The sequence below is a fragment of the Phalacrocorax aristotelis genome, unplaced genomic scaffold (genome assembly GCF_949628215.1).
Source record: "Phalacrocorax aristotelis unplaced genomic scaffold, bGulAri2.1 scaffold_126, whole genome shotgun sequence".
NCBI classification, from domain to species: domain Eukaryota; kingdom Metazoa; phylum Chordata; class Aves; order Suliformes; family Phalacrocoracidae; genus Phalacrocorax; species Phalacrocorax aristotelis.
This window is the reverse complement of record NW_027441294.1, coordinates 39,194-182,871: the sequence shown is the minus strand read 5'-3', so window position 1 is coordinate 182,871 and position 143,678 is coordinate 39,194. Positions and strand designations below refer to the sequence as shown.

General features: G+C 52.9%; 3 long non-coding RNA genes across 3 annotated transcripts; all 3 read left to right on the top strand.

The window, feature by feature from the left end:
- Positions 1-64,169: 64,169 nt before the first annotated feature.
- LOC142051297 (uncharacterized) lies at positions 64,170-73,958 on the top strand. The gene is made up of 3 exons (XR_012658404.1): positions 64,170-64,259; positions 64,518-64,627; positions 73,891-73,958. It is a non-coding gene; the product is annotated as an uncharacterized LOC142051297 (long non-coding RNA).
- Positions 73,959-74,003: 45 nt separating this feature from the next.
- Positions 74,004-94,281, top strand: LOC142051294 (uncharacterized). Its single transcript, XR_012658401.1, has 5 exons — positions 74,004-74,073; positions 74,332-74,441; positions 84,200-84,391; positions 84,650-84,759; positions 94,108-94,281. It is a non-coding gene; the product is annotated as an uncharacterized LOC142051294 (long non-coding RNA).
- Positions 94,282-94,561: 280 nt separating this feature from the next.
- On the top strand, positions 94,562-113,963 carry LOC142051295 (uncharacterized). The gene is made up of 4 exons (XR_012658402.1): positions 94,562-94,667; positions 104,017-104,208; positions 104,467-104,576; positions 113,910-113,963. It is a non-coding gene; the product is annotated as an uncharacterized LOC142051295 (long non-coding RNA).
- Positions 113,964-143,678: the final 29,715 nt, after the last annotated feature.

Here is a 143,678-nt window from a genome sequence, read left to right as displayed (position 1 = left end):
GGAACTGGGATGTACTGGGAGGGGATTGGGATGTACTGGGAGGGAACTTGGATGTATTGGGAGGGAAGTGTTATGTACCAAGGGGGAACTGGGACGTACTGGGATGTAGTGGGAGTGAACTGTGAAGTACTGGGATGTACTGTGAGGGAACTGGGATGTACTGGGAGGGAACTTTAAAGTACTGGGATGTACTTAGAGGAAACTGGGAGGCAACTGGCATGTACTGGGATGTACTGGAATGGAACTGGGAGTGAACTGTGTGTGAACTGGGAGGGAACTGGGATGTACTGTGAGGGAACTGGGATGTACTGGGAGTGAACTGGGAGGGAACTGGGATGTACTGGGAGGGAACTGGGAGGGAACTGGTATGTAGTAGGATGTACTGGGTGGGAACTGGGATGTACCAGGATGTACTGGGATGTAGTGGGAGGGAACTGGTATGTACTGGGAGGGAACTGGGATGTACTGGGATGTAGTGGGAGGGAACTGGGAGGGAACTGGGATGTACTGGGAGGGAACTGGGATGTACTGGGAGGGAACTGGGATGTACTGGGACATACTGGCAGGGAACTGGGATGTACTGGGAGGGGATTGGGACGGACTGGGAGGGAACTGGGATGTACTGGGCTGCACTGGAAGGGAACTGGGATGTACTGGGAGGAAACTGGAATGTCCGAGTTGACACCCACTTCCCTCCCAATGCCTCCCAGTATATCCCAGTTTCCTCCCAGTATATCCCAGTTTCCTCCCAGTATATCCCAGTAAATCCCAGTTCGCTCACAGTACATCCCAATACATCGCCGTACATTCCAGTTCCGTTCCTGTCCATCCCAATACATCCCCGTTCCATGCCAGTACATCCCAGTTTCCTACCAGTTCATCCCCGTACATCCCAATTCCCTCCCGGTTCACTACCACTTCTTTCCCAGTTCCGTCCCATTACATCCCAGTTCCGTCCCATTACATCCCAGTACATCCCAGTTCCCTCCCAGTACATCCCAGTTCCCTCCCAGTACTGGGAGGGACCTGGGATGTACTGGGAGGCACTACAATGTGCGGGGATGCCCTGGGATGTACTGTGGAGGAACTAGGATGTACAGGCTTGTACTGGGTTGTACCGGGTGGAACTGGCAGGGATTTGGGATGTACCAGGATCTACTGGGATGTACTGGGAGGTAACTGTTATGTACTGGGAAGGAACAGGGAGGTAACTGGGATGTACTGGGAGGGAACTGGGACGTACTGGGAGGGAACTGGGACGTACTGTGAGGACACTGGGATGTACTGGTATGTACTGGGAGGGAAGTGTTATGTACTGAGGGGAACTGGGACGTACTGGGATGTACTGGGAGGGAACTGTGAAGTACTGGGATGTACTGGGAGTGAACTGGGAGGGAACTGGTATGTAGTAGGATGTACTGGGTGGGAACTGGGATGTACCAGGATGTACTGGGATGTACTGGGAGGGAACTGGTATGTACTGGGAGGGAACTGGGATGTACTGGTATGTACTGGGAGGGAACTGGGATGTACTGGGACATACTGGCAGGGAACTGGGATGTACTGGGAGGGGATTGGGATGTACTGGGAGGGAACTTGGATGTATTGGGAGGGAAGTGTTATGTACCAAGGGGGAACTGGGCCGTACTGGGATGTAGTGGGAGTGAACTGTGAAGTACTGGGATGTACTGTGAGGGAACTGGGATGTACTGGGAGGGAACTTTAAAGTACTGGGATGTACTTAGAGGAAACTGGGAGGCAACTGGCATGTACTGGGATGTACTGGAATGGAACTGGGAGTGAACTGTGTGTGAACTGGGAGGGAACTGGGATGTACTGTGAGGGAACTGGGATGTACTGGGAGGGACTGGGAGGGATCTGGGATGTACTGGGCTGCACTGGTAGGGAACTGGGATGTACTGGGAGGAAACTGGAATGTCCCAGTTGACACCCACTTCCCTCCCAGTTTCCTCCCAGTATATCCCAGTTTCCTCCCAGTATATCCCAGTTTCCTCCCAGTATATCCCAGTAAATCCCAGTTCGCTCCCAGTACATCCCAATACATCGCCGTACATTCCAGTTCCGTTCCTGTACATCCCAATACATCCCCGTTCCATGCCAGTACATCCCAGTTCCCTACCAGTTCATCCCCGTACATCCCAATTCCCTCCCGGTTCACTACCACTTCTTTCCCAGTGCCTCCCAATACATCCCAGTTCCGTCCCATTACATCCCAGTACATCCCAGTTCCCTCCCAGTACATCCCAGGTCCCTCCCAGTACTGGGAGGGAACTGGGATGTACTGGGAGGCACTACAATGTGCGGGGATGCCCTGGGATGTACTGTGGAGGAACTAGGATGTACAGGCTTGTACTGGGTTGTACCGGGTGGAACTGGCAGGGATTTGGGATGTACCAGGATCTACTGGGATGTACTGGGATGTACTGGGAGGTAACTGTTATGTACTGGGAAGGAACAGGGAGGGAACTGGGATGTACTGGGAGGAAACTGGGATGTACTGTGAGGGAACTGGGACGTACTGTGAGGACACTGGGATGTACTGTTATGTACTGGGAGGGAAGTGTTATGTACTGAGGGGAACTGGGACGTACTGGGATGTACTGGGAGGGAACTGTGAAGTACTGGGATGTACTGGGAGTGAACTGGGAGGGAACTGGTATGTAGTAGGATGTACTGGGTGGGAACTGGGATGTACTGGGAGGGAACTGGGATTTACTGGGAGGGAACTGGGATGTACTGGGACATACTGGGAGGGAACTGGGATGTACTGGGAGGGAACTGGGATTTACTGGGAGGGAACTGGGATGTACTGGGACATACTGGCAGGGAACTGGGATGTACTGGGAGGGGATTGGGACGGACTGGGAGGGAACTGGGATGTACTGGGCTGCACTGGTAGGGAACTGGGATGTACTGGGAGGAAACTGGAATGTCCCAGTTGACACCCACTTCCCTCCCAATGCCTCCCAGTATATCCCAGTTTCCTCCCAGTATATCCCAGTTTCCTCCCAGTACATCCCAGTAAATCCCAGCTCGCTGCCAGTACATGCCAATACATCGCTGTACATTCCAGTTCTGTTCCTGTACATCCCAATACATCCCCGTTCCATGCCAGTACATCCCAGTTCCCTACCAGTTCATCCCCGTACATCCCAATTCCCTCCCGGTTCACTACCACTTCTTTCCCAGTGCCTCCCAATACATCCCAGTTCCGTCCCATTACATCCCAGTACATCCCAGTTCCCTCCCAGTACATCCCAGGTCCCTCCCAGTACATCCCAGGTCCCTCCCAGTACTGGGAGGGAACTGGGATGTACTGGGAGGCACTACAATGTGCGGGGATGCCCTGGGATGTACTGTGGAGGAACTAGGATGTACAGGCTTGTACTGGGTTGTACCGGGTGGAACTGGCAGGGATTTGAAATGTCCTAGGATCTACTAGGATGTACTGGGAGGTAACTGTTATGTACTGGGAGGGAACTGGGATGTACTGGGACATACTGGCAGGGAACTGGGATGTACTGGGAGGGGATTGGGACGGACTGGGAGGGAACTGGGATGTACTGGGCTGCACTGGTAGGGAACTGGGATGTACTGGGAGGAAACTGGAATGTCCCAGTTGACACCCACTTCCCTCCCAATGCCTCCCAGTATATCCCAGTTTCCTCCCAGTATATCCCAGTTTCCTCCCAGTACATCCCAGTAAATCCCAGCTCGCTCCCAGTACATCCCAGTACATCGCAGTACATTCCAGTTCCGTTCCTGTACATCCCAATACATCCCCGTTCCATGCCAGTACATCCCAGTTTCCTACCAGTTCATCCCCGTACATCCCAATTCCCTCCCGGTTCACTACCACTTCTTTCCCAGTGCCTCCCAATACATCCCAGTTCCGTCCCATTACATCCCAGTACATCCCAGTTCCCTCCCAGTACGTCCCAGTTCCATCCCAGTACATCCCAGTTCCCTCCCAGTACTGGGAGGGACCTGGGATGTACTGGGAGGCACTACAATGTGCGGGGATGCCCTGGGATGTACTGTGGAGGAACTAGGATGTACAGGCTTGTACTGGGTTGTACCGGGTGGAACTGGCAGGGATTTGGGATGTACCAGGATCTACTGGGATGTACTGGGATGTACTGGGAGGTAACTGTTATGTACTGGGAGTGAACAGGGAGGGAACTGGGACGTACTGGTAGGGAACTGGGATGTACTGTGAGGGAACTGGGATGTACTGTTATGTACTGGGAGGGAAGTGTTATGTACTGAGGGGAACTGGTGCGTACTGGGATGTACTGGGATGGAACTGTGAAGTACTGGGATGTACTGGGAGTGAACTGGGAGGGAACTGGTATGTAGTAGGATGTACTGGGTGGGAACTGGGATGTACCAGGATGTACTGGGATGTACTGGGAGGGAACTGGTATGTACTGGGAGGGAACTGGGATGTAGTGGGAGGGAACTGGGAGGGAACTGGGATGTACTGGGAGGGAACTGGTATGTATTGGGAGGGAACTGGGATGTACTGGGACATACTGGCAGGGAACTGGGATGTACTGGGAGGGGATTGGGATGTACTGGGAGGGAACTTGGATGTATTGGGAGGGAAGTGTTATGTACCAAGGGGGAACTGGGACGTACTGGGATGTAGTGGGAGTGAACTGTGAAGTACTGGGATGTACTGTGAGGGAACTGGGATGTACTGGGAGGGAACTTTAAAGTACTGGGATGTACTTAGAGGAAACTGGGAGGCAACTGGCATGTACTGGGATGTACTGGAATGGAACTGGGAGTGAACTGTGTGTGAACTGGGAGGGAACTGGGATGTACTGTGAGGGAACTGGGATGTACTGGGATGTACTGGGAGGGACTGGGAGGGATCTGGGATGTACTGGGCTGCACTGGTAGGGAACTGGGATGTACTGGGAGGAAACTGGAATGTCCCAGTTGACACCCACTTCCCTCCCAGTTTCCTCCCAGTATATCCCAGTTTCCTCCCAGTATATCCCAGTTTCCTCCCAGTATATCCCAGTAAATCCCAGTTCGCTCCCAGTACATCCCAATACATCGCTGTACATTCCAGTTCCGTTCCTGTCCATCCCAATACATCCCCGTTCCATGCCAGTACATCCCAGTTTCCTATCAGTTCATCCCCGTACATCCCAATTCCCTCCCGGTTCACTACCACTTCTTTCCCAGTTCCGTCCCATTACATCCCAGTTCCATCCCATTACATCCCAGTACATCCCAGGTCCCTCCCAGTACATCCCAGGTCCCTCCCAGTACATCCCAGGTCCCTCCCAGTACTGGGAGGGAACGGGGATGTACTGGGAGGCACTACAATGTGCGGGGATGCCCTGGGATGTACTGTGGAGGAACTAGGATGTACAGGCTTGTACTGGGTTGTACCGGGTGGAACTGGCAGGGATTTGGGATGTACCAGGATCTACTGGGATGTACTGGGAGGTAACTGTTATGTACTGGGAAGGAACAGGGAGGTAACTGGGATGTACTGGTAGGGAACTGGGATGTACTGTGAGGGAACTGGGACGTACTGTGAGGACACTGGGATGTACTGGTATGTACTGGGAGGGAAGTGTTATGTACTGAGGGGAACTGGGACGTACTGGGATGTACTGGGAGGGAACTGTGAAGTACTGGGAGTGAACTGGGAGGGAACTGGTATGTAGTAGGATGTACTGGGTGGGAACTGGGATGTACCAGGATGTACTGGGATGTAGTGGGAGGGAACTGGTATGTACTGGGAGGGAACTGGGATGTACTGGGATGTAGTGGGAGGGAACTGGGAGGGAACTGGTATGTACTGGGAGGGAACTGGGATGTACTGGGACATACTGGCAGGGAACTGGGATGTACTGGGAGGGGATTGGGACGGACTGGGAGGGAACTGGGATGTACTGGGCTGCACTGGTAGGGAACTGGGATGTACTTGGAGGAAACTGGAATGTCCCAGTTGACACCCACTTCCCTCCCAATGCCTCCCAGTATATCCCAGTTTCCTCCCAGTATATCCCAGTTTCCTCCCAGTACATCCCAGTAAATCCCAGCTCGCTGCCAGTACATCCCAGTACATCGCAGTACATTCCAGTTCCGTTCCTGTACATCCCAATACATCCCCGTTCCATGCCAGTACATCCCAGTTCCCTACCAGTTCATCCCCGTACATCCCAATTCCCTCCCGGTTCACTACCACTTCTTTCCCAGTGCCTCCCAATACATCCCAGTTCCGTCCCATTACATCCCAGTACATCCCAGTTCCCTCCCAGTACGTCCCAGTTCCCTCCCAGTACATCCCCGTTCCCTCCCAGTACTGGGAGGGAACGGGGATGTACTGGGAGGCACTACAATGTGCGGGGATGCCCTGGGATGTACTGTGGAGGAACTAGGATGTACAGGCTTGTACTGGGTTGTACCGGGTGGAACTGGCAGGGATTTGGGATGTACCAGGATCTACTGGGATGTACTGGGAGGTAACTGTTATGTACTGGGAGTGAACTGGGAGGTAACTGGGACGTACTGGTAGGGAACTGGGATGTACTGTGAGGGAACTGGGACGTACTGTGAGGACACTGGGATGTACTGTTATGTACTGGGAGGGAAGTGTTATGTACTGAGGGGAACTGGTGCGTACTGGGATGTACTGGGATGGAACTGTGAAGTACTGGGATGTACTGGGAGGGAACTGGGAGGGAACTGGTATGTAGTAGGATGTACTGGGGGAACTGGGATGTACCAGGATGTACTGGGATGTACTGGGAGGGAACTGGGATGTACTGTGAGGGAACTGGGATGTACTGGGATGTACTGGGAGGGACTGGGAGGGACTGGGAGGGATCTGGGATGTACTGGGCTGCACTGGTAGGGAACTGGGATGTACTGGGAGGAAACTGGAATGTCCCAGTTGACACCCACTTCCCTCCCAGTTTCCTCCCAGTATATCCCAGTTTCCTCCCAGTATATCCCAGTTTCCTCCCAGTATATCCCAGTAAATCCCAGTTCGCTCCCAGTACATCCCAATACATCGCTGTACATTCCAGTTCCGTTCCTGTCCATCCCAATACATCCCCGTTCCATGCCAGTACATCCCAGTTTCCTATCAGTTCATCCCCGTACATCCCAATTCCCTCCCGGTTCACTACCACTTCTTTCCCAGTTCCGTCCCATTACATCCCAGTTCCATCCCATTACATCCCAGTACATCCCAGTTCCCTCCCAGTACATCCCAGGTCCCTCCCAGTACATCCCAGGTCCCTCCCAGTACATCCCAGGTCCCTCCCAGTACTGGGAGGGAACGGGGATGTACTGGGAGGCACTACAATGTGCGGGGATGCCCTGGGATGTACTGTGGAGGAACTAGGATGTACAGGCTTGTACTGGGTTGTACCGGGTGGAACTGGCAGGGATTTGGGATGTACCAGGATCTACTGGGATGTACTGGGAGGTAACTGTTATGTACTGGGAAGGAACAGGGAGGTAACTGGGATGTACTGGTAGGGAACTGGGATGTACTGTGAGGGAACTGGGACGTACTGTGAGGACACTGGGATGTACTGGTATGTACTGGGAGGGAAGTGTTATGTACTGAGGGGAACTGGGACGTACTGGGATGTACTGGGAGGGAACTGTGAAGTACTGGGAGTGAACTGGGAGGGAACTGGTATGTAGTAGGATGTACTGGGTGGGAACTGGGATGTACCAGGATGTACTGGGATGTAGTGGGAGGGAACTGGTATGTACTGGGAGGGAACTGGGATGTACTGGGATGTAGTGGGAGGGAACTGGGAGGGAACTGGTATGTACTGGGAGGGAACTGGGATGTACTGGGACATACTGGCAGGGAACTGGGATGTACTGGGAGGGGATTGGGACGGACTGGGAGGGAACTGGGATGTACTGGGCTGCACTGGTAGGGAACTGGGATGTACTTGGAGGAAACTGGAATGTCCCAGTTGACACCCACTTCCCTCCCAATGCCTCCCAGTATATCCCAGTTTCCTCCCAGTATATCCCAGTTTCCTCCCAGTACATCCCAGTAAATCCCAGCTCGCTGCCAATACATCCCAGTACATCGCAGTACATTCCAGTTCCGTTCCTGTACATCCCAATACATCCCCGTTCCATGCCAGTACATCCCAGTTCCCTACCAGTTCATCCCCGTACATCCCAATTCCCTCCCGGTTCACTACCACTTCTTTCCCAGTGCCTCCCAATACATCCCAGTTCCGTCCCATTACATCCCAGTACATCCCAGTTCCCTCCCAGTACGTCCCAGTTCCCTCCCAGTACATCCCCGTTCCCTCCCAGTACTGGGAGGGAACGGGGATGTACTGGGAGGCACTACAATGTGCGGGGATGCCCTGGGATGTACTGTGGAGGAACTAGGATGTACAGGCTTGTACTGGGTTGTACCGGGTGGAACTGGCAGGGATTTGGGATGTACCAGGATCTACTGGGATGTACTGGGAGGTAACTGTTATGTACTGGGAGTGAACTGGGAGGTAACTGGGACGTACTGGTAGGGAACTGGGATGTACTGTGAGGGAACTGGGACGTACTGTGAGGACACTGGGATGTACTGTTATGTACTGGGAGGGAAGTGTTATGTACTGAGGGGAACTGGTGCGTACTGGGATGTACTGGGATGGAACTGTGAAGTACTGGGATGTACTGGGAGGGAACTGGGAGGGAACTGGTATGTAGTAGGATGTACTGGGATGTACTGGAATGGAACTGGGAGTGAACTGTGTGTGAACTGGGAGGGAACTGGGATGTACTGTGAGGGAACTGGGATGTACTGGGATGTACTGGGAGGGACTGGGAGGGATCTGGGATGTACTGGGCTGCACTGGTAGGGAACTGGGATGTACTGGGAGGAAACTGGAATGTCCCAGTTGACACCCACTTCCCTCCCAGTTTCCTCCCAGTATATCCCAGTTTCCTCCCAGTATATCCCAGTTTCCTCCCAGTATATCCCAGTAAATCCCAGTTCGCTCCCAGTACATCCCAATACATCGCTGTACATTCCAGTTCCGTTCCTGTCCATCCCAATACATCCCCGTTCCATGCCAGTACATCCCAGTTTCCTATCAGTTCATCCCCGTACATCCCAATTCCCTCCCGGTTCACTACCACTTCTTTCCCAGTTCCGTCCCATTACATCCCAGTTCCATCCCATTACATCCCAGTACATCCCAGTTCCCTCCCAGTACATCCCAGGTCCCTCCCAGTACATCCCAGGTCCCTCCCAGTACATCCCAGGTCCCTCCCAGTACATCCCAGGTCCCTCCCAGTACTGGGAGGGAACTGGGATGTACTGGGAGGCACTACAATGTGCGGGGATGCCCTGGGATGTACTGTGGAGGAACTAGGATGTACAGGCTTGTACTGGGTTGTACCGGGTGGAACTGGCAGGGATTTGGGATGTACCAGGATCTACTGGGATGTACTGGGAGGTAACTGTTATGTACTGGGAAGGAACAGGGAGGTAACTGGGATGTACTGGTAGGGAACTGGGATGTACTGTGAGGGAACTGGGACGTACTGTGAGGACACTGGGATGTACTGGTATGTACTGGGAGGGAAGTGTTATGTACTGAGGGGAACTGGGACGTACTGGGATGTACTGGGAGGGAACTGTGAAGTACTGGGAGTGAACTGGGAGGGAACTGGTATGTAGTAGGATGTACTGGGTGGGAACTGGGATGTACCAGGATGTACTGGGATGTAGTGGGAGGGAACTGGTATGTACTGGGAGGGAACTGGGATGTACTGGGATGTAGTGGGAGGGAACTGGGAGGGAACTGGTATGTACTGGGAGGGAACTGGGATGTACTGGGACATACTGGCAGGGAACTGGGATGTACTGGGAGGGGATTGGGACGGACTGGGAGGGAACTGGGATGTACTGGGCTGCACTGGTAGGGAACTGGGATGTACTGGGAGGAAACTGGAATGTCCCAGTTGACACCCACTTCCCTCCCAATGCCTCCCAGTATATCCCAGTTTCCTCCCAGTATATCCCAGTTTCCTCCCAGTACATCCCAGTAAATCCCAGCTCGCTGCCAGTACATCCCAGTACATCGCAGTACATTCCAGTTCCGTTCCTGTACATCCCAATACATCCCCGTTCCATGCCAGTACATCCCAGTTCCCTACCAGTTCATCCCCGTACATCCCAATTCCCTCCCGGTTCACTACCACTTCTTTCCCAGTGCCTCCCAATACATCCCAGTTCCGTCCCATTACATCCCAGTACATCCCAGTTCCCTCCCAGTACGTCCCAGTTCCCTCCCAGTACATCCCCGTTCCCTCCCAGTACTGGGAGGGAACGGGGATGTACTGGGAGGCACTACAATGTGCGGGGATGCCCTGGGATGTACTGTGGAGGAACTAGGATGTACAGGCTTGTACTGGGTTGTACCGGGTGGAACTGGCAGGGATTTGGGATGTACCAGGATCTACTGGGATGTACTGGGAGGTAACTGTTATGTACTGGGAGTGAACTGGGAGGTAACTGGGACGTACTGGTAGGGAACTGGGATGTACTGTGAGGGAACTGGGACGTACTGTGAGGACACTGGGATGTACTGTTATGTACTGGGAGGGAAGTGTTATGTACTGAGGGGAACTGGTGCGTACTGGGATGTACTGGGATGGAACTGTGAAGTACTGGGATGTACTGGGAGGGAACTGGGAGGGAACTGGTATGTAGTAGGATGTACTGGGGGAACTGGGATGTACCAGGATGTACTGGGATGTACTGGGAGGGAACTGGGATGTACTGTGAGGGAACTGGGATGTACTGGGATGTACTGGGAGGGACTGGGAGGGATCTGGGATGTACTGGGCTGCACTGGTAGGGAACTGGGATGTACTGGGAGGAAACTGGAATGTCCCAGTTGACACCCACTTCCCTCCCAGTTTCCTCCCAGTATATCCCAGTTTCCTCCCAGTATATCCCAGTTTCCTCCCAGTATATCCCAGTAAATCCCAGTTCGCTCCCAGTACATCCCAATACATCGCTGTACATTCCAGTTCCGTTCCTGTCCATCCCAATACATCCCCGTTCCATGCCAGTACATCCCAGTTTCCTATCAGTTCATCCCCGTACATCCCAATTCCCTCCCGGTTCACTACCACTTCTTTCCCAGTTCCGTCCCATTACATCCCAGTTCCATCCCATTACATCCCAGTACATCCCAGTTCCCTCCCAGTACATCCCAGGTCCCTCCCAGTACATCCCAGGTCCCTCCCAGTACATCCCAGGTCCCTCCCAGTACTGGGAGGGAACTGGGATGTACTGGGAGGCACTACAATGTGCGGGGATGCCCTGGGATGTACTGTGGAGGAACTAGGATGTACAGGCTTGTACTGGGTTGTACCGGGTGGAACTGGCAGGGATTTGGGATGTACCAGGATCTACTGGGATGTACTGGGATGTACTGGGAGGTAACTGTTATGTACTGGGAAGGAACAGGGAGGTAACTGGGATGTACTGGTAGGGAACTGGGATGTACTGTGAGGGAACTGGGACGTACTGTGAGGACACTGGGATGTACTGGTATGTACTGGGAGGGAAGTGTTATGTACTGAGGGGAACTGGGACGTACTGGGATGTACTGGGAGGGAACTGTGAAGTACTGGGAGTGAACTGGGAGGGAACTGGTATGTAGTAGGATGTACTGGGTGGGAACTGGGATGTACCAGGATGTACTGGGATGTAGTGGGAGGGAACTGGTATGTACTGGGAGGGAACTGGGATGTACTGGGATGTAGTGGGAGGGAACTGGGAGGGAACTGGTATGTACTGGGAGGGAACTGGGATGTACTGGGACATACTGGCAGGGAACTGGGATGTACTGGGAGGGGATTGGGACGGACTGGGAGGGAACTGGGATGTACTGGGCTGCACTGGTAGGGAACTGGGATGTACTGGGAGGAAACTGGAATGTCCCAGTTGACACCCACTTCCCTCCCAATGCCTCCCAGTATATCCCAGTTTCCTCCCAGTACATCCCAGTAAATCCCAGCTCGCTGCCAGTACATCCCAGTACATCGCAGTACATTCCAGTTCCGTTCCTGTACATCCCAATACATCCCCGTTCCATGCCAGTACATCCCAGTTCCCTACCAGTTCATCCCCGTACATCCCAATTCCCTCCCGGTTCACTACCACTTCTTTCCCAGTGCCTCCCAATACATCCCAGTTCCGTCCCATTACATCCCAGTACATCCCAGTTCCCTCCCAGTACGTCCCAGTTCCCTCCCAGTACATCCCCGTTCCCTCCCAGTACTGGGAGGGAACGGGGATGTACTGGGAGGCACTACAATGTGCGGGGATGCCCTGGGATGTACTGTGGAGGAACTAGGATGTACAGGCTTGTACTGGGTTGTACCGGGTGGAACTGGCAGGGATTTGGGATGTACCAGGATCTACTGGGATGTACTGGGAGGTAACTGTTATGTACTGGGAGTGAACTGGGAGGTAACTGGGACGTACTGGTAGGGAACTGGGATGTACTGTGAGGGAACTGGGACGTACTGTGAGGACACTGGGATGTACTGTTATGTACTGGGAGGGAAGTGTTATGTACTGAGGGGAACTGGTGCGTACTGGGATGTACTGGGATGGAACTGTGAAGTACTGGGATGTACTGGGAGGGAACTGGGAGGGAACTGGTATGTAGTAGGATGTACTGGGGGAACTGGGATGTACCAGGATGTACTGGGATGTACTGGGAGGGAACTGGGATGTAGTGGGAGGGAACTGGGAGGGAACTGGGATGTACTGGGATGTACTGGCAGGGAACTGGGATGTACTGGGAGGGGATTGGGATGTACTGGGAGGGAACTTGGATGTATTGGGAGGGAAGTGTTATGTACCAAGGGGGAACTGGGACGTACTGGGATGTAGTGGGAGTGAACTGTGAAGTACTGGGATGTACTGTGAGGGAACTGGGATGTACTGGGAGGGAACTTTAAAGTACTGGGATGTACTTAGAGGAAACTGGGAGGCAACTGGCATGTACTGGGATGTACTGGAATGGAACTGGGAGTGAACTGTGTGTGAACTGGGAGGGAACTGGGATGTACTGTGAGGGAACTGGGATGTACTGGGATGTACTGGGAGGGACTGGGAGGGATCTGGGATGTACTGGGCTGCACTGGTAGGGAACTGGGATGTACTGGGAGGAAACTGGAATGTCCCAGTTGACACCCACTTCCCTCCCAGTTTCCTCCCAGTATATCCCAGTTTCCTCCCAGTATATCCCAGTTTCCTCCCAGTATATCCCAGTAAATCCCAGTTCGCTCCCAGTACATCCCAATACATCGCCGTACATTCCAGTTCCGTTCCTGTCCATCCCAATACATCCCCGTTCCATGCCAGTACATCCCAGTTTCCTACCAGTTCATCCCCGTACATCCCAATTCCCTCCCGGTTCACTACCACTTCTTTCCCAGTGCCTCCCAATACATCCCAGTTCCGTCCCATTACATCCCAGTACATCCCAGTTCCCTCCCAGTACATCCCAGGTCCCTCCCAGTACTGGGAGGGAACTGGGATGTACTGGGAGGCACTACAATGTGCGGGGATGCCCTGGGATGTACTGTGGAGGAACTAGGATGTACAGGCTTGTACTGGGTTGTACCGGGTGGAACTGGCAGGGATTTGGGATGTACCAGGATCTACTGGGATGTACTGGGATGTACTGGGAGGTAACTGTTATGTACTGGGAGTGAACTGGGAGGGAACTGGGATGTACTGGGAGGAAACTGGGATGTACTGTGAGGGAACTGGGACGTACTGTGAGGACACTGGGATGTACTGTTATGTACTGGGAGGGAAGTGTTATGTACTGAGGGGAACTGGGACGTACTGGGATGTACTGGGATGGAACTGTGAAGTACTGGGATGTACTGGGAGTGAACTGGGAGGGAACTGGTATGTAGTAGGATGTACTGGGTGGGAACTGGGATGTACCAGGATGTACTGGGATGTACTGGGAGGGAACTGGTATGTACTGGGAGGGAACTGGGATGTAGTGGGAGGGAACTGGGAGGGAACTGGGAAGTACTGGGAGGAAACTGGTATGTACTGGGAGGGAACTGGGATGTACTGGGACATACTGGCAGGGAACTGGGATGTACTGGGAGGGGATTGGGATGTACTGGGAGGGAACTTGGATGTATTGGGAGGGAAGTGTTATGTACCAAGGGGGAACTGGGACGTACTGGGATGTAGTGGGAGTGAACTGTGAAGTACTGGGATGTACTGTGAGGGAACTGGGATGTACTGGGAGGGAACTTTAAAGTACTGGGATGTACTTAGAGGAAACTGGGAGGCAACTGGCATGTACTGGGATGTACTGGAATGGAACTGGGAGTGAACTGTGTGTGAACTGGGAGGGAACTGGGATGTACTGTGAGGGAACTGGGATGTACTGGGATGTACTGGGAGGGACTGGGAGGGATCTGGGATGTACTGGGCTGCACTGGTAGGGAACTGGGATGTACTGGGAGGAAACTGGAATGTCCCAGTTGACACCCACTTCCGTCCCAGGTTCCTCCCAGTATATCCCAGTTTCCTCCCAGTATATCCCAGTTTCCTCCCAGTACATCCCAGTAAATCCCAGTTTGCTCCCAGTACATCCCAGTACATCGCAGTACATTCCAGTTCCGTTCCTGTCCATCCCAATACATCCCCGTTCCATGCCAGTACATCCCAGTTCCCTACCAGTTCATCCCCGTACATCCCAATTCCCTCCCGGTTCACTACCACTTCTTTCCCAGTTCCGTCCCATTACATCCCAGTTCCGTCCCATTACATCCCAGTACATCCCAGTTCCCTCCCAGTACATCCCAGGTCCCTCCCAGTACTGGGAGGGAACTGGGATGTACTGGGAGGCACTACAATGTGCGGGGATGCCCTGGGATGTACTGTGGAGGAACTAGGATGTACAGGCTTGTACTGGGTTGTACCGGGTGGAACTGGCAGGGATTTGGGATGTACCAGGATCTACTGGGATGTACTGGGATGTACTGGGAGGTAACTGTTATGTACTGGGAAGGAACAGGGAGGGAACTGGGATGTACTGGGAGGAAACTGGGATGTACTGTGAGGGAACTGGGACGTACTGTGAGGACACTGGGATGTACTGTTATGTACTGGGAGGGAAGTGTTATGTACTGAGGGGAACTGGGACGTACTGGGATGTACTGGGAGGGAACTGTGAAGTACTGGGATGTACTGGGAGTGAACTGGGAGGGAACTGGTATGTAGTAGGATGTACTGGGTGGGAACTGGGATGTACTGGGAGGGAACTGGGATTTACTGGGAGGGAACTGGGATGTACTGGGACATACTGGCAGGGAACTGGGATGTACTGGGAGGGAACTGGTATGTACTGGGAGGGAACTGGGATGTACTGGGACATACTGGCAGGGAACTGGGATGTACTGGGAGGGGATTGGGACGGACTGGGAGGGAACTGGGATGTACTGGGCTGCACTGGTAGGGAACTGGGATGTACTGGGAGGAAACTGGAATGTCCCAGTTGACACCCACTTCCCTCCCAATGCCTCCCAGTATATCCCAGTTTCCTCCCAGTATATCCCAGTTTCCTCCCAGTACATCCCAGTAAATCCCAGCTCGCTGCCAGTACATGCCAATACATCGCTGTACATTCCAGTTCTGTTCCTGTACATCCCAATACATCCCCGTTCCATGCCAGTACATCCCAGTTCCCTACCAGTTCATCCCCGTACATCCCATTTCCCTCCCGGTTCACTACCACTTCTTTCCCAGTGCCTCCCAATACATCCCAGTTCCGTCCCATTACATCCCAGTACATCCCAGTTCCCTCCCAGTACATCCCAGGTCCCTCCCAGTACATCCCAGGTCCCTCCCAGTACTGGGAGGGAACTGGGATGTACTGGGAGGCACTACAATGTGCGGGGATGCCCTGGGATGTACCGTGGAGGAACTAGGATGTACAGGCTTGTACTGGGTTGTACCGGGTGGAACTGGCAGGGATTTGAAATGTCCTAGGATCTACTAGGATGTACTGGGAGGTAACTGTTATGTACTGGGAGGGAACTGGGATGTACTGTGAGGGAACTGGGACGTACTGTGAGGACACTGGGATGTACTGTTATGTACTGGGAGGGAAGTGTTATGTACTGAGGGGAACTGGTGCGTACTGGGATGTACTGGGATGGAACTGTGAAGTACTGGGATGTACTGGGAGTGAACTGGGAGGGAACTGGTATGTAGTAGGATGTACTGGGTGGGAACTGGGATGTACCGGGAGGGAACTGGGATGTACTGGGAGGGAACTGGTATGTACTGGGAGGGAACTGGGATGTACTGGGATGTAGTGGGAGGGAACTGGGAGGGAACTGGGATGTAGTGGGAGGGAACTGGTATGTACTGGGAGGGAACTGGGATGTACTGGGACATACTGGCAGGGAACTGGGATGTACTGGGAGGGGATTGGGACGGACTGGGAGGGAACTGGGATGTACTGGGCTGCACTGGTAGGGAACTGGGATGTACTGGGAGGAAACTGGAATGTCCCAGTTGACACCCACTTACCTCCCAATGCCTCCCAGTATATCCCAGTTTCCTCCCAGTATATCCCAGTTTCCTCCCAGTACATCCCAGTAAATCCCAGCTCGCTGCCAGTACATGCCAATACATCGCTGTACATTCCAGTTCTGTTCCTGTACATCCCAATACATCCCCGTTCCATGCCAGTACATCCCAGTTCCCTACCAGTTCATCCCCGTACATCCCAATTCCCTCCCGGTTCACTACCACTTCTTTCCCAGTTCCGTCCCATTACATCCCAGTTCCGTCCCATTACATCCCAGTACATCCCAGTTCCCTCCCAGTACGTCCCAGTTCCCTCCCAGTACATCCCAGGTCCCTCCCAGTACTGGGAGGGAACTGGGATGTACTGGGAGGCACTACAATGTGCGGGGATGCCCTGGGATGTACTGTGGAGGAACTAGGATGTACAGGCTTGTACTGGGTTGTACCGGGTGGAACTGGCAGGGATTTGGGATGTACCAGGATCTACTGGGATGTACTGGGAGGTAACTGTTATGTACTGGGAAGGAACAGGGAGGGAACTGGGATGTACTGGGAGGAAACTGGGATGTACTGTGAGGGAACTGGGACGTACTGTGAGGACACTGGGATGTACTGTTATGTACTGGGAGGGAAGTGTTATGTACTGAGGGGAACTGGGACGTACTGGGATGTACTGGGAGGGAACTGTGAAGTACTGGGATGTACTGGGAGTGAACTGGGAGGGAACTGGTATGTAGTAGGATGTACTGGGTGGGAACTGGGATGTACCAGGATGTACTGGGATGTAGTGGGAGGGAACTGGTATGTACTGGGAGGGAACTGGGATGTACTGGGACATACTGGCAGGGAACTGGGATGTACTGGGAGGGGATTGGGACGGACTGGGAGGGAACTGGGATGTACTGGGCTGCACTGGTAGGGAACTGGGATGTACTGGGAGGAAACTGGAATGTCCCAGTTGACACCCACTTCCCTCCCAGTTTCCTCCCAGTATATCCCAGTTTCCTCCCAGTATATCCCAGTTTCCTCCCAGTATATCCCAGTAAATCCCAGTTCGCTCCCAGTACATCCCAATACATCGCCGTACATTCCAGTTCCGTTCCTGTCCATCCCAATACATCCCCGTTCCATGCCAGTACATCCCAGTTTCCTACCAGTTCATCCCCGTACATCCCAATTCCCTCCCGGTTCACTACCACTTCTTTCCCAGTGCCTCCCAATACATCCCAGTTCCGTCCCATTACATCCCAGTACATCCCAGTTCCCTCCCAGTACATCCCAGGTCCCTCCCAGTACTGGGAGGGAACTGGGATGTACTGGGAGGCACTACAATGTGCGGGGATGCCCTGGGATGTACTGTGGAGGAACTAGGATGTACAGGCTTGTACTGGGTTGTACCGGGTGGAACTGGCAGGGATTTGGGATGTACCAGGATCTACTGGGATGTACTGGGATGTACTGGGAGGTAACTGTTATGTACTGGGAAGGAACAGGGAGGGAACTGGGATGTACTGGGAGGAAACTGGGACGTACTGTGAGGGAACTGGGACGTACTGTGAGGACACTGGGATGTACTGTTATGTACTGGGAGGGAAGTGTTATGTACTGAGGGGAACTGGGACGTACTGGGATGTACTGGGAGGGAACTGTGAAGTACTGGGATGTACTGGGAGTGAACTGGGAGGGAACTGGTATGTAGTAGGATGTACTGGGTGGGAACTGGGATGTACTGGGAGGGAACTGGGATTTACTGGGAGGGAACTGGGATGTACTGGGACATACTGGCAGGGAACTGGGATGTACTGGGAGGGAACTGGTATGTACTGGGAGGGAACTGGGATGTACTGGGACATACTGGCAGGGAACTGGGATGTACTGGGAGGGGATTGGGACGGACTGGGAGGGAACTGGGATGTACTGGGCTGCACTGGTAGGGAACTGGGATGTACTGGGAGGAAACTGGAATGTCCCAGTTGACACCCACTTCCCTCCCAATGCCTCCCAGTATATCCCAGTTTCCTCCCAGTATATCCCAGTTTCCTCCCAGTACATCCCAGTAAATCCCAGCTCGCTGCCAGTACATGCCAATACATCGCTGTACATTCCAGTTCTGTTCCTGTACATCCCAATACATCCCCGTTCCATGCCAGTACATCCCAGTTCCCTACCAGTTCATCCCCGTACATCCCAATTCCCTCCCGGTTCACTACCACTTCTTTCCCAGTGCCTCCCAATACATCCCAGTTCCGTCCCATTACATCCCAGTACATCCCAGTTCCCTCCCAGTACATCCCAGGTCCCTCCCAGTACATCCCAGGTCCCTCCCAGTACTGGGAGGGAACTGGGATGTACTGGGAGGCACTACAATGTGCGGGGATGCCCTGGGATGTACTGTGGAGGAACTAGGATGTACAGGCTTGTACTGGGTTGTACCGGGTGGAACTGGCAGGGATTTGGGATGTACCAGGATCTACTGGGATGTACTGGGATGTACTGGGAGGTAACTGTTATGTACTGGGAGTGAACTGGGAGGGAACTGGGACGTACTGGGAGGGAACTGGGATGTACTGTGAGGGAACTGGGACGTAGTGTGAGGACACTGGGATGTACTGTTATGTACTGGGAGGGAAGTGTTATGTACTGAGGGGAACTGGTGCGTACTGGGATGTACTGGGATGGAACTGTGAAGTACTGGGATGTACTGGGAGTGAACTGGGAGGGAACTGGTATGTAGTAGGATGTACTGGGTGGGAACTGGGATGTACCAGGATGTACTGGGATGTACTGGGAGGGAACTGGTATGTACTGGGAGGGAACTGGGATGTAGTGGGAGGGAACTGGGAGGGAACTGGGAAGTACTGGGAGGAAACTGGTATGTACTGGGAGGGAACTGGGATGTACTGGGACATACTGGCAGGGAACTGGGATGTACTGGGAGGGGATTGGGATGTACTGGGAGGGAACTTGGATGTATTGGGAGGGAAGTGTTATGTACCAAGGGGGAACTGGGCCGTACTGGGATGTAGTGGGAGTGAACTGTGAACTACTGGGATGTACTGTGAGGGAACTGGGATGTACTGGGAGGGAACTTTAAAGTACTGGGATGTACTTAGAGGAAACTGGGAGGCAACTGGCATGTACTGGGATGTACTGGAATGGAACTGGGAGTGAACTGTGTGTGAACTGGGAGGGAACTGGGATGTACTGTGAGGGAACTGCGATGTACTGGGATGTACTGGGAGGGACTGGGAGGGATCTGGGATGTACTGGGCTGCACTGGTAGGGAACTGGGATGTACTGGGAGGAAACTGGAATGTCCCAGTTGACACCCACTTCCCTCCCAGGTTCCTCCCAGTATATCCCAGTTTCCTCCCAGTATATCCCAGTTTCCTCCCAGTACATCCCAGTAAATCCCAGTTTGCTCCCAGTACATCCCAGTACATCGCAGTACATTCCAGTTCCGTTCCTGTCCATCCCAATACATCCCCGTTCCATGCCAGTACATCCCAGTTCCCTACCAGTTCATCCCCGTACATCCCAATTCCCTCCCGGTTCACTACCACTTCTTTCCCAGTGCCTCCCAATACATCCCAGTTCCGTCCCATTACATCCCAGTACATCCCAGTTCCCTCCCAGTACATCCCAGTTCCCTCCCAGTACTGGGAGGGACCTGGGATGTACTGGGAGGCACTGCAATGTGCGGGGATGCCCTGGGATGTACTGTGGAGGAACTAGGATGTACAGGCTTGTACTGGGTTGTACCGGGTGGAACTGGCAGGGATTTGGGATGTACCAGGATCTACTGGGATGTACTGGGATGTACTGGGAGGTAACTGTTATGTACTGGGAAGGAACAGGGAGGGAACTGGGACGTACTGTGAGGACACTGGGATGTACTGTTATGTACTGGGAGGGAAGTGTTATGTACTGAGGGGAACTGGGACGTACTGGGATGTACTGGGAGGGAACTGTGAAGTACTGGGATGTACTGGGAGTGAACTGGGAGGGAACTGGTATGTAGTAGGATGTACTGGGTGGGAACTGGGATGTACTGGGAGGGAACTGGGATTTACTGGGAGGGAACTGGGATGTACTGGGACATACTGGCAGGGAACTGGGATGTACTGGGAGGGAACTGGGATTTACTGGGAGGGAACTGGGATGTACTGGGACATACTGGCAGGGAACTGGGATGTACTGGGAGGGGATTGGGACGGACTGGGAGGGAACTGGGATGTACTGGGCTGCACTGGTAGGGAACTGGGATGTACTGGGAGGAAACTGGAATGTCCCAGTTGACACCCACTTCCCTCCCAATGCCTCCCAGTATATCCCAGTTTCCTCCCAGTATATCCCAGTTTCCTCCCAGTACATCCCAGTAAATCCCAGCTCGCTGCCAGTACATGCCAATACATCGCTGTACATTCCAGTTCTGTTCCTGTACATCCCAATACATCCCCGTTCCATGCCAGTACATCCCAGTTCCCTACCAGTTCATCCCCGTACATCCCAATTCCCTCCCGGTTCACTACCACTTCTTTCCCAGTGCCTCCCAATACATCCCAGTTCCGTCCCATTACATCCCAGTACATCCCAGTTCCCTCCCAGTACTGGGAGGGAACTGGGATGTACTGGGAGGCACTACAATGTGCGGGGATGCCCTGGGATGTACTGTGGAGGAACTAGGATGTACAGGCTTGTACTGGGTTGTACCGGGTGGAACTGGCAGGGATTTGGGATGTACCAGGATCTACTGGGATGTACTGGGAGGTAACTGTTATGTACTGGGAAGGAACAGGGAGGGAACTGGGATGTACTGGTAGGGAACTGGGATGTACTGGGAGGGAACTGGGACGTACTGTGAGGACACTGGGATGTACTGTTATGTACTGGGAGGGAAGTGTTATGTACTGAGGGGAACTGGGACGTACTGGGATGTACTGGGAGGGAACTGTGAAGTACTGGGATGTACTGGGAGGGAACTGGTATGTAGTAGGATGTACTGGGTGGGAACTGGGATGTACCAGGATGTACTGGGATGTACTGGGAGGGAACTGGGATGTACTGGGACATACTGGCAGGGAACTGGGATGTACTGGGAGGGGATTGGGACGGACTGGGAGGGAACTGGGATGTACTGGGCTGCACTGGTAGGGAACTGGGATGTACTGGGAGGAAACTGGAATGTCCCAATTGACACCCACTTCCCTCCCAATGCCTCCCAGTATATCCCAGTTTCCTCCCAGTATATCCCAGTTTCCTCCCAGTACATCCCAGTAAATCCCAGCTCGCTGCCAGTACATCCCAGTACATCGCAGTACATTCCAGTTCCGTTCCTGTACATCCCAATACATCCCCGTTCCATGCCAGTACATCCCAGTTTCCTACCAGTTCATCCCCGTACATCCCAATTCCCTCCCGGTTCACTACCACTTCTTTCCCAGTGCCTCCCAATACATCCCAGTTCCGTCCCATTACATCCCAGTACATCCCAGTTCCCTCCCAGTACGTCCCAGGTCCCTCCCAGTACTGGGAGGGAACTGGGATGTACTGGGAGGCACTACAATGTGCGGGGATGCCCTGGGATGTACTGTGGAGGAACTAGGATGTACAGGCTTGTACTGGGTTGTACCGGGTGGAACTGGCATGGATTTGGGATGTACCAGGATCTACTGGGATGTACTGGGAGGTAACTGTTATGTACTGGGAGGGAACTGGGAGGTAACTGGGACGTACTGGTAGGGAACTGGGATGTACTGTGAGGGAACTGGGACGTACTGTGAGGACACTGGGATGTACTGTTATGTACTGGGAGGGAAGTGTTATGTACTGAGGGGAACTGGTGCGTACTGGGATGTACTGGGATGGAACTGTGAAGTACTGGGATGTACTGGGAGTGAACTGGGAGGGAGCTGGTATGTAGTAGGATGTACTGGGTGGGAACTGGGATGTACCAGGATGTACTGGGATGTACTGGGAGGGAACTGGTATGTACTGGGAGGGAACTGGGATGTAGTGGGAGGGAACTGGGAGGGAACTGGTATGTACTGGGAGGGAACTGGGATGTACTGGGATGTACTGGCAGGGAACTGGGATGTACTGGGAGGGGATTGGGATGTACTGGGAGGGAACTTGGATGTATTGGGAGGGAAGTGTTATGTACCAAGGGGGAACTGGGACGTACTGGGATGTACTGTGAGGGAACTGGGATGTACTGGGAGGGAACTTTAAAGTACTGGGATGTACTTAGAGGAAACTGGGAGGCAACTGGCATGTACTGGGATGTACTGGAATGGAACTGGGAGTGAACTGTGTGTGAACTGGGAGGGAACTGGGATGTACTGTGAGGGAACTGGGATGTACTGGGATGTACTGGGAGGGACTGGGAGGGATCTGGGATGTACTGGGCTGCACTGGTAGGGAACTGGGATGTACTGGGAGGAAACTGGAATGTCCCAGTTGACACCCACTTCCCTCCCAGGTTCCTCCCAGTATATCCCAGTTTCCTCCCAGTACATCCCAGTAAATCCCAGTTTGCTCCCAGTACATCCCAGTACATCGCAGTACATTCCAGTTCCGTTCCTGTCCATCCCAATACATCCCCGTTCCATGCCAGTACATCCCAGTTCCCTACCAGTTCATCCCCGTACATCCCAATTCCCTCCCGGTTCACTACCACTTCTTTCCCAGTGCCTCCCAATACATCCCAGTTCCGTCCCATTACATCCCAGTACATCCCAGTTCCCTCCCAGTACATCCCAGGTCCCTCCCAGTACTGGGAGGGAACTGGGATGTACTGGGAGGCACTACAATGTGCGGGGATGCCCTGGGATGTACTGTGGAGGAACTAGGATGTACAGGCTTGTACTGGGTTGTACCGGGTGGAACTGGCAGGGATTTGGGATGTACCAGGATCTACTGGGATGTACTGGGAGGTAACTGTTATGTACTGGGAAGGAACAGGGAGGGAACTGGGATGTACTGGTAGGGAACTGGGATGTACTGTGAGGGAACTGGGACGTACTGTGAGGACACTGGGATGTACTGGGAGGGAAGTGTTATGTACTGAGGGGAACTGGGACGTACTGGGATGTACTGGGAGGGAACTGTGAAGTACTGGGATGTACTGGGAGTGAACTGGGAGGGAACTGGTATGTAGTAGGATGTACTGGGTGGGAAGTGGGATGTACCAGGATGTACTGGGATGTACTGGGAGGGAACTGGTATGTACTGGGAGGGAACTGGGATGTACTGGGACATACTGGCAGGGAACTGGGATGTACTGGGAGGGGATTGGGACGGACTGGGAGGGAACTGGGATGTACTGGGCTGCACTGGTAGGGAACTGGGATGTACTGGGAGGAAACTGGAATGTCCCAGTTGACACCCACTTCCCTCCCAATGCCTCCCAGTATATCCCAGTTTCCTCCCAGTATATCCCAGTTTCCTCCCAGTACATCCCAGTAAATCCCAGTTCGCTCCCAGTACATCCCAGTACATCGCAGTACATTCCAGTTCCGTTCCTGTACATCCCAATACATCCCCGTTCCATGCCAGTACATCCCAGTTTCCTACCAGTTCATCCCCGTACATCCCAATTCCCTCCCGGTTCACTACCACTTCTTTCCCAGTGCCTCCCAATACATCCCAGTTCCGTCCCATTACATCCCAGTACATCCCAGTTCCCTCCCAGTACATCCCAGTTCCCTCCCAGTACATCCCAGGTCCCTCCCAGTACTGGGAGGGAACTGGGATGTACTGGGAGGCACTACAATGTGCGGGGATGCCCTGGGATGTACTGTGGAGGAACTAGGATGTACAGGCTTGTACTGGGTTGTACCGGGTGGAACTGGCAGGGATTTGGGATGTACCAGGATCTACTGGGATGTACTGGGATGTACTGGGAGGTAACTGTTATGTACTGGGAGTGAACTGGGAGGGAACTGGGACGTACTGGGAGGGAACTGGGATGTACTGGGATGTACTGGGAGGGACTGGGAGGGATCTGGGATGTACTGGGCTGCACTGGTAGGGAACTGGGATGTACTGGGAGGAAACTGGAATGTCCCAGTTGACACCCACTTCCCTCCCAGTTTCCTCCCAGTATATCCCAGTTTCCTCCCAGTATATCCCAGTTTCCTCCCAGTATATCCCAGTAAATCCCAGTTCGCTCCCAGTACATCCCAATACATCGCCGTACATTCCAGTTCCGTTCCTGTCCATCCCAATACATCTCCGTTCCATGCCAGTACATCCCAGTTCCCTACCAGTTCATCCCCGTACATCCCAATTCCCTCCCGGTTCACTACCACTTCTTTCCCAGTTCCGTCCCATTACATCCCAGTTCCGTCCCATTACATCCCAGTACATCCCAGTTCCCTCCCAGTACATCCCAGGTCCCTCCCAGTACATCCCAGGTCCCTCCCAGTACTGGGAGGGAACTGGGATGTACTGGGAGGCACTACAATGTGCGGGGATGCCCTGGGATGTACTGTGGAGGAACTAGGATGTACAGGCTTGTACTGGGTTGTACCGGGTGGAACTGGCAGGGATTTGGGATGTACCAGGATCTACTGGGATGTACTGGGAGGTAACTGTTATGTACTGGGAAGGAACAGGGAGGTAACTGGGATGTACTGGTAGGGAACTGGGATGTACTGGGAGGGAACTGGGACGTACTGTGAGGACACTGGGATGTACTGGTATGTACTGGGAGGGAAGTGTTATGTACTGAGGGGAACTGGGACGTACTGGGATGTACTGGGAGGGAACTGTGAAGTACTGGGATGTACTGGGAGGGAACTGGGAGGGAACTGGTATGTAGTAGGATGTACTGGGTGGGAACTGGGATGTACCAGGATGTACTGGGATGTACTGGGAGGGAACTGGGATGTACTGGGACATACTGGCAGGGAACTGGGATGTACTGGGAGGGGATTGGGACGGACTGGGAGGGAACTGGGATGTACTGGGCTGCACTGGTAGGGAACTGGGATGTACTGGGAGGAAACTGGAATGTCCCAGTTGACACCCACTTCCCTCCCAATGCCTCCCAGTATATCCCAGTTTCCTCCCAGTATATCCCAGTTTCCTCCCAGTACATCCCAGTAAATCCCAGCTCGCTGCCAGTACATCCCAGTACATCGCAGTACATTCCAGTTCCGTTCCTGTCCATCCCAATACATCCCCGTTCCATGCCAGTACATCCCAGTTCCCTACCAGTTCATCCCCGTACATCCCAATTCCCTCCCGGTTCACTACCACTTCTTTCCCAGTGCCTCCCAATACATCCCAGTTCCGTCCCATTACATCCCAGTACATCCCAGTTCCCTCCCAGTACGTCCCAGTTCCCTCCCAGTACATCCCAGGTCCCTCCCAGTACTGGGAGGGAACTGGGATGTACTGGGAGGCACTACAATGTGCGGGGATGCCCTGGGATGTACTGTGGAGGAACTAGGATGTACAGGCTTGTACTGGGTTGTACCGGGTGGAACTGGCAGGGATTTGGGATGTACCAGGATGTACTGGGATGTACTGGGAGGTAACTGTTATGTACTGGGAGTGAACTGGGAGGTAACTGGGACGTACTGGTAGGGAACTGGGATGTACTGTGAGGGAACTGGGACGTACTGTGAGGACACTGGGATGTACTGTTATGTACTGGGAGGGAAGTGTTATGTACTGAGGGGAACTGGTGCGTACTGGGATGTACTGGGATGGAACTGTGAAGTACTGGGATGTACTGGGAGTGAACTGGGAGGGAACTGGTATGTAGTAGGATGTACTGGGTGGGAACTGGGATGTACCAGGATGTACTGGGATGTACTGGGAGGGAACTGGTATGTACTGGGAGGGAACTGGGATGTAGTGGGAGGGAACTGGGAGGGAACTGGGATGTACTGGGAGGGAACTGGGATGTACTGGGATGTACTGGCAGGGAACTGGGATGTACTGGGAGGGGATTGGGATGTACTGGGAGGGAACTTGGATGTATTGGGAGGGAAGTGTTATGTACCAAGGGGGAACTGGGACGTACTGGGATGTAGTGGGAGTGAACTGTGAAGTACTGGGATGTACTGTGAGGGAACTGGGATGTACTGGGAGGGAACTTTAAAGTACTGGGATGTACTTAGAGGAAACTGGGAGGCAACTGGCATGTACTGGGATGTACTGGAATGGAACTGGGAGTGAACTGTGTGTGAACTGGGAGGGAACTGGGATGTACTGTGAGGGAACTGCGATGTACTGGGATGTACTGGGAGGGACTGGGAGGGATCTGGGATGTACTGGGAGGAAACTGGAATGTCCCAGTTGACACCCACTTCCCTCCCAGTTTCCTCCCAGTATATCCCAGTTTCCTCCCAGTATATCCCAGTTTCCTCCCAGTATATCCCAGTAAATCCCAGTTCGCTCCCAGTACATCCCAATACATCGCCGTACATTCCAGTTCCGTTCCTGTCCATCCCAATACATCCCCGTTCCATGCCAGTACATCCCAGTTTCCTACCAGTTCATCCCCGTACATCCCAATTCCCTCCCGGTTCACTACCACTTCTTTCCCAGTGCCTCCCAATACATCCCAGTTCCGTCCCATTACATCCCAGTACATCCCAGTTCCCTCCCAGTACATCCCAGGTCCCTCCCAGTACTGGGAGGGAACTGGGATGTACTGGGAGGCACTACAATGTGCGGGGATGCCCTGGGATGTACTGTGGAGGAACTAGGATGTACAGGCTTGTACTGGGTTGTACCGGGTGGAACTGGCAGGGATTTGGGATGTACCAGGATCTACTGGGATGTACTGGGATGTACTGGGAGGTAACTGTTATGTACTGGGAGTGAACTGGGAGGTAACTGGGACGTACTGGTAGGGAACTGGGATGTACTGTGAGGGAACTGGGACGTACTGTGAGGACACTGGGATGTACTGTTATGTACTGGGAGGGAAGTGTTATGTACTGAGGGGAACTGGGACGTACTGGGATGTACTGGGAGGGAACTGTGAAGTACTGGGATGTACTGGGAGTGAACTGGGAGGGAACTGGTATGTAGTAGGATGTACTGGGTGGGAACTGGGATGTACTGGGAGGGAACTGGGATTTACTGGGAGGGAACTGGGATGTACTGGGACATACTGGCAGGGAACTGGGATGTACTGGGAGGGAACTGGTATGTACTGGGAGGGAACTGGGATGTACTGGGACATACTGGCAGGGAACTGGGATGTACTGGGAGGGGATTGGGACGGACTGGGAGGGAACTGGGATGTACTGGGCTGCACTGGTAGGGAACTGGGATGTACTGGGAGGAAACTGGAATGTCCCAGTTGACACCCACTTCCCTCCCAATGCCTCCCAGTATATCCCAGTTTCCTCCCAGTATATCCCAGTTTCCTCCCAGTACATCCCAGTAAATCCCAGCTCGCTGCCAGTACATGCCAATACATCGCTGTACATTCCAGTTCTGTTCCTGTACATCCCAATACATCCCCGTTCCATGCCAGTACATCCCAGTTCCCTACCAGTTCATCCCCGTACATCCCAATTCCCTCCCGGTTCACTACCACTTCTTTCCCAGTGCCTCCCAATACATCCCAGTTCCGTCCATTACATCCCAGTACATCCCAGTTCCCTCCCAGTACATCCCAGGTCCCTCCCAGTACATCCCAGGTCCCTCCCAGTACTGGGAGGGAACTGGGATGTACTGGGAGGCACTACAATGTGCGGGAATGCCCTGGGATGTACTGTGGAGGAACTAGGATGTACAGGCTTGTACTGGGTTGTACCGGGTGGAACTGGCAGGGATTTGGGATGTACCAGGATCTACTGGGATGTACTGGGAGGTAACTGTTATGTACTGGGAAGGAACAGGGAGGTAACTGGGATGTACTGGTAGGGAACTGGGATGTACTGTGAGGGAACTGGGACGTACTGTGAGGACACTGGGATGTACTGTTATGTACTGGGAGGGAAGTGTTATGTACTGAGGGGAACTGGTGCGTACTGGGATGTACTGGGATGGAACTGTGAAGTACTGGGATGTACTGGGAGTGAACTGGGAGGGAACTGGTATGTAGTAGGATGTACTGGGTGGGAACTGGGATGTACCAGGATGTACTGGGATGTACTGGGAGGGAACTGGTATGTACTGGGAGGGAACTGGGATGTAGTGGGAGGGAACTGGGAGGGAACTGGGATGTAGTGGGAGGGAACTGGGATGTACTGGGATGTACTGGCAGGGAACTGGGATGTACTGGGAGGGGATTGGGATGTACTGGGAGGGAACTTGGATGTATTGGGAGGGAAGTGTTATGTACCAAGGGGGAACTGGGACGTACTGGGATGTAGTGGGAGTGAACTGTGAAGTACTGGGATGTACTGTGAGGGAACTGGGATGTACTGGGAGGGAACTTTAAAGTACTGGGATGTACTTAGAGGAAACTGGGAGGCAACTGGCATGTACTGGGATGTACTGGAATGGAACTGGGAGTGAACTGTGTGTGAACTGGGAGGGAACTGGGATGTACTGTGAGGGAACTGCGATGTACTGGGATGTACTGGGAGGGACTGGGAGGGATCTGGGATGTACTGGGAGGAAACTGGAATGTCCCAGTTGACACCCACTTCCCTCCCAGTTTCCTCCCAGTATATCCCAGTTTCCTCCCAGTATATCCCAGTTTCCTCCCAGTATATCCCAGTAAATCCCAGTTCGCTCCCAGTACATCCCAATACATCGCCGTACATTCCAGTTCCGTTCCTGTCCATCCCAATACATCCCCATTCCATGCCAGTACATCCCAGTTTCCTACCAGTTCATCCCCGTACATCCCAATTCCCTCCCGGTTCACTACCACTTCTTTCCCAGTGCCTCCCAATACATCCCAGTTCCGTCCCATTACATCCCAGTACATCCCAGTTCCCTCCCAGTACATCCCAGGTCCCTCCCAGTACTGGGAGGGAACTGGGATGTACTGGGAGGCACTACAATGTGCGGGGATGCCCTGGGATGTACTGTGGAGGAACTAGGATGTACAGGCTTGTACTGGGTTGTACCGGGTGGAACTGGCAGGGATTTGGGATGTACCAGGATCTACTGGGATGTACTGGGATGTACTGGGAGGTAACTGTTATGTACTGGGAGTGAACTGGGAGGTAACTGGGACGTACTGGTAGGGAACTGGGATGTACTGTGAGGGAACTGGGACGTACTGTGAGGACACTGGGATGTACTGTTATGTACTGGGAGGGAAGTGTTATGTACTGAGGGGAACTGGGACGTACTGGGATGTACTGGGAGGGAACTGTGAAGTACTGGGATGTACTGGGAGTGAACTGGGAGGGAACTGGTATGTAGTAGGATGTACTGGGTGGGAACTGGGTTGTACTGGGAGGGAACTGGGATTTACTGGGAGGGAACTGGGATGTACTGGGACATACTGGCAGGGAACTGGGATGTACTGGGAGGGAACTGGTATGTACTGGGAGGGAACTGGGATGTACTGGGACATACTGGCAGGGAACTGGGATGTACTGGGAGGGGATTGGGACGGACTGGGAGGGAACTGGGATGTACTGGGCTGCACTGGTAGGGAACTGGGATGTACTGGGAGGAAACTGGAATGTCCCAATTGACACCCACTTCCCTCCCAATGCCTCCCAGTATATCCCAGTTTCCTCCCAGTATATCCCAGTTTCCTCCCAGTACATCCCAGTAAATCCCAGCTCGCTGCCAGTACATGCCAATACATCGCTGTACATTCCAGTTCTGTTCCTGTACATCCCAATACATCCCCGTTCCATGCCAGTACATCCCAGTTCCCTACCAGTTCATCCCCGTACATCCCAATTCCCTCCCGGTTCACTACCACTTCTTTCCCAGTGCCTCCCAATACATCCCAGTTCCGTCCCATTACATCCCAGTACATCCCAGTTCCCTCCCAGTACATCCCAGGTCCCTCCCAGTACATCCCAGGTCCCTCCCAGTACTGGGAGGGAACTGGGATGTACTGGGAGGCACTACAATGTGCGGGAATGCCCTGGGATGTACTGTGGAGGAACTAGGATGTACAGGCTTGTACTGGGTTGTACCGGGTGGAACTGGCAGGGATTTGGGATGTACCAGGATGTACTGGGATGTACTGGGAGGTAACTGTTATGTACTGGGAGTGAACTGGGAGGGAACTGGGACATACTGGGAGGGAACTGGGATGTACTGTGAGGGAACTGGGACGTAGTGTGAGGACACTGGGATGTACTGTTATGTACTGGGAGGGAAGTGTTATGTACTGAGGGGAACTGGTGCGTACTGGGATGTACTGGGATGGAACTGTGAAGTACTGGGATGTACTGGGAGTGAACTGGGAGGGAACTGGTATGTAGTAGGATGTACTGGGTGGGAACTGGGATGTACCAGGATGTACTGGGATGTACTGGGAGGGAACTGGTATGTACTGGGAGGGAACTGGGATGTAGTGGGAGGGAACTGGGAGGGAACTGGGAAGTACTGGGAGGAAACTGGTATGTACTGGGAGGGAACTGGGATGTACTGGGACATACTGGCAGGGAACTGGGATGTACTGGGAGGGGATTGGGATGTACTGGGAGGGAACTTGGATGTATTGGGAGGGAAGTGTTATGTACCAAGGGGGAACTGGGACGTACTGGGATGTAGTGGGAGTGAACTGTGAAGTACTGGGATGTACTGTGAGGGAACTGGGATGTACTGGGAGGGAACTTTAAAGTACTGGGATGTACTTAGAGGAAACTGGGAGGCAACTGGCATGTACTGGGATGTACTGGAATGGAACTGGGAGTGAACTGTGTGTGAACTGGGAGGGAACTGGGATGTACTGTGAGGGAACTGCGATGTACTGGGATGTACTGGGAGGGACTGGGAGGGATCTGGGATGTACTGGGCTGCACTGGTAGGGAACTGGGATGTACTGGGAGGAAACTGGAATGTCCCAGTTGACACCCACTTCCCTCCCAGGTTCCTCCCAGTATATCCCAGTTTCCTCCCAGTATATCCCAGTTTCCTCCCTGTACATCCCAGTAAATCCCAGTTTGCTCCCAGTACATCCCAGTACATCGCAGTACATTCCAGTTCCGTTCCTGTCCATCCCAATACATCCCCGTTCCATGCCAGTACATCCCAGTTCCCTACCAGTTCATCCCCGTACATCCCAATTCCCTCCCGGTTCACTACCACTTCTTTCCCAGTGCCTCCCAATACATCCCAGTTCCGTCCCATTACATCCCAGTACATCCCAGTTCCCTCCCAGTACATCCCAGTTCCCTCCCAGTACTGGGAGGGACCTGGGATGTACTGGGAGGCACTACAATGTGCGGGGATGCCCTGGGATGTACTGTGGAGGAACTAGGATGTACAGGCTTGTACTGGGTTGTACCGGGTGGAACTGGCAGGGATTTGGGATGTACCAGGATCTACTGGGATGTACTGGGATGTACTGGGAGGTAACTGTTATGTACTGGGAAGGAACAGGGAGGGAACTGGGACGTACTGTGAGGACACTGGGATGTACTGTTATGTACTGGGAGGGAAGTGTTATGTACTGAGGGGAACTGGGACGTACTGGGATGTACTGGGAGGGAACTGTGAAGTACTGGGATGTACTGGGAGTGAACTGGGAGGGAACTGGTATGTAGTAGGATGTACTGGGTGGGAACTGGGATGTACTGGGAGGGAACTGGGATTTACTGGGAGGGAACTGGGATGTACTGGGACATACTGGCAGGGAACTGGGATGTACTGGGAGGGAACTGGGATTTACTGGGAGGGAACTGGGATGTACTGGGACATACTGGCAGGGAACTGGGATGTACTGGGAGGGGATTGGGACGGACTGGGAGGGAACTGGGATGTACTGGGCTGCACTGGTAGGGAACTGGGATGTACTGGGAGGAAACTGGAATGTCCCAGTTGACACCCACTTCCCTCCCAATGCCTCCCAGTATATCCCAGTTTCCTCCCAGTATATCCCAGTTTCCTCCCAGTACATCCCAGTAAATCCCAGCTCGCTGCCAGTACATGCCAATACATCGCTGTACATTCCAGTTCTGTTCCTGTACATCCCAATACATCCCCGTTCCATGCCAGTACATCCCAGTTCCCTACCAGTTCATCCCCGTACATCCCAATTCCCTCCCGGTTCACTACCACTTCTTTCCCAGTGCCTCCCAATACATCCCAGTTCCGTCCCATTACATCCCAGTACATCCCAGTTCCCTCCCAGTACTGGGAGGGAACTGGGATGTACTGGGAGGCACTACAATGTGCGGGGATGCCCTGGGATGTACTGTGGAGGAACTAGGATGTACAGGCTTGTACTGGGTTGTACCGGGTGGAACTGGCAGGGATTTGGGATGTACCAGGATCTACTGGGATGTACTGGGAGGTAACTGTTATGTACTGGGAAGGAACAGGGAGGGAACTGGGATGTACTGGTAGGGAACTGGGATGTACTGGGAGGGAACTGGGACGTACTGTGAGGACACTGGGATGTACTGTTATGTACTGGGAGGGAAGTGTTATGTACTGAGGGGAACTGGGACGTACTGGGATGTACTGGGAGGGAACTGTGAAGTACTGGGATGTACTGGGAGGGAACTGGGAGGGAACTGGTATGTAGTAGGATGTACTGGGTGGGAACTGGTATGTACCGGGAGGGAACTGGTATGTACTGGGAGGGAACTGGGATGTACTGGGAGGCACTACAATGTGCGGGGATGCCCTGGGATGTACCGTGGAGGAACTAGGATGTACAGGCTTGTACTGGGTTGTACCGGGTGGAACTGGCAGGGATTTGGGATGTACTGGGATGTACTGGGAGGTATCTGTTATGTACTGGGAGGGAACTGGGAGGGAACTGGGATGTACTGGGACGGACTGGGAGGGAACTGGGACGGACTGGGATGCACTGGTAGGGAACTGGGATGTACTGGGAGGAAACTGGAATGTCCCAGTTGACACCCACTTTCCTCCCAGTTTCCTCCCAGTATATCCCAGTTTCCTCCCAGTACATCCCAGTAAATCCCAGTTTGCTCCCAATACATCGCAGTACATTCCAGTTCCATTCCTGTACATCCCAATACATCCCCGTTCCATGCCAGTACATCCCAGTTTCCTACCAGTTCATCCCCGTACATCCCAATTCCCTCCCGGTTCGCTACCACTTCTTTCCCAGTGCCTCCCAATACATCCCAGTTCCGTCCCATTACATCCCAGTACATCTCAGTTCCCTCCCAGTACATCCCAGTTCCCTCCCAGTACGTCCCAGTTCCCTCCCAGTACGTCCCAGTTCCCTCCCAGTACATCCCAGGTCCCTCCCAGTACTGGGAGGGAACTGGGATGTACTGGGAGGCACTACAATGTGCGGGGATGTCCTGGGATGTACTGTGGAGGAACTAGGATGTACAGGCTTGTACTGGGTTGTACCGGGTGGAACTGGCAGGGATTTGGGATGTACCAGGATCTACTAGGATGTACTGGGATGTACTGGGAGGTAACTGTTGTGTACTGGGAGTGAACTGGGAGGGACCTGGGATGTACTGGGAGGCACTACAATGTGCGGGGATGCCCTGGGATGTACTGTGGAGGCACTAGGATGTACAGGCTTGTACTGGGTTGTACCGGGTGGAACTGGCAGGGATTTGGGATGTACCAGGATCTACTGGGATGTACTGGGATGTACTGGGAGGTAACTGTTATGTACTGGGAAGGAACTGGTAGGGAACTGGGATGTACTGGTAGGGAACTGGGATGTACTGGGAGGGAACTGGGACGTACCGTGAGGACACTGGGATGTACTGGTATGTACTGGGAGGGAAGTGTTATGTACTGAGGGGAACTGGGACGTACTGGGATGTACTGGGAGGGAACTGTGAAGTACTGGGATGTACTGGGAGTGAACTGGGAGGGAACTGGTATGTAGTAGGATGTACTGGGTGGGAACTGGGATGTACTGGGATGGAACTGGGATGTACTGGGAGGGAACTGGTATGTACTGGGAGGGAACTGGGATGTAGTGGGAGGGAACTGGGAGGGAACTGGGATTTACTGGGAGGGAACTGGGATGTGCTGGGAGGGAACTGGGATGTACTGGGACATACTGGCAGGGAACTGGGACGTACTGGGAGGGGATTGGGACGGACTGGGAGGGAACTGTTATGTACTGGGAGGGAACTGGGACGTACTGTGAGGACACTGGGATGTACTGGTATGTACTGGGAGGGAAGTGTTATGTACTGAGGGGAACTGGGACGTACTGGGATGTGCTGGGAGGGAACTGTGAAGTCCTGGGATGTACTTAGCAGCAACTGGGAGGGAACTGGGATGTAGTGTGATGTACTGGGAGGGAACTGGCATGTACTGGGATGTACTGGAATGGAACTGGGAGTGAACTGTGTGTGAACTGTGAGGGAACTGGGATGTACTGGGAGGGAACTGGCATGTACTGGGATGTACTGCAATGGAACTGGGAGTGAACTGTGTGTGAACTGTGAGGGAACTGAGATGTACTGGAGGGAACTGGGATGTACTGGGATATACTGGAGGGAACTGGAATGGACTAAGAGGGAACTGGGACGTACTGGGAGGGAACTAGGACGCACTGGTAGGGAACTGGGACGGAACTGGGATGTACTGGGACGTACTGGGAGGGAACTGGGACGTACTGGGAGGTAACTGTTGTGTACTGGGAGTGAACTGGGAGGGAACTGGTATGTAGTAGGATGTACTGGGAGGGAACTGGGATGTACTGGGACGGAGTGGGAGGGAACTGGGATGTACTGGGATGGAACTTTGAAGTACTGGGATGTACTTAGAGGAAACTGGGAGGCAACTGGCATGTACTGGGATGTACTGGAATGGAACTGGGAGTGAACTGTGTGTGAACTGTGAGGGAACTGGGATGTACTGGGAGGGAACTGGGACGGACTGGGAGGGAACTGGGACGGACTGGGAGGGAAATGGGATGTACTGGGCTGCACTGGTAGGGAACTGGGATGTACTGGGAGGAAACTGGAATGTCCCAGTTGACACCCACTTCCCTCCCAGTGCCTCCCAGTATATTCCAGTTTCCACCCAGTATATCCCAGTTTCCTCCCAGTACATCCCAGTAAATTCCAATTTGCTCCCAGTACATCCCAGTACATCGCAGTACATTCCAGTTCCGTTCCTGTACATCCCAATACATCCCCGTTCCATGCCAGTACATCCCAGTTTCCTACCAGTTCATCCCCGTACATCCCAATTCCCTCCCGGTTCGCTACCACTTCTTTCCCAGTGCCTCCCAATACATCCCAGTTCCGTCCCATTACATCCCAGTACATCCCAGTTCCCTCCCAGTACATCCCAGGTCCCTCCCAGTACTGGGAGGGAACTGGGATGTACTGGGAGGCACTACAATGTGCGGGGATGCCCTGGGATGTACTGTGGAGGAACTAGGATGTACAGGCTTGTACTGGGTTGTACCGGGTGGAACTGGCAGGGATTTGGGATGTACCAGGATCTACTGGGATGTACTGGGATGTACTGGGAGGTAACTGTTATGTACTGGGAAGGAACTGGGAGGGAACTGTGAGGGAACTGTGAGGGAACTGTGAGTAGGGGGGCGGCCCCCCGGGCCCCAGCCCCCCCCCCCCCGCCTGCGGCCAGGCCCCGCGGCCGCCGGCCCCTTCCTCCTCTGCCCGCTCCCGTCGCAGACGGCTCGGTATGTGTCACGAGCGGCAGCCCCGTTCAGCAGCTGTCGGAGGGCGCGCGGCTGTGCCCGGCCGTGACCGGGGCCCGCACGGGTTTCCCGCTCGCCCCGAGAAGGCGCTGGCCCCGAGCCGGGGCGTCCCGCCCCGCCCCGCCCGGCCCTCGGCGCCCTCGCGAGCTGAGCGCGGCCCGGCCAGCAGGGGGCGCTGGCGCTCACCGGCTGGGCGCGGGGGCGGTCCGGCGCGGTGGCGGGGCCGGTGGGGGCCGTTCCTTCCGGCCGCCCTTTAAGGGCCGCCCCGCGGGGCTCGGGCTTCCGGTGGCGCGTGCGCGGCGCGTTGGAGCGGGGGCGGGAGCGGTGCGTGTGGAGGCCGAAGGGCCGGTGCGTGTGGCGGCCGGGTCGCGAGGCGTCCCTGTGCGGTGCCGGGGCCCCTCTGCGGCCCGGCGTGGGAAGCCCGCGGCCGGCGGAGCCTGCTCGGAGCTGGGCGGGGAGCGCCGCGGCGGTCCGGCCGCCGGCAGCCATCCCCTGCGGTGGCCGGCAGCCCCTCGGGACGCCTGGAGGCCTGGCGGTGCCCGAGCCTCGCCTGCGGCAGCCGCCTGAGAGAGCAGCGCGGCCGTGTCCGGGGGCCGGAGAGCGCTGGTGGGTGAGATCGGGCAACGGGTGGGTCTCCGTGTGAGGTGAGGCCTGGCGCGGGCCGGGGGGTATCTCCGTGCGGGTCGGGCCGGGGGCGGGGCCGGGGCCGGGCCCCGCAGAGAAGCCCCGGTCGGGCATCGTTCGCTTTTCCACAATGTAGGGCTCTCCCCGGTTATTTTTTGTGTACTGTGTTTTGGGTCACCTGAAATCCTTTGGCCGGTTACGTTTGGTGCGGGGAGATGGCAGGTCTGGAGCCTGAAAGATCTCTGGTGGGGGGTGGGGGAGGTATTTCTTGCCTTAAAACTCTGAGCCCACCTCGTGAGTCTCGTGACTGTGGCAAATGGCTGAGTCGGGCGTTTTCTGATAACTAACTTCTGAACGTGTGCGTGTGTAGGCACGGGGAGATTTGTGCAGTGTGACGGAGCCCCTTGTGCTTCTGTGCTAATGTCTACCTGTTCTAGACCTCCAGAGTTGGAAAGCCTTTGTTTAGTGCCTAGTTGTGCCTGCGTAACAAATGTTTTAGCTGCTGATGGGTTATACCTCTGCTGCGAACTTCTTGCTGGGTGGCTTGATTGTTTCTGGTTGTCCGTGTAAATCTAGGCAGCTATTTTCTGCCCGGTGGTGAAGCCTATCGCTTTGGATAACAAAGGGCAGGAGTGCAATAAAGAAAAAGGTGATTCGTCTGCTGCAGCTCCTTGGAAACAATTCGTTCCTTATTTTCTGCCCTTGGGCAGGCGTTGTGCTTTCCAGATAATGCAGCCTCTCCTGTGCCTGTCCACGCCGTGCATTTTGTCCTGCCCTTGCTTGAAAAGGCTCTCCTTGCCTTCCTCCCCTCTGCTGCAGTTGCCTTAATCTCTCGCTGCTGCTGCTGCTGCTGCTGGAAGAGGGATAAAGGGAGTGTTGTCGATCGGGTTGTTAAAAGCTTTTTCGCGGGCTGTAACGCGCGGGAAAGGGGGGCCGGGGGGGAGGATCAGTTTGCGGGGAAAATGGGAAACCAACATCACCTTCCCCTCCTACGGCGCAGCCCGGCCGCACGGCTCCCCGGGGATGCCCCTGCCCGCGGGTGTACCGTGTGTGCGCCCCCCGCGTAGGGCGGGGGACGACGACACCCCCCCACACACCGTCGGCGGCACTGGGACAACCCCTGCCCCAGGGCTCCGCGCTCGTACCCGGCTCTCCCCGCTCCGGCACGGCACGGGGCTGGACGCACCGAGAAGACCCCGGAGCGGCTTCTCGCGTCCGGGCGAGAACAGGGCCCGGCCCCGAGCAGCAGAGCGGGCACCGCCGGTAGCTCGGAGGAGCGGGGCCGGCTCGGCTCGAGGCGTCAGAGCGAAAAGGGACGAGAACCGTCCCGGAGCGTCCGGGGGTTGGGGGGGTTGGCGGATGGTCCGGTGGCCGGGTTCGGCTCCGTGCCGGGCCGTGGGGCAGCCGGAGCCGCGCCAGAGCAGGTGAGGAGCCGCATGGCCGGGCGCGCTGTGGGTCGGCGGGTTTGGGCTGTGGGGTCTCCCGGTCCGCGGAGCCCCCGGGGGGGCGGCGGGGTGCGGGCAGCAGCGGCCCCGGGCCGAGCGCTGTCGTGGGTCGGTGGTTGGGTTTTGGGGCCGAGCCCGTGCCCGTCCCCGGGGAGTAGGGGCAGCCCCACCCGGCTCTCGACTGCTCCTCGTCGGGGTCGGGCGGCGGCGGCGGCGACCCCGGCGGGGGCTCCTGCGGTGCCGGGCGGGTCCCCCCTTGCCCGCGAGGCAGGCAGGGACCCCGGCTGCTGCCGCCGCGGTTTGCTGGAGGCGGGCCGGGCCCGGCCCCCTGTGGGGTTGGGGTGCGGGCCCGGCGCTGCCGGGGAAACGAGGCCTGCGAGAGCAGGAAGAAAGCGCTGCCGGGCCGGTGCTGGGCTGCCCCGCCGGGGTGCGGGGCCGGGCCCGCGCAGTTCAGTTCCCAAGGCCTCCCCGACAGTGCCCGCGTGGGCCGTGGGGGTGCAGGGCTGCGGGGTGGCTGCGCTCTCCGCGGCCCTGAGCGTTGCCCGTGGGGACTGCGGAGGGGGCCGGGACGCAGCCAGGTTCAGCTGGTTTGGTCCCTGAGCGTGGAGAGCACAGCTCTTCTGTTCCTGGGCCTTGAGAGCAGGCTCCTGTGGCTGACGCCGGGGCCCTGAAACAGATCGAGTCGTGCGTTTTGAGGGCCTGAGCGAGGGGACTAAGTGGTGTGGTTTTGGGCTGAGGAGCAGAGGTCAAGTGCTGCGCTTTTGGGACTTGAGAACAGGCTCAGCAGCTGGGCTTTTTGGCTCAGAACCGGTCCCAAAGTGAGCTGGTTTGGGGGCCAAAAGCAGAAGCCGGTTTGGCTGCTTGTGGGGGTGGCGTGGGGGCATCGGGGGCTGCAGGGGAAAGCAAGGGTTGGGCAGGGTACGAGGACCCTCCCCGGAGGTGGGGGTCCGGTCACATCGGACCCCGAAGTTCGGGAGGCCGGCATGCACCAGAGCGAACTCGCCACCTGAGGCGGGTCTCTGGAGGAAGGGTGCTTTTTGGATCCAGTGCAGCGCACCCTCTTTGGGTCCAGCTCTTCATTCTGCGCTGCTTAGAAGAGTTATTAACCAATTAATTAAACATACAAACTAAGTCACAACAGCTCTATCGGCTCCATCGTGGTTTGGAGCTCTGAATCGGTTTCATTTGGTGTCTAACACATTTTTTCCCCGAGGAGAGGCTACGTTTCAAGTTAATTAGTTTTCTCACAAGTGTGTCAGTCGATAAAATTGAGTTACGATTATTAAAACCACAAAGGTGACAGGAGTCTCACGGATCGGGTCTATTTCTGAAAATGTATTCATCCCATGCAAATGTCATCGGGATACAGATCATCTGCACTTCATGCTCTGACAAGACAAGATGCTGAGACAGGGATGAGCTCCAAAAGGACTACTGAAAAGAAAAAAAACCCACGCACTTCATGAAGTCATGGGGGGTTTTTTTGTTTGCATTTGGGGGGGCGGGGTGGCTTTAACAAAAGAGTGCAGTGTTGGCTGGCAGCAGCCTGCAGAGCATTTTTGCTGCCTGATCTCTCCTGTTCTTCTCTTCCACTCCTCTTTCAGGGCTGTAATTGTCATTTGGATAGTTTTAGAAGAGCAGTTAAGTTCCTCGCCTGTGTCTCAATGTGCTGGTAATACCAGGAAGGTGAATGCTTGAACCGGTCGGGCGGGTGGGAATAACTTGGCTGCAGGTAGAACTTCTGAGGGAAGACCAGCAAAACCAGGAAGCAAATAGCAAGTTCCCAAAAAATGTGCGGGTGTCAAACACATAAAAGTTTTATTGCCGAATGTTTTGTTTTTGGCAATATGTTCCAAATGCCTATTTTTGGTAAACATAACTTTTCAGGAGATTCAGGGTTGTGTGTGGCAAAACATGTCCCTCTGTTTTTGTGTCCTGCCGCACAAACGGCCGGCGGCAGGGCTCTCGTTCCCCGCTCTCGCTATTGCCACAGCAGGGCTGCGATATTTAGACCTAAGGGATGGGTTTAGGAATGGAAGGAGAGAGAACGCCTGTGTTCTGTAAGGGCTATGAATGCTGACCCTTTGCCTCCGTCTGCCGCTTTTCCTGTGCGGGTGATGAAGCCGTTTTACTTTCCTCTGTTGTTCCTGGTCTAAGTAGTTGCAAGGCTGTCGCCGCTGTGGGTGTGCAATTTGTGTTGCTGTGTTTCTGTGGAGTCCTAGCTACGGCTCGCTTCTAGTGTGGCCAAGCGTCAAGGTAGGGCTTTCAGCTTAAAGCTTCAGAAGCGCTGCGTGCCGAGATGGGTGTAGGTGAAACTGCTGTTGCGCCTGCAGCTGTGCTCGCAGGGATGCTGGGTGGCTCCGCATCAAACCGGCGAGGTGCGCGTGGACCTCCGTCGGGCTGCGCCCTGGGTGCGCGAGCGTGCCGTGTTTTTGCTGTTCCGGCTTGTATGTGCGAGGGCTTAACGTTTGATTTAATGCATTTCCTTTAACGGCAGGCTGTAGTTGGGCTCTAGATGGTATTCCTACGTGGGCGCAGGAGCTGTGGAATGGTTAAGCTGTTGCTGTGCCTCCAGGTGACTTGTTCAGTAACACTGTTTTTCCAGGTGCAGATGGATGAGTCGTGCAGGGCAACGGAGGAGAGCCCAGGGGAGCGCTGTAAGAAGGTGAGTCTGTGTGTAGTACTGGAGGGAAGGTGTGACTGATGGCTATAGGGCTCCATTATGGGTTTTACTCTTTTTTTTTTTTTTTTTTTTTGTGATCTGAGGGTGCTAAGCGATGAGCCGAGCGTGATGTGGGCCCTGGAGGTGAGTCAGGCAAGGTGACCGGTGCTTGGTGGGCTGGAGTAGGTGTTCTTTTTCAGGTTATTCAGGGTTTTTTCTCCTTCTCTTCACTTTCCCATCCCAATTTGGGGCCGATTCCCTCAAACGGGGACTTCCCCCTGTGGGGCTGCTTATGCAGCCTGGGAGCTGCTGCCTGGGCACAAAAATACCTCAAACCCCTTGACTCTGGGCCTGCAATGAGGGGTGAAAATACAGGAAGAATTCTGGTGGAAAGAAAACAACTTGGGGCTTCTGGGAAAGCCAACTCCAGCTGGATTTGTGCGGCTGGAAAGGAAAAAAAAAAGGGGGTGGGGGGAAGGAACAACAACCTAAAAGCACCCACCAACCATTCTCATGCACAAAACCGAAAGTGAAAATGACCATTTTTTGTAGGGCAAAAGCACAAAAAATCCCCACAGAACTCAGTAGTTTGGAAAAGCAACCCCAATTATTACATTATGTAAAGAAGGCGGGGGAAAAAAAAAGAAAACCAAACCAAAACCCGATCACAACCCTGATGCCACATGCCTACAAGCAGTTCCTGGGGCTTATTCTGCGGGGGTGGGAACCCAACCTTGTTCCCCAGGTTTGCTGTGCTGCTTCTCCTCCCTCGAGACACTTTGCTGTTTGGTGCAGAGGCAATGAACGGCGCTGCTGGGGCTGCGAGGGGGAAAGGTGCAGAGGAATAGAAGCTCTGTGGATGCAGCCAAGTTACGGTTTCTGGATGGTATTAATCGAGAAGAGTAATTCAGATAATGCTGCTGCCCAGCGACCAGAATTGGGTACTGAGCCCGGGAGCCGCGCACGCGCGGTGGCGTCCCTGTGATCCCCATTGCTCTCTCCGCAGGTAACAGCCCTGCGATGCTGCAGTGCCTGCGAGGTGATGCCGCCGTGCTCGTTGCTGCTTCCTGGTAAGGAAAGGCCTCCTCTGCTCTTGCTGCAGCGTGGTGGTGTGTCGGACACGATTCCCTGTGTCGGGTGAGGCCTAGGGCTGCCGGCGAGGTGAGCGAGCCCCTTTGGTGGGTGCAGGGGTATCTCCTTGTGTGCCTGTACTACTGGGGCTGGTGGGATGGGAAGCTTCAAATGACCCGCCGAGGCAGGCTTCTGGTATGCTAAAGGCGAGCGGGTGAGGGCAGCCCTAGGAGTTACCCGGGAGCTGATAGAAGGGAAGAGGGAAAGGAGGAGGAGGATGATGACCTTTTCCCCCTGCAGCTTCTGGGTGCAGAAGATGGCCGACTCCCCAGCTCACCAGAGCTCCCCCTCAGCCTCCCCTGGCCCCCCTTGCCCCGTGCGCCTGCCCCCAGCTCCAGCACGGGCGAGCTAGGCTACGTGCCTAGGAAGCCTCATCTGGTAAGAGCTGTAAGACACCCACGTATTCTCTTCAGGTGGAGGACGGCCTAGAGTCTGGAGCTGCAGAAGAGGCAGGGAGGAGAGGAGGGGAAAGAAGCATCTGAACGGCTAAATTGTGCCAGCAGCGCTGAGAGCGAGAGTCGCGGTGAGTCCTGGGCCACTGGGGCCCCGTTGCCTCTCTTGTGCGTCCTGGGCCCTCCCTGTCTCTCCCCCGGCCCCCTCTCTTTCCTTACCTGCTGCAAAATTTACTTTTTTTTTGCGCCCCCCCCCCCCCCCCGCACCTTCTTTCTCCATCTCGCTCTGAGTGTCTCCCTGCCTCCCCGTCTTTTCAGTCCTCCCTCTCTCTGTCCTGTAGCCTGTGGCTCCTTTTTCTTTCTCCGCCTCTCTCTGCCTGGCTCTGGCTCCGTTTTTTTTTTTTTTTTCCTCCTGCTCTGTCCTGTAGCCTGTCGGTGTTTTGTTGTTCTCTGGCTCTCTTGATCTGACTCCCTGTGTTACCGAAAAACGCGTTAAATTCGGAAACGACTCCTCAACACCAATTTAGTATTAAAGAGCAGGCATTCTTTATTCGCGGCGCCGGATGCACGGGGGATCGCTCCTCCTGGTGTGCGTACCTCACGCACCTTTCCCGTACAATTTGTAGATCAATGTTTTACGTATTCATACATATTCATTATTGTCCTGTCTGCTGATTGGTACAAACTTGCTCGTTCCGTATGTAAATCGCTGCGCAGGCTCGGTTGTCCTCTTCCGTTGTTCTCTTCTGTTACTTGGGTCGGTGGTGGTCTGTGAGTCGGTGGTCGCGATCTCCCCCTGCCGGAATTACCTTTTACCTTCTTGGCTCTTAATCTTGGCAGTCTTGGCTAGTTTTCTCAGTCCGCTAAGCGAAACCGCGTTTTGTCATCCTTTTCTGACAGAAGCACGTTGTCTGTTGTTCTGCTGACATTAACGATCGCCTAGGGACTAAAATGCAGATCGACAGGTGCGCTGATTGGTACGCTCCATGTTCCCGTAATGGAACACCGTCTCTGGTTGATTTCATCACTTTGGTTACATTTCCCCTGTTTGGAAGTTCTGAAATAATAATTTTCTCAATACTTCCATCCTAGATCAATAACATTCCACTATGTCAGTTTAGTGTTTGCTTCATGTTCTGAAATTTTTCACTTGATTGTGGTCTCCAGGGTGTATGCAGGTCCCATTTTCTACCCAAAATTTTATTAATTTGTTGAAGTACCTCTGCAAAAAAATGTGGTGCTCTATCAGAGGACATTCCCGTTGGCACTCTAAATCTTGGTATTATTTCCTTCAGCAACGTCTTAACTACTACTCTAGCTTTGTCGGTGCAGCACGAGAAAGCTGCTGGCCATCTAGAAAATTTGTCAATCAGCACTGACAAATACTGCTATATCTATTTTGTCTGGGTAACTCAGAGAACTTAATTTGCTAATAATTTCCGGGAGAATTTTTTGTTTTGTTACTCCTAAAGGTTGTTTCCTTTGGTTCAGGGGATTATTTCTAGGACAGATTGGACACTTAGCTACTATGGGTTTAACTATTCTTGTCGTGCCTACACACGCTACAGATGTTTTTAAACTCAAAACCGTAGCGCCTACAGCCTAATGTGTTTGCTCATGGTTTTCTTTTGCAAGTTCTGTCATAACTTGTGGGGTGGTTGTTGTTATTACTTGTTTTTCTGGTGTTACCTACCATCTCTCTGTGTTTTGTGATGCTTCCAATTGTTCTGCTAATTGCTCATCCAATTTATTATATCTCGGTTTCAACTTTGGAATTCTGATCTGTTTTACTGGTACTAGTGCAAGGATACCTTGCTCTGCAGTCCTCTTTGCAGCTTTATCGGTCAGTCGTTTGCTTATGTTTACAGCCGTCTGGCCAAATTGATGAGCTTTGCAACGCTTTACCGCCACTTCTTTTGGTTTCTGCACGTCTTCCGGAAGTTGGAGAATTTCTTCTTTATGCTGTATTGATGATTCTTGGGCTGATGGCAGTCCTTTCTCCTTCCCAATAGCTCCATGATCGTGGATCACACCAAATGCACGTTTGGAATCAGTCTAGATATTTATCCTTTGTCCTTCTGCCATTCGCAGAGCTCGCTTCAATGCTACCAATGCTGCTTTCTGTGCTGAGGTGTTTGCAGGCAGCACCCCTGACTCCGTTCCCTCGGCGGCGATAACGACAGCATATCCGGCCATTCGCTTCTCTTCTCGCCCAGAGCTTCTTCCATCTGTCAACAACTCCAGATCAGGATTTTCCCAGAGGTTTGTGTCTCAGGTCTGGTCTGCTGGAATAGACTTGTTCAATAGTTAGCAAGCGATCGTGTTCTAAATTGTCCGTAAGGTTTTCTGTTGTTAAAAACATAGCAGGATTCAGTATAGCAGTAGTCTTCGATTCCACATCGTCTTGTTCTAACAGAACAACTTGATATTTCAACATTCTGCTAAGGGATAGCCAACGACCCCCCTTTTGTTCTAAAACAGTCACCGCTATGTGCGGGACATATACTGTCATCTTCTGTCCCATTGTTAACTTTGGGGCTTCCCGGATCGGCAGCGCTGTCGTTGCTACTGCCCGTAAACACCTAGGCCATCTTTTACTCGCGTGGTCAGGTTGTTTGGAGAAGTAGCCCACAGGTCTCTTCCAGGTTCCCAGTCGCTGTGTCAGCACTCCAAGGGCTAAATGTTGTCTTTCGTGGACAAACAACTGAAAAGGTTTAGCGAAATCAGGTAGGCCTAATGCAGGGGCCATCATCGAGGCTCTTTTCAGTTCTTTGAATGCCGTTTGGCATCCGGGCGTCCAGGTTAAATATTTATCCTTTTGAGTCTTTCAATGCCTCAAATAATGGTTTTACATACAGTCTATAGTTCAGAATCCAGAGCTGATGCTATTTCATTGTTTTCAGAAAAGCTCTCAGTTCCTTCGGGCTGCTAGGTTCGGGAATTTGACAAATAGTTTCTTTCTTTTCACTTTCTAATTGTCTTTGTCTTTGAGATATTTCAAATCCTAAATAAATGGCTGCTTCTTTTCCTATTTGGGTTTTGTTTCTGGAAACTCCGCATCTTCCTTGGCCCAGAAAATTTAAAAATTTCAAAACATTTTTCTTTACTTTGTGCCGCTATCAGAATGTCATCCGCATTCTGTAACAAGATGCCTCTCCCTGGGTTCTGTTTTTTCTATATCTCTAATTTTTTTTTGCCAGCTGAGTCTCAAGTATCGTAGGACTATTTTTAAATCCTTGTGGAAGTACGGTCCATGGTAGCTGTGTCTTTCATTCTGTGGTGGGGCTTTCCCATTGCAAAGCAAATAGGCTTTGACTTTTTATGCCTGGAGGTATGCAAAAGAAGGCGTCCTTCAAATCTAGTACAGTAAACCGTTTATGCTCCTCCTTTAAAAGAGGTCAGTAAAGTGTATGGATTAGCTACTACCGGATGTATATCTTGGACCACCTGATTTATAGCCCTTAAATCGTGAACTAGCTAATACTCTTTGCCTCTAGATTTCTTTACTGGCGACACAGGAGTACTATATTCTGATTCACATTCCACTAAAAGCTCATATTCTGAAAAATTTTATAATTAACTTCTGTAATCCTTTTCGAGCCTCTCGCTTAATAGGGTATTGTTTTTGTCTTACGGGCTTGGCTCCAGGCTTTAAGGTTACTTTTACCGGCTCTGCCCACTTAGATCGCTCCGGAGCTCCGCTCGCTCAAACCAAAGGAATTACTACGTTTTCCACTTCCTCGGGAACCCGTTCCTCCCTGGAGGAATCCTGTAACATAAACGCTCTCGCCTCTGTGGCTTTTGATTCTGGTATTAGTGATTTAACCTCTCCATCTTTAAAAGTTACTTGAGCATCTAATTGACCTAATAGATCTCGTCATAACAGAGGCAGTGGACATTCAGGCATATGCAGAAACTGGTGAGTTGCCCATTGCTTCTCCAATTTAAACTTTAATGGCTCTGAGAGGGGCTAATTTTTCTTTGCCCTGTTGCGCTAGCAACATCTACTGATTTATGATCAAATTTCTCTTCACGTGTATTCAATACCAAATAAGTGGCTCCCGTATCTACCAAAAATTCTATTTCTTCATTCCGTAGCTTCAGTGTAACCAGGTGTTCAGCTAGGGTTGATTCCCCTGGTCTCCTTCATGCCGAGCTACTTCAAGCATTTAACCCAGATCTCTGGATTCAGGTTGTTCTAGTTTCTGAAGGTTGTTTTCTCTCCCCCCGCCCCCATCTGGGGCTGATTGTCTTATGAATATAGAGACCAGCTGAATTGCTTTTTCTGGTTTTTCTGGGTTCAAATGAGTATATTTTCTGGTGGTCACCTTCAGTCTTTCCATAAAGGCTGAAGGGGACTCACTTAATTCTTGTCTCACTTCATAAATTTTGACCAATTTATTGCTTTTGGCATTGCTTGTCTTACTCCAAATAAAATCTCTCTCTGACATCTAGTCAACATTCCCCTGGGTCCTGGCTGATTAGGGTCCCACTCGGGATTTGTAGATGGAAAATTCTTATTCATTGTTCTCTGTAAATTCCCGTTAGCATGTGCTCCCTGCACCTGCCTTCTGGCTGTATTCCATACTATTTTCTTGTCAGTTTCATCAAGCGAAGTATCCAGTATCACAAGTAGAGCAACACTCTTTCAAGTTCTCACCACGTTTTCCTCTTTTCAGAAACATTGCCGTAGAATCTTGTGGACATACCTCACGCTGTTTCTGCTGCTCGGGATGATTCCACGGTGTAAAGAACAAATCAACATATGCCACTTCTTCCCGTTTGCCTTCCCTTTTTACAAAACAACATTAATTGCAAGATGGTACGATATTGCAATGTCTCGTGTTCTGGCCATTTGTGCCCACCTTCCAATTGATACGTTGGCCACCAATGATTGCAATTTTCAATTAATGGTTTCCGAGTTAGTGGGTCACCGCCCCCGACGTCTTTCCAGTGCTTCAAAATACATCGCAAAGGTGTTCTCTGTGGGATAGGTTTCCTACTCAGTAATGCTCCCGTCTCCCAGTCGACTAGTAGTTGTGATAGTGCACTATCACAACTACTAGTCAGAGGGACTCCAACCCCCGTTAGAGGTCTCACTGGAAATCTGCCACTGGGATCTGTAGCCCCCTGCTAGATATCCCTGGAGACTTCAACCCCCTGTTGAAGACTCCCCTACCCTCGGGTCCCGCTCCACAGGCTTTCGCCTAGCAGAGACTTACCAACCGAGGCACCTCTTGGCCCCGACCCTGCGTGGCTTTCGCCGCGCCTTACGGGCAGGCCTGTGGGACTCAAACCCGCTATCCTATCCTATGTGGGAAACTAACCCCACGTATTATTCTACCTAAGTTTCTTCTTCAAAGAATGCCTTGTTTACCTCAATCCAGGGGATCTTGCTCAGAATTCTCTGGCCCGGGGATCGGAAGCTCTCCCGGAGAATTCCTCGGGGCCGGCTGCAGGTCCCACGATCCCACGGATCCGTCGAGATTCAAAAGCAGGTTCCCACCTGGGGTGCCAAAACTGTTACCGAAAAACGCGTTAAAATCGGAAACGACTCCTCAACACCAATTTAGTATTAAAGAGCAGGCATTCTATATTCACGGCGCCGGATGCACGGGGGATCGCTCCTCCTGGCGTGCGTACCTCACGCACCTTTCCTGTACAATTTGTAGATGAAAATTTTACATACTCATACATAGTCATTATTGTCTTGTCTAGCGATGGGTACAAACTTGCTCGTTCCGTATGTCAATCACTGCGCAGGCTCGGTTGTCCTCTTCCGTTGTTCTCTTCTGAGTAGGTGGTGTTACTTGGGTCGGTGGTGGTCTGTGAGTCGGTGGTCGCGATCTCCCCCTGCCGGAATTACCTTTTAGCTTCTCGGCTCTTACTCTTGGCAGTCTTGGCTAGTTTTCTCAGTCCGCTAAGCGAAACCGCGTTTTGTCATCCTTTTCTGACAGAAGCATGTTGTCTGTTGTTCTGCTGACATTAACGATCGCCTAGGCACTAAAATGCAGATCGACAGGTGCGCTGATTGGTACGCTCCATGTTCCCGTAATGGAACACCGTCTCTGGTTGGTTGATTTCATCGCTTTGGTTACACCTGTTCCTGTTGTTCAGTTTCTTCTTTTTTGGCTTTGTGTGATTCTCTCTGTGATTCTGTTTTTCTCTGCCTCGCTTTTCCCAGCTCCCCGTCCCTCACTTTTAATGCCCGTTATCCTTCACCAGCACACTCTCCCTTGGTTCCCATCCTCGTTTCTGAATTCCTCCTGCTTTGCCACGTAGCCCGTGACTTTTTTCTTAATCTCTCTCTGTCTGCCTCAACGCTCCCCCCGTGCTTTTTAATTTGTCTTCTCTGCTCTGTACCCTGCTACTGTTCTTGCCTTTCTGAGTTCTTCTCTGTCCAGCTCCCTTTCCCTATTCATGAATTCCTGTTCTTCCTGCAGCCACCGCTGTTCCCTGTGACCTCCATCTCTCTCTGTCCAGCTCCCTGTCCCTAGGTTTTAATTCCTGCCTCTGCCCGCTGTAGCCTGTCTAGATGTTTCTCTCGGCCTCTCTCTCTGTCCGGCTCCCTCTCTCTGTGTTCTAATTCCACGTTCTCTGTCACGTGGACCCGTGCTATTTGTTTGTCCTCATCTCTCTCTGTCCAGCTCCTTGCTGCGACGTTTTATTTCCTCATTTCCTCCCTCTCTGTCTTTGTAGCCCATTGCTGTTGGTTTGTTTTTTTCTTTTTTTTCACTTGTTTCTTCATGTGTCTCTGTCTGCCTCCCAGTCCCTGATCTTTAATTCCTCCTTCCCTGTAGGCCGCTGTTCCTTTTTTCCATTCTACATTGTGTTCTCTTTGGTCTCGTGTTCTTATTCATTGATTCCCTCCTCGCTGCCCTGTGGCTTGTCCCCATTTTATTGTTGCTTCTCTCTCCCTCTCTCTGGCTTCTTGCCCCTGTTTTTAAAATTCCTCCCTCTCTTCTCTCTTCCCTGTAGGCCGTGTGATCTTTAGCCTTTCTCCATGTCTTTCTGCCCAGCTCTCTGTGTCTATTCATTAATTCTTCCCTCTCTGCCCTGTAGCCTGTAGCTTCTGTCCTTTCTCCATCTTGCTGTCCCTGGCTCCCGCGTGACCCTATGCTAGAATTGTTTCTCTCTTCTCTCCGTACGCATTGCGATTCCTTTTGCTCTCTGTCTCCCTTTGGTTTTCTTCTTTTTTTTTTCTGGCTCCCTGTCCCTAATTCTTAATTCTCTGCCTTCTCGTGCCCCATGGTTTGTTCTGTGGGGTTCTCTCGCGGTTCCCTCGCAGTTCCCTCCAGTCCATACTGGGCTATATTGGTCTAGTCCATACTGGGCTATATTGGTCTAGTCCATACTGGGCTATATTGGTCTGTCCCGGCTTCCTCCCACTTCTTTCCCAGTGCCTCACAGTAGGTCCCGGTTCCGTCCATGGGATGAACTGTGAGGGAACTGTGAGGGAACTGTGAGGGAACTGTGAGGGAACTGTGAGGGAACTGTGAGGGAACTGTGAGGGAACTGTGAGGGAACTGTGAGGGAACTGTGAGGGAACTGTGAGGGAACTGTGAGGGAACTGTGAGGGAACTGTGAGGGAACTGTGAGGGAACTGTGAGGGAACTGTGAGGGAACTGTGAGGGAACTGTGAGGGAACTGTGAGGGAACTGTGAGGGAACTGTGAGGGAACTGTGAGGGAACTGTGAGGGAACTGTGAGGGAACTGTGAGGGAACTGTGAGGGAACTGTGAGGGAACTGTGAGGGAACTGTGAGGGAACTGTGAGGGAACTGTGAGGGAACTGTGAGGGAACTGTGAGGGAACTGTGAGGGAACTGTGAGGGAACTGTGAGGGAACTGTGAGGGAACTGTGAGGGAACTGTGAGGGAACTGTGAGGGAACTGTGAGGGAACTGTGAGGGAACTGTGAGGGAACTGTGAGGGAACTGTGAGGGAACTGTGAGGGAACTGTGAGGGAACTGTGAGGGAACTGTGAGGGAACTGTGAGGGAACTGTGAGGGAACTGTGAGGGAACTGTGAGGGAACTGTGAGGGAACTGTGAGGGAACTGTGAGGGAACTGTGAGGGAACTGTGAGGGAACTGTGAGGGAACTGTGAGGGAACTGTGAGGGAACTGTGAGGGAACTGTGAGGGAACTGTGAGGGAACTGTGAGGGAACTGTGAGGGAACTGTGAGGGAACTGTGAGGGAACTGTGAGGGAACTGTGAGGGAACTGTGAGGGAACTGTGAGGGAACTGTGAGGGAACTGTGAGGGAACTGTGAGGGAACTGTGAGGGAACTGTGAGGGAACTGTGAGGGAACTGTGAGGGAACTGTGAGGGAACTGTGAGGGAACTGTGAGGGAACTGTGAGGGAACTGTGAGGGAACTGTGAGGGAACTGTGAGGGAACTGTGAGGGAACTGTGAGGGAACTGTGAGGGAACTGTGAGGGAACTGTGAGGGAACTGTGAGGGAACTGTGAGGGAACTGTGAGGGAACTGTGAGGGAACTGTGAGGGAACTGTGAGGGAACTGTGAGGGAACTGTGAGGGAACTGTGAGGGAACTGTGAGGGAACTGTGAGGGAACTGTGAGGGAACTGTGAGGGAACTGTGAGGGAACTGTGAGGGAACTGTGAGGGAACTGTGAGGGAACTGTGAGGGAACTGTGAGGGAACTGTGAGGGAACTGTGAGGGAACTGTGAGGGAACTGTGAGGGAACTGTGAGGGAACTGTGAGGGAACTGTGAGGGAACTGTGAGGGAACTGTGAGGGAACTGTGAGGGAACTGTGAGGGAACTGTGAGGGAACTGTGAGGGAACTGTGAGGGAACTGTGAGGGAACTGTGAGGGAACTGTGAGGGAACTGTGAGGGAACTGTGAGGGAACTGTGAGGGAACTGTGAGGGAACTGTGAGTAGGGGGGTGGCCCCCCGGGCCCCAGCCCCCCCCCCCCGCCTGGGGCAAGGGCCCCGCGGCCGCCGGCCCCTTCCTCCTCTGCCCGCTCCCGTCGCAGACGGCTCGGTATGTGTCACGAGCGGCAGCCGCGTTCAGCAGCTCTCGGAGGGCGCGCGGCTCTGCCCGGCCGTGACCGGGGCCCGCAGGGGTTTCCCGCTCGCCCCGAGAAGGCGCTGGCCCCGAGCCGGCGCGTCCCGCCCCGCCCGGCCCTCGGCGCCCTCGCGAGCTGAGCGCGGCCCGGCCAGCAGGGGGCGCTGGCGCTCACCGGCTGGGCGCGGTGGCGGGGCCGGTGGGGGCCGTTCCTTCCGGCCGCCCTTTAAGGGCCGCCCCGCGGGGCTCGGGCTTCCGGTGGCGCGTGCGCGGCGCGTCGGAGCGGGGGCGGGAGCGGTGCGTGTGGAGGCCGAAGGGCCGGTGCGTGTGGCGGCCGGGTCGCGAGGCGTCCCTGTGCGGTGCCGGGGCCCCTCTGCGGCCCGGCGTGGGAAGCCCGCGGCCGGCGGAGCCTGCTCGGAGCTGGGCGGGGAGCGCCGCGGCGGTCCGGCCGCCGGCAGCCATCCCCTGCGGTGGCCGGCAGCCCCTCGGGACGCCTGGAGGCCTGGCGGTGCCCGAGCCTCGCCTGCGGCAGCCGCCTGAGAGAGCAGCGCGGCCGTGTCCGGGGGCCGGAGAGCGCTGGTGGGTGAGTTCGGGCAGCGGGGGGCGGGTGTGTGTCTCCGGGCGGGGCCGGGGGGCTCCGTGCCCCGCAGAGGAGCCCCGGTCGGGCATCGTTCGCTTCCGAACAATGCAGGTCTGTCCCTGGTTATTTTCTGTGTACAGTGTTTCGGGCCACCTGAAAGCCTTTGGCCGGGTAGGTTTGGTGCGGGGCGATGGCAGGTGTGGACCCTGAAAGATCTCGGGTGGGGGGCGTGGGAGGTATTTCTTGCCTTAAAACTCTGAGCCCACCTCGTGTGTCATGTCGTGTTATCATGTCGTGAGTCTCGTGACTGTGGCAAATGGCTGAGTCGGGCGTTTTCTGATAACTAACTTCTGAACGTGTGCGTGTGTAGGCACGGGGAGATTTGTGCAGGGTGACGGAGCCCCTTGTGCTTCTGTGCTAATGTCTACCTGTTCTAGACCTCCAGTGTTGGAAAGCCTTTGTTTAGTGCCTAGTTGTGGCTGCGTAACTGCTGTTGCGCCTGCAGCTGTGCTCGCAGGGATGCTGGGTGGCTCCGCATCAAACCGGCCGCCGGGCGGCCGGGTTGTGCCGCAGAGCATGCCGGGAGCTGTAGTCCTTGCGGCTGCCGGGCGGCCGGGTTGTGCCGCAGAGCATGCCGGGAGCTGTATTCCTGGCGCAGTGGCTGCCGGCCCTGTCACGTGGTTCGCCGGGCATGGCGGGAGGCGCGGTCTTCCGGCGCTCGGGTGCCGGGCGGCCGTGGCGCGTACGGTACGCGAGGTGTATTTTTGGGGTTGGATTCGTGTTGATTACTGGGGGCTTGCGGGTGCGGCCGCTTCCCGAGAAGCGGTGAGTTCCCCGGGAGCTGACAGAAGGGAAGAGGGAAAGGAGGAGGACGATGACCTTTTCCCTGTGCCCAGGGCGCAGATGATGGCCGCGTCCCCGGCCCACCGGAGGTCCCGCTCAGCCTCCCCTGGCCCCCCTTGCCCCGTGCGCCTGCCCCCAGCTCCGGCACCTCCCTATAAGCGTGCTGCATAGCCTTAGGCCGCCCCCAGGCCCTGTCGTGAAGGCAGCAAGCCGTCCCTCAAGCGCACTGGATTCCCCCTTGGCGCAGGGGCCCTTAGCAGTAGCGTGGGGAGGGAGCGGTGTGTCCAGAAGCCCCTGCGGAAGGAGAGGCTTTGGCCAGGGTCGATCGACGGTAATGACGGTCGCTGTTTCTTCTTTCCCTCTCCCAGAGACCGTGCTGAGGACGTGGTTGTCTGTCCTTCCCCCGGGGATGCCGTTGCCTGCGGCCGTCTCAGGCTCGCGTGGCTTCTCTCTGCCCGTCCTCGCAGCGCAGGGCCGAAAAGGGATAGACAAAACCCTTCCCGGCTGCGGACAGGAGCTGCCTCGGCTGAAGCTGGAGACGCCAACGAAAGGTAAAGAAGAAGAAACTGAAGGTGCTCTGGCTGCCAGCTGCCTTCCTGCCGCAGGCAAGAGAGAGCCTGTCCATGCAGGTGGGGGAGGAAGGATCCCCCTTCATAGCCCGCAGCGGGCCAGGCCACCAACGTGCACCGTAGGGTCTGTACGCGTAACCCGGAGTTGGGTACGGGCGTGTAGTGCACGAGCGAGCTAGGCTACGTGCCTAGGAAGCCTCATCTGGTAAGAGCTGTAAGACACCCACGTATTCTCTTCAGGTGGAGGACGGCCTAGAGTCTGGAGCTGCAGAAGAGGCAGGGAGGAGAGGAGGGGAAAGAAGCATCTGAACGGCTAAATTGTGCCAGCAGCGCTGAGAGCGAGAGTCGCGGTGAGTCCTGGGCCACTGGGGCCCCGTTGCCTCTCTTGTGCGTCCTGGGCCCTCCCTGTCTCTCCCCCGGCCCCCTCTCTTTCCTTACCTGCTGCAAAATTTACTTTTTTTTTTTGCGGCCCCCCCCACCGCACCTTCTTTCTCCATCTCGCTCTGAGTGTCTCCCTGCCTCCCTGTCTTTTCAGTCCTCCCTCTCTCTGTCCTGTAGCCTGTGGCTCCTTTTTCTTTCTCCGCCTCTCTCTGCCTGGCTCTGGCTCCGTTTTTTTTTTTTTTATTCCTCCTGCTCTGTCCTGTAGCCTGTCGGTGTTTTGTTGTTCTCTGGCTCTCTTGATCTGACTCCCTGTGTTACCGAAAAACGCGTTAAAATCGGAAACGACTCCTCAACACCAATTTAGTATTAAAGAGCAGGCATTCTTTATTTGCGGCGCCGGATGCACGGGGGATCGCTCCTCCTGGCGTGTGTACCTCACGCACCTTTCCCGTACAATTTGTAGATCAATGTTTTACGTATTCATACATATTCATTATTGTCCTGTCTGCTGATTGGTACAAACTTGCTCGTTCCGTATGTCAATCACTGCGCAGGCTCGGTTGTCCTCTTCCGTTGTTCTCTTCTGAGTAGGTGGTGTTACTTGGGTCGGTGGTGGTCTGTGAGTCGGTGGTCGCGATCTCCCCCTGCCGGAATTACCTTTTAGCTTCTCGGCTCTTACTCTTGGCAGTCTTGGCTAGTTTTCTCAGTCCGCTAAGCGAAACAGCGTTTTGTCATCCTTTTCTTACAGAAGCATGTTGTCTGTTGTTCTGCTGACATTAACGATCGCCTAGGGACTAAAATGCAGATAGACAGGTGCGCTGATTGGTACGCTCCATGTTCCCGTAATGGAACACCGTCTCTGGTTGATTTCATCCCTTTGGTTACATTTCCCCTGTTTGGAAGTTCTGAAATAATAATTTTCTCAATACTTCCATCCTAGATCAATAATATTCCACTATGTCAGTTTAGTGTTTGCTTCATGTTCTGAAATTTTTCACTTGATTGTGGTCTCCAGGGTGTATGCAGGTCCCATTTTCTACCCAAAATTTTATTAATTTGTTGAAGTACCTCTGCAAAAAAATGTGGTGCTCTATCAGAGGACATTCCCGTTGGCACTCTAAATCTTGGTATTATTTCCTTCAGCAACGTCTTAACTACTACTCTAGCTTTGTCGGTGCAGCACGAGAAAGCTGCTGGCCATCTAGAAAATTTGTCAATCAGCACTGACAAATACTGCTCTATCTATTTTGTCTGGGTAACTCAGAGAACTTAATTTGCTAATAATTTCCGGGAGAATTTTTTGTTTTGTTACTCCTAAAGGTTGTTTCCTTTGGTTCAGGGGATTATTTCTAGGACAGATTGGACACTTAGCTACTATGGGTTTAACTATTCTTGTCATGCCTACACACGCTACAGATGTTTTTAAACTCAAAACCGTAGCGCCTACACCCTAATGTGTTTGCTCATGGTTTTCTTTTGCAAGTTCTGTCATAACTTGTGGGGTGGTTGTTGTTATTACTTGTTTTTCTGGTGTTACCTACCATCTCTCTGTGTTTTGTGATGCTTCCAATTGTTCTGCTAATTGCTCATCCAATTTATTATATCTCGGTTTCAACTTTGGAATTCTGATCTGTTTTACTGGTACTAGTGCAAGGATACCTTGCTCTGCAGTCCTCTTTGCAGCTTTATCGGTCAGTCGTTTGCTTATGTTTACAGCCGTCTGGCCAAATTGATGAGCTTTGCAACGCTTTACCGCCACTTCTTTTGGTTTCTGCACGTCTTCCGGAAGTTGGAGAATTTCTTCTTTATGCTGTATTGATGATTCTTGGGCTGATGGCAGTCCTTTCTCCTTCCCAATAGCTCCATGATCGTGGATCACACCAAATGCACGTTTGGAATCAGTCTAGATATTTATCCTTTGTCCTTCTGCCATTCGCAGAGCTCGCTTCAATGCTACCAATGCTGCTTTCTGTGCTGAGGTGTTTGCAGGCAGCACCCCTGACTCCGTTCCCTCGGCGGCGATAACGACAGCATATCCGGCCATTCGCTTCTCTTCTCGCCCAGAGCTTCTTCCATCTGTCAACAACTCCAGATCAGGATTTTCCCAGAGGTTTGTGTCTCAGGTCTGGTCTGCTGGAATAGACTTGTTCAATAGTTAGCAAGCGATCGTGTTCTAAATTGTCCGTAAGGTTTTCTGTTGTTAAAAACATAGCAGGATTCAGTATAGCAGTAGTCTTCGATTCCACATCGTCTTGTTCTAACAGAACAACTTGATATTTCAACATTCTGCTAAGGGATAGCCAACGACCCCCCTTTTGTTCTAAAACAGTCACCGCTATGTGCGGGACATATACTGTCATCTTCTGTCCCATTGTTAACTTTGGGGCTTCCCGGATCGGCAGCGCTGTTGTTGCTACTGCCCGTAAACACCTAGGCCATCTTTTACTCGCGTGGTCAGGTTGTTTGGAGAAGTAGCCCACAGGTCTCTTCCAGGTTCCCAGTCGCTGTGTCAGCACTCCAAGGGCTAAATGTTGTCTTTCGTGGACAAACAACTGAAAAGGTTTAGCGAAATCAGGTAGGCCTAATGCAGGGGCCATCATCGAGGCTCTTTTCAGTTCTTTGAATGCCGTTTGGCATCCGGGCGTCCAGGTTAAATATTTATCCTTTTGAGTCTTTCAATGCCTCAAATAATGGTTTTACATACAGTCTATAGTTCAGAATCCAGAGCTGATGCTATTTCATTGTTTTCAGAAAAGCTCTCAGTTCCTTCGGGCTGCTAGGTTCGGGAATTTGACAAATAGTTTCTTTCTTTTCACTTTCTAATTGTCTTTGTCTTTGAGATATTTCAAATCCTAAATAAATGGCTGCTTCTTTTCCTATTTGGGTTTTGTTTCTGGAAACTCCGCATCTTCCTTGGCCCAGAAAATTTAAAAATTTCAAAACATTTTTCTTTACTTTGTGCCGCTATCAGAATGTCATCCGCATTCTGTAACAAGATGCCTCTCCCTGGGTTCTGTTTTTTCTATATCTCTAATTTTTTTTTGCCAGCTGAGTCTCAAGTATCGTAGGACTATTTTTAAATCCTTGTGGAAGTACGGTCCATGGTAGCTGTGTCTTTCATTCTGTGGTGGGGCTTTCCCATTGCAAAGCAAATAGGCTTTGACTTTTTATGCCTGGAGGTATGCAAAAGAAGGCGTCCTTCAAATCTAGTACAGTAAACCGTTTATGCTCCTCCTTTAAAAGAGGTCAGTAAAGTGTATGGATTAGCTACTACCGGATGTATATCTTGGACCACCTGATTTATAGCCCTTAAATCGTGAACTAGCTAATACTCTTTGCCTCTAGATTTCTTTACTGGCGACACAGGAGTACTATATTCTGATTCACATTCCACTAAAAGCTCATATTCTGAAAAATTTTATAATTAACTTCTGTAATCCTTTTCGAGCCTCTCGCTTAATAGGGTATTGTTTTTGTCTTACGGGCTTGGCTCCAGGCTTTAAGGTTACTTTTACCGGCTCTGCCCACTTAGATCGCTCCGGAGCTCCGCTCGCTCAAACCAAAGAAATTACTACGTTTTCCACTTCCTCGGGAACCCGTTCCTCCCTGGAGGAATCCTGTAACATAAACGCTCTCGCCTCTGTGGCTTTTGATTCTGGTATTAGTGATTTAACCTCTCCATCTTTAAAAGTTACTTGAGCATCTAATTGACCTAATAGATCTCGTCATAACAGAGGCAGTGGACATTCAGGCATATGCAGAAACTGGTGAGTTGCCCATTGCTTCTCCAATTTAAACTTTAATGGCTCTGAGAGGGGCTAATTTTTCTTTGCCCTGTTGCGCTAGCAACATCTACTGATTTATGATCAAATTTCTCTTCACGTGTATTCAATACCAAATAAGTGGCTCCCGTATCTACCAAAAATTCTATTTCTTCATTCCGTAGCTTCAGTGTAACCAGGTGTTCAGCTAGGGTTGATTCCCCTGGTCTCCTTCATGCCGAGCTACTTCAAGCATTTAACCCAGATCTCTGGATTCAGGTTGTTCTAGTTTCTGAAGGTTGTTTTCTCTCCCCCCGCCCCCATCTGGGGCTGATTGTCTTATGAATATAGAGACCAGCTGAATTGCTTTTTCTGGTTTTTCTGGGTTCAAATGAGTATATTTTCTGGTGGTCACCTTCAGTCTTTCCATAAAGGCTGAAGGGGACTCACTTAATTCTTGTCTCACTTCATAAATTTTGACCAATTTATTGCTTTTGGCATTGCTTGTCTTACTCCAAATAAAATCTCTCTCTGACATCTAGTCAACATTCCCCTGGGTCCTGGCTGATTAGGGTCCCACTCGGGATTTGTAGATGGAAAATTCTTATTCATTGTTCTCTGTAAATTCCCGTTAGCATGTGCTCCCTGCACCTGCCTTCTGGCTGTATTCCATACTATTTTCTTGTCAGTTTCATCAAGCGAAGTATCCAGTATCACAAGTAGAGCAACACTCTTTCAAGTTCTCACCACGTTTTCCTCTTTTCAGAAACATTGCCGTAGAATCTTGTGGACATACCTCACGCTGTTTCTGCTGCTCGGGATGATTCCACGGTGTAAAGAACAAATCAACATATGCCACTTCTTCCCGTTTGCCTTCCCTTTTTACAAAACAACATTAATTGCAAGATGGTACGATATTGCAATGTCTCGTGTTCTGGCCATTTGTGCCCACCTTCCAATTGATACGTTGGCCACCAATGATTGCAATTTTCAATTAATGGTTTCCGAGTTAGTGGGTCACCGCCCCCGACGTCTTTCCAGTGCTTCAAAATACATCGCAAAGGTGTTCTCTGTGGGATAGGTTTCCTACTCAGTAATGCTCCCGTCTCCCAGTCGACTAGTAGTTGTGATAGTGCACTATCACAACTACTAGTCAGAGGGACTCCAACCCCCGTTAGAGGTCTCACTGGAAATCTGCCACTGGGATCTGTAGCCCCCTGCTAGATATCCCTGGAGACTTCAACCCCCTGTTGAAGACTCCCCTACCCTCGGGTCCCGCTCCACAGGCTTTCGCCTAGCAGAGACTTACCAACCGAGGCACCTCTTGGCCCCGACCCTGCGTGGCTTTCGCCGCGCCTTACGGGCAGGCCTGTGGGACTCAAACCCGCTATCCTATCCTATGTGGGAAACTAACCCCACGTATTATTCTACCTAAGTTTCTTCTTCAAAGAATGCCTTGTTTACCTCAATCCAGGGGATCTTGCTCAGAATTCTCTGGCCCGGGGATCGGAAGCTCTCCCGGAGAATTCCTCGGGGCCGGCTGCAGGTCCCACGATCCCACGGATCCGTCGAGATTCAAAAGCAGGTTCCCACCTGGGGTGCCAAAACTGTTACCGAAAAACGCGTTAAAATCGGAAACGACTCCTCAACACCAATTTAGTATTAAAGAGCAGGCATTCTATATTCACGGCGCCGGATGCACGGGGGATCGCTCCTCCTGGCGTGCGTACCTCACGCACCTTTCCTGTACAATTTGTAGATGAAAATTTTACATACTCATACATAGTCATTATTGTCTTGTCTAGCGATGGGTACAAACTTGCTCGTTCCGTATGTCAATCACTGCGCAGGCTCGGTTGTCCTCTTCCGTTGTTCTCTTCTGAGTAGGTGGTGTTACTTGGGTCGGTGGTGGTCTGTGAGTCGGTGGTCGCGATCTCCCCCTGCCGGAATTACCTTTTAGCTTCTCGGCTCTTACTCTTGGCAGTCTTGGCTAGTTTTCTCAGTCCGCTAAGCGAAACAGCGTTTTGTCATCCTTTTCTTACAGAAGCATGTTGTCTGTTGTTCTGCTGACATTAACGATCGCCTAGGCACTAAAATGCAGATCGACAGGTGCGCTGATTGGTACGCTCCATGTTCCCGTAATGGAACACCGTCTCTGGTTGGTTGATTTCATCGCTTTGGTTACACCTGTTCCTGTTGTTCAGTTTCTTCTTTTTTGGCTTTGTGTGATTCTCTCTGTGATTCTGTTTTTCTCTGCCTCGCTTTTCCCAGCTCCCCGTCCCTCACTTTTAATGCCCGTTATCCTTCACCAGCACACTCTCCCTTGGTTCCCATCCTCGTTTCTGAATTCCTCCTGCTTTGCCACGTAGCCCGTGACTTTTTTCTTAATCTCTCTCTGTCTGCCTCAACGCTCCCCCCGTGCTTTTTAATTTGTCTTCTCTGCTCTGTACCCTGCTACTGTTCTTGCCTTTCTGAGTTCTTCTCTGTCCAGCTCCCTTTCCCTATTCATGAATTCCTGTTCTTCCTGCAGCCACCGCTGTTCCCTGTGACCTCCATCTCTCTCTGTCCAGCTCCCTGTCCCTAGGTTTTAATTCCTGCCTCTGCCCGCTGTAGCCTGTCTAGATGTTTCTCTCGGCCTCTCTCTCTGTCCGGCTCCCTCTCTCTGTGTTCTAATTCCACGTTCTCTGTCACGTGGACCCGTGCTATTTGTTTGTCCTCATCTCTCTCTGTCCAGCTCCTTGCTGCGACGTTTTATTTCCTCATTTCCTCCCTCTCTGTCTTTGTAGCCCATTGCTGTTGGTTTGTTTTTTTCTTTTTTTTCACTTGTTTCTTCATGTGTCTCTGTCTGCCTCCCAGTCCCTGATCTTTAATTCCTCCTTCCCTGTAGGCCGCTGTTCCTTTTTTCCATTCTACATTGTGTTCTCTTTGGTCTCGTGTTCTTATTCATTGATTCCCTCCTCGCTGCCCTGTGGCTTGTCCCCATTTTATTGTTGCTTCTCTCTCCCTCTCTCTGGCTTCTTGCCCCTGTTTTTAAAATTCCTCCCTCTCTTCTCTCTTCCCTGTAGGCCGTGTGATCTTTAGCCTTTCTCCATGTCTTTCTGCCCAGCTCTCTGTGTCTATTCATTAATTCTTCCCTCTCTGCCCTGTAGCCTGTAGCTTCTGTCCTTTCTCCATCTTGCTGTCCCTGGCTCCCGCGTGACCCTATGCTAGAATTGTTTCTCTCTTCTCTCCGTACGCATTGCGATTCCTTTTGCTCTCTGTCTCCCTTTGGTTTTCTTCTTTTTTTTTTCTGGCTCCCTGTCCCTAATTCTTAATTCTCTGCCTTCTCGTGCCCCATGGTTTGTTCTGTGGGGTTCTCTCGCGGTTCCCTCGCAGTTCCCTCCAGTCCATACTGGGCTATATTGGTCTAGTCCATACTGGGCTATATTGGTCTAGTCCATACTGGGCTATATTGGTCTGTCCCGGCTTCCTCCCACTTCTTTCCCAGTGCCTCACAGTAGGTCCCGGTTCCGTCCATGGGATGAACTGTGAGGGAACTGTGAGGGAACTGTGAGGGAACTGTGAGGGAACTGTGAGGGAACTGTGAGGGAACTGTGAGGGAACTGTGAGGGAACTGTGAGGGAACTGTGAGGGAACTGTGAGGGAACTGTGAGGGAACTGTGAGGGAACTGTGAGGGAACTGTGAGGGAACTGTGAGGGAACTGTGAGGGAACTGTGAGGGAACTGTGAGGGAACTGTGAGGGAACTGTGAGGGAACTGTGAGGGAACTGTGAGGGAACTGTGAGGGAACTGTGAGGGAACTGTGAGGGAACTGTGAGGGAACTGTGAGGGAACTGTGAGGGAACTGTGAGGGAACTGTGAGGGAACTGTGAGGGAACTGTGAGGGAACTGTGAGGGAACTGTGAGGGAACTGTGAGGGAACTGTGAGGGAACTGTGAGGGAACTGTGAGGGAACTGTGAGGGAACTGTGAGGGAACTGTGAGGGAACTGTGAGGGAACTGTGAGGGAACTGTGAGGGAACTGTGAGGGAACTGTGAGGGAACTGTGAGGGAACTGTGAGGGAACTGTGAGGGAACTGTGAGGGAACTGTGAGGGAACTGTGAGGGAACTGTGAGGGAACTGTGAGGGAACTGTGAGGGAACTGTGAGGGAACTGTGAGGGAACTGTGAGGGAACTGTGAGGGAACTGTGAGGGAACTGTGAGGGAACTGTGAGGGAACTGTGAGGGAACTGTGAGGGAACTGTGAGGGAACTGTGAGGGAACTGTGAGGGAACTGTGAGGGAACTGTGAGGGAACTGTGAGGGAACTGTGAGGGAACTGTGAGGGAACTGTGAGGGAACTGTGAGGGAACTGTGAGTAGGGGGGTGGCCCCCCGGGCCCCAGCCCCCCCCCCCCGCCTGGGGCAAGGGCCCCGCGGCCGCCGGCCCCTTCCTCCTCTGCCCGCTCCCGTCGCAGACGGCTCGGTATGTGTCACGAGCGGCAGCCGCGTTCAGCAGCTCTCGGAGGGCGCGCGGCTCTGCCCGGCCGTGACCGGGGCCCGCAGGGGTTTCCCGCTCGCCCCGAGAAGGCGCTGGCCCCGAGCCGGCGCGTCCCGCCCCGCCCGGCCCTCGGCGCCCTCGCGAGCTGAGCGCGGCCCGGCCAGCAGGGGGCGCTGGCGCTCACCGGCTGGGCGCGGTGGCGGGGCCGGTGGGGGCCGTTCCTTCCGGCCGCCCTTTAAGGGCCGCCCCGCGGGGCTCGGGCTTCCGGTGGCGCGTGCGCGGCGCGTCGGAGCGGGGGCGGGAGCGGTGCGTGTGGAGGCCGAAGGGCCGGTGCGTGTGGCGGCCGGGTCGCGAGGCGTCCCTGTGCGGTGCCGGGGCCCCTCTGCGGCCCGGCGTGGGAAGCCCGCGGCCGGCGGAGCCTGCTCGGAGCTGGGCGGGGAGCGCCGCGGCGGTCCGGCCGCCGGCAGCCATCCCCTGCGGTGGCCGGCAGCCCCTCGGGACGCCTGGAGGCCTGGCGGTGCCCGAGCCTCGCCTGCGGCAGCCGCCTGAGAGAGCAGCGCGGCCGTGTCCGGGGGCCGGAGAGCGCTGGTGGGTGAGTTCGGGCAGCGGGGGGCGGGTGTGTGTCTCCGGGCGGGGCCGGGGGGCTCCGTGCCCCGCAGAGGAGCCCCGGTCGGGCATCGTTCGCTTCCGAACAATGCAGGTCTGTCCCTGGTTATTTTCTGTGTACAGTGTTTCGGGCCACCTGAAAGCCTTTGGCCGGGTAGGTTTGGTGCGGGGCGATGGCAGGTGTGGACCCTGAAAGATCTCGGGTGGGGGGCGTGGGAGGTATTTCTTGCCTTAAAACTCTGAGCCCACCTCGTGTGTCATGTCGTGTTATCATGTCGTGAGTCTCGTGACTGTGGCAAATGGCTGAGTCGGGCGTTTTCTGATAACTAACTTCTGAACGTGTGCGTGTGTAGGCACGGGGAGATTTGTGCAGGGTGACGGAGCCCCTTGTGCTTCTGTGCTAATGTCTACCTGTTCTAGACCTCCAGTGTTGGAAAGCCTTTGTTTAGTGCCTAGTTGTGGCTGCGTAACTGCTGTTGCGCCTGCAGCTGTGCTCGCAGGGATGCTGGGTGGCTCCGCATCAAACCGGCCGCCGGGCGGCCGGGTTGTGCCGCAGAGCATGCCGGGAGCTGTAGTCCTTGCGGCTGCCGGGCGGCCGGGTTGTGCCGCAGAGCATGCCGGGAGCTGTATTCCTGGCGCAGTGGCTGCCGGCCCTGTCACGTGGTTCGCCGGGCATGGCGGGAGGCGCGGTCTTCCGGCGCTCGGGTGCCGGGCGGCCGTGGCGCGTACGGTACGCGAGGTGTATTTTTGGGGTTGGATTCGTGTTGATTACTGGGGGCTTGCGGGTGCGGCCGCTTCCCGAGAAGCGGTGAGTTCCCCGGGAGCTGACAGAAGGGAAGAGGGAAAGGAGGAGGACGATGACCTTTTCCCTGTGCCCAGGGCGCAGATGATGGCCGCGTCCCCGGCCCACCGGAGGTCCCGCTCAGCCTCCCCTGGCCCCCCTTGCCCCGTGCGCCTGCCCCCAGCTCCGGCACCTCCCTATAAGCGTGCTGCATAGCCTTAGGCCGCCCCCAGGCCCTGTCGTGAAGGCAGCAAGCCGTCCCTCAAGCGCACTGGATTCCCCCTTGGCGCAGGGGCCCTTAGCAGTAGCGTGGGGAGGGAGCGGTGTGTCCAGAAGCCCCTGCGGAAGGAGAGGCTTTGGCCAGGGTCGATCGACGGTAATGACGGTCGCTGTTTCTTCTTTCCCTCTCCCAGAGACCGTGCTGAGGACGTGGTTGTCTGTCCTTCCCCCGGGGATGCCGTTGCCTGCGGCCGTCTCAGGCTCGCGTGGCTTCTCTCTGCCCGTCCTCGCAGCGCAGGGCCGAAAAGGGATAGACAAAGCCCTTCCCGGCTGCGGACAGGAGCTGCCTCGGCTGAAGCTGGAGACGCCAACGAAAGGTAAAGAAGAAGAAACTGAAGGTGCTCTGGCTGCCAGCTGCCTTCCTGCCGCAGGCAAGAGAGAGCCTGTCCATGCAGGTGGGGGAGGAAGGATCCCCCTTCATAGCCCGCAGCGGGCCAGGCCACCAACGTGCACCGTAGGGTCTGTACGCGTAACCCGGAGTTGGGTACGGGCGTGTAGTGCACGAGCGAGCTAGGCTACGTGCCTAGGAAGCCTCATCTGGTAAGAGCTGTAAGACACCCACGTATTCTCTTCAGGTGGAGGACGGCCTAGAGTCTGGAGCTGCAGAAGAGGCAGGGAGGAGAGGAGGGGAAAGAAGCATCTGAACGGCTAAATTGTGCCAGCAGCGCTGAGAGCGAGAGTCGCGGTGAGTCCTGGGCCACTGGGGCCCCGTTGCCTCTCTTGTGCGTCCTGGGCCCTCCCTGTCTCTCCCCCGGCCCCCTCTCTTTCCTTACCTGCTGCAAAATTTACTTTTTTTTTTTGCGGCCCCCCCCACCGCACCTTCTTTCTCCATCTCGCTCTGAGTGTCTCCCTGCCTCCCTGTCTTTTCAGTCCTCCCTCTCTCTGTCCTGTAGCCTGTGGCTCCTTTTTCTTTCTCCGCCTCTCTCTGCCTGGCTCTGGCTCCGTTTTTTTTTTTTTTATTCCTCCTGCTCTGTCCTGTAGCCTGTCGGTGTTTTGTTGTTCTCTGGCTCTCTTGATCTGACTCCCTGTGTTACCGAAAAACGCGTTAAAATCGGAAACGACTCCTCAACACCAATTTAGTATTAAAGAGCAGGCATTCTTTATTCGTGGCGCCGGATGCACGGGGGATCGCTCCTCCTGGCGTGTGTACCTCACGCACCTTTCCCGTACAATTTGTAGATCAATGTTTTACGTATTCATACATATTCATTATTGTCCTGTCTGCTGATTGGTACAAACTTGCTCGTTCCGTATGTCAATCACTGCGCAGGCTCGGTTGTCCTCTTCCGTTGTTCTCTTCTGAGTAGGTGGTGTTACTTGGGTCGGTGGTGGTCTGTGAGTCGGTGGTCGCGATCTCCCCCTGCCGGAATTACCTTTTAGCTTCTCGGCTCTTACTCTTGGCAGTCTTGGCTAGTTTTCTCAGTCCGCTAAGCGAAACAGCGTTTTGTCATCCTTTTCTTACAGAAGCATGTTGTCTGTTGTTCTGCTGACATTAACGATCGCCTAGGGACTAAAATGCAGATAGACAGGTGCGCTGATTGGTACGCTCCATGTTCCCGTAATGGAACACCGTCTCTGGTTGATTTCATCCCTTTGGTTACATTTCCCCTGTTTGGAAGTTCTGAAATAATAATTTTCTCAATACTTCCATCCTAGATCAATAATATTCCACTATGTCAGTTTAGTGTTTGCTTCATGTTCTGAAATTTTTCACTTGATTGTGGTCTCCAGGGTGTATGCAGGTCCCATTTTCTACCCAAAATTTTATTAATTTGTTGAAGTACCTCTGCAAAAAAATGTGGTGCTCTATCAGAGGACATTCCCGTTGGCACTCTAAATCTTGGTATTATTTCCTTCAGCAACGTCTTAACTACTACTCTAGCTTTGTCGGTGCAGCACGAGAAAGCTGCTGGCCATCTAGAAAATTTGTCAATCAGCACTGACAAATACTGCTCTATCTATTTTGTCTGGGTAACTCAGAGAACTTAATTTGCTAATAATTTCCGGGAGAATTTTTTGTTTTGTTACTCCTAAAGGTTGTTTCCTTTGGTTCAGGGGATTATTTCTAGGACAGATTGGACACTTAGCTACTATGGGTTTAACTATTCTTGTCATGCCTACACACGCTACAGATGTTTTTAAACTCAAAACCGTAGCGCCTACACCCTAATGTGTTTGCTCATGGTTTTCTTTTGCAAGTTCTGTCATAACTTGTGGGGTGGTTGTTGTTATTACTTGTTTTTCTGGTGTTACCTACCATCTCTCTGTGTTTTGTGATGCTTCCAATTGTTCTGCTAATTGCTCATCCAATTTATTATATCTCGGTTTCAACTTTGGAATTCTGATCTGTTTTACTGGTACTAGTGCAAGGATACCTTGCTCTGCAGTCCTCTTTGCAGCTTTATCGGTCAGTCGTTTGCTTATGTTTACAGCCGTCTGGCCAAATTGATGAGCTTTGCAACGCTTTACCGCCACTTCTTTTGGTTTCTGCACGTCTTCCGGAAGTTGGAGAATTTCTTCTTTATGCTGTATTGATGATTCTTGGGCTGATGGCAGTCCTTTCTCCTTCCCAATAGCTCCATGATCGTGGATCACACCAAATGCACGTTTGGAATCAGTCTAGATATTTATCCTTTGTCCTTCTGCCATTCGCAGAGCTCGCTTCAATGCTACCAATGCTGCTTTCTGTGCTGAGGTGTTTGCAGGCAGCACCCCTGACTCCGTTCCCTCGGCGGCGATAACGACAGCATATCCGGCCATTCGCTTCTCTTCTCGCCCAGAGCTTCTTCCATCTGTAAACAACTCCAGATCAGGATTTTCCCAGAGGTTTGTGTCTCAGGTCTGGTCTGCTGGAATAGACTTGTTCAATAGTTAGCAAGCGATCGTGTTCTAAATTGTCCGTAAGGTTTTCTGTTGTTAAAAACATAGCAGGATTCAGTATAGCAGTAGTCTTCGATTCCACATCGTCTTGTTCTAACAGAACAACTTGATATTTCAACATTCTGCTAAGGGATAGCCAACGACCCCCCTTTTGTTCTAAAACAGTCACCGCTATGTGCGGGACATATACTGTCATCTTCTGTCCCATTGTTAACTTTGGGGCTTCCCGGATCGGCAGCGCTGTTGTTGCTACTGCCCGTAAACACCTAGGCCATCTTTTACTCGCGTGGTCAGGTTGTTTGGAGAAGTAGCCCACAGGTCTCTTCCAGGTTCCCAGTCGCTGTGTCAGCACTCCAAGGGCTAAATGTTGTCTTTCGTGGACAAACAACTGAAAAGGTTTAGCGAAATCAGGTAGGCCTAATGCAGGGGCCATCATCGAGGCTCTTTTCAGTTCTTTGAATGCCGTTTGGCATCCGGGCGTCCAGGTTAAATATTTATCCTTTTGAGTCTTTCAATGCCTCAAATAATGGTTTTACATACAGTCTATAGTTCAGAATCCAGAGCTGATGCTATTTCATTGTTTTCAGAAAAGCTCTCAGTTCCTTCGGGCTGCTAGGTTCGGGAATTTGACAAATAGTTTCTTTCTTTTCACTTTCTAATTGTCTTTGTCTTTGAGATATTTCAAATCCTAAATAAATGGCTGCTTCTTTTCCTATTTGGGTTTTGTTTCTGGAAACTCCGCATCTTCCTTGGCCCAGAAAATTTAAAAATTTCAAAACATTTTTCTTTACTTTGTGCCGCTATCAGAATGTCATCCGCATTCTGTAACAAGATGCCTCTCCCTGGGTTCTGTTTTTTCTATATCTCTAATTTTTTTTTGCCAGCTGAGTCTCAAGTATCGTAGGACTATTTTTAAATCCTTGTGGAAGTACGGTCCATGGTAGCTGTGTCTTTCATTCTGTGGTGGGGCTTTCCCATTGCAAAGCAAATAGGCTTTGACTTTTTATGCCTGGAGGTATGCAAAAGAAGGCGTCCTTCAAATCTAGTACAGTAAACCGTTTATGCTCCTCCTTTAAAAGAGGTCAGTAAAGTGTATGGATTAGCTACTACCGGATGTATATCTTGGACCACCTGATTTATAGCCCTTAAATCGTGAACTAGCTAATACTCTTTGCCTCTAGATTTCTTTACTGGCGACACAGGAGTACTATATTCTGATTCACATTCCACTAAAAGCTCATATTCTGAAAAATTTTATAATTAACTTCTGTAATCCTTTTCGAGCCTCTCGCTTAATAGGGTATTGTTTTTGTCTTACGGGCTTGGCTCCAGGCTTTAAGGTTACTTTTACCGGCTCTGCCCACTTAGATCGCTCCGGAGCTCCGCTCGCTCAAACCAAAGGAATTACTACGTTTTCCACTTCCTCGGGAACCCGTTCCTCCCTGGAGGAATCCTGTAACATAAACGCTCTCGCCTCTGTGGCTTTTGATTCTGGTATTAGTGATTTAACCTCTCCATCTTTAAAAGTTACTTGAGCATCTAATTGACCTAATAGATCTCGTCATAACAGAGGCAGTGGACATTCAGGCATATGCAGAAACTGGTGAGTTGCCCATTGCTTCTCCAATTTAAACTTTAATGGCTCTGAGAGGGGCTAATTTTTCTTTGCCCTGTTGCGCTAGCAACATCTACTGATTTATGATCAAATTTCTCTTCACGTGTATTCAATACCAAATAAGTGGCTCCCGTATCTACCAAAAATTCTATTTCTTCATTCCGTAGCTTCAGTGTAACCAGGTGTTCAGCTAGGGTTGATTCCCCTGGTCTCCTTCATGCCGAGCTACTTCAAGCATTTAACCCAGATCTCTGGATTCAGGTTGTTCTAGTTTCTGAAGGTTGTTTTCTCTCCCCCCGCCCCCATCTGGGGCTGATTGTCTTATGAATATAGAGACCAGCTGAATTGCTTTTTCTGGTTTTTCTGGGTTCAAATGAGTATATTTTCTGGTGGTCACCTTCAGTCTTTCCATAAAGGCTGAAGGGGACTCACTTAATTCTTGTCTCACTTCATAAATTTTGACCAATTTATTGCTTTTGGCATTGCTTGTCTTACTCCAAATAAAATCTCTCTCTGACATCTAGTCAACATTCCCCTGGGTCCTGGCTGATTAGGGTCCCACTCGGGATTTGTAGATGGAAAATTCTTATTCATTGTTCTCTGTAAATTCCCGTTAGCATGTGCTCCCTGCACCTGCCTTCTGGCTGTATTCCATACTATTTTCTTGTCAGTTTCATCAAGCGAAGTATCCAGTATCACAAGTAGAGCAACACTCTTTCAAGTTCTCACCACGTTTTCCTCTTTTCAGAAACATTGCCGTAGAATCTTGTGGACATACCTCACGCTGTTTCTGCTGCTCGGGATGATTCCACGGTGTAAAGAACAAATCAACATATGCCACTTCTTCCCGTTTGCCTTCCCTTTTTACAAAACAACATTAATTGCAAGATGGTACGATATTGCAATGTCTCGTGTTCTGGCCATTTGTGCCCACCTTCCAATTGATACGTTGGCCACCAATGATTGCAATTTTCAATTAATGGTTTCCGAGTTAGTGGGTCACCGCCCCCGACGTCTTTCCAGTGCTTCAAAATACATCGCAAAGGTGTTCTCTGTGGGATAGGTTTCCTACTCAGTAATGCTCCCGTCTCCCAGTCGACTAGTAGTTGTGATAGTGCACTATCACAACTACTAGTCAGAGGGACTCCAACCCCCGTTAGAGGTCTCACTGGAAATCTGCCACTGGGATCTGTAGCCCCCTGCTAGATATCCCTGGAGACTTCAACCCCCTGTTGAAGACTCCCCTACCCTCGGGTCCCGCTCCACAGGCTTTCGCCTAGCAGAGACTTACCAACCGAGGCACCTCTTGGCCCCGACCCTGCGTGGCTTTCGCCGCGCCTTACGGGCAGGCCTGTGGGACTCAAACCCGCTATCCTATCCTATGTGGGAAACTAACCCCACGTATTATTCTACCTAAGTTTCTTCTTCAAAGAATGCCTTGTTTACCTCAATCCAGGGGATCTTGCTCAGAATTCTCTGGCCCGGGGATCGGAAGCTCTCCCGGAGAATTCCTCGGGGCCGGCTGCAGGTCCCACGATCCCACGGATCCGTCGAGATTCAAAAGCAGGTTCCCACCTGGGGTGCCAAAACTGTTACCGAAAAACGCGTTAAAATCGGAAACGACTCCTCAACACCAATTTAGTATTAAAGAGCAGGCATTCTATATTCACGGCGCCGGATGCACGGGGGATCGCTCCTCCTGGCGTGCGTACCTCACGCACCTTTCCTGTACAATTTGTAGATGAAAATTTTACATACTCATACATAGTCATTATTGTCTTGTCTAGCGATGGGTACAAACTTGCTCGTTCCGTATGTCAATCACTGCGCAGGCTCGGTTGTCCTCTTCCGTTGTTCTCTTCTGAGTAGGTGGTGTTACTTGGGTCGGTGGTGGTCTGTGAGTCGGTGGTCGCGATCTCCCCCTGCCGGAATTACCTTTTAGCTTCTCGGCTCTTACTCTTGGCAGTCTTGGCTAGTTTTCTCAGTCCGCTAAGCGAAACCGCGTTTTGTCATCCTTTTCTGACAGAAGCATGTTGTCTGTTGTTCTGCTGACATTAACGATCGCCTAGGCACTAAAATGCAGATCGACAGGTGCGCTGATTGGTACGCTCCATGTTCCCGTAATGGAACACCGTCTCTGGTTGGTTGATTTCATCGCTTTGGTTACACCTGTTCCTGTTGTTCAGTTTCTTCTTTTTTGGCTTTGTGTGATTCTCTCTGTGATTCTGTTTTTCTCTGCCTCGCTTTTCCCAGCTCCCCGTCCCTCACTTTTAATGCCCGTTATCCTTCACCAGCACACTCTCCCTTGGTTCCCATCCTCGTTTCTGAATTCCTCCTGCTTTGCCACGTAGCCCGTGACTTTTTTCTTAATCTCTCTCTGTCTGCCTCAACGCTCCCCCCGTGCTTTTTAATTTGTCTTCTCTGCTCTGTACCCTGCTACTGTTCTTGCCTTTCTGAGTTCTTCTCTGTCCAGCTCCCTTGCCCTATTCATGAATTCCTGTTCTTCCTGCAGCCACCGCTGTTCCCTGTGACCTCCATCTCTCTCTGTCCAGCTCCCTGTCCCTAGGTTTTAATTCCTGCCTCTGCCCGCTGTAGCCTGTCTAGATGTTTCTCTCGGCCTCTCTCTCTGTCCGGCTCCCTCTCTCTGTGTTCTAATTCCACGTTCTCTGTCACGTGGACCCGTGCTATTTGTTTGTCCTCATCTCTCTCTGTCCAGCTCCTTGCTGCGACGTTTTATTTCCTCATTTCCTCCCTCTCTGTCTTTGTAGCCCATTGCTGTTGGTTTGTTTTTTTCTTTTTTTTCACTTGTTTCTTCATGTGTCTCTGTCTGCCTCCCAGTCCCTGATCTTTAATTCCTCCTTCCCTGTAGGCCGCTGTTCCTTTTTTCCATTCTACATTGTGTTCTCTTTGGTCTCGTGTTCTTATTCATTGATTCCCTCCTCGCTGCCCTGTGGCTTGTCCCCATTTTATTGTTGCTTCTCTCTCCCTCTCTCTGGCTTCTTGCCCCTGTTTTTAAAATTCCTCCCTCTCTTCTCTCTTCCCTGTAGGCCGTGTGATCTTTAGCCTTTCTCCATGTCTTTCTGCCCAGCTCTCTGTGTCTATTCATTAATTCTTCCCTCTCTGCCCTGTAGCCTGTAGCTTCTGTCCTTTCTCCATCTTGCTGTCCCTGGCTCCCGCGTGACCCTATGCTAGAATTGTTTCTCTCTTCTCTCCGTACGCATTGCGATTCCTTTTGCTCTCTGTCTCCCTTTGGTTTTTTTCTTTTTTTTTTCTGGCTCCCTGTCCCTAATTCTTAATTCTCTGCCTTCTCGTGCCCCATGGTTTGTTCTGTGGGGTTCTCTCGCGGTTCCCTCGCAGTTCCCTCCAGTCCATACTGGGCTATATTGGTCTGTCCCGGCTTCCTCCCACTTCTTTCCCAGTGCCTCACAGTAGGTCCCGGTTCCGTCCATGGGATGAACTGTGAGGGAACTGTGAGGGAACTGTGAGGGAACTGTGAGGGAACTGTGAGGGAACTGTGAGGGAACTGTGAGTAGGGGGGTGGCCCCCCGGGCCCCAGCCCCCCCCCCCCCGCCTGGGGCAAGGGCCCCGCGGCCGCCGGCCCCTTCCTCCTCTGCCCGCTCCCGTCGCAGACGGCTCGGTATGTGTCACGAGCGGCAGCCGCGTTCAGCAGCTCTCGGAGGGCGCGCGGCTCTGCCCGGCCGTGACCGGGGCCCGCAGGGGTTTCCCGCTCGCCCCGAGAAGGCGCTGGCCCCGAGCCGGCGCGTCCCGCCCCGCCCGGCCCTCGGCGCCCTCGCGAGCTGAGCGCGGCCCGGCCAGCAGGGGGCGCTGGCGCTCACCGGCTGGGCGCGGTGGCGGGGCCGGTGGGGGCCGTTCCTTCCGGCCGCCCTTTAAGGGCCGCCCCGCGGGGCTCGGGCTTCCGGTGGCGCGTGCGCGGCGCGTCGGAGCGGGGGCGGGAGCGGTGCGTGTGGCGGCCGAAGGGCCGGTGCGTGTGGCGGCCGGGTCGCGAGGCGTCCCTGTGCGGTGCCGGGGGCCCCTCTGCGGCCCGGCGTGGGAAGCCCGCGGCCGGCGGAGCCTGCTCGGAGCTGGGCGGGGAGCGCCGCGGCGGTCCGGCCGCCGGCAGCCATCCCCTGCGGTGGCCGGCAGCCCCTCGGGACGCCTGGAGGCCTGGCGGTGCCCGAGCCTCGCCTGCGGCAGCCGCCTGAGAGAGCAGCGCGGCCGTGTCCGGGGGCCGGAGAGCGCTGGTGGGTGAGTTCGGGCAGCGGGGGGCGGGTGTGTGTCTCCGGGCGGGGCCGGGGGGCTCCGTGCCCCGCAGAGGAGCCCCGGTCGGGCATCGTTCGCTTCCGAACAATGCAGGTCTGTCCCTGGTTATTTTCTGTGTACAGTGTTTCGGGCCACCTGAAAGCCTTTGGCCGGGTAGGTTTGGTGCGGGGCGATGGCAGGTGTGGACCCTGAAAGATCTCGGGTGGGGGGCGTGGGAGGTATTTCTTGCCTTAAAACTCTGAGCCCACCTCGTGTGTCATGTCGTGTTATCATGTCGTGAGTCTCGTGACTGTGGCAAATGGCTGAGTCGGGCGTTTTCTGATAACTAACTTCTGAACGTGTGCGTGTGTAGGCACGGGGAGATTTGTGCAGGGTGACGGAGCCCCTTGTGCTTCTGTGCTAATGTCTACCTGTTCTAGACCTCCAGTGTTGGAAAGCCTTTGTTTAGTGCCTAGTTGTGGCTGCGTAACTGCTGTTGCGCCTGCAGCTGTGCTCGCAGGGATGCTGGGTGGCTCCGCATCAAACCGGCCGCCGGGCGGCCGGGTTGTGCCGCAGAGCATGCCGGGAGCTGTAGTCCTTGCGGCTGCCGGGCGGCCGGGTTGTGCCGCAGAGCATGCCGGGAGCTGTATTCCTGGCGCAGTGGCTGCCGGCCCTGTCACGTGGTTCGCCGGGCATGGCGGGAGGCGTGGTCTTCCGGCGCTCGGGTGCCGGGCGGCTGTGGCGTGTATGGTACGCGAGGTGTATTTTTGGGGTTGGATTCGTGTTGATTACTGGGGGCTTGCGGGTGCGGCCGCTTCCCGAGAAGCGGTGAGTTCCCCGGGAGCTGACAGAAGGGAAGAGGGAAAGGAGGAGGACGATGACCTTTTCCCTGTGCCCAGGGCGCAGATGATGGCCGCGTCCCCGGCCCACCGGAGGTCCCGCTCAGCCTCCCCTGGCCCCCCTTGCCCCGTGCGCCTGCCCCCAGCTCCGGCACCTCCCTATAAGCGTGCTGCATAGCCTTAGGCCGCCCCCAGGCCCTGTCGTGAAGGCAGCAAGCCGTCCCTCAAGCGCACTGGATTCCCCCTTGGCGCAGGGGCCCTTAGCAGTAGCGTGGGGAGGGAGCGGTGTGTCCAGAAGCCCCTGCGGAAGGAGAAGCTTTGGCCAGGGTCGATCGACGGTAATGACGGTCGCTGTTTCTTCTTTCCCTCTCCCAGAGACCGTGCTGAGGACGTGGTTGTCTGTCCTTCCCCCGGGGATGCCGTTGCCTGCGGCCGTCTCAGGCTCGCGTGGCTTCTCTCTGCCCGTCCTCGCAGCGCAGGGCCGAAAAGGGATAGACAAAACCCTTCCCGGCTGCGGACAGGAGCTGCCTCGGCTGAAGCTGGAGACGCCAACGAAAGGTAAAGAAGAAGAAACTGAAGGTGCTCTGGCTGCCAGCTGCCTTCCTGCCGCAGGCAAGAGAGAGCCTGTCCATGCAGGTGGGGGAGGAAGGATCCCCCTTCATAGCCCGCAGCGGGCCAGGCCACCAACGTGCACCGTAGGGTCTGTACGCGTAACCCGGAGTTGGGTACGGGCGTGTAGTGCACGAGCGAGCTAGGCTACGTGCCTAGGAAGCCTCATCTGGTAAGAGCTGTAAGACACCCACGTATTCTCTTCAGGTGGAGGACGGCCTAGAGTCTGGAGCTGCAGAAGAGGCAGGGAGGAGAGGAGGGGAAAGAAGCATCTGAACGGCTAAATTGTGCCAGCAGCGCTGAGAGCGAGAGTCGCGGTGAGTCCTGGGCCACTGGGGCCCCGTTGCCTCTCTTGTGCGTCCTGGGCCCTCCCTGTCTCTCCCCCGGCCCCCTCTCTTTCCTTACCTGCTGCAAAATTTACTTTTTTTTTTTGCGGCCCCCCCCACCGCACCTTCTTTCTCCATCTCGCTCTGAGTGGCTCCTTGCCTCCCTGTCTTTTCAGTCCTCCCTCTCTCTGTCCTGTAGCCTGTGGCTCCTTTTTCTTTCTCCGCCTCTCTCTGCCTGGCTCTGGCTCCGTTTTTTTTTTTATTCCTCCTGCTCTGTCCTGTAGCCTGTCGGTGTTTTGTTGTTCTCTGGCTCTCTTGATCTGACTCCCTGTGTTACCGAAAAACGCGTTAAAATCGGAAACGACTCCTCAACACCAATTTAGTATTAAAGAGCAGGCATTCTTTATTCGCGGCGCCGAATGCACGGGGGATCGCTCCTCCTGGCGTGTGTACCTCACGCACCTTTCCCGTACAATTTGTAGATCAATGTTTTACGTATTCATACATATTCATTATTGTCCTGTCTGCTGATTGGTACAAACTTGCTCGTTCCGTATGTCAATCACTGCGCAGGCTCGGTTGTCCTCTTCCGTTGTTCTCTTCTGAGTAGGTGGTGTTACTTGGGTCGGTGGTGGTCTGTGAGTCGGTGGTCGCGATCTCCCCCTGCCGGAATTACCTTTTAGCTTCTCGGCTCTTACTCTTGGCAGTCTTGGCTAGTTTTCTCAGTCCGCTAAGCGAAACAGCGTTTTGTCATCCTTTTCTTACAGAAGCATGTTGTCTGTTGTTCTGCTGACATTAACGATCGCCTAGGGACTAAAATGCAGATAGACAGATGCGCTGATTGGTACGCTCCATGTTCCCGTAATGGAACACCGTCTCTGGTTGATTTCATCACTTTGGTTACATTTCCCCTGTTTGGAAGTTCTGAAATAATAATTTTCTCAATACTTCCATCCTAGATCAATAATATTCCACTATGTCAGTTTAGTGTTTGCTTCATGTTCTGAAATTTTTCACTTGATTGTGGTCTCCAGGGTGTATGCAGGTCCCATTTTCTACCCAAAATTTTATTAATTTGTTGAAGTACCTCTGCAAAAAAATGTGGTGCTCTATCAGAGGACATTCCCGTTGGCACTCTAAATCTTGGTATTATTTCCTTCAGCAACGTCTTAACTACTACTCTAGCTTTGTCGGTGCAGCACGAGAAAGCTGCTGGCCATCTAGAAAATTTGTCAATCAGCACTGACAAATACTGCTCTATCTATTTTGTCTGGGTAACTCAGAGAACTTAATTTGCTAATAATTTCCGGGAGAATTTTTTGTTTTGTTACTCCTAAAGGTTGTTTCCTTTGGTTCAGGGGATTATTTCTAGGACAGATTGGACACTTAGCTACTATGGGTTTAACTATTCTTGTCGTGCCTACACACGCTACAGATGTTTTTAAACTCAAAACCGTAGCGCCTACAGCCTAATGTGTTTACTCATGGTTTTCTTTTGCAAGTTCTGTCATAACTTGTGGGGTGGTTGTTGTTATTACTTGTTTTTCTGGTGTTACCTACCATCTCTCTGTGTTTTGTGATGCTTCCAATTGTTCTGCTAATTGCTCATCCAATTTATTATATCTCGGTTTCAACTTTGGAATTCTGATCTGTTTTACTGGTACTAGTGCAAGGATACCTTGCTCTGCAGTCCTCTTTGCAGCTTTATCGGTCAGTCGTTTGCTTATGTTTACAGCCGTCTGGCCAAATTGATGAGCTTTGCAACGCTTTACCGCCACTTCTTTTGGTTTCTGCACGTCTTCCGGAAGTTGGAGAATTTCTTCTTTATGCTGTATTGATGATTCTTGGGCTGATGGCAGTCCTTTCTCCTTCCCAATAGCTCCATGATCGTGGATCACACCAAATGCACGTTTGGAATCAGTCTAGATATTTATCCTTTGTCCTTCTGCCATTCGCAGAGCTCGCTTCAATGCTACCAATACTGCTTTCTGTGCTGAGGTGTTTGCAGGCAGCACCCCTGACTCCGTTCCCTCGGCGGCGATAACGACAGCATATCCGGCCATTCGCTTCTCTTCTCGCCCAGAGCTTCTTCCATCTGTAAACAACTCCAGATCAGGATTTTCCCAGAGGTTTGTGTCTCAGGTCTGGTCTGCTGGAATAGACTTGTTCAATAGTTAGCAAGCGATCGTGTTCTAAATTGTCCGTAAGGTTTTCTGTTGTTAAAAACATAGCAGGATTCAGTATAGCAGTAGTCTTCGATTCCACATCGTCTTGTTCTAACAGAACAACTTGATATTTCAACATTCTGCTAAGGGATAGCCAACGACCCCCCTTTTGTTCTAAAACAGTCACCGCTATGTGCGGGATATATACTGTCATCTTCTGTCCCATTGTTAACTTTGGGGCTTCCCGGATCGGCAGCGCTGTTGTTGCTACTGCCCGTAAACACCTAGGCCATCTTTTACTCGCGTGGTCAGGTTGTTTGGAGAAGTAGCCCACAGGTCTCTTCCAGGTTCCCAGTCGCTGTGTCAGCACTCCAAGGGCTAAATGTTGTCTTTCGTGGACAAACAACTCAAAAGGTTTAGCGAAATCAGGTAGGCCTAATGCAGGGGCCATCATCGAGGCTCTTTTCAGTTCTTTGAATGCCGTTTGGCATCCGGGCGTCCAGGTTAAATATTTATCCTTTTGAGTCTTTCAATGCCTCAAATAATGGTTTTACATACAGTCTATAGTTCAGAATCCAGAGCTGATGCTATTTCATTGTTTTCAGAAAAGCTCTCAGTTCCTTCGGGCTGCTAGGTTCGGGAATTTGACAAATAGTTTCTTTCTTTTCACTTTCTAATTGTCTTTGTCTTTGAGATATTTCAAATCCTAAATAAATGGCTGCTTCTTTTCCTATTTGGGTTTTGTTTCTGGAAACTCCGCATCTTCCTTGGCCCAGAAAATTTAAAAATTTCAAAACATTTTTCTTTACTTTGTGCCGCTATCAGAATGTCATCCGCATTCTGTAACAAGATGCCTCTCCCTGGGTTCTGTTTTTTCTATATCTCTAATTTTTTTTTGCCAGCTGAGTCTCAAGTATCGTAGGACTATTTTTAAATCCTTGTGGAAGTACGGTCCATGGTAGCTGTGTCTTTCATTCTGTGGTGGGGCTTTCCCATTGCAAAGCAAATAGGCTTTGACTTTTTATGCCTGGAGGTATGCAAAAGAAGGCGTCCTTCAAATCTAGTACAGTAAACCGTTTATGCTCCTCCTTTAAAAGAGGTCAGTAAAGTGTATGGATTAGCTACTACCGGATGTATATCTTGGACCACCTGATTTATAGCCCTTAAATCGTGAACTAGCTAATACTCTTTGCCTCTAGATTTCTTTACTGGCGACACAGGAGTACTATATTCTGATTCACATTCCACTAAAAGCTCATATTCTGAAAAATTTTATAATTAACTTCTGTAATCCTTTTCGAGCCTCTCGCTTAATAGGGTATTGTTTTTGTCTTACGGGCTTGGCTCCAGGCTTTAAGGTTACTTTTACCGGCTCTGCCCACTTAGATCGCTCCGGAGCTCCGCTCGCTCAAACCAAAGGAATTACTACGTTTTCCACTTCCTCGGGAACCCGTTCCTCCCTGGAGGAATCCTGTAACATAAACGCTCTCGCCTCTGTGGCTTTTGATTCTGGTATTAGTGATTTAACCTCTCCATCTTTAAAAGTTACTTGAGCATCTAATTGACCTAATAGATCTCGTCATAACAGAGGCAGTGGACATTCAGGCATATGCAGAAACTGGTGAGTTGCCCATTGCTTCTCCAATTTAAACTTTAATGGCTCTGAGAGGGGCTAATTTTTCTTTGCCCTGTTGCGCTAGCAACATCTACTGATTTATGATCAAATTTCTCTTCACGTGTATTCAATACCAAATAAGTGGCTCCCGTATCTACCAAAAATTCTATTTCTTCATTCCGTAGCTTCAGTGTAACCAGGTGTTCAGCTAGGGTTGATTCCCCTGGTCTCCTTCATGCCGAGCTACTTCAAGCATTTAACCCAGATCTCTGGATTCAGGTTGTTCTAGTTTCTGAAGGTTGTTTTCTCTCCCCCCGCCCCCATCTGGGGCTGATTGTCTTATGAATATAGAGACCAGCTGAATTGCTTTTTCTGGTTTTTCTGGGTTCAAATGAGTATATTTTCTGGTGGTCACCTTCAGTCTTTCCATAAAGGCTGAAGGGGACTCACTTAATTCTTGTCTCACTTCATAAATTTTGACCAATTTATTGCTTTTGGCATTGCTTGTCTTACTCCAAATAAAATCTCTCTCTGACATCTAGTCAACATTCCCCTGGGTCCTGGCTGATTAGGGTCCCACTCGGGATTTGTAGATGGAAAATTCTTATTCATTGTTCTCTGTAAATTCCCGTTAGCATGTGCTCCCTGCACCTGCCTTCTGGCTGTATTCCATACTATTTTCTTGTCAGTTTCATCAAGCGAAGTATCCAGTATCACAAGTAGAGCAACACTCTTTCAAGTTCTCACCACGTTTTCCTCTTTTCAGAAACATTGCCGTAGAATCTTGTGGACATACCTCACGCTGTTTCTGCTGCTCGGGATGATTCCACGGTGTAAAGAACAAATCAACATATGCCACTTCTTCCCGTTTGCCTTCCCTTTTTACAAAACAACATTAATTGCAAGATGGTACGATATTGCAATGTCTCGTGTTCTGGCCATTTGTGCCCACCTTCCAATTGATACGTTGGCCACCAATGATTGCAATTTTCAATTAATGGTTTCCGAGTTAGTGGGTCACCGCCCCCGACGTCTTTCCAGTGCTTCAAAATACATCGCAAAGGTGTTCTCTGTGGGATAGGTTTCCTACTCAGTAATGCTCCCGTCTCCCAGTCGACTAGTAGTTGTGATAGTGCACTATCACAACTACTAGTCAGAGGGACTCCAACCCCCGTTAGAGGTCTCACTGGAAATCTGCCACTGGGATCTGTAGCCCCCTGCTAGATATCCCTGGAGACTTCAACCCCCTGTTGAAGACTCCCCTACCCTCGGGTCCCGCTCCACAGGCTTTCGCCTAGCAGAGACTTACCAACCGCGGCACCTCTTGGCCCCGACCCTGCGTGGCTTTCGCCGCGCCTTACGGGCAGGCCTGTGGGACTCAAACCCGCTATCCTATCCTATGTGGGAAACTAACCCCACGTGTTATTCTACCTAAGTTTCTTCTTCAAAGAATGCCTTGTTTACCTCAATCCAGGGGATCTTGCTCAGAATTCTCTGGCCCGGGGATCGGAAGCTCTCCCGGAGAATTCCTCGGGGCCGGCTGCAGGTCCCACGATCCCACGGATCCGTCGAGATTCAAAAGCAGGTTCCCACCTGGGGTGCCAAAACTGTTACCGAAAAACGCGTTAAAATCGGAAACGACTCCTCAACACCAATTTAGTATTAAAGAGCAGGCATTCTATATTCACGGCGCCGGATGCACGGGGGATCGCTCCTCCTGGCGTGCGTACCTCACGCACCTTTCCTGTACAATTTGTAGATGAAAATTTTACATACTCATACATAGTCATTATTGTCTTGTCTAGCGATGGGTACAAACTTGCTCGTTCCGTATGTCAATCACTGCGCAGGCTCGGTTGTCCTCTTCCGTTGTTCTCTTCTGAGTAGGTGGTGTTACTTGGGTCGGTGGTGGTCTGTGAGTCGGTGGTCGCGATCTCCCCCTGCCGGAATTACCTTTTAGCTTCTCGGCTCTTACTCTTGGCAGTCTTGGCTAGTTTTCTCAGTCCGCTAAGCGAAACCGCGTTTTGTCATCCTTTTCTGACAGAAGCATGTTGTCTGTTGTTCTGCTGACATTAACGATCGCCTAGGCACTAAAATGCAGATCGACAGGTGCGCTGATTGGTACGCTCCATGTTCCCGTAATGGAACACCGTCTCTGGTTGGTTGATTTCATCGCTTTGGTTACACCTGTTCCTGTTGTTCAGTTTCTTCTTTTTTGGCTTTGTGTGATTCTCTCTGTGATTCTGTTTTTCTCTGCCTCGCTTTTCCCAGCTCCCCGTCCCTCACTTTTAATGCCCGTTATCCTTCACCAGCACACTCTCCCTTGGTTCCCATCCTCGTTTCTGAATTCCTCCTGCTTTGCCACGTAGCCCGTGACTTTTTTCTTAATCTCTCTCTGTCTGCCTCAACGCTCCCCCCGTGCTTTTTAATTTGTCTTCTCTGCTCTGTACCCTGCTACTGTTCTTGCCTTTCTGAGTTCTTCTCTGTCCAGCTCCCTTGCCCTATTCATGAATTCCTGTTCTTCCTGCAGCCACCGCTGTTCCCTGTGACCTCCATCTCTCTCTGTCCAGCTCCCTGTCCCTAGGTTTTAATTCCTGCCTCTGCCCGCTGTAGCCTGTCTAGATGTTTCTCTCGGCCTCTCTCTCTGTCCGGCTCCCTCTCTCTGTGTTCTAATTCCACGTTCTCTGTCACGTGCACCCGTGCTATTTGTTTGTCCTCATCTCTCTCTGTCCAGCTCCTTGCTGCGATGTTTTATTTCCTCATTTCCTCCCTCTCTGTCTTTGTAGCCCATTGCTGTTGGTTTGTTTTTTTCTTTTTTTTCACTTGTTTCTTCATGTGTCTCTGTCTGCCTCCCAGTCCCTGATCTTTAATTCCTCCTTCCCTGTAGGCCGCTGTTCCTTTTTTCCATTCTACATTGTGTTCTCTTTGGTCTCGTGTTCTTATTCATTGATTCCCTCCTCGCTGCCCTGTGGCTTGTCCCCATTTTATTGTTGCTTCTCTCTCCCTCTCTCTGGCTTCTTGCCCCTGTTTTTAAAATTCCTCCCTCTCTTCTCTCTTCCCTGTAGGCCGTGTGATCTTTAGCCTTTCTCCATCTCTTTCTGCCCAGCTCTCTGTGTCTATTCATTAATTCTTCCCTCTCTGCCCTGTAGCCTGTAGCTTCTGTCCTTTCTCCATCTTGCTGTCCCTGGCTCCCGCGTGACCCTATGCTAGAATTGTTTCTCTCTTCTCTCCGTACGCATTGCGATTCCTTTTGCTCTCTGTCTCCCTTTGGTTTTTTTCTTTTTTTTTTTCTGGCTCCCTGTCCCTAATTCTTAATTCTCTGCCTTCTCGTGCCCCATGGTTTGTTCTGTGGGGTTCTCTCGCGGTTCCCTCGCAGTTCCCTCCAGTCCATACTGGGCTATATTGGTCTAGTCCATACTGGGCTATATTGGTCTGTCCCGGCTTCCTCCCACTTCTTTCCCAGTGCCTCACAGTAGGTCCCGGTTCCGTCCATGGGATGAACTGTGAGGGAACTGTGAGGGAACTGTGAGGGAACTGTGAGGGAACTGTGAGGGAACTGTGAGGGAACTGTGAGGGAACTGTGAGGGAACTGTGAGGGAACTGTGAGGGAACTGTGAGGGAACTGTGAGGGAACTGTGAGGGAACTGTGAGGGAACTGTGAGGGAACTGTGAGGGAACTGTGAGGGAACTGTGAGGGAACTGTGAGGGAACTGTGAGGGAACTGTGAGGGAACTGTGAGGGAACTGTGAGGGAACTGTGAGGGAACTGTGAGGGAACTGTGAGGGAACTGTGAGGGAACTGTGAGGGAACTGTGAGGGAACTGTGAGGGAACTGTGAGGGAACTGTGAGGGAACTGTGAGGGAACTGTGAGGGAACTGTGAGGGAACTGTGAGGGAACTGTGAGGGAACTGTGAGGGAACTGTGAGGGAACTGTGAGGGAACTGTGAGGGAACTGTGAGGGAACTGTGAGGGAACTGTGAGGGAACTGTGAGGGAACTGTGAGGGAACTGTGAGGGAACTGTGAGGGAACTGTGAGGGAACTGTGAGTAGGGGGGCGGCCCCCCGGGCCCCAGCCCCCCCCCCCCGCCTGGGGCCAGGGCGCCGCGGCCGCCGGCCCCTTCCTCCTCTGCCCGCTCCCGTCGCAGACGGCTCGGTATGTGTCACGAGCGGCAGCCCCGTTCAGCAGCTCTCGGAGGGCGCGCGGCTGTGCCCGGCCGTGACCGGGGCCCGCAGGGGTTTCCCGCTCGCCCCGAGAAGGCGCTGGCCCCGAGCCGGCGCGTCCCGCCCCGCCCGGCCCTCGGCGCCCTCGCGAGCTGAGCGCGGCCCGGCCAGCAGGGGGCGCTGGCGCTCACCGGCTGGGCGCGGTGGCGGGGCCGGTGGGGGCCGTTCCTTCCGGCCGCCCTTTAAGGGCCGCCCCGCGGGGCTCGGGCTTCCGGTGGCGCGTGCGCGGCGCGTCGGAGCGGGGGGCGGGAGCGGTGCGTGTGGCGGCCGAAGGGCCGGTGCGTGTGGCGGCCGGGTCGCGAGGCGTCCCTGTGCGGTGCCGGGGCCCCTCTGCGGCCCGGCGTGGGAAGCCCGCGGCCGGCGGAGCCTGCTCGGAGCTGGGCGGGGAGCGCCGCGGCGGTCCGGCCGCCGGCAGCCATCCCCTGCGGTGGCCGGCAGCCCCTCGGGACGCCTGGAGGCCTGGCGGTGCCCGAGCCTCGCCTGCGGCAGCCGCCTGAGAGAGCAGCGCGGCCGTGTCCGGGGGCCGGAGAGCGCTGGTGGGTGAGTTTGGGCAGCGGGGGGCGGGTGTGTGTCTCCGGGCGGGGCCGGGGGGCTCCGTGCCCCGCAGAGGAGCCCCGGTCGGGCATCGTTCGCTTCCGAACAATGCAGGTCTGTCCCTGGTTATTTTCTGTGTACAGTGTTTCGGGCCACCTGAAAGCCTTTGGCCGGGTAGGTTTGGTGCGGGGCGATGGCAGGTGTGGACCCTGAAAGATCTCGGGTGGGGGGCGTGGGAGGTATTTCTTGCCTTAAAACTCTGAGCCCACCTCGTGTGTCATGTCGTGTTATCATGTCGTGAGTCTCGTGACTGTGGCAAATGGCTGAGTCGGGCGTTTTCTGATAACTAACTTCTGAACGTGTGCGTGTGTAGGCACGGGGAGATTTGTGCAGGGTGACGGAGCCCCTTGTGCTTCTGTGCTAATGTCTACCTGTTCTAGACCTCCAGTGTTGGAAAGCCTTTGTTTAGTGCCTAGTTGTGGCTGCGTAACTGCTGTTGCGCCTGCAGCTGTGCTCGCAGGGATGCTGGGTGGCTCCGCATCAAACCGGCCGCCGGGCGGCCGGGTTGTGCCGCAGAGCATGCCGGGAGCTGTAGTCCTTGCGGCTGCCGGGCGGCCGGGTTGTGCCGCAGAGCATGCCGGGAGCTGTATTCCTGGCGCAGTGGCTGCCGGCCCTGTCACGTGGTTCGCCGGGCATGGCGGGAGGCGCGGTCTTCCGGCGCTCGGGTGCCGGACGGCCGTGGCGCGTACGGTACGCGAGGTGTATTTTTGGGGTTGGCTTCGTGTTGATTACTGGGGGCTTGCGGGTGCGGCCGCTTCCCGAGAAGCGGTGAGTTCCCCGGGAGCTGACAGAAGGGAAGAGGGAAAGGAGGAGGACGATGACCTTTTCCCCGTGCCCAGGGCGCAGATGATGGCCGCGTCCCCGGCCCACCGGAGGTCCCGCTCAGCCTCCCCTGGCCCCCCTTGCCCCGTGCGCCTGCCCCCAGCTCCGGCACCTCCCCATAAGCGTGCTGCATAGCCTTAGGCCGCCCCCAGGCCCTGTCGTGAAGGCAGCAAGCCGTCCCTCAAGCGCACTGGATTCCCCCTTGGTGCAGGGGCCCTTAGCAGTAGCGTGGGGAGGGAGCGGTGTGTCCAGAAGCCCCTGCGGAAGGAGAGGCTTTGGCCAGGGTCGATCGACGGTAATGACGGTCGCTGTTTCTTCTTTCCCTCTCCCAGAGACCGTGCTGAGGACGTGGTTGTCTGTCCTTCCCCCGGGGATGCCGTTGCCTGCGGCCGTCTCAGGCTCGCGTGGCTTCTCTCTGCCCGTCCTCGCCGTCCTCGCAGCGCAGGGCTGAAAAGGGATAGACAAAGCCCTTCCCGGCTGCGGACAGGAGCTGCCTCAGCTGAAGCTGGAGACGCCAACGAAAGGTAAAGAAGAAGAAACTGAAGGTGCTCTGGCTGCCAGCTGCCTTCCTGCCGCAGGCAAGAGAGAGCCTGTCCATGCAGGTGGGGGAGGAAGGATCCCCCTTCATAGCCCGCAGCGGGCCAGGCCACCAACGTGCACCGTAGGGTCTGTACGCGTAACCCGGAGTTGGGTACGGGCGTGTAGTGCACGAGCGAGCTAGGCTACGTGCCTAGGAAGCCTCATCTGGTAAGAGCTGTAAGACACCCACGTATTCTCTTCAGGTGGAGGACGGCCTAGAGTCTGGAGCTGCAGAAGAGGCAGGGAGGAGAGGAGGGGAAAGAAGCATCTGAACGGCTAAATTGTGCCAGCAGCGCTGAGAGCGAGAGTCGCGGTGAGTCCTGGGCCACTGGGGCCCCGTTGCCTCTCTTGTGCGTCCTGGGCCCTCCCTGTCTCTCCCCCGGCCCCCTCTCTTTCCTTACCTGCTGCAAAATTTACTTTTTTTTTTGCGCCCCCCCCCCCCCCCCACCGCACCTTCTTTCTCCATCTCGCTCTGAGTGTCTCCCTGCCTCCCCGTCTTTTCAGTCCTCCCTCTCTCTGTCCTGTAGCCTGTGGCTCCTTTTTCTTTCTCCGCCTCTCTCTGCCTGGCTCTGGCTCCGTTTTTTTTTTTTTTTTATTCCTCCTGCTCTGTCCTGTAGCCTGTCGGTGTTTTGTTGTTCTCTGGCTCTCTTGATCTGACTCCCTGTGTTACCGAAAAACGCGTTAAAATCGGAAACGACTCCTCAACACCAATTTAGTATTAAAGAGCAGGCATTCTTTATTCGCGGCGCCGGATGCACGGGGGATCGCTCCTCCTGGCGTGCGTACCTCACGCACCTTTCCCGTACAATTTGTAGATCAATGTTTTACGTATTCATACATAGTCATTATTGTCCTGTCTGCTGATTGGTACAAACTTGCTCGTTCCGTATGTAAATCGCTGCGCAGGCTCGGTTGTCCTCTTCCGTTGTTCTCTTCTGTTACTTGGGTCGGTGGTGGTCTGTGAGTCGGTGGTCGCGATCTCCCCCTGCCGGAATTAGCTTTTAGCTTCTCGGCTCTTACTCTTGGCAGTCTTGGCTAGTTTTCTCAGTCCGCTAAGCGAAACAGCGTTTTTTCATCCTTTTCTGACAGAAGCACGTTGTCTGTTGTTCTGTTCGCATTAATGATCGCCTACGGACTAAAATGCAGATCGACAGATACGCTGATTGGTACGCTCCATGTTCCCGTAATGGAACACCGTCTCTGGTTGATTTCATCACTTTGGTTACATTTCCCCTGTTTGGAAGTTCTGAAATAATAATTTTCTCAATACTTCCATCCTAGATCAATAATATTCCACTATGTCAGTTTAGTGTTTGCTTCATGTTCTGAAATTTTTCACTTGATTGTGGTCTCCAGGGTGTATGCAGGTCCCATTTTCTACCCAAAATTTTATTAATTTGTTGAAGTACCTCTGCAAAAAAATGTGGTGCTCTATCAGAGGACATTCCCGTTGGCACTCTAAATCTTGGTATTATTTCCTTCAGCAACGTCTTAACTACTACTCTAGCTTTGTCGGTGCAGCACGAGAAAGCTGCTGGCCATCTAGAAAATTTGTCAATCAGCACTGACAAATACTGCTCTATCTATTTTGTCTGGGTAACTCAGAGAACTTAATTTGCTAATAATTTCCGGGAGAATTTTTTGTTTTGTTACTCCTAAAGGTTGTTTCCTTTGGTTCAGGGGATTATTTCTAGGACAGATTGGACACTTAGCTACTATGGGTTTAACTATTCTTGTCGTGCCTACACACGCTACAGATGTTTTTAAACTCAAAACCGTAGCGCCTACAGCCTAATGTGTTTGCTCATGGTTTTCTTTTGCAAGTTCTGTCATAACTTGTGGGGTGGTTGTTGTTATTACTTGTTTTTCTGGTGTTACCTACCATCTCTCTGTGTTTTGTGATGCTTCCAATTGTTCTGCTAATTGCTCATCCAATTTATTATATCTCGGTTTCAACTTTGGAATTCTGATCTGTTTTACTGGTACTAGTGCAAGGATACCTTGCTCTGCAGTCCTCTTTGCAGCTTTATCGGTCAGTCGTTTGCTTATGTTTACAGCCGTCTGGCCAAATTGATGAGCTTTGCAACGCTTTACCGCCACTTCTTTAGGTTTCTGCACGTCTTCCGGAAGTTGGAGAATTTCTTCTTTATGCTGTATTGATGATTCTTGGGCTGATGGCAGTCCTTTCTCCTTCCCAATAGCTCCATGATCGTGGATCACACCAAATGCACGTTTGGAATCAGTCTAGATATTTATCCTTTGTCCTTCTGCCATTCGCAGAGCTCGCTTCAATGCTACCAATGCTGCTTTCTGTGCTGAGGTGTTTGCAGGCAGCACCCCTGACTCCGTTCCCTCGGCGGCGATAACGACAGCATATCCGGCCATTCGCTTCTCTTCTCGCCCAGAGCTTCTTCCATCTGTAAACAACTCCAGATCAGGATTTTCCCAGAGGTTTGTGTCTCAGGTCTGGTCTGCTGGAATAGACTTGTTCAATAGTTAGCAAGCGATCGTGTTCTAAATTGTCCGTAAGGTTTTCTGTTGTTAAAAACATAGCAGGATTCAGTATAGCAGTAGTCTTCGATTCCACATCGTCTTGTTCTAACAGAACAACTTGATATTTCAACATTCTGCTAAGGGATAGCCAACGACCCCCCTTTTGTTCTAAAACAGTCACCGCTATGTGCGGGACATATACTGTCATCTTCTGTCCCATTGTTAACTTTGGGGCTTCCCGGATCGGCAGCGCTGTTGTTGCTACTGCCCGTAAACACCTAGGCCATCTTTTACTCGCGTGGTCAGGTTGTTTGGAGAAGTAGCCCACAGGTCTCTTCCAGGTTCCCAGTCGCTGTGTCAGCACTCCAAGGGCTAAATGTTGTCTTTCGTGGACAAACAACTCAAAAGGTTTAGCGAAATCAGGTAGGCCTAATGCAGGGGCCATCATCGAGGCTCTTTTCAGTTCTTTGAATGCCGTTTGGCATCCGGGCGTCCAGGTTAAATATTTATCCTTTTGAGTCTTTCAATGCCTCAAATAATGGTTTTACATACAGTCTATAGTTCAGAATCCAGAGCTGATGCTATTTCATTGTTTTCAGAAAAGCTCTCAGTTCCTTCGGGCTGCTAGGTTCGGGAATTTGACAAATAGTTTCTTTCTTTTCACTTTCTAATTGTCTTTGTCTTTGAGATATTTCAAATCCTAAATAAATGGCTGCTTCTTTTCCTATTTGGGTTTTGTTTCTGGAAACTCCGCATCTTCCTTGGCCCAGAAAATTTAAAAATTTCAAAACATTTTTCTTTACTTTGTGCCGCTATCAGAATGTCATCCGCATTCTGTAACAAGATGCCTCTCCCTGGGTTCTGTTTTTTCTATATCTCTAATTTTTTTTTGCCAGCTGAGTCTCAAGTATCGTAGGACTATTTTTAAATCCTTGTGGAAGTACGGTCCATGGTAGCTGTGTCTTTCATTCTGTGGTGGGGCTTTCCCATTGCAAAGCAAATAGGCTTTGACTTTTTATGCCTGGAGGTATGCAAAAGAAGGCGTCCTTCAAATCTAGTACAGTAAACCATTTATGCTCCTCCTTTAAAAGAGGTCAGTAAAGTGTATGGATTAGCTACTACCGGATGTATATCTTGGACCACCTGATTTATAGCCCTTAAATCGTGAACTAGCTAATACTCTTTGCCTCTAGATTTCTTTACTGGCGACACAGGAGTACTATATTCTGATTCACATTCCACTAAAAGCTCATATTCTGAAAAATTTTATAATTAACTTCTGTAATCCTTTTCGAGCCTCTCGCTTAATAGGGTATTGTTTTTGTCTTACGGGCTTGGCTCCAGGCTTTAAGGTTACTTTTACCGGCTCTGCCCACTTAGATCGCTCCGGAGCTCCGCTCGCTCAAACCAAAGGAATTACTACGTTTTCCACTTCCTCGGGAACCCGTTCCTCCCTGGAGGAATCCTGTAACATAAACGCTCTCGCCTCTGTGGCTTTTGATTCTGGTATTAGTGATTTAATCTCTCCATCTTTAAAAGTTACTTGAGCATCTAATTGACCTAATAGATCTCGTCATAACAGAGGCAGTGGACATTCAGGCATATGCAGAAACTGGTGAGTTGCCCATTGCTTCTCCAATTTAAACTTTAATGGCTCTGAGAGGGGCTAATTTTTCTTTGCCCTGTTGCGCTAGCAACATCTACTGATTTATGATCAAATTTCTCTTCACGTGTATTCAATACCAAATAAGTGGCTCCCGTATCTACCAAAAATTCTATTTCTTCATTCCGTAGCTTCAGTGTAACCAGGTGTTCAGCTAGGGTTGATTCCCCTGGTCTCCTTCATGCCAAGCTACTTCAAGCATTTAACCCAGATCTCTGGATTCAGGTTGTTCTAGTTTCTGAAGGTTGTTTTCTCTCCCCCCGCCCCCATCTGGGGCTGATTGTCTTATGAATATAGAGACCAGCTGAATTGCTTTTTCTGGTTTTTCTGGGTTCAAATGAGTATATTTTCTGGTGGTCACCTTCAGTCTTTCCATAAAGGCTGAAGGGGACTCACTTAATTCTTGTCTCACTTCATAAATTTTGACCAATTTATTGCTTTTGGCATTGCTTGTCTTACTCCAAATAAAATCTCTCTCTGACATCTAGTCAACATTCCCCTGGGTCCTGGCTGATTAGGGTCCCACTCGGGATTTGTAGATGGAAAATTCTTATTCATTGTTCTCTGTAAATTCCTGTTAGCATGTGCTCCCTGCACCTGCCTTCTGGCTGTATTCCATACTATTTTCTTGTCAGTTTCATCAAGCGAAGTATCCAGTATCACAAGTAGAGCAACACTCTTTCAAGTTCTCACCACGTTTTCCTCTTTTCAGAAACATTGCCGTAGAATCTTGTGGACATACCTCACGCTGTTTCTGCTGCTCGGGATGATTCCACGGTGTAAAGAACAAATCAACATATGCCACTTCTTCCCATTTGCCTTCCCTTTTTACAAAACAACATTAATTGCAAGATGGTACGATATTGCAATGTCTCGTGTTCTGGCCATTTGTGCCCACCTTCCAATTGATACGTTGGCCACCAATGATTGCAATATTCAATTAATGGTTTCCGAGTTAGTGGGTCACCGCCCCCGACGTCTTTGCAGTGCTTCAAAATACATCGCAAAGGTGTTCTCTGTGGGATAGGTTTCCTACTCAGTAATGCTCCCGTCTCCCAGTCGACTAGTAGTTGTGATAGTGCACTATCACAAATACTAGTCAGAGGGACTCCAACCCCCGTTAGAGGTCTCACTGGAAATCTGCCACTGGGATCTGTAGCCCCCTGCTAGATATCCCTGGAGACTTCAACCCCCTGTTGAAGACTCCCCTACCCTCGGGTCCCGCTCCACAGGCTTTCGCCTAGCAGAGACTTACCAACCGAGGCACCTCTTGGCCCCGACCCTGCGTGGCTTTCGCCACGCCTTACGGGCAGGCCTGTGGGACTCAAACCCGCTATCCTATCCTATGTGGGAAACTAACCCCACGTATTATTCTACCTAAGTTTCTTCTTCAAAGAATGCCTTGTTTACCTCAATCCAGGGGATCTTGCTCAGAATTCTCTGGCCCGGGGATCGGAAGCTCTCCCGGAGAATTCCTCGGGGCCGGCTGCAGGTCCCACGATCCCACGGATCCGTCGAGATTCAAAAGCAGGTTCCCACCTGGGGTGCCAAAACTGTTACCGAAAAAACGCGTTAAAATCGGAAACGACTCCTCAACACCAATTTAGTATTAAAGAGCAGGCATTCTATATTCACGGCGCCGGATGCACGGGGGATCGCTCCTCCTGGCGTGCGTACCTCACGCACCTTTCCTGTACAATTTGTAGATGAAAATTTTACATACTCATACATAGTCATTATTGTCTTGTCTAGCGATGGGTACAAACTTGCTCGTTCCGTATGTCAATCACTGCGCAGGCTCGGTTGTCCTCTTCCGTTGTTCTCTTCTGAGTAGGTGGTGTTACTTGGGTCGGTGGTGGTCTGTGAGTCGGTGGTCGCGATCTCCCCCTGCCGGAATTACCTTTTAGCTTCTCGGCTCTTACTCTTGGCAGTCTTGGCTAGTTTTCTCAGTCCGCTAAGCGAAACCGCGTTTTGTCATCCTTTTCTGACAGAAGCATGTTGTCTGTTGTTCTGCTGACATTAACGATCGCCTAGGCACTAAAATGCAGATCGACAGGTGCGCTGATTGGTACGCTCCATGTTCCCGTAATGGAACACCGTCTCTGGTTGGTTGATTTCATCGCTTTGGTTACACCTGTTCCTGTTGTTCAGTTTCTTCTTTTTTGGCTTTGTGTGATTCTCTCTGTGATTCTGTTTTTCTCTGCCTCGCTTTTCCCAGCTCCCCATCCCTCACTTTTAATGCCCGTTATCCTTCACCAGCACACTCTCCCTTGGTTCCCATCCTCGTTTCTGAATTCCTCCTGCTTTGCCACGTAGCCCGTGACTTTTTTCTTAATCTCTCTCTGTCTGCCTCAACGCTCCCCCCGTGCTTTTTAATTCGTCTTCTCTGCTCTGTACCCTGCGACTGTTCTTGCCTTTCTGAGTTCTTCTCTGTCCAGCTCCCTTTCCCTATTCATGAATTCCTGTTCTTCCTGCAGCCACCGCTGTTCCCTGTGACCTCCATCTCTCTCTGTCCAGCTCCCTGTCCCTAGGTTTTAATTCCTGCCTCTGCCCGCTGTAGCCTGTCTAGATGTTTCTCTCGGCCTCTCTCTCTGTCCCGGCTCCCTCTCTCTGTGTTCTAATTCCACGTTCTCTGTCACGTGGACCCGTGCTATTTGTTTGTCTCATCTCTCTCTGTCCAGCTCCTTGCTGCGACGTTTTATTTCCTCATTTCCTCCCTCTCTGTCTTTGTAGCCCATTGCTGTTGGTTTGTTTTTTTCTTTTTTTCACTTGTTTCTTCATGTGTCTCTGTCTGCCTCCAGTCCCTGATCTTTAATTCCTCCTTCCTGTAGGCCGCTGTTCCTTTTTTCCATTCTACATGTGTTCTCTTTGGTCTCGTGTTCTTATTCATTGATTCCCTCCTCGCTGCCCTGTGGCTTGTCCCCCATTTTATTGTTGCTTCTCTCTCCCTCTCTCTGGCTTCTTGCCCCTGTTTTTAAAATTCCTCCCTCTCTTCTCTCTTCCCTGTAGGCCGTGTGATCTTTAGCCTTCTCCATGTCTTTCTGCCCATCTCTCTGTGTCTATTCATTAATTCTTCCCTCTCTGCCCGTAGCCTGTAGCTTCTGTCCTTTCTCCCATCTTGCTGTCCCTGGCTCCCGCGTGACCCTATGCTAGAATTGTTTCTCTCTTCTCTCGTACGCATTGCGATTCCTTTTGCTCTCTGTCTCCCTTTGGTTTTTTCTTTTTTTTTTTCTGCTCCCTGTCCCTAATTCCTTAATTCTCTGCCTTCTCGTGCCCCATGGTTTGTTCTGTGGGGTTCTCTCGCGGTTCCCTCGCAGTTCCTCCAGTCCATACTGGGCTATATTGGTCTAGTCCATACTGGGCTATATGGTCTAGTCCATACTGGCTATATTGGTCTAGTCCATACTGGGCTATATTGGTCTGTCCCGGCTTCCTCCCACTTCTTTCCCAGTGCCTCACAGTAGGTCCCGGTTCCGTCCATGGGATGAACTGTGAGGGAACTGTGAGGAACTGTGAGGAACTGTGAGGGAACTGTGAGGGAACTGTGAGGGAACTGTGAGGGAACTGTGAGGGAACTGTGAGTAGGGGGGCGGCCCCCGGGCCCAGCCCCCCCCCCCCCCGCCTGGGGCCAGGGCGCCGCGGCCGCCGGCCCCTTCCTCCTCTGCCCGCTCCCGTCGCAGACGGCTCGGTATGTGTCACGAGCGGCAGCCGCGTTCAGCAGCTCTCGGAGGGCGCGCGGCTCTGCCCGGCCGTGACCGGGGCCCGCAGGGGTTTCCCCGCTCGCCCCGAGAAGGCGCTGGCCCCGAGCCGGCGCGTCCCGCCCCGCCCGGCCCTCGGCGCCCTCGCGAGCTGAGCGCGGCCCGGCCAGCAGGGGGCGCTGGCGCTCACCGGCTGGGCGCGGTGGCGGGGCCGTGTGGGGGCCGTTCCTTCCGGCCGCCCTTTAAGGGCCGCCCCGCGGGGCTCGGGCTTCCGGTGGCGCGTGCCGCGGCGCGTCGGAGCGGGGGCGGGAGCGGTGCGTGTGGCGGCCGAAGGGCCCGGTGCGTGTGGCGGCCGGGTCGCGAGGCGTCCCTGTGCGGTGCCGGGGCCCCTCTGCGGCCCGCGTGGGAAGCCCGCGGCCGGCGGAGCCTGCTCGGAGCTGGGCGGGGAGCGCCGCGGCGGTCCGGCCGCCGGCAGCCATCCCCTGCGGTGGCCGGCAGCCCCTCGGGACGCTGGAGGCCTGGCGGTGCCCGAGCCTCGCCTGCGGCAGCCGCCTGAGAGAGCAGCGCGGCCGTGTCCGGGGGCCGGAGAGCGCTGGTGGGTGAGTTTGGGCAGCGGGGGGCGGGTGTGTGTCTCCGGGCGGGGCCGGGGGGCTCCGTGCCCCGCAGAGGAGCCCCGGTCGGGCATCGTTCGCTTCCGAACAATGCAGGTCTGTCCCTGGTTATTTTCTGTGTACAGTGTTTCGGGCCACCTGAAAGCCTTTGCCGGGTAGGTTTGGTGCGGGGCGATGGCAGGTGTGGACCCTGAAAGATCTCGGGTGGGGGGCGTGGGAGGTATTTCTTGCCTTAAAACTCTGAGCCCACCTCGTGTGTCATGTCGTGTTATCATGTCGTGAGTCTCGTGACTGTGGCAAATGGCTGAGTCGGGCGTTTTCTGATAACTAACTTCTGAACGTGTGCGTGTGTAGGCACGGGGAGATTTGTGCAGGGTGACGGAGCCCCTTGTGCTTCTGTGCTAATGTCTACCTGTTCTAGACCTCCAGTGTTGGAAAGCCTTTGTTTAGTGCCTAGTTGTGGCTGCGTAACTGCTGTTGCGCCTGCAGCTGTGCTCGCAGGGATGCTGGGTGGCTCCGCATCAAACCGGCCGCCGGGCGGCCGGGGTTGTGCCGCAGAGCATGCCGGGAGCTGTAGTCCTTGCGGCTGCCGGGCGGCCGGGTTGTGGCGCAGAGCATGCCGGGAGCTGTATTCCTGGCGCAGTGGCTGCCGGCCCTGTCACGTGGTTCGCCGGGCATGGCGGGAGGCGCGGTCTTCCGGCGCTCGGGTGCCGGGCGGCTGTGGCGTGTATGGTACGCGAGGTGTATTTTTGGGGTTGGATTCGTGTTGATTACTGGGGGCTTGCGGGTGCGGCCGCTTCCCGAGAAGCGGTGAGTTCCCCGGGAGCTGACAGAAGGGAAGAGGGAAAGGAGGAGGACGATGACCTTTTCCCCGTGCCCAGGGCGCAGATGATGGCCGCCTCCCCGGCCCACCGGAGGTCCCGCTCAGCCTCCCCTGGCCCCCCTTGCCCCGTGCGCCTGCCCCCAGCTCCGGCACCTCCCCATAAGCGTGCTGCATAGCCTTAGGCTGCCCCCAGGCCCTGTCGTGAAGGCAGCAAGCCGTCCCTCAAGCGCACTGGATTCCCCCTTGGTGCAGGGGCCCTTAGCAGTAGCGTGGGGAGGGAGCGGTGTGTCCAGAAGCCCCTGCGGAAGGAGAGGCTTTGGCCAGGGTCGATCGACGGTAATGACGGTCACTGTTTCTTCTTTCCCTCTCCCAGAGACCGTGCTGAGGACATGGTTGTCTGTCCTTCCCCCGGGGATGCCGTTGCCTGCGGCCGTCTCAGGCTCGCGTGGCTTCTCTCTGCCCGTCCTCGCCGTCCTCGCAGCGCAGGGCCGAAAAGGGATAGACAAAGCCCTTCCCGGCTGCGGACAGGAGCTGCCTCAGCTGAAGCTGGAGACGCCAACGAAAGGTAAAGAAGAAGAAACTGAAGGTGCTCTGGCTGCCAGCTGCCTTCCTGCCGCAGGCAAGAGAGAGCCTGTCCATGCAGGTGGGGGAGGAAGGATCCCCCTTCATAGCCCGCAGCGGGCCAGGCCACCAACGTGCACCGTAGGGTCTGTACGCGTAACCCGGAGTTGGGTACGGGCGTGTAGTGCACGAGCGAGCTAGGCTACGTGCCTAGGAAGCCTCATCTGGTAAGAGCTGTAAGACACCCACGTATTCTCTTCAGGTGGAGGACGGCCTAGAGTCTGGAGCTGCAGAAGAGGCAGGGAGGAGAGGAGGGGAAAGAAGCATCTGAACGGCTAAATTGTGCCAGCAGCGCTGAGAGCGAGAGTCGCGGTGAGTCCTGGGCCACTGGGGCCCCGTTGCCTCTCTTGTGCGTCCTGGGCCCTCCCTGTCTCTCCCCCGGCCCCCTCTCTTTCCTTACCTGCTGCAAAATTTACTTTTTTTTTTTGCGGCCCCCCCCCCCGCACCTTCTTTCTCCATCTCGCTCTGAGTGGCTCCTTGCCTCCCTGTCTTTTCAGTCCTCCCTCTCTCTGTCCTGTAGCCTGTGGTTCCTTTTTCTTTCTCCGCCTCTCTCTGCCTGGCTCTGGCTCCGTTTTTTTTTTTTTATTCCTCCTGCTCTGTCCTGTAGCCTGTCGGTGTTTTGTTGTTCTCTGGCTCTCTTGATCTGACTCCCTGTGTTACCGAAAAACGCGTTAAAATCGGAAACGACTCCTCAACACCAATTTAGTATTAAAGAGCAGGCATTCTTTATTCGCGGCGCCGGATGCACGGGGGATCGCTCCTCCTGGCGTGCGTACCTCACGTACCTTTCCCGTACAATTTGTAGATCAATGTTTTACGTATTCATACATATTCATTATTGTCCTGTCTGCTGATTGGTACAAACTTGCTCGTTCCGTATGTAAATCGCTGCGCAGGCTCGGTTGTCCTCTTCCGTTGTTCTCTTCTGTTACTTGGGTCGGTGGTGGTCTGTGAGTCGGTGGTCGCGATCTCCCCCTGCCGGAATTACCTTTTAGCTTCTCGGCTCTTACTCTTGGCAGTCTTGGCTAGTTTTCTCAGTCCGCTAAGCGAAACCGCGTTTTGTCATCCTTTTCTGACAGAAGCACGTTGTCTGTTGTTCTGTTCGCATTAATGATCGCCTACGGACTAAAATGCAGATCGACAGATACGCTGATTGGTACGCTCCATGTTCCCGTAATGGAACACCGTCTCTGGTTGATTTCATCACTTTGGTTACATTTCCCCTGTTTGGAAGTTCTGAAATAATAATTTTCTCAATACTTCCATCCTAGATCAATAATATTCCACTATGTCAGTTTAGTGTTTGCTTCATGTTCTGAAATTTTTCACTTGATTGTGGTCTCCAGGGTGTATGCAGGTCCCATTTTCTACCCAAAATTTTATTAATTTGTTGAAGTACCTCTGCAAAAAAATGTGGTGCTCTATCAGAGGACATTCCCGTTGGCACTCTAAATCTTGGTATTATTTCCTTCAGCAACGTCTTAACTACTACTCTAGCTTTGTCGGTGCAGCACGAGAAAGCTGCTGGCCATCTAGAAAATTTGTCAATCAGCACTGACAAATACTGCTCTATCTATTTTGTCTGGGTAACTCAGAGAACTTAATTTGCTAATAATTTCCGGGAGAATTTTTTGTTTTGTTACTCCTAAAGGTTGTTTCCTTTGGTTCAGGGGATTATTTCTAGGACAGATTGGACACTTAGCTACTATGGGTTTAACTATTCTTGTCGTGCCTACACACGCTACAGATGTTTTTAAACTCAAAACCGTAGCGCCTACAGCCTAATGTGTTTGCTCATGGTTTTCTTTTGCAAGTTCTGTCATAACTTGTGGGGTGGTTGTTGTTATTACTTGTTTTTCTGGTGTTACCTACCATCTCTCTGTGTTTTGTGATGCTTCCAATTGTTCTGCTAATTGCTCATCCAATTTATTATATCTCGGTTTCAACTTTGGAATTCTGATCTGTTTTACTGGTACTAGTGCAAGGATACCTTGCTCTGCAGTCCTCTTTGCAGCTTTATCGGTCAGTCGTTTGCTTATGTTTACAGCCGTCTGGCCAAATTGATGAGCTTTGCAACGCTTTACCGCCACTCCTTTTGGTTTCTGCACGTCTTCCGGAAGTTGGAGAATTTCTTCTTTATGCTGTATTGATGATTCTTGGGCTGATGGCAGTCCTTTCTCCTTCCCAATAGCTCCATGATCGTGGATCACACCAAATGCACGTTTGGAATCAGTCTAGATATTTATCCTTTGTCCTTCTGCCATTCGCAGAGCTCGCTTCAATGCTACCAATACTGCTTTCTGTGCTGAGGTGTTTGCAGGCAGCACCCCTGACTCCGTTCCCTCGGCGGCGATAACGACAGCATATCCGGCCATTCGCTTCTCTTCTCGCCCAGAGCTTCTTCCATCTGTAAACAACTCCAGATCAGGATTTTCCCAGAGGTTTGTGTCTCAGGTCTGGTCTGCTGGAATAGACTTGTTCAATAGTTAGCAAGCGATCGTGTTCTAAATTGTCCGTAAGGTTTTCTGTTGTTAAAAACGTAGCAGGATTCAGTATAGCAGTAGTCTTCGATTCCACATCGTCTTGTTCTAACAGAACAACTTGATATTTCAACATTCTGCTAAGGGATAGCCAACGACCCCCCTTTTGTTCTAAAACAGTCACCGCTATGTGCGGGACATATACTGTCATCTTCTGTCCCATTGTTAACTTTGGGGCTTCCCGGATCGGCAGCGCTGTTGTTGCTACTGCCCGTAAACACCTAGGCCATCTTTTACTCGCGTGGTCAGGTTGTTTGGAGAAGTAGCCCACAGGTCTCTTCCAGGTTCCCAGTCGCTGTGTCAGCACTCCAAGGGCTAAATGTTGTCTTTCGTGGACAAACAACTCAAAAGGTTTAGCGAAATCAGGTAGGCCTAATGCAGGGGCCATCATCGAGGCTCTTTTCAGTTCTTTGAATGCCGTTTGGCATCCGGGCGTCCAGGTTAAATATTTATCCTTTTGAGTCTTTCAATGCCTCAAATAATGGTTTTACATACAGTCTATAGTTCAGAATCCAGAGCTGATGCTATTTCATTGTTTTCAGAAAAGCTCTCAGTTCCTTCGGGCTGCTAGGTTCGGGAATTTGACAAATAGTTTCTTTCTTTTCACTTTCTAATTGTCTTTGTCTTTGAGATATTTCAAATCCTAAATAAATGGCTGCTTCTTTTCCTATTTGGGTTTTGTTTCTGGAAACTCCGCATCTTCCTTGGCCCAGAAAATTTAAAAATTTCAAAACATTTTTCTTTACTTTGTGCCGCTATCAGAATGTCATCCGCATTCTGTAACAAGATGCCTCTCCCTGGGTTCTGTTTTTTCTATATCTCTAATTTTTTTTTGCCAGCTGAGTCTCAAGTATCGTAGGACTATTTTTAAATCCTTGTGGAAGTACGGTCCATGGTAGCTGTGTCTTTCATTCTGTGGTGGGGCTTTCCCATTGCAAAGCAAATAGGCTTTGACTTTTTATGCCTGGAGGTATGCAAAAGAAGGCGTCCTTCAAATCTAGTACAGTAAACCGTTTATGCTCCTCCTTTAAAAGAGGTCAGTAAAGTGTATGGATTAGCTACTACCGGATGTATATCTTGGACCACCTGATTTATAGCCCTTAAATCGTGAACTAGCTAATACTCTTTGCCTCTAGATTTCTTTACTGGCGACACAGGAGTACTATATTCTGATTCACATTCCACTAAAAGCTCATATTCTGAAAAATTTTATAATTAACTTCTGTAATCCTTTTCGAGCCTCTCGCTTAATAGGGTATTGTTTTTGTCTTACGGGCTTGGCTCCAGGCTTTAAGGTTACTTTTACCGGCTCTGCCCACTTAGATCGCTCCGGAGCTCCGCTCGCTCAAACCAAAGAAATTACTACGTTTTCCACTTCCTCGGGAACCCGTTCCTCCCTGGAGGAATCCTGTAACATAAACGCTCTCACCTCTGTGGCTTTTGATTCTGGTATTAGTGATTTAACCTCTCCATCTTTAAAAGTTACTTGAGCATCTAATTGACCTAATAGATCTCGTCATAACAGAGGCAGTGGACATTCAGGCATATGCAGAAACTGGTGAGTTGCACATTGCTTCTCCAATTTAAACTTTAATGGCTCTGAGAGGGGCTAATTTTTCTTTGCCCTGTTGCGCTAGCAACATCTACTGATTTATGATCAAATTTCTCTTCACGTGTATTCAATACCAAATAAGTGGCTCCCGTATCTACCAAAAATTCTATTTCTTCATTCCGTAGCTTCAGTGTAACCAGGTGTTCAGCTAGGGTTGATTCCCCTGGTCTCCTTCATGCCGAGCTACTTCAAGCATTTAACCCAGATCTCTGGATTCAGGTTGTTCTAGTTTCTGAAGGTTGTTTTCTCTCCCCCCGCCCCCATCTGGGGCTGATTGTCTTATGAATATAGAGACCAGCTGAATTGCTTTTTCTGGTTTTTCTGGGTTCAAATGAGTATATTTTCTGGTGGTCACCTTCAGTCTTTCCATAAAGGCTGAAGGGGACTCACTTAATTCTTGTCTCACTTCATAAATTTTGACCAATTTATTGCTTTTGGCATTGCTTGTCTTACTCCAAATAAAATCTCTCTCTGACATCTAGTCAACATTCCCCTGGGTCCTGGCTGATTAGGGTCCCACTCGGGATTTGTAGATGGAAAATTCTTATTCATTGTTCTCTGTAAATTCCCGTTAGCATGTGCTCCCTGCACCTGCCTTCTGGCTGTATTCCATGCTATTTTCTTGTCAGTTTCATCAAGCGAAGTATCCAGTATCACAAGTAGAGCAACACTCTTTCAAGTTCTCACCACGTTTTCCTCTTTTCAGAAACATTGCCGTAGAATCTTGTGGACATACCTCACGCTGTTTCTGCTGCTCGGGATGATTCCACGGTGTAAAGAACAAATCAACATATGCCACTTCTTCCCATTTGCCTTCCCTTTTTACAAAACAACATTAATTGCAAGATGGTACGATATTGCAATGTCTCGTGTTCTGGCCATTTGTGCCCACCTTCCAATTGATACGTTGGCCACCAATGATTGCAATATTCAATTAATGGTTTCCGAGTTAGTGGGTCACCGCCCCCGACGTCTTTCCAGTGCTTCAAAATACATCGCAAAGGTGTTCTCTGTGGGATAGGTTTCCTACTCAGTAATGCTCCCGTCTCCCAGTCGACTAGTAGTTGTGATAGTGCACTATCACAAATACTAGTCAGAGGGACTCCAACCCCCGTTAGAGGTCTCACTGGAAATCTGCCACTGGGATCTGTAGCCCCCTGCTAGATATCCCTGGAGACTTCAACCCCCTGTTGAAGACTCCCCTACCCTCGGGTCCCGCTCCACAGGCTTTCGCCTAGCAGAGACTTACCAACCGAGGCACCTCTTGGCCCCGACCCTGCGTGGCTTTCGCCGCGCCTTACGGGCAGGCCTGTGGGACTCAAACCCGCTATCCTATCCTATGTGGGAAACTAACCCCACGTATTATTCTACCTAAGTTTCTTCTTCAAAGAATGCCTTGTTTACCTCAATCCAGGGGATCTTGCTCAGAATTCTCTGGCCCGGGGATCGGAAGCTCTCCCGGAGAATTCCTCGGGGCCGGCTGCAGGTCCCACGATCCCACGGATCCGTCGAGATTCAAAAGCAGGTTCCCACCTGGGGTGCCAAAACTGTTACCGAAAAACGCGTTAAAATCGGAAACGACTCCTCAACACCAATTTAGTATTAAAGAGCAGGCATTCTATATTCACGGTGCCGGATGCACGGGGGATCGCTCCTCCTGGCGTGCGTACCTCACGCACCTTTCCTGTACAATTTGTAGATGAAAATTTTACATACTCATACATAGTCATTATTGTCTTGTCTAGCGATGGGTACAAACTTGCTCGTTCCGTATGTCAATCACTGCGCAGGCTCGGTTGTCCTCTTCCGTTGTTCTCTTCTGAGTAGGTGGTGTTACTTGGGTCGGTGGTGGTCTGTGAGTCGGTGGTCGCGATCTCCCCCTGCCGGAATTACCTTTTAGCTTCTCGGCTCTTACTCTTGGCAGTCTTGGCTAGTTTTCTCAGTCCGCTAAGCGAAACCGCGTTTTGTCATCCTTTTCTGACAGAAGCATGTTGTCTGTTGTTCTGCTGACATTAACGATCGCCTAGGCACTAAAATGCAGATCGACAGGTGCGCTGATTGGTACGCTCCATGTTCCCGTAATGGAACACCGTCTCTGGTTGGTTGATTTCATCGCTTTGGTTACACCTGTTCCTGTTGTTCAGTTTCTTCTTTTTTGGCTTTGTGTGATTCTCTCTGTGATTCTGTTTTTCTCTGCCTCGCTTTTCCCAGCTCCCCGTCCCTCACTTTTAATGCCCGTTATCCTTCACCAGCACACTCTCCCTTGGTTCCCATCCTCGTTTCTGAATTCCTCCTGCTTTGCCACGTAGCCCGTGACTTTTTTCTTAATCTCTCTCTGTCTGCCTCAACGCTCCCCCCGTGCTTTTTAATTCGTCTTCTCTGCTCTGTACCCTGCTACTGTTCTTGCCTTTCTGAGTTCTTCTCTGTCCAGCTCCCTTGCCCTATTCATGAATTCCTGTTCTTCCTGCAGCCACCGCTGTTCCCTGTGACCTCCATCTCTCTCTGTCCAGCTCCCTGTCCCTAGGTTTTAATTCCTGCCTCTGCCCGCTGTAGCCTGTCTAGATGTTTCTCTCGGCCTCTCTCTCTGTCCGGCTCCCTCTCTCTGTGTTCTAATTCCACGTTCTCTGTCACGTGGACCCGTGCTATTTGTTTGTCCTCATCTCTCTCTGTCCAGCTCCTTGCTGCGATGTTTTATTTCCTCATTTCCTCCCTCTCTGTCTTTGTAGCCCATTGCTGTTGGTTTGTTTTTTTCTTTTTTTTCACTTGTTTCTTCATGTGTCTCTGTCTGCCTCCCAGTCCCTGATCTTTAATTCCTCCTTCCCTGTAGGCCGCTGTTCCTTTTTTCCATTCTACATTGTGTTCTCTTTGGTCTCGTGTTCTTATTCATTGATTCCCTCCTCGCTGCCCTGTGGCTTGTCCCCATTTTATTGTTGCTTCTCTCTCCCTCTCTCTGGCTTCTTGCCCCTGTTTTTAAAATTCCTCCCTCTCTTCTCTCTTCCCTGTAGGCCGTGTGATCTTTAGCCTTTCTCCATCTCTTTCTGCCCAGCTCTCTGTGTCTATTCATTAATTCTTCCCTCTCTGCCCTGTAGCCTGTAGCTTCTGTCCTTTCTCCATCTTGCTGTCCCTGGCTCCCGCGTGACCCTATGCTAGAATTGTTTCTCTCTTCTCTCCGTACGCATTGCGATTCCTTTTGCTCTCTGTCTCCCTTTGGTTTTTTTCTTTTTTTTTTTCTGGCTCCCTGTCCCTAATTCTTAATTCTCTGCCTTCTCGTGCCCCATGGTTTGTTCTGTGGGGTTCTCTCGCGGTTCCCTCGCAGTTCCCTCCAGTCCATACTGGGCTATATTGGTCTAGTCCATACTGGGCTATATTGGTCTAGTCCATACTGGGCTATATTGGTCTAGTCCATACTGGGCTATATTGGTCTGTCCCGGCTTCCTCCCACTTCTTTCCCAGTGCCTCACAGTAGGTCCCGGTTCCGTCCATGGGATGAACTGTGAGGGAACTGTGAGGGAACTGTGAGGGAACTGTGAGGGAACTGTGAGGGAACTGTGAGGGAACTGTGAGGGAACTGTGAGGGAACTGTGAGTAGGGGGGCGGCCCCCCGGGCCCCAGCCCCCCCCCCCCCGCCTGGGGCCAGGGCGCCGCGGCCGCCGGCCCCTTCCTCCTCTGCCCGCTCCCGTCGCAGACGGCTCGGTATGTGTCACGAGCGGCAGCCGCGTTCAGCAGCTCTCGGAGGGCGCGCGGCTCTGCCCGGCCGTGACCGGGGCCCGCAGGGGTTTCCCGCTCGCCCCGAGAAGGCGCTGGCCCCGAGCCGGCGCGTCCCGCCCCGCCCGGCCCTCGGCGCCCTCGCGAGCTGAGCGCGGCCCGGCCAGCAGGGGGCGCTGGCGCTCACCGGCTGGGCGCGGTGGCGGGGCCGGTGGGGGCCGTTCCTTCCGGCCGCCCTTTAAGGGCCGCCCCGCGGGGCTCGGGCTTCCGGTGGCGCGTGCGCGGCGCGTCGGAGCGGGGGCGGGGAGCGGTGCGTGTGGCGGCCGAAGGGCCGGTGCGTGTGGCGGCCGGGTCGCGAGGCGTCCCTGTGCGGTGCCGGGGCCCCTCTGCGGCCCGGCGTGGGAAGCCCGCGGCCGGCGGAGCCTGCTCGGAGCTGGGCGGGGAGCGCCGCGGCGGTCCGGCCGCCGGCAGCCATCCCCTGCGGTGGCCGGCAGCCCCTCGGGACGCCTGGAGGCCTGGCGGTGCCCGAGCCTCGCCTGAGGCAGCCGCCTGAGAGAGCAGCGCGGCCGTGTCCGGGGGCCGGAGAGTGCTGGTGGGTGAGTTCGGGCAGCGGGGGGCGGGTGTGTGTCTCCGGGCGGGGCCGGGGGGCTCCGTGCCCCGCAGAGGAGCCCCGGTCGGGCATCGTTCGCTTCCGAACAATGCAGGTCTGTCCCTGGTTATTTTCTGTGTACAGTGTTTCGGGCCACCTGAAAGCCTTTGGCCGGGTAGGTTTGGTGCGGGGCGATGGCAGGTGTGGACCCTGAAAGATCTCGGGTGGGGGGCGTGGGAGGTATTTCTTGCCTTAAAACTCTGAGCCCACCTCGTGTGTCATGTCGTGTTATCATGTCGTGAGTCTCGTGACTGTGGCAAATGGCTGAGTCGGGCGTTTTCTGATAACTAACTTCTGAACGTGTGCGTGTGTAGGCACGGGGAGATTTGTGCAGGGTGACGGAGCCCCTTGTGCTTCTGTGCTAATGTCTACCTGTTCTAGACCTCCAGTGTTGGAAAGCCTTTGTTTAGTGCCTAGTTGTGGCTGCGTAACTGCTGTTGCGCCTGCAGCTGTGCTCGCAGGGATGCTGGGTGGCTCCGCATCAAACCGGCCGCCGGGCGGCCGGGTTGTGCCGCAGAGCATGCCGGGAGCTGTAGTCCTTGCGGCTGCCGGGCGGCCGGGTTGTGGCGCAGAGCATGCCGGGAGCTGTATTCCTGGCGCAGTGGCTGCCGGCCCTGTCACGTGGTTCGCCGGGCATGGCGGGAGGCGCGGTCTTCCGGCGCTCGGGTGCCGGGCGGCCGTGGCGCGTACGGTACGCGAGGTGTATTTTTGGGGTTGGATTCGTGTTGATTACTGGGGGCTTGCGGGTGCGGCCGCTTCCCGAGAAGCGGTGAGTTCCCCGGGAGCTGACAGAAGGGAAGAGGGAAAGGAGGAGGACGATGACCTTTTCCCCGTGCCCAGGGCGCAGATGATGGCCGCCTCCCCGGCCCACCGGAGGTCCCGCTCAGCCTCCCCTGGCCTCCCTTGCCCCGTGCGCCTGCCCCCAGCTCCGGCACCTCCCCATAAGCGTGCTGCATAGCCTTAGGCCGCCCCCAGGCCCTGTCGTGAAGGCAGCAAGCCGTCCCTCAAGCGCACTGGATTCCCCCTTGGCGCAGGGGCCCTTAGCAGTAGCGTGGGGAGGGAGCGGTGTGTCCAGAAGCCCCTGCGGAAGGAGAGGCTTTGGCCAGGGTCGATCGACGGTAATGACGGTCGCTGTTTCTTCTTTCCCTCTCCCAGAGACCGTGCTGAGGACGTGGTTGTCTGTCCTTCCCCCGGGGATGCCGTTGCCTGCGGCCGTCTCAGGCTCGCGTGGCTTCTCTCTGCCCGTCCTCGCCGTCCTCGCAGCGCAGGGCCGAAAAGGGATAGACAAAGCCCTTCCCGGCTGCGGACAGGAGCTGCCTCGGCTGAAGCTGGAGACGCCAACGAAAGGTAAAGAAGAAGAAACTGAAGGTGCTCTGGCTGCCAGCTGCCTTCCTGCCGCAGGCAAGAGAGAGCCTGTCCATGCAGGTGGGGGAGGAAGGATCCCCCTTCATAGCCCGCAGCGGGCCAGGCCACCAACGTGCACCGTAGGGTCTGTACGCGTAACCCGGAGTTGGGTACGGGCGTGTAGTGCACGAGCGAGCTAGGCTACGTGCCTAGGAAGCCTCATCTGGTAAGAGCTGTAAGACACCCACGTATTCTCTTCAGGTGGAGGACGGCCTAGAGTCTGGAGCTGCAGAAGAGGCAGGGAGGAGAGGAGGGGAAAGAAGCATCTGAACGGCTAAATTGTGCCAGCAGCGCTGAGAGCGAGAGTCGCGGTGAGTCCTGGGCCACTGGGGCCCCGTTGCCTCTCTTGTGCGTCCTGGGCCCTCCCTGTCTCTCCCCCGGCCCCCTCTCTTTCCTTACCTGCTGCAAAATTTACTTTTTTTTTTTGCGGCCCCCCCCCCCGCACCTTCTTTCTCCATCTCGCTCTGAGTGGCTCCTTGCCTCCCTGTCTTTTCAGTCCTCCCTCTCTCTGTCCTGTAGCCTGTGGTTCCTTTTTCTTTCTCCGCCTCTCTCTGCCTGGCTCTGGCTCCGTTTTTTTTTTTTTTTTTTTTATTCCTCCTGCTCTGTCCTGTAGCCTGTCGGTGTTTTGTTGTTCTCTGGCTCTCTTGATCTGACTCCCTGTGTTACCGAAAAACGCGTTAAAATCGGAAACGACTCCTCAACACCAATTTAGTATTAAAGAGCAGGCATTCTTTATTCGCGGCGCCGGATGCACGGGGGATCGCTCCTCCTGGCGTGCGTACCTCACGTACCTTTCCCGTACAATTTGTAGATCAATGTTTTACGTATTCATACATATTCATTATTGTCCTGTCTGCTGATTGGTACAAACTTGCTCGTTCCGTATGTAAATCGCTGCGCAGGCTCGGTTGTCCTCTTCCGTTGTTCTCTTCTGTTACTTGGGTCGGTGGTGGTCTGTGAGTCGGTGGTCGCGATCTCCCCCTGCCGGAATTACCTTTTAGCTTCTCGGCTCTTACTCTTGGCAGTCTTGGCTAGTTTTCTCAGTCCGCTAAGCGAAACCGCGTTTTGTCATCCTTTTCTGACAGAAGCACGTTGTCTGTTGTTCTGTTCGCATTAATGATCGCCTACGGACTAAAATGCAGATCGACAGATACGCTGATTGGTACGCTCCATGTTCCCGTAATGGAACACCGTCTCTGGTTGATTTCATCACTTTGGTTACATTTCCCCTGTTTGGAAGTTCTGAAATAATAATTTTCTCAATACTTCCATCCTAGATCAATAATATTCCACTATGTCAGTTTAGTGTTTGCTTCATGTTCTGAAATTTTTCACTTGATTGTGGTCTCCAGGGTGTATGCAGGTCCCATTTTCTACCCAAAATTTTATTAATTTGTTGAAGTACCTCTGCAAAAAAATGTGGTGCTCTATCAGAGGACATTCCCGTTGGCACTCTAAATCTTGGTATTATTTCCTTCAGCAACGTCTTAACTACTACTCTAGCTTTGTCGGTGCAGCACGAGAAAGCTGCTGGCCATCTAGAAAATTTGTCAATCAGCACTGACAAATACTGCTCTATCTATTTTGTCTGGGTAACTCAGAGAACTTAATTTGCTAATAATTTCCGGGAGAATTTTTTGTTTTGTTACTCCTAAAGGTTGTTTCCTTTGGTTCAGGGGATTATTTCTAGGACAGATTGGACACTTAGCTACTATGGGTTTAACTATTCTTGTCGTGCCTACACACGCTACAGATGTTTTTAAACTCAAAACCGTAGCGCCTACAGCCTAATGTGTTTGCTCATGGTTTTCTTTTGCAAGTTCTGTCATAACTTGTGGGGTGGTTGTTGTTATTACTTGTTTTTCTGGTGTTACCTACCATCTCTCTGTGTTTTGTGATGCTTCCAATTGTTCTGCTAATTGCTCATCCAATTTATTATATCTCGGTTTCAACTTTGGAATTCTGATCTGTTTTACTGGTACTAGTGCAAGGATACCTTGCTCTGCAGTCCTCTTTGCAGCTTTATCGGTCAGTCGTTTGCTTATGTTTACAGCCGTCTGGCCAAATTGATGAGCTTTGCAACGCTTTACCGCCACTCCTTTTGGTTTCTGCACGTCTTCCGGAAGTTGGAGAATTTCTTCTTTATGCTGTATTGATGATTCTTGGGCTGATGGCAGTCCTTTCTCCTTCCCAATAGCTCCATGATCGTGGATCACACCAAATGCACGTTTGGAATCAGTCTAGATATTTATCCTTTGTCCTTCTGCCATTCGCAGAGCTCGCTTCAATGCTACCAATACTGCTTTCTGTGCTGAGGTGTTTGCAGGCAGCACCCCTGACTCCGTTCCCTCGGCGGCGATAACGACAGCATATCCGGCCATTCGCTTCTCTTCTCGCCCAGAGCTTCTTCCATCTGTAAACAACTCCAGATCAGGATTTTCCCAGAGGTTTGTGTCTCAGGTCTGGTCTGCTGGAATAGACTTGTTCAATAGTTAGCAAGCGATCGTGTTCTAAATTGTCCGTAAGGTTTTCTGTTGTTAAAAACGTAGCAGGATTCAGTATAGCAGTAGTCTTCGATTCCACATCGTCTTGTTCTAACAGAACAACTTGATATTTCAACATTCTGCTAAGGGATAGCCAACGACCCCCCTTTTGTTCTAAAACAGTCACCGCTATGTGCGGGACATATACTGTCATCTTCTGTCCCATTGTTAACTTTGGGGCTTCCCGGATCGGCAGCGCTGTTGTTGCTACTGCCCGTAAACACCTAGGCCATCTTTTACTCGCGTGGTCAGGTTGTTTGGAGAAGTAGCCCACAGGTCTCTTCCAGGTTCCCAGTCGCTGTGTCAGCACTCCAAGGGCTAAATGTTGTCTTTCGTGGACAAACAACTCAAAAGGTTTAGCGAAATCAGGTAGGCCTAATGCAGGGGCCATCATCGAGGCTCTTTTCAGTTCTTTGAATGCCGTTTGGCATCCGGGCGTCCAGGTTAAATATTTATCCTTTTGAGTCTTTCAATGCCTCAAATAATGGTTTTACATACAGTCTATAGTTCAGAATCCAGAGCTGATGCTATTTCATTGTTTTCAGAAAAGCTCTCAGTTCCTTCGGGCTGCTAGGTTTGGGAATTTGACAAATAGTTTCTTTCTTTTCACTTTCTAATTGTCTTTGTCTTTGAGATATTTCAAATCCTAAATAAATGGCTGCTTCTTTTCCTATTTGGGTTTTGTTTCTGGAAACTCCGCATCTTCCTTGGCCCAGAAAATTTAAAAATTTCAAAACATTTTTCTTTACTTTGTGCCGCTATCAGAATGTCATCCGCATTCTGTAACAAGATGCCTCTCCCTGGGTTCTGTTTTTTCTATATCTCTAATTTTTTTTTGCCAGCTGAGTCTCAAGTATCGTAGGACTATTTTTAAATCCTTGTGGAAGTACGGTCCATGGTAGCTGTGTCTTTCATTCTGTGGTGGGGCTTTCCCATTCCAAAGCAAATAGGCTTTGACTTTTTATGCCTGGAGGTATGCAAAAGAAGGCGTCCTTCAAATCTAGTACAGTAAACCATTTATGCTCCTCCTTTAAAAGAGGTCAGTAAAGTGTATGGATTAGCTACTACCGGATGTATATCTTGGACCACCTGATTTATAGCCCTTAAATCGTGAACTAGCTAATACTCTTTGCCTCTAGATTTCTTTACTGGCGACACAGGAGTACTATATTCTGATTCACATTCCACTAAAAGCTCATATTCTGAAAAATTTTATAATTAACTTCTGTAATCCTTTTCGAGCCTCTCGCTTAATAGGGTATTGTTTTTGTCTTACGGGCTTGGCTCCAGGCTTTAAGGTTACTTTTACCGGCTCTGCCCACTTAGATCGCTCCGGAGCTCCGCTCGCTCAAACCAAAGGAATTACTACGTTTTCCACTTCCTCGGGAACCCGTTCCTCCCTGGAGGAATCCTGTAACATAAACGCTCTCACCTCTGTGGCTTTTGATTCTGGTATTAGTGATTTAACCTCTCCATCTTTAAAAGTTACTTGAGCATCTAATTGACCTAATAGATCTCGTCATAACAGAGGCAGTGGACATTCAGGCATATGCAGAAACTGGTGAGTTGCCCATTGCTTCTCCAATTTAAACTTTAATGGCTCTGAGAGGGGCTAATTTTTCTTTGCCCTGTTGCGCTAGCAACATCTACTGATTTATGATCAAATTTCTCTTCACGTGTATTCAATACCAAATAAGTGGCTCCCGTATCTACCAAAAATTCTATTTCTTCATTCCGTAGCTTCAGTGTAACCAGGTGTTCAGCTAGGGTTGATTCCCCTGGTCTCCTTCATGCCGAGCTACTTCAAGCATTTAACCCAGATCTCTGGATTCAGGTTGTTCTAGTTTCTGAAGGTTGTTTTCTCTCCCCCCGCCCCCATCTGGGGCTGATTGTCTTATGAATATAGAGACCAGCTGAATTGCTTTTTCTGGTTTTTCTGGGTTCAAATGAGTATATTTTCTGGTGGTCACCTTCAGTCTTTCCATAAAGGCTGAAGGGGACTCACTTAATTCTTGTCTCACTTCATAAATTTTGACCAATTTATTGCTTTTGGCATTGCTTGTCTTACTCCAAATAAAATCTCTCTCTGACATCTAGTCAACATTCCCCTGGGTCCTGGCTGATTAGGGTCCCACTCGGGATTTGTAGATGGAAAATTCTTATTCATTGTTCTCTGTAAATTCCCGTTAGCATGTGCTCCCTGCACCTGCCTTCTGGCTGTATTCCATGCTATTTTCTTGTCAGTTTCATCAAGCGAAGTATCCAGTATCACAAGTAGAGCAACACTCTTTCAAGTTCTCACCACGTTTTCCTCTTTTCAGAAACATTGCCGTAGAATCTTGTGGACATACCTCACGCTGTTTCTGCTGCTCGGGATGATTCCACGGTGTAAAGAACAAATCAACATATGCCACTTCTTCCCATTTGCCTTCCCTTTTTACAAAACAACATTAATTGCAAGATGGTACGATATTGCAATGTCTCGTGTTCTGGCCATTTGTGCCCACCTTCCAATTGATACGTTGGCCACCAATGATTGCAATATTCAATTAATGGTTTCCGAGTTAGTGGGTCACCGCCCCCGACGTCTTTCCAGTGCTTCAAAATACATCGCAAAGGTGTTCTCTGTGGGATAGGTTTCCTACTCAGTAATGCTCCCGTCTCCCAGTCGACTAGTAGTTGTGATAGTGCACTATCACAAATACTAGTCAGAGGGACTCCAACCCCCGTTAGAGGTCTCACTGGAAATCTGCCACTGGGATCTGTAGCCCCCTGCTAGATATCCCTGGAGACTTCAACCCCCTGTTGAAGACTCCCCTACCCTCGGGTCCCGCTCCACAGGCTTTCGCCTAGCAGAGACTTACCAACCGAGGCACCTCTTGGCCCCGACCCTGCGTGGCTTTCGCCGCGCCTTACGGGCAGGCCTGTGGGACTCAAACCCGCTATCCTATCCTATGTGGGAAACTAACCCCACGTATTATTCTACCTAAGTTTCTTCTTCAAAGAATGCCTTGTTTACCTCAATCCAGGGGATCTTGCTCAGAATTCTCTGGCCCGGGGATCGGAAGCTCTCCCGGAGAATTCCTCGGGGCCGGCTGCAGGTCCCACGATCCCACGGATCCGTCGAGATTCAAAAGCAGGTTCCCACCTGGGGTGCCAAAACTGTTACCGAAAAACGCGTTAAAATCGGAAACGACTCCTCAACACCAATTTAGTATTAAAGAGCAGGCATTCTATATTCACGGTGCCGGATGCACGGGGGATCGCTCCTCCTGGCGTGCGTACCTCACGCACCTTTCCTGTACAATTTGTAGATGAAAATTTTACATACTCATACATAGTCATTATTGTCTTGTCTAGCGATGGGTACAAACTTGCTCGTTCCGTATGTCAATCACTGCGCAGGCTCGGTTGTCCTCTTCCGTTGTTCTCTTCTGAGTAGGTGGTGTTACTTGGGTCGGTGGTGGTCTGTGAGTCGGTGGTCGCGATCTCCCCCTGCCGGAATTACCTTTTAGCTTCTCGGCTCTTACTCTTGGCAGTCTTGGCTAGTTTTCTCAGTCCGCTAAGCGAAACCGCGTTTTGTCATCCTTTTCTGACAGAAGCATGTTGTCTGTTGTTCTGCTGACATTAACGATCGCCTAGGCACTAAAATGCAGATCGACAGGTGCGCTGATTGGTACGCTCCATGTTCCCGTAATGGAACACCGTCTCTGGTTGGTTGATTTCATCGCTTTGGTTACACCTGTTCCTGTTGTTCAGTTTCTTCTTTTTTGGCTTTGTGTGATTCTCTCTGTGATTCTGTTTTTCTCTGCCTCGCTTTTCCCAGCTCCCCGTCCCTCACTTTTAATGCCCGTTATCCTTCACCAGCACACTCTCCCTTGGTTCCCATCCTCGTTTCTGAATTCCTCCTGCTTTGCCACGTAGCCCGTGACTTTTTTCTTAATCTCTCTCTGTCTGCCTCAACGCTCCCCCCGTGCTTTTTAATTCGTCTTCTCTGCTCTGTACCCTGCTACTGTTCTTGCCTTTCTGAGTTCTTCTCTGTCCAGCTCCCTTGCCCTATTCATGAATTCCTGTTCTTCCTGCAGCCACCGCTGTTCCCTGTGACCTCCATCTCTCTCTGTCCAGCTCCCTGTCCCTAGGTTTTAATTCCTGCCTCTGCCCGCTGTAGCCTGTCTAGATGTTTCTCTCGGCCTCTCTCTCTGTCCGGCTCCCTCTCTCTGTGTTCTAATTCCACGTTCTCTGTCACGTGGACCCGTGCTATTTGTTTGTCCTCATCTCTCTCTGTCCAGCTCCTTGCTGCGATGTTTTATTTCCTCATTTCCTCCCTCTCTGTCTTTGTAGCCCATTGCTGTTGGTTTGTTTTTTTCTTTTTTTTCACTTGTTTCTTCATGTGTCTCTGTCTGCCTCCCAGTCCCTGATCTTTAATTCCTCCTTCCCTGTAGGCCGCTGTTCCTTTTTTCCATTCTACATTGTGTTCTCTTTGGTCTCGTGTTCTTATTCATTGATTCCCTCCTCGCTGCCCTGTGGCTTGTCCCCATTTTATTGTTGCTTCTCTCTCCCTCTCTCTGGCTTCTTGCCCCTGTTTTTAAAATTCCTCCCTCTCTTCTCTCTTCCCTGTAGGCCGTGTGATCTTTAGCCTTTCTCCATGTCTTTCTGCCCAGCTCTCTGTGTCTATTCATTAATTCTTCCCTCTCTGCCCTGTAGCCTGTAGCTTCTGTCCTTTCTCCATCTTGCTGTCCCTGGCTCCCGCGTGACCCTATGCTAGAATTGTTTCTCTCTTCTCTCCGTACGCATTGCGATTCCTTTTGCTCTCTGTCTCCCTTTGGTTTTTTTCTTTTTTTTTTTCTGGCTCCCTGTCCCTAATTCTTAATTCTCTGCCTTCTCGTGCCCCATGGTTTGTTCTGTGGGGTTCTCTCGCGGTTCCCTCGCAGTTCCCTCCAGTCCATACTGGGCTATATTGGTCTAGTCCATACTGGGCTATATTGGTCTAGTCCATACTGGGCTATATTGGTCTAGTCCATACTGGGCTATATTGGTCTGTCCCGGCTTCCTCCCACTTCTTTCCCAGTGCCTCACAGTAGGTCCCGGTTCCGTCCATGGGATGAACTGTGAGGGAACTGTGAGGGAACTGTGAGGGAACTGTGAGGGAACTGTGAGGGAACTGTGAGGGAACTGTGAGTAGGGGGGCGGCCCCCCGGGCCCCAGCCCCCCCCCCCCCGCCTGGGGCCAGGGCGCCGCGGCCGCCGGCCCCTTCCTCCTCTGCCCGCTCCCGTCGCAGACGGCTCGGTATGTGTCACGAGCGGCAGCCGCGTTCAGCAGCTCTCGGAGGGCGCGCGGCTCTGCCCGGCCGTGACCGGGGCCCGCAGGGGTTTCCCGCTCGCCCCGAGAAGGCGCTGGCCCCGAGCCGGCGCGTCCCGCCCCGCCCGGCCCTCGGCGCCCTCGCGAGCTGAGCGCGGCCCGGCCAGCAGGGGGCGCTGGCGCTCACCGGCTGGGCGCGGTGGCGGGGCCGGTGGGGGCCGTTCCTTCCGGCCGCCCTTTAAGGGCCGCCCCGCGGGGCTCGGGCTTCCGGTGGCGCGTGCGCGGCGCGTCGGAGCGGGGGCGGGAGCGGTGCGTGTGGCGGCCGAAGGGCCGGTGCGTGTGGCGGCCGGGTCGCGAGGCGTCCCTGTGCGGTGCCGGGGCCCCTCTGCGGCCCGGCGTGGGAAGCCCGCGGCCGGCGGAGCCTGCTCGGAGCTGGGCGGGGAGCGCCGCGGCGGTCCGGCCGCCGGCAGCCATCCCCTGCGGTGGCCGGCAGCCCCTCGGGACGCCTGGAGGCCTGGCGGTGCCCGAGCCTCGCCTGAGGCAGCCGCCTGAGAGAGCAGCGCGGCCGTGTCCGGGGGCCGGAGAGTGCTGGTGGGTGAGTTCGGGCAGCGGGGGGCGGGTGTGTGTCTCCGGGCGGGGCCGGGGGGCTCCGTGCCCCGCAGAGGAGCCCCGGTCGGGCATCGTTCGCTTCCGAACAATGCAGGTCTGTCCCTGGTTATTTTCTGTGTACAGTGTTTCGGGCCACCTGAAAGCCTTTGGCCGGGTAGGTTTGGTGCGGGGCGATGGCAGGTGTGGACCCTGAAAGATCTCGGGTGGGGGGCGTGGGAGGTATTTCTTGCCTTAAAACTCTGAGCCCACCTCGTGTGTCATGTCGTGTTATCATGTCGTGAGTCTCGTGACTGTGGCAAATGGCTGAGTCGGGCGTTTTCTGATAACTAACTTCTGAACGTGTGCGTGTGTAGGCACGGGGAGATTTGTGCAGGGTGACGGAGCCCCTTGTGCTTCTGTGCTAATGTCTACCTGTTCTAGACCTCCAGTGTTGGAAAGCCTTTGTTTAGTGCCTAGTTGTGGCTGCGTAACTGCTGTTGCGCCTGCAGCTGTGCTCGCAGGGATGCTGGGTGGCTCCGCATCAAACCGGCCGCCGGGCGGCCGGGTTGTGCCGCAGAGCATGCCGGGAGCTGTAGTCCTTGCGGCTGCCGGGCGGCCGGGTTGTGGCGCAGAGCATGCCGGGAGCTGTATTCCTGGCGCAGTGGCTGCCGGCCCTGTCACGTGGTTCGCCGGGCATGGCGGGAGGCGCGGTCTTCCGGCGCTCGGGTGCCGGGCGGCCGTGGCGCGTACGGTACGCGAGGTGTATTTTTGGGGTTGGATTCGTGTTGATTACTGGGGGCTTGCGGGTGCGGCCGCTTCCCGAGAAGCGGTGAGTTCCCCGGGAGCTGACAGAAGGGAAGAGGGAAAGGAGGAGGACGATGACCTTTTCCCCGTGCCCAGGGCGCAGATGATGGCCGCCTCCCCGGCCCACCGGAGGTCCCGCTCAGCCTCCCCTGGCCTCCCTTGCCCCGTGCGCCTGCCCCCAGCTCCGGCACCTCCCCATAAGCGTGCTGCATAGCCTTAGGCCGCCCCCAGGCCCTGTCGTGAAGGCAGCAAGCCGTCCCTCAAGCGCACTGGATTCCCCCTTGGCGCAGGGGCCCTTAGCAGTAGCGTGGGGAGGGAGCGGTGTGTCCAGAAGCCCCTGCGGAAGGAGAGGCTTTGGCCAGGGTCGATCGACGGTAATGACGGTCGCTGTTTCTTCTTTCCCTCTCCCAGAGACCGTGCTGAGGACGTGGTTGTCTGTCCTTCCCCCGGGGATGCCGTTGCCTGTGGCCGTCTCAGGCTCGCGTGGCTTCTCTCTGCCCGTCCTCGCCGTCCTCGCAGCGCAGGGCCGAAAAGGGATAGACAAAGCCCTTCCCGGCTGCGGACAGGAGCTGCCTCGGCTGAAGCTGGAGACGCCAACGAAAGGTAAAGAAGAAGAAACTGAAGGTGCTCTGGCTGCCAGCTGCCTTCCTGCCGCAGGCAAGAGAGAGCCTGTCCATGCAGGTGGGGGAGGAAGGATCCCCCTTCATAGCCCGCAGCGGGCCAGGCCACCAACGTGCACCGTAGGGTCTGTACGCGTAACCCGGAGTTGGGTACGGGCGTGTAGTGCACGAGCAAGCTAGGCTACGTGCCTAGGAAGCCTCATCTGGTAAGAGCTGTAAGACACCCACGTATTCTCTTCAGGTGGAGGACGGCCTAGAGTCTGGAGCTGCAGAAGAGGCAGGGAGGAGAGGAGGGGAAAGAAGCATCTGAACGGCTAAATTGTGCCAGCAGCGCTGAGAGCGAGAGTCGCGGTGAGTCCTGGGCCACTGGGGCCCCGTTGCCTCTCTTGTGCGTCCTGGGCCCTCCCTGTCTCTCCCCCGGCCCCCTCTCTTTCCTTACCTGCTGCAAAATTATTTTTTTTTGCGCCCCCCCCGCACCTTCTTTCTCCATCTCGCTCTGAGTGTCTCCCTGCCTCCCCGTCTTTTCAGTCCTCCCTCTCTCTGTCCTGTAGCCTGTGGCTCCTTTTTCTTTCTCCGCCTCTCTCTGCCTGGCTCTGGCTCCGTTTTTTTTTTTTTTTTTTATTCCTCCTGCTCTGTCCTGTAGCCTGTCGGTGTTTTGTTGTTCTCTGGCTCTCTTGATCTGACTCCCTGTGTTACCGAAAAACGCGTTAAAATCGGAAACGACTCCTCAACACCAATTTAGTATTAAAGAGCAGGCATTCTTTATTCGCGGCGCCGGATGCACGGGGGATCGCTCCTCCTGGCGTGCGTACCTCACGCACCTTTCCCGTACAATTTATAGATGAAAATTTCACATACTCATACATAGTCATTATTGTCTTGTCTAGTGATGGGTACAAACTTGCTCGTTCCCTATGTCAGTCACTGCGCAGGCTCGGTTGTCCTCCCATTACAGTGCGGGGAACGGGGACGTACAGTGCGGGGAACGGGGACGTACAGTGCGGGGAACGGGGACGTACCAGGATCTACTGGGTTGTACTGGGAGGGAACTGGGACGTACTGGGAGGCTCTACAATGTCCTGGGATGTCCTGGGATGTAGTGTGGAGGAACTAGGATGTACAGGCTTGTACTGGGTTGTACCGGGTGGAACTGGCAGGAATTTGGGATGTACCAGGATGTACTGGGATGTACTGGGAGGTAACTGTTATGTACTGGGAAGGAACTGGTAGGGAACTGGGATGTACTGGTATGTACTGGGAGGGAAGTGTTATGTACTGAGGGTAACTGGGACGTACTGGGATGTGCTGGGAGGGAACTGTGAAGTACTGGGATGTACTGGGAGGGAACTGGGATGTACTGGGAGGGAACTGGGATGTACTGGGAGGGAACTGGGATGTACTGGGAGGGAACTGGGATGTACTGGGAGGGAACTGGGATGTACTGGGAGGGCACTGGGATGTAATAGGATGTACTGGGAGGGAACTGGGGTGTACTGGGAGGCACTACAATGTGCTGGGATGTCCTGGGATGTACCGTGGAGGAAGTAGGGTGTACAGGCTTGTACTGGGTTGTACCGGGTGGAACTAGCAGGGATTTGGGATGTACCAGGATCTACTGGGATGTACTGGGATGTACTGGGAGGGAAGTGTTATGTACTGAGGGGAACTGGGACGTACTGGGATGTGCTGGGAGGGAACTGTGAAGTACTGGGATGTACTTAGAGGGTACTGGGATGTACTGGGAGGGAACTGGGATGTACTGGGTGGAAAGTGTTGGGAATTGGGATTTACTGGGAGGGAACTGGGATGGACTGGGAGGGAACTGGGATGTAGTGGGACATACTGGGAGGGAACTGGGATGTACTGGGGTGTACTGGGAGGGGACTGTTATGTACCGAGGGGGAACTGGGATGTACTGGGAGTGAACTGTGAAGTACTGGGATGTACTTAGAGGGAAGTGGGAGGGAACTTGGATGTAGTGGGAGAGAACTGGGATTTACTTGGAGAAAAGTGGCATGTACTGGGATGTACTGGAATGGAACTGGGAGTGAACTGTGTGTGAACTGTGAGGGAACTGGGATGTACTGGGATGTACTGGGACAGACTGGGAGGGAACTGGGATGTACTGGGCTGCACTGGTAGGGAACTGGGATGTACTGGGAGGAATCTGGAATGTCCCAGTTGACACCCACTTCCCTCCCAGTGCCTCCCAGTATATCCCAGTCTCCTCCCAGTACATCCCAGTAAAACCCAGTTTGCTCCCAGTACATCCCAGTACATCGCAGTACATTCCAGTTCCGTGCCTGTACATCCCAATACATCCCCGTTCCATGCCAGTACATCCCAGTTCCCTACCAGTTCATCCCCGTACATCCCAATTCCCTCCCGGTTCACTACCACTTCTTTCCCAGTTCCGTCCCATTACATCCCAGTACATCCCAGGTCCCTCCCAGTACATCCCAGGTCCCTCCCAGTACATCCCAGGTCCCTCCCAGTACATCCCAGGTCCCTCCCAGTACATCCCAGGTCCCTCCCCGTTAATCCTTGGTCCCTCCCAGTACTGGGAGGGAGCTGGGATGTACTGGGAGGCACTACAATGTGCGGGGATGCCCTGGGATGTACTGTGGAGGAACTAGGATGTACAGGCTTGTACTGGGTTGTACCGGGTGGAACTGGCAGGGATTTGGGATGTACCAGGATCTACTGGGATGTACTGGGAGGTAACTGTTATGTACTGGGAAGGAACAGGGAGGGAACTGGGATGTACTGGGAGGGAACTGGGATGTACTGGGAGGGAACTGGGATGTACTGGGAGGGAACTGGGACGTACTGTGAGGACACTGGGATGTACTGTTATGTACTGGGAGGGAAGTGTTATGTACTGAGGGGAACTGGGACGTACTAGGATGTACTGGGAGGGAACTGTGAAGTACTGGGATATACTGGGAGTCAACTGGGAGGGAACTGGTATGTAGTAGGATGTACTGGGTGGGAACTGGGATGTACCAGGATGTACTGGGATGTACTAGGAGGCAACTGGTATGTACTGGGAGGGAACTGGGATGTACTGGGATGTAGTGGGAGGGAACTGGGAGGGAACTGGTATGTACTGGGAGGGAACTGGTATGTACTGGGAGCGAACTGGGATGTACTGGGGACATACTGGCAGGGAACTGGGATGTACTGGGAGGGGATTGGGATGTACTGGGAGGGAACTTGGATGTATTGGGAGGGAAGTGTTATGTACCAAGGGGGAACTGGGACGTACTGGGATGTAGTGGGAGTGAACTGTGAAGTACTGGGATGTACTGTGAGGGAACTGGGATGTACTGGGAGGGAACTTTGAAGTACTGGGATGTACTTAGAGGAAACTGGGAGGCAACTGGCATGTACTGGGAGGTACTGGAATGGAACTGGGAGTGAACTGTGTGTGAACTGGGAGGGAACTGGGATATACTGTGAGGGAACTGGGATGTACTGGGAGGGACTGGGAGGGATCTGGGATGTACTGGGAGGGAACTGTGAAGTAGTGGGATGTACTGGGAGTGAACTGGGAGGGAACTGGTATGTAGTAGGATGTACTGGGTGGGAACTGGGATGTACCGGGATGTACTGGGATGTAGTGGGAGGGAACTGGGAGGGAACTGGGATGTACTGGGAGGGAACTGGTATGTACTGGGAGGGAACTTGGATGTACTGGGACATACTGGCAGGGAACTGGGATGTACTGGGAGGGGATTGGGACGGACTGGGAGGGAACTGGGATGTACTGGGCTGCACTGGTAGGGAACTGGGATGTACTGGGAGGAAACTGGAATGTCCCAGTTGACACCCACTTCCCTCCCAATGCCTCCCAGTATATCCCAGTTTCCTCCCAGTATATCCCAGTTTCCTCCCAGTACATCCCAGTAAATCCCAGCTCGCTGCCAGTACATGCCAATACATTGCTGTACATTCCAGTTCTGTTCCTCTACATCCCAATACATCCCCGTTCCATGCCAGTACATCCCAGTTTCCTACCAGTTCATCCCCGTACATCCCAATTCCCTCCCGGTTCACTACCACTTCTTTCCCAGTGCCTCCCAATACATCCCAGTTCCGTCCCATTACATCCCAGTACATCCCAGTTCCCTCCCAGTACATCCCAGTTCCCTCCCAGTACATCCCAGGTCCCTCCCAGTACTGGGAGGGAACTGGGATGTACTGGGAGGCACTACAATGTGCGGGGATGCCCTGGGATGTACTGTGGAGGAACTAGGATGTACAGGCTTGTACTGGGTTGTACCGGGTGGAACTGGCAGGGAATTGGGATGTACCAGGATCTACTAGGATGTACTGGGAGGTAACTGTTATGTACTGGGAGTGAACTGGGAGGGAACTGGGATGTACTGGGAGGGAACTGGGACGTACCGTAAGGACACTGGGATGTACTGGTATGTACTGGGAGGGAAGTGTTATGTACTGAGGGGAACTGGGACGTACTGGGATGTACTGGGAGGGAACTGTGAAGTACTGGGATGTACTGGGAGTGAACTGGGAGGGAACTGGTATGTAGTGGGATGTACCAGGATGTACCGGGAGGGAACTGGGATGTACTGGGATGTAGTGGGAGGGAACTGGGATGTACTGGGAGGGAACTGGTATGTATTGGGAGGGAACTGGGATGTACTGGGACATACTGGCAGGGAACTGGGATGTACTGGGAGGGGATTGGGACGGACTGGGAGGGAACTGGGATGTACTGGGCTGCACTGGTAGGGAACTGGGATGTACTGGGAGGAAACTGGAATGTCCCAGTTGACACCCACTTCCCTCCCAATGCCTCCCAGTATATCCCAGTTTCCTCCCAGTATATCCCAGTTTCCTCCCAGTACATCCCAGTAAATCCCAGCTCGCTGCCAGTACATGCCAATACATCGCTGTACATTCCAGTTCTGTTCCTGTACATCCCAGTACATCCCAGTTTCCTACCAGTTCATCCCCGTACATCCCAGTTCCCTCCAGGTTCACTACCACTTCTTTCCCAGTGCCTCCCAATACATCCCATTTCCGTCCCATTACATCCCAGTACGTCCCAGTTCCCTCCCAGTACATCCCAGGTCCCTCCCAGTACTGGGAGGGAACTGGGATGTACTGGGAGGCACTACAATGTGCGGGGATGCCCTGGGATGTACTGTGGAGGAACTAGGATGTACAGGCTTGTACTGGGTTGTACCGGGTGGAACTGGCAGGGATTTGGGATGTACTGGGATGTACTGGGAGGTAACTGTTGTGTACTGGGAGGTAACTGTTGTGTACTGTGAGGGAACTGGGATGTACTGTGAGGGAACTGGGATGTACTGTGAGGGAACTGGGATGTACTGTGAGGACACTGGGATGTACTGGTATGTACTGGGAGGGAAGTGTTATGTACTGAGGGGAACTGGGACGTACTGGGACGTGCTGGGAGGGAACTGTGAAGTATTGGGATGTACTTAGAGGGAACTGGGATGTACTGGGAGGGAACTGGGAGTGAACTGGGAGGGAACTGTGAAGTACTGGGATGTACTGGGAGGGAACTGGTATGTACTGGGAGGGAACTGGGATGTACTGGGTGGAAAGTGTTGGGAATTGGGATTTACTGGGAGGGAACTGGGATGGACTGGGAGGGAACTGGCATGTAGTGGGACATACTGGGAGGGAACTGGGATGTACTGGGGTGTACTGGGAGGGAACTGTTATGTACCGAGGGGGAACTGGGATGTACTGGGAGTGAACTGTGAAGTACTGGGATGTACTTAGAGGGAAGTGGGAGGGAACTTGGATGTAGTGGGAGGGAACTGGGGTTTACTTGGAGGAAAGTGGCATGTACTGGGATGTACTGGAATGGAACTGGGAGTGAACTGTGTGTGAACTGTGAGGGAACTGGGATGTACTGTGAGGGAACTGGGATGTACTGGGATGTACTGGGACGGACTGGGAGGGATCTGGGATGTACTGGGAGGGATCTGGGATGTACTGGGACGGACTGGGAGGGAACTGGGATGTACTGGGAGGGATCTGGGATGTACTGGGCTGCACTGGTAGGGAACAGGGATGTACTGGGAGGAAACTGGAATGTCCCAGTTGACACCCACTTCCCTCCCAGTGCCTCCCAGTATATCCCCGTTTCCTCCCAGTACATCCCAGTAAATCCCAGTTTGCTCCCAGTACATGCCAGTACATCGCAGTACATTCCAGTTCCGTTCCTGTACATCCCAATACATCCCAGTTCCCTACCAGTTCATCCCCGTACATCCCAATTCCCTCCCGGTTCACTTCTTTCCCAGTTCCGTCCCATTACATGCCAGTACATCCCAGTTCCCTCCCAGTACGTCCCAGTTCCCTCCCAGTACATCCCAGGTCCCTCCCAGTACTGGGAGGGAACTGGGATGTACTGGGAGGCACTACAATGTGCGGGGATGCCCTGGGATGTACTGTGGAGGAACTAGGATGTACAGGCTTGTACTGGGTTGTACCGGGTGGAACTGGCAGGGATTTGGGATGTACCAGGATCTACTGGGATGTACTGGGATGTACTGGGAGGTAACTGTTATGTACTGGGAAGGAACAGGGAGGTAACTGGGATGTACTGGTAGGGAACTGGGATGTACTGGGAGGGAACTGGGACGTACTGTGAGGACACTGGGATGTACTGGTATGTACTGGGAGGGAAGTGTTATGTACTGAGGGGAACTGGGACGTACTGGGATGTACTGGGAGGGAACTGTGAAGTACTGGGATGTACTGGGAGTGAACTGGGAGGGAACTGGTATGTAGTAGGATGTACTGGGTGGGAACTGGGATGTACCAGGATGTACTGGGATGTAGTGGGAGGGAACTGGTATGTACTGGGAGGGAACTGGGATGTACTGGGATGTAGTGGGAGGGAACTGGTATGTACTGGGAGGGAACTGGGATGTACTGGGACATACTGGCAGGGAACTGGGATGTACTGGGAGGGGATTGGGATGTACTGGGAGGGAACTTGGATGTATTGGGAGGGAAGTGTTATGTACCAAGGGGGAACTGGGACGTACTGGGATGTAGTGGGAGTGAACTGTGAAGTACTGGGATGTACTGTGAAGGAACTGGGATGTACTGGGAGGGAACTTTAAAGTACTGGGATGTACTTAGAGGAAACTGGGAGGCAACTGGCATGTACTGGGATGTACTGGAATGGAACTGGGAGTGAACTGTGTGTGAACTGGGAGGGAACTGGGATGTACTGTGAGGGAACTGGGATGTACTGGGAGGGACTGGGACGGATCTGGGATGTACTGGGCTGCACTGGTAGGGAACTGGGATGTACTGGGAGGAAACTGGAATGTCCCAGTTGACACCCACTTCCCTCCCAGTATATCCCAGTTTCCTCCCAGTATATCCCAGTAAATCCCAGTTCGCTCCCAGTAAATCCCAGTTCGCTCCCAGTACATCCCAATACATCGCCGTACATTCCAGTTCCGTTCCTGTACATCCCAATACATCCCCGTTCCATGCCAGTACATCCCAGTTTCCTATCAGTTCATCCCCGTACATCCCAATTCCCTCCCGGTTCACTACCACTTCTTTCCCAGTTCCGTCCCATTACATCCCAGTTCCGTCCCATTACATCCCAGTACATCCCAGGTCCCTCCCAGTACATCCCAGGTCCCTCCCAGTACTGGGAGGGAACTGGGATGTACTGGGAGGCACTACAATGTGCGGGGATGCCCTGGGATGTACTGTGGAGGAACTAGGATGTACAGGCTTGTACTGGGTTGTACCGGGTGGAACTGGCAGGGATTTGGGATGTACCAGGATCTACTGGGATGTACTGGGATGTACTGGGAGGTAACTGTTGTGTACTGGGAGTGAACTGGGATGTACTGTGAGGGAACTGGGATGTACTGTGAGGACACTGGGATGTACTGGTATGTACTGGGAGGGAAGTGTTATGTACTGAGGGGAACTGGGACGTGCTGGGAGGGAACTATGAAGTATTGGGATGTACTTAGAGGGAACTGGGATGTACTGGGAGGGAACTGGGAGTGAACTGGGAGGGAACTGTGAAGTACTGGGATGTACTGGGAGGGAACTGGGATGTACTGGGAGGGAACTGGGATGTACTGGGTGGAAAGTGTTGGGAATTGGGATTTACTGGGAGGTAACTGGGATGGACTGGGAGGGAACTGGGATGTAGTGGGACATACTGGGAGGGAACTGGGATGTACTGGGGTGTACTGGGAGGGAACTGTTATGTACCGAGGGGGAACTGGGATGTACTGGGAGTGAACTGTGAAGTACTGGGATGTACTTAGAGGGAAGTGGGAGGGAACTTGGATGTAGTGGGAGGGAACTGGGGTTTACTTGGAGGAAAGTGGCATGTACTGGGATGTACTGGAATGGAACTGGGAGTGAACTGTGTGTGAACTGTGAGGGAACTGGGATGTACTGTGAGGGAACTGGGATGTACTGGGATGTACTGGGACGGACTGTGAGGGAACTGGGATGTACTGGGAGGGATCTGGGATGTACTGGGCTGCACTGGTAGGGAACTGGGATGTACTGGGAGGAAACTGGAATGTCCCAGTTGACACCCACTTCCCTCCCAGTGCTACCCAGTATATCCCAGTTTCCTCCCAGTACATCCCAGTAAATCCCAGTTTGCTCCCAGTACATGCCAGTACATCGCAGTACATTCCAGTTCCGTTCCTGTACATCCCAATACATCCCCGTTCCATGCCAGTACATCCCAGTTCCCTACCAGTTCATCCCCGTACATCCCAATTCCCTCCCGGTTCACTACCACTTCTTTCCCAGTTCCGTCCCATTACATCCCAGTTCCGTCCCATTACATCCCAGCACATCCCAGTTCCCTCCCAGTACATCCCAGGTCCCTCCCAGTACTGGGAGGGAACTGGGATGTACTGGGAGGCACTACAATGTGCGGGGATGCCCTGGGATGTACTGTGGAGGAACTAGGATGTACAGGCTTTTACTGGGTTGTACCGGGTGGAACTGGCAGGGATTTGGGATGTACCAGGATCTACTGGGATGTACTGGGAGGTAACTGTTATGTACTGGGAAGGAACAGGGAGGGAACTGGGATGTACTGGTAGGGAACTGGGATGTACTGGGAGGGAACTGGGACGTACCGTGAGGACACTGGGATGTACTGGTATGTACTGGGAGGGAAGTGTTATGTACTGAGGGGAACTGGGACGTACTGGGATGTACTGGGAGGGAACTGTGAAGTACTGGGATGTACTGGGAGTGAACTGGGAGGGAACTGGTATGTAGTAGGATGTACTGCGTGGGAACTGGGATGTACTGGGAGGGAACTGGTATGTACTGGGAGGGAACTGGGATGTACTGGGAGGGAACTGGGATGTACTGGGAGGGAACTGGGATGTACCAGGATGTACTGGGATGTACTGGGAGGGAACTGGTATGTACTGGGAGGGAACTGGGATGTAGTAGGAGGGAAATGGGAGAGAACTGGGATGTACTGGGAGGGAACTGGTATGTACTGGGAGGGAACTGGGATGTACTGGGATGTACTGGCAGGGAACTGGGATGTACTGGGAGGGGATTGGGATGTACTGGGAGGGAACTTGGATGTATTGGGAGGGAAGTGTTATGTACCAAGGGGGAACTGGGACGTACTGGGATGTAGTGGGAGTGAACTGTGAAGTATTGGGATGTACTGTGAGGGAACTGGGATGTACTGGGAGGGAACTTTAAAGTACTGGGATGTACTTAGAGGAAACTGGGAGGCAACTGGCATGTACTGGGATGTACTGGAATGGAACTGGGAGTGAACTGTGTGTGAACTGGGAGGGAACTGGGATGTACTGTGAGGGAACTGGGATGTACTGGGATGTACTGGGAGGGACTGGGAGGGATCTGGGATGTACTGGGCTGCACTGGTAGGGAACTGGGATGTACTGGGAGGAAACTGGAATGTCCCAGTTGACACCCACTTCCCTCCCAGTATATCCCAGTTTCCTCCCAGTATATCCCAGTTTCCTCCCAGTATATCCCAGTAAATCCCAGTTCGCTCCCAGTACATCCCAATACATCGCCGTACATTCCAGTTCCGTTCCTGTCCATCCCAATACATCCCCGTTCCATACCAGTACATCCCAGTTTCCTACCAGTTCATCCCCGTACATCCCAATTCCCTCCCGGTTCACTACCACTTCTTTCCCAGTTCCGTCCCATTACATCCCAGTTCCGTCCCATTACATCCCAGTACATCCCAGTTCCCTCCCAGTACGTCCCAGTTCCCTCCCAGTACATCCCAGGTCCCTCCCAGTACTGGGAGGGAACTGGGATGTACTGGGAGGCACTACAATGTGCGGGGATGCCCTGGGATGTACTGTGGAGGAACTAGGATGTACAGGCTTGTACTGGGTTGTACCGGGTGGAACTGGCAGGGATTTGGGATGTACCAGGATCTACTGGGATGTACTGGGAGGTAACTGTTATGTACTGGGAAGGAACAGGGAGGTAACTGGGATGTACTGGGAGGGAACTGGGACGTACTGGGAGGGAACTGGGACGTACTGTGAGGACACTGGGATGTACTGGTATGTACTGGGAGGGAAGTGTTATGTACTGAGGGGAACTGGGACGTACTGGGATGTACTGGGAGGGAACTGTGAAGTACTGGGATGTACTGGGAGTGAACTGGGAGGGAACTGGTATGTAGTAGGATGTACTGGGTGGGAACTGGGATGTACCAGGATGTACTGGGATGTACTGGGAGGGAACTGGTATGTACTGGGAGGGAACTGGGATGTACTGGTATGTACTGGGAGGGAACTGGGATGTACTGGGACATACTGGCAGGGAACTGGGATGTACTGGGAGGGGATTGGGATGTACTGGGAGGGAACTTGGATGTATTGGGAGGGAAGTGTTATGTACCAAGGGGGAACTGGGCCGTACTGGGATGTAGTGGGAGTGAACTGTGAAGTACTGGGATGTACTGTGAGGGAACTGGGATGTACTGGGAGGGAACTTTAAAGTACTGGGATGTACTTAGAGGAAACTGGGAGGCAACTGGCATGTACTGGGATGTACTGGAATGGAACTGGGAGTGAACTGTGTGTGAACTGGGAGGGAACTGGGATGTACTGTGAGGGAACTGGGATGTACTGGGAGGGACTGGGAGGGATCTGGGATGTACTGGGCTGCACTGGTAGGGAACTGGGATGTACTGGGAGGAAACTGGAATGTCCCAGTTGACACCCACTTCCCTCCCAGTTTCCTCCCAGTATATCCCAGTTTCCTCCCAGTATATCCCAGTTTCCTCCCAGTATATCCCAGTAAATCCCAGTTCGCTCCCAGTACATCCCAATACATCGCCGTACATTCCAGTTCCGTTCCTGTACATCCCAATACATCCCCGTTCCATGCCAGTACATCCCAGTTCCCTACCAGTTCATCCCCGTACATCCCAATTCCCTCCCGGTTCACTACCACTTCTTTCCCAGTGCCTCCCAATACATCCCAGTTCCGTCCCATTACATCCCAGTACATCCCAGTTCCCTCCCAGTACATCCCAGGTCCCTCCCAGTACTGGGAGGGAACTGGGATGTACTGGGAGGCACTACAATGTGCGGGGATGCCCTGGGATGTACTGTGGAGGAACTAGGATGTACAGGCTTGTACTGGGTTGTACCGGGTGGAACTGGCAGGGATTTGGGATGTACCAGGATCTACTGGGATGTACTGGGATGTACTGGGAGGTAACTGTTATGTACTGGGAAGGAACAGGGAGGGAACTGGGATGTACTGGGAGGAAACTGGGATGTACTGTGAGGGAACTGGGACGTACTGTGAGGACACTGGGATGTACTGTTATGTACTGGGAGGGAAGTGTTATGTACTGAGGGGAACTGGGACGTACTGGGATGTACTGGGAGGGAACTGTGAAGTACTGGGATGTACTGGGAGTGAACTGGGAGGGAACTGGTATGTAGTAGGATGTACTGGGTGGGAACTGGGATGTACTGGGAGGGAACTGGGATTTACTGGGAGGGAACTGGGATGTACTGGGACATACTGGGAGGGAACTGGGATGTACTGGGAGGGAACTGGGATTTACTGGGAGGGAACTGGGATGTACTGGGACATACTGGCAGGGAACTGGGATGTACTGGGAGGGGATTGGGACGGACTGGGAGGGAACTGGGATGTACTGGGCTGCACTGGTAGGGAACTGGGATGTACTGGGAGGAAACTGGAATGTCCCAGTTGACACCCACTTCCCTCCCAATGCCTCCCAGTATATCCCAGTTTCCTCCCAGTATATCCCAGTTTCCTCCCAGTACATCCCAGTAAATCCCAGCTCGCTGCCAGTACATGCCAATACATCGCTGTACATTCCAGTTCTGTTCCTGTACATCCCAATACATCCCCGTTCCATGCCAGTACATCCCAGTTCCCTACCAGTTCATCCCCGTACATCCCAATTCCCTCCCGGTTCACTACCACTTCTTTCCCAGTGCCTCCCAATACATCCCAGTTCCGTCCCATTACATCCCAGTACATCCCAGTTCCCTCCCAGTACATCCCAGGTCCCTCCCAGTACATCCCAGGTCCCTCCCAGTACTGGGAGGGAACTGGGATGTACTGGGAGGCACTACAATGTGCGGGGATGCCCTGGGATGTACTGTGGAGGAACTAGGATGTACAGGCTTGTACTGGGTTGTACCGGGTGGAACTGGCAGGGATTTGAAATGTCCTAGGATCTACTAGGATGTACTGGGAGGTAACTGTTATGTACTGGGAGGGAACTGGGATGTACTGGGACATACTGGCAGGGAACTGGGATGTACTGGGAGGGGATTGGGACGGACTGGGAGGGAACTGGGATGTACTGGGCTGCACTGGTAGGGAACTGGGATGTACTGGGAGGAAACTGGAATGTCCCAGTTGACACCCACTTCCCTCCCAATGCCTCCCAGTATATCCCAGTTTCCTCCCAGTATATCCCAGTTTCCTCCCAGTACATCCCAGTAAATCCCAGCTCGCTCCCAGTACATCCCAGTACATCGCAGTACATTCCAGTTCCGTTCCTGTACATCCCAATACATCCCCGTTCCATGCCAGTACATCCCAGTTTCCTACCAGTTCATCCCCGTACATCCCAATTCCCTCCCGGTTCACTACCACTTCTTTCCCAGTGCCTCCCAATACATCCCAGTTCCGTCCCATTACATCCCAGTACATCCCAGTTCCCTCCCAGTACGTCCCAGTTCCATCCCAGTACATCCCAGTTCCCTCCCAGTACTGGGAGGGACCTGGGATGTACTGGGAGGCACTACAATGTGCGGGGATGCCCTGGGATGTACTGTGGAGGAACTAGGATGTACAGGCTTGTACTGGGTTGTACCGGGTGGAACTGGCAGGGATTTGGGATGTACCAGGATCTACTGGGATGTACTGGGATGTACTGGGAGGTAACTGTTATGTACTGGGAGTGAACAGGGAGGGAACTGGGACGTACTGGTAGGGAACTGGGATGTACTGTGAGGGAACTGGGATGTACTGTTATGTACTGGGAGGGAAGTGTTATGTACTGAGGGGAACTGGTGCGTACTGGGATGTACTGGGATGGAACTGTGAAGTACTGGGATGTACTGGGAGTGAACTGGGAGGGAACTGGTATGTAGTAGGATGTACTGGGTGGGAACTGGGATGTACCAGGATGTACTGGGATGTACTGGGAGGGAACTGGTATGTACTGGGAGGGAACTGGGATGTAGTGGGAGGGAACTGGGAGGGAACTGGGATGTACTGGGAGGGAACTGGTATGTATTGGGAGGGAACTGGGATGTACTGGGACATACTGGCAGGGAACTGGGATGTACTGGGAGGGGATTGGGATGTACTGGGAGGGAACTTGGATGTATTGGGAGGGAAGTGTTATGTACCAAGGGGGAACTGGGACGTACTGGGATGTAGTGGGAGTGAACTGTGAAGTACTGGGATGTACTGTGAGGGAACTGGGATGTACTGGGAGGGAACTTTAAAGTACTGGGATGTACTTAGAGGAAACTGGGAGGCAACTGGCATGTACTGGGATGTACTGGAATGGAACTGGGAGTGAACTGTGTGTGAACTGGGAGGGAACTGGGATGTACTGTGAGGGAACTGGGATGTACTGGGATGTACTGGGAGGGACTGGGAGGGATCTGGGATGTACTGGGCTGCACTGGTAGGGAACTGGGATGTACTGGGAGGAAACTGGAATGTCCCAGTTGACACCCACTTCCCTCCCAGTTTCCTCCCAGTATATCCCAGTTTCCTCCCAGTATATCCCAGTTTCCTCCCAGTATATCCCAGTAAATCCCAGTTCGCTCCCAGTACATCCCAATACATCGCTGTACATTCCAGTTCCGTTCCTGTCCATCCCAATACATCCCCGTTCCATGCCAGTACATCCCAGTTTCCTATCAGTTCATCCCCGTACATCCCAATTCCCTCCCGGTTCACTACCACTTCTTTCCCAGTTCCGTCCCATTACATCCCAGTTCCATCCCATTACATCCCAGTACATCCCAGGTCCCTCCCAGTACATCCCAGGTCCCTCCCAGTACATCCCAGGTCCCTCCCAGTACATCCCAGGTCCCTCCCAGTACTGGGAGGGAACGGGGATGTACTGGGAGGCACTACAATGTGCGGGGATGCCCTGGGATGTACTGTGGAGGAACTAGGATGTACAGGCTTGTACTGGGTTGTACCGGGTGGAACTGGCAGGGATTTGGGATGTACCAGGATCTACTGGGATGTACTGGGAGGTAACTGTTATGTACTGGGAAGGAACAGGGAGGTAACTGGGATGTACTGGTAGGGAACTGGGATGTACTGTGAGGGAACTGGGACGTACTGTGAGGACACTGGGATGTACTGGTATGTACTGGGAGGGAAGTGTTATGTACTGAGGGGAACTGGGACGTACTGGGATGTACTGGGAGGGAACTGTGAAGTACTGGGAGTGAACTGGGAGGGAACTGGTATGTAGTAGGATGTACTGGGTGGGAACTGGGATGTACCAGGATGTACTGGGATGTAGTGGGAGGGAACTGGTATGTACTGGGAGGGAACTGGGATGTACTGGGATGTAGTGGGAGGGAACTGGGAGGGAACTGGTATGTACTGGGAGGGAACTGGGATGTACTGGGACATACTGGCAGGGAACTGGGATGTACTGGGAGGGGATTGGGACGGACTGGGAGGGAACTGGGATGTACTGGGCTGCACTGGTAGGGAACTGGGATGTACTGGGAGGAAACTGGAATGTCCCAGTTGACACCCACTTCCCTCCCAATGCCTCCCAGTATATCCCAGTTTCCTCCCAGTATATCCCAGTTTCCTCCCAGTACATCCCAGTAAATCCCAGCTCGCTGCCAGTACATCCCAGTACATCGCAGTACATTCCAGTTCCGTTCCTGTACATCCCAATACATCCCCGTTCCATGCCAGTACATCCCAGTTCCCTACCAGTTCATCCCCGTACATCCCAATTCCCTCCCGGTTCACTACCACTTCTTTCCCAGTGCCTCCCAATACATCCCAGTTCCGTCCCATTACATCCCAGTACATCCCAGTTCCCTCCCAGTACGTCCCAGTTCCCTCCCAGTACATCCCCGTTCCCTCCCAGTACTGGGAGGGAACGGGGATGTACTGGGAGGCACTACAATGTGCGGGGATGCCCTGGGATGTACTGTGGAGGAACTAGGATGTACAGGCTTGTACTGGGTTGTACCGGGTGGAACTGGCAGGGATTTGGGATGTACCAGGATCTACTGGGATGTACTGGGAGGTAACTGTTATGTACTGGGAGTGAACTGGGAGGTAACTGGGACGTACTGGTAGGGAACTGGGATGTACTGTGAGGGAACTGGGACGTACTGTGAGGACACTGGGATGTACTGTTATGTACTGGGAGGGAAGTGTTATGTACTGAGGGGAACTGGTGCGTACTGGGATGTACTGGGATGGAACTGTGAAGTACTGGGATGTACTGGGAGGGAACTGGGAGGGAACTGGTATGTAGTAGGATGTACTGGGGGAACTGGGATGTACCAGGATGTACTGGGATGTACTGGGAGGGAACTGGGATGTACTGTGAGGGAACTGGGATGTACTGGGATGTACTGGGAGGGACTGGGAGGGACTGGGAGGGATCTGGGATGTACTGGGCTGCACTGGTAGGGAACTGGGATGTACTGGGAGGAAACTGGAATGTCCCAGTTGACACCCACTTCCCTCCCAGTTTCCTCCCAGTATATCCCAGTTTCCTCCCAGTATATCCCAGTTTCCTCCCAGTATATCCCAGTAAATCCCAGTTCGCTCCCAGTACATCCCAATACATCGCTGTACATTCCAGTTCCGTTCCTGTCCATCCCAATACATCCCCGTTCCATGCCAGTACATCCCAGTTTCCTATCAGTTCATCCCCGTACATCCCAATTCCCTCCCGGTTCACTACCACTTCTTTCCCAGTTCCGTCCCATTACATCCCAGTTCCATCCCATTACATCCCAGTACATCCCAGTTCCCTCCCAGTACATCCCAGGTCCCTCCCAGTACATCCCAGGTCCCTCCCAGTACATCCCAGGTCCCTCCCAGTACTGGGAGGGAACGGGGATGTACTGGGAGGCACTACAATGTGCGGGGATGCCCTGGGATGTACTGTGGAGGAACTAGGATGTACAGGCTTGTACTGGGTTGTACCGGGTGGAACTGGCAGGGATTTGGGATGTACCAGGATCTACTGGGATGTACTGGGAGGTAACTGTTATGTACTGGGAAGGAACAGGGAGGTAACTGGGATGTACTGGTAGGGAACTGGGATGTACTGTGAGGGAACTGGGACGTACTGTGAGGACACTGGGATGTACTGGTATGTACTGGGAGGGAAGTGTTATGTACTGAGGGGAACTGGGACGTACTGGGATGTACTGGGAGGGAACTGTGAAGTACTGGGAGTGAACTGGGAGGGAACTGGTATGTAGTAGGATGTACTGGGTGGGAACTGGGATGTACCAGGATGTACTGGGATGTAGTGGGAGGGAACTGGTATGTACTGGGAGGGAACTGGGATGTACTGGGATGTAGTGGGAGGGAACTGGGAGGGAACTGGTATGTACTGGGAGGGAACTGGGATGTACTGGGACATACTGGCAGGGAACTGGGATGTACTGGGAGGGGATTGGGACGGACTGGGAGGGAACTGGGATGTACTGGGCTGCACTGGTAGGGAACTGGGATGTACTTGGAGGAAACTGGAATGTCCCAGTTGACACCCACTTCCCTCCCAATGCCTCCCAGTATATCCCAGTTTCCTCCCAGTATATCCCAGTTTCCTCCCAGTACATCCCAGTAAATCCCAGCTCGCTGCCAATACATCCCAGTACATCGCAGTACATTCCAGTTCCGTTCCTGTACATCCCAATACATCCCCGTTCCATGCCAGTACATCCCAGTTCCCTACCAGTTCATCCCCGTACATCCCAATTCCCTCCCGGTTCACTACCACTTCTTTCCCAGTGCCTCCCAATACATCCCAGTTCCGTCCCATTACATCCCAGTACATCCCAGTTCCCTCCCAGTACGTCCCAGTTCCCTCCCAGTACATCCCCGTTCCCTCCCAGTACTGGGAGGGAACGGGGATGTACTGGGAGGCACTACAATGTGCGGGGATGCCCTGGGATGTACTGTGGAGGAACTAGGATGTACAGGCTTGTACTGGGTTGTACCGGGTGGAACTGGCAGGGATTTGGGATGTACCAGGATCTACTGGGATGTACTGGGAGGTAACTGTTATGTACTGGGAGTGAACTGGGAGGTAACTGGGACGTACTGGTAGGGAACTGGGATGTACTGTGAGGGAACTGGGACGTACTGTGAGGACACTGGGATGTACTGTTATGTACTGGGAGGGAAGTGTTATGTACTGAGGGGAACTGGTGCGTACTGGGATGTACTGGGATGGAACTGTGAAGTACTGGGATGTACTGGGAGGGAACTGGGAGGGAACTGGTATGTAGTAGGATGTACTGGGATGTACTGGAATGGAACTGGGAGTGAACTGTGTGTGAACTGGGAGGGAACTGGGATGTACTGTGAGGGAACTGGGATGTACTGGGATGTACTGGGAGGGACTGGGAGGGATCTGGGATGTACTGGGCTGCACTGGTAGGGAACTGGGATGTACTGGGAGGAAACTGGAATGTCCCAGTTGACACCCACTTCCCTCCCAGTTTCCTCCCAGTATATCCCAGTTTCCTCCCAGTATATCCCAGTTTCCTCCCAGTATATCCCAGTAAATCCCAGTTCGCTCCCAGTACATCCCAATACATCGCTGTACATTCCAGTTCCGTTCCTGTCCATCCCAATACATCCCCGTTCCATGCCAGTACATCCCAGTTTCCTATCAGTTCATCCCCGTACATCCCAATTCCCTCCCGGTTCACTACCACTTCTTTCCCAGTTCCGTCCCATTACATCCCAGTTCCATCCCATTACATCCCAGTACATCCCAGTTCCCTCCCAGTACATCCCAGGTCCCTCCCAGTACATCCCAGGTCCCTCCCAGTACATCCCAGGTCCCTCCCAGTACATCCCAGGTCCCTCCCAGTACTGGGAGGGAACTGGGATGTACTGGGAGGCACTACAATGTGCGGGGATGCCCTGGGATGTACTGTGGAGGAACTAGGATGTACAGGCTTGTACTGGGTTGTACCGGGTGGAACTGGCAGGGATTTGGGATGTACCAGGATCTACTGGGATGTACTGGGAGGTAACTGTTATGTACTGGGAAGGAACAGGGAGGTAACTGGGATGTACTGGTAGGGAACTGGGATGTACTGTGAGGGAACTGGGACGTACTGTGAGGACACTGGGATGTACTGGTATGTACTGGGAGGGAAGTGTTATGTACTGAGGGGAACTGGGACGTACTGGGATGTACTGGGAGGGAACTGTGAAGTACTGGGAGTGAACTGGGAGGGAACTGGTATGTAGTAGGATGTACTGGGTGGGAACTGGGATGTACCAGGATGTACTGGGATGTAGTGGGAGGGAACTGGTATGTACTGGGAGGGAACTGGGATGTACTGGGATGTAGTGGGAGGGAACTGGGAGGGAACTGGTATGTACTGGGAGGGAACTGGGATGTACTGGGACATACTGGCAGGGAACTGGGATGTACTGGGAGGGGATTGGGACGGACTGGGAGGGAACTGGGATGTACTGGGCTGCACTGGTAGGGAACTGGGATGTACTGGGAGGAAACTGGAATGTCCCAGTTGACACCCACTTCCCTCCCAATGCCTCCCAGTATATCCCAGTTTCCTCCCAGTATATCCCAGTTTCCTCCCAGTACATCCCAGTAAATCCCAGCTCGCTGCCAGTACATCCCAGTACATCGCAGTACATTCCAGTTCCGTTCCTGTACATCCCAATACATCCCCGTTCCATGCCAGTACATCCCAGTTCCCTACCAGTTCATCCCCGTACATCCCAATTCCCTCCCGGTTCACTACCACTTCTTTCCCAGTGCCTCCCAATACATCCCAGTTCCGTCCCATTACATCCCAGTACATCCCAGTTCCCTCCCAGTACGTCCCAGTTCCCTCCCAGTACATCCCCGTTCCCTCCCAGTACTGGGAGGGAACGGGGATGTACTGGGAGGCACTACAATGTGCGGGGATGCCCTGGGATGTACTGTGGAGGAACTAGGATGTACAGGCTTGTACTGGGTTGTACCGGGTGGAACTGGCAGGGATTTGGGATGTACCAGGATCTACTGGGATGTACTGGGAGGTAACTGTTATGTACTGGGAGTGAACTGGGAGGTAACTGGGACGTACTGGTAGGGAACTGGGATGTACTGTGAGGGAACTGGGACGTACTGTGAGGACACTGGGATGTACTGTTATGTACTGGGAGGGAAGTGTTATGTACTGAGGGGAACTGGTGCGTACTGGGATGTACTGGGATGGAACTGTGAAGTACTGGGATGTACTGGGAGGGAACTGGGAGGGAACTGGTATGTAGTAGGATGTACTGGGGGAACTGGGATGTACCAGGATGTACTGGGATGTACTGGGAGGGAACTGGGATGTAGTGGGAGGGAACTGGGAGGGAACTGGGATGTACTGGGATGTACTGGCAGGGAACTGGGATGTACTGGGAGGGGATTGGGATGTACTGGGAGGGAACTTGGATGTATTGGGAGGGAAGTGTTATGTACCAAGGGGGAACTGGGACGTACTGGGATGTAGTGGGAGTGAACTGTGAAGTACTGGGATGTACTGTGAGGGAACTGGGATGTACTGGGAGGGAACTTTAAAGTACTGGGATGTACTTAGAGGAAACTGGGAGGCAACTGGCATGTACTGGGATGTACTGGAATGGAACTGGGAGTGAACTGTGTGTGAACTGGGAGGGAACTGGGATGTACTGTGAGGGAACTGGGATGTACTGGGATGTACTGGGAGGGACTGGGAGGGATCTGGGATGTACTGGGCTGCACTGGTAGGGAACTGGGATGTACTGGGAGGAAACTGGAATGTCCCAGTTGACACCCACTTCCCTCCCAGTTTCCTCCCAGTATATCCCAGTTTCCTCCCAGTATATCCCAGTTTCCTCCCAGTATATCCCAGTAAATCCCAGTTCGCTCCCAGTACATCCCAATACATCGCCGTACATTCCAGTTCCGTTCCTGTCCATCCCAATACATCCCCGTTCCATGCCAGTACATCCCAGTTTCCTACCAGTTCATCCCCGTACATCCCAATTCCCTCCCGGTTCACTACCACTTCTTTCCCAGTGCCTCCCAATACATCCCAGTTCCGTCCCATTACATCCCAGTACATCCCAGTTCCCTCCCAGTACATCCCAGGTCCCTCCCAGTACTGGGAGGGAACTGGGATGTACTGGGAGGCACTACAATGTGCGGGGATGCCCTGGGATGTACTGTGGAGGAACTAGGATGTACAGGCTTGTACTGGGTTGTACCGGGTGGAACTGGCAGGGATTTGGGATGTACCAGGATCTACTGGGATGTACTGGGATGTACTGGGAGGTAACTGTTATGTACTGGGAAGGAACAGGGAGGGAACTGGGATGTACTGGGAGGAAACTGGGATGTACTGTGAGGGAACTGGGACGTACTGTGAGGACACTGGGATGTACTGTTATGTACTGGGAGGGAAGTGTTATGTACTGAGGGGAACTGGGACGTACTGGGATGTACTGGGATGGAACTGTGAAGTACTGGGATGTACTGGGAGTGAACTGGGAGGGAACTGGTATGTAGTAGGATGTACTGGGTGGGAACTGGGATGTACCAGGATGTACTGGGATGTACTGGGAGGGAACTGGTATGTACTGGGAGGGAACTGGGATGTAGTGGGAGGGAACTGGGAGGGAACTGGGAAGTACTGGGAGGAAACTGGTATGTACTGGGAGGGAACTGGGATGTACTGGGACATACTGGCAGGGAACTGGGATGTACTGGGAGGGGATTGGGATGTACTGGGAGGGAACTTGGATGTATTGGGAGGGAAGTGTTATGTACCAAGGGGGAACTGGGACGTACTGGGATGTAGTGGGAGTGAACTGTGAAGTACTGGGATGTACTGTGAGGGAACTGGGATGTACTGGGAGGGAACTTTAAAGTACTGGGATGTACTTAGAGGAAACTGGGAGGCAACTGGCATGTACTGGGATGTACTGGAATGGAACTGGGAGTGAACTGTGTGTGAACTGGGAGGGAACTGGGATGTACTGTGAGGGAACTGGGATGTACTGGGATGTACTGGGAGGGACTGGGAGGGATCTGGGATGTACTGGGCTGCACTGGTAGGGAACTGGGATGTACTGGGAGGAAACTGGAATGTCCCAGTTGACACCCACTTCCGTCCCAGGTTCCTCCCAGTATATCCCAGTTTCCTCCCAGTATATCCCAGTTTCCTCCCAGTACATCCCAGTAAATCCCAGTTTGCTCCCAGTACATCCCAGTACATCGCAGTACATTCCAGTTCCGTTCCTGTCCATCCCAATACATCCCCGTTCCATGCCAGTACATCCCAGTTCCCTACCAGTTCATCCCCGTACATCCCAATTCCCTCCCGGTTCACTACCACTTCTTTCCCAGTTCCGTCCCATTACATCCCAGTTCCGTCCCATTACATCCCAGTACATCCCAGTTCCCTCCCAGTACATCCCAGGTCCCTCCCAGTACTGGGAGGGAACTGGGATGTACTGGGAGGCACTACAATGTGCGGGGATGCCCTGGGATGTACTGTGGAGGAACTAGGATGTACAGGCTTGTACTGGGTTGTACCGGGTGGAACTGGCAGGGATTTGGGATGTACCAGGATCTACTGGGATGTACTGGGATGTACTGGGAGGTAACTGTTATGTACTGGGAAGGAACAGGGAGGGAACTGGGATGTACTGGGAGGAAACTGGGATGTACTGTGAGGGAACTGGGACGTACTGTGAGGACACTGGGATGTACTGTTATGTACTGGGAGGGAAGTGTTATGTACTGAGGGGAACTGGGACGTACTGGGATGTACTGGGAGGGAACTGTGAAGTACTGGGATGTACTGGGAGTGAACTGGGAGGGAACTGGTATGTAGTAGGATGTACTGGGTGGGAACTGGGATGTACTGGGAGGGAACTGGGATTTACTGGGAGGGAACTGGGATGTACTGGGACATACTGGCAGGGAACTGGGATGTACTGGGAGGGAACTGGTATGTACTGGGAGGGAACTGGGATGTACTGGGACATACTGGCAGGGAACTGGGATGTACTGGGAGGGGATTGGGACGGACTGGGAGGGAACTGGGATGTACTGGGCTGCACTGGTAGGGAACTGGGATGTACTGGGAGGAAACTGGAATGTCCCAGTTGACACCCACTTCCCTCCCAATGCCTCCCAGTATATCCCAGTTTCCTCCCAGTATATCCCAGTTTCCTCCCAGTACATCCCAGTAAATCCCAGCTCGCTGCCAGTACATGCCAATACATCGCTGTACATTCCAGTTCTGTTCCTGTACATCCCAATACATCCCCGTTCCATGCCAGTACATCCCAGTTCCCTACCAGTTCATCCCCGTACATCCCATTTCCCTCCCGGTTCACTACCACTTCTTTCCCAGTGCCTCCCAATACATCCCAGTTCCGTCCCATTACATCCCAGTACATCCCAGTTCCCTCCCAGTACATCCCAGGTCCCTCCCAGTACATCCCAGTTCTCTCCCAGTACTGGGAGGGAACTGGGATGTACTGGGAGGCACTACAATGTGCGGGGATGCCCTGGGATGTACCGTGGAGGAACTAGGATGTACAGGCTTGTACTGGGTTGTACCGGGTGGAACTGGCAGGGATTTGAAATGTCCTAGGATCTACTAGGATGTACTGGGAGGTAACTGTTATGTACTGGGAGGGAACTGGGATGTACTGTGAGGGAACTGGGACGTACTGTGAGGACACTGGGATGTACTGTTATGTACTGGGAGGGAAGTGTTATGTACTGAGGGGAACTGGTGCGTACTGGGATGTACTGGGATGGAACTGTGAAGTACTGGGATGTACTGGGAGTGAACTGGGAGGGAACTGGTATGTAGTAGGATGTACTGGGTGGGAACTGGGATGTACCGGGAGGGAACTGGGATGTACTGGGAGGGAACTGGTATGTACTGGGAGGGAACTGGGATGTACTGGGATGTAGTGGGAGGGAACTGGGAGGGAACTGGGATGTAGTGGGAGGGAACTGGTATGTACTGGGAGGGAACTGGGATGTACTGGGACATACTGGCAGGGAACTGGGATGTACTGGGAGGGGATTGGGACGGACTGGGAGGGAACTGGGATGTACTGGGCTGCACTGGTAGGGAACTGGGATGTACTGGGAGGAAACTGGAATGTCCCAGTTGACACCCACTTACCTCCCAATGCCTCCCAGTATATCCCAGTTTCCTCCCAGTATATCCCAGTTTCCTCCCAGTACATCCCAGTAAATCCCAGCTCGCTGCCAGTACATGCCAATACATCGCTGTACATTCCAGTTCTGTTCCTGTACATCCCAATACATCCCCGTTCCATGCCAGTACATCCCAGTTCCCTACCAGTTCATCCCCGTACATCCCAATTCCCTCCCGGTTCACTACCACTTCTTTCCCAGTTCCGTCCCATTACATCCCAGTTCCGTCCCATTACATCCCAGTACATCCCAGTTCCCTCCCAGTACGTCCCAGTTCCCTCCCAGTACATCCCAGGTCCCTCCCAGTACTGGGAGGGAACTGGGATGTACTGGGAGGCACTACAATGTGCGGGGATGCCCTGGGATGTACTGTGGAGGAACTAGGATGTACAGGCTTGTACTGGGTTGTACCGGGTGGAACTGGCAGGGATTTGGGATGTACCAGGATCTACTGGGATGTACTGGGAGGTAACTGTTATGTACTGGGAAGGAACAGGGAGGGAACTGGGATGTACTGGGAGGAAACTGGGATGTACTGTGAGGGAACTGGGACGTACTGTGAGGACACTGGGATGTACTGTTATGTACTGGGAGGGAAGTGTTATGTACTGAGGGGAACTGGGACGTACTGGGATGTACTGGGAGGGAACTGTGAAGTACTGGGATGTACTGGGAGTGAACTGGGAGGGAACTGGTATGTAGTAGGATGTACTGGGTGGGAACTGGGATGTACCAGGATGTACTGGGATGTAGTGGGAGGGAACTGGTATGTACTGGGAGGGAACTGGGATGTACTGGGACATACTGGCAGGGAACTGGGATGTACTGGGAGGGGATTGGGACGGACTGGGAGGGAACTGGGATGTACTGGGCTGCACTGGTAGGGAACTGGGATGTACTGGGAGGAAACTGGAATGTCCCAGTTGACACCCACTTCCCTCCCAGTTTCCTCCCAGTATATCCCAGTTTCCTCCCAGTATATCCCAGTTTCCTCCCAGTATATCCCAGTAAATCCCAGTTCGCTCCCAGTACATCCCAATACATCGCCGTACATTCCAGTTCCGTTCCTGTCCATCCCAATACATCCCCGTTCCATGCCAGTACATCCCAGTTTCCTACCAGTTCATCCCCGTACATCCCAATTCCCTCCCGGTTCACTACCACTTCTTTCCCAGTGCCTCCCAATACATCCCAGTTCCGTCCCATTACATCCCAGTACATCCCAGTTCCCTCCCAGTACATCCCAGGTCCCTCCCAGTACTGGGAGGGAACTGGGATGTACTGGGAGGCACTACAATGTGCGGGGATGCCCTGGGATGTACTGTGGAGGAACTAGGATGTACAGGCTTGTACTGGGTTGTACCGGGTGGAACTGGCAGGGATTTGGGATGTACCAGGATCTACTGGGATGTACTGGGATGTACTGGGAGGTAACTGTTATGTACTGGGAAGGAACAGGGAGGGAACTGGGATGTACTGGGAGGAAACTGGGATGTACTGTGAGGGAACTGGGACGTACTGTGAGGACACTGGGATGTACTGTTATGTACTGGGAGGGAAGTGTTATGTACTGAGGGGAACTGGGACGTACTGGGATGTACTGGGAGGGAACTGTGAAGTACTGGGATGTACTGGGAGTGAACTGGGAGGGAACTGGTATGTAGTAGGATGTACTGGGTGGGAACTGGGATGTACTGGGAGGGAACTGGGATTTACTGGGAGGGAACTGGGATGTACTGGGACATACTGGCAGGGAACTGGGATGTACTGGGAGGGAACTGGTATGTACTGGGAGGGAACTGGGATGTACTGGGACATACTGGCAGGGAACTGGGATGTACTGGGAGGGGATTGGGACGGACTGGGAGGGAACTGGGATGTACTGGGCTGCACTGGTAGGGAACTGGGATGTACTGGGAGGAAACTGGAATGTCCCAGTTGACACCCACTTCCCTCCCAATGCCTCCCAGTATATCCCAGTTTCCTCCCAGTATATCCCAGTTTCCTCCCAGTACATCCCAGTAAATCCCAGCTCGCTGCCAGTACATGCCAATACATCGCTGTACATTCCAGTTCTGTTCCTGTACATCCCAATACATCCCCGTTCCATGCCAGTACATCCCAGTTCCCTACCAGTTCATCCCCGTACATCCCAATTCCCTCCCGTTTCACTACCACTTCTTTCCCAGTGCCTCCCAATACATCCCAGTTCCGTCCCATTACATCCCAGTACATCCCAGTTCCCTCCCAGTACATCCCAGGTCCCTCCCAGTACATCCCAGTTCTCTCCCAGTACTGGGAGGGAACTGGGATGTACTGGGAGGCACTACAATGTGCGGGGATGCCCTGGGATGTACTGTGGAGGAACTAGGATGTACAGGCTTGTACTGGGTTGTACCGGGTGGAACTGGCAGGGATTTGGGATGTACCAGGATGTACTGGGATGTACTGGGATGTAACTGTTATGTACTGGGAGTGAACTGGGAGGTAACTGGGACGTACTGGTAGGGAACTGGGATGTACTGTGAGGGAACTGGGACGTACTGTGAGGACACTGGGATGTACTGTTATGTACTGGGAGGGAAGTGTTATGTACTGAGGGGAACTGGTGCGTACTGGGATGTACTGGGATGGAACTGTGAAGTACTGGGATGTACTGGGAGTGAACTGGGAGGGAACTGGTATGTAGTAGGATGTACTGGGTGGGAACTGGGATGTACCAGGATGTACTGGGATGTACTGGGAGGGAACTGGTATGTACTGGGAGGGAACTGGGATGTAGTGGGAGGGAACTGGGAGGGAACTGGGATGTACTGGGAGGGGAACTGGGATGTACTGGGATGTACTGGCAGGGAACTGGGATGTACTGGGAGGGGATTGGGATGTACTGGGAGGGAACTTGGATGTATTGGGAGGGAAGTGTTATGTACCAAGGGGGAACTGGGACGTACTGGGATGTAGTGGGAGTGAACTGTGAAGTACTGGGATGTACTGTGAGGGAACTGGGATGTACTGGGAGGGAACTTTAAAGTACTGGGATGTACTTAGAGGAAACTGGGAGGCAACTGGCATGTACTGGGATGTACTGGAATGGAACTGGGAGTGAACTGTGTGTGAACTGGGAGGGAACTGGGATGTACTGGGATGTACTGGGAGGGACTGGGAGGGATCTGGGATGTACTGGGAGGAAACTGGAATGTCCCAGTTGACACCCACTTCCCTCCCAGTTTCCTCCCAGTATATCCCAGTTTCCTCCCAGTATATCCCAGTTTCCTCCCAGTATATCCCAGTAAATCCCAGTTCGCTCCCAGTACATCCCAATACATCGCCGTACATTCCAGTTCCGTTCCTGTCCATCCCAATACATCCCCGTTCCATGCCAGTACATCCCAGTTTCCTACCAGTTCATCCCCGTACATCCCAATTCCCTCCCGGTTCACTACCACTTCTTTCCCAGTGCCTCCCAATACATCCCAGTTCCGTCCCATTACATCCCAGTACATCCCAGTTCCCTCCCAGTACATCCCAGGTCCCTCCCAGTACTGGGAGGGAACTGGGATGTACTGGGAGGCACTACAATGTGCGGGGATGCCCTGGGATGTACTGTGGAGGAACTAGGATGTACAGGCTTGTACTGGGTTGTACCGGGTGGAACTGGCAGGGATTTGGGATGTACCAGGATCTACTGGGATGTACTGGGATGTACTGGGAGGTAACTGTTATGTACTGGGAAGGAACAGGGAGGGAACTGGGATGTACTGGGAGGAAACTGGGATGTACTGTGAGGGAACTGGGACGTACTGTGAGGACACTGGGATGTACTGTTATGTACTGGGAGGGAAGTGTTATGTACTGAGGGGAACTGGGACGTACTGGGATGTACTGGGAGGGAACTGTGAAGTACTGGGATGTACTGGGAGTGAACTGGGAGGGAACTGGTATGTAGTAGGATGTACTGGGTGGGAACTGGGATGTACTGGGAGGGAACTGGGATTTACTGGGAGGGAACTGGGATGTACTGGGACATACTGGCAGGGAACTGGGATGTACTGGGAGGGAACTGGTATGTACTGGGAGGGAACTGGGATGTACTGGGACATACTGGCAGGGAACTGGGATGTACTGGGAGGGGATTGGGACGGACTGGGAGGGAACTGGGATGTACTGGGCTGCACTGGTAGGGAACTGGGATGTACTGGGAGGAAACTGGAATGTCCCAGTTGACACCCACTTCCCTCCCAATGCCTCCCAGTATATCCCAGTTTCCTCCCAGTATATCCCAGTTTCCTCCCAGTACATCCCAGTAAATCCCAGCTCGCTGCCAGTACATGCCAATACATCGCTGTACATTCCAGTTCTGTTCCTGTACATCCCAATACATCCCCGTTCCATGCCAGTACATCCCAGTTCCCTACCAGTTCATCCCCGTACATCCCAATTCCCTCCCGGTTCACTACCACTTCTTTCCCAGTGCCTCCCAATACATCCCAGTTCCGTCCCATTACATCCCAGTACATCCCAGTTCCCTCCCAGTACATCCCAGGTCCCTCCCAGTACATCCCAGGTCCCTCCCAGTACTGGGAGGGAACTGGGATGTACTGGGAGGCACTACAATGTGCGGGGATGCCCTGGGATGTACTGTGGAGGAACTAGGATGTACAGGCTTGTACTGGGTTGTACCGGGTGGAACTGGCAGGGATTTGGGATGTACCAGGATCTACTGGGATGTACTGGGATGTACTGGGAGGTAACTGTTATGTACTGGGAGTGAACTGGGAGGGAACTGGGACGTACTGGGAGGGAACTGGGATGTACTGTGAGGGAACTGGGACGTAGTGTGAGGACACTGGGATGTACTGTTATGTACTGGGAGGGAAGTGTTATGTACTGAGGGGAACTGGTGCGTACTGGGATGTACTGGGATGGAACTGTGAAGTACTGGGATGTACTGGGAGTGAACTGGGAGGGAACTGGTATGTAGTAGGATGTACTGGGTGGGAACTGGGATGTACCAGGATGTACTGGGATGTACTGGGAGGGAACTGGTATGTACTGGGAGGGAACTGGGATGTAGTGGGAGGGAACTGGGAGGGAACTGGGAAGTACTGGGAGGAAACTGGTATGTACTGGGAGGGAACTGGGATGTACTGGGACATACTGGCAGGGAACTGGGATGTACTGGGAGGGGATTGGGATGTACTGGGAGGGAACTTGGATGTATTGGGAGGGAAGTGTTATGTACCAAGGGGGAACTGGGCCGTACTGGGATGTAGTGGGAGTGAACTGTGAACTACTGGGATGTACTGTGAGGGAACTGGGATGTACTGGGAGGGAACTTTAAAGTACTGGGATGTACTTAGAGGAAACTGGGAGGCAACTGGCATGTACTGGGATGTACTGGAATGGAACTGGGAGTGAACTGTGTGTGAACTGGGAGGGAACTGGGATGTACTGTGAGGGAACTGCGATGTACTGGGATGTACTGGGAGGGACTGGGAGGGATCTGGGATGTACTGGGCTGCACTGGTAGGGAACTGG